The sequence below is a fragment of the Lissotriton vulgaris genome, chromosome 12 (assembly GCF_964263255.1).
Source record: "Lissotriton vulgaris chromosome 12, aLisVul1.2, whole genome shotgun sequence".
NCBI lineage: Eukaryota > Metazoa > Chordata > Amphibia > Caudata > Salamandridae > Lissotriton > Lissotriton vulgaris.
In genome coordinates this window covers 510,217,806-510,339,701 of record NC_141700.1, presented here as the reverse complement: position 1 = coordinate 510,339,701, position 121,896 = coordinate 510,217,806, and the positions used below count along the sequence as shown (strand labels likewise).

The following is a 121,896-nucleotide window of genomic DNA, read 5'->3' as shown; positions in this document are numbered from 1 at the left end:
TAAGCTGGAAGATCGCGTCTTAACATGGTGTCGTATCCCTCAGGGGTATACAGAAAGTCCATCGATCTTTAACCAGTTATTAAAACGAAATCTGGAAAGTCTAGTACTGCCCAAGAATTCAGTTCTAGTCCAGTACATAGACGACCTCCTAGTTGCGTCAGAAACTGAGGAAGCTTGCAGAGAGGACACCATAACCTTGTTAAATCACTTGGCCGAGAATGGACACAAGGTGTCTCCAAGTAAATTGCAATATTGTAAGACTGAAGTGCAATACTTGGGCCATAGGATTGAAAAGGGAAAGCGGAAGGTGTCTCCAGACAGAATAGAGGCGATCATGAAAATGAACGCGCCTACAACACAAAGAGAAGTCAGGATGTTTCTAGGCATGGTCGGTTACTGTCGACAGTGGATAGCCAACTTCTCACTGAAGGCAAAACCGTTATTACAACTGACGCATAAAGGAGTAAGTGATCCGGTACCATGGGACAAAGATTGTTTGATGGCGTTTTTGCAGCTGAGGGAGGACTTATGTCGTGCCCCGGCTTTAGGAATGCCTGATTACACAAAACCGTTCTTGCTTTACTGCTGCGAAAGAGAGGGATGCGCTTTAGCAGTTTTAGCTCAGATCCACGGAGATGCGCGCAGGCCAGTAGCGTATTTTTCGGCGACATTAGATCCAGTAGCCGCAGCGTTGCCCGGATGTCTCAAATCCGTAGCTGCAACGGGTGTCAGCATTGAACGATCTGAAAGCGTAGTCATGGGTCATCAGTTAGAGGTGTATGTACCACATTCTGTAGAATTGTTAATGACCAGGACTAAGACTCAGCATCTGACAAATAGCAGGCTCACACGCTACGAGCAAGTCATACTGGCTGCCGAGAATGTGACCCTAAAAAGATGCTCCGTCTTGAATCCTGCAACTTTGATGCCACTTCCGAATGAGGTGGACGATGAAAACTGTACAGATCATGACTGCCTTGATGTGACTGAACTATGCACCAAACCGAGACCCGATATTGTGGATGAGCCATTGACTGACCCAGATGAAATTTTCTTTGTTGATGGTTCATGTGTAAGAGACAATGTCGGTCAGCTGAGAGCAGCTTATGCAGTTTGCACAATCACGAGGGTAATAGAAGCCGCTTGCCTGGAAGGAGTACACTCCGCTCAGGTAGCTGAAATTGTTGCTTTGACTCGTGCTTGCTTAGCGGGCGACAAACTTCGAGTCACCATATACACCGATAGCCAGTATGGTTTCGGGTAGTTCACGATTACGGGCAGTTATGGTCTCAAAGAGGTTACATGACCTCCTCGGGTTCTCCCATTAGGAATGGAGAATTCGTGAGACTTTTGTTAGAAGCATTACAAGGTCCAACAGCTATAGCAGTGGTTAAATACGCTGCGCATACAAAGAATGTTGACTTTGTGTCACTAGGAAACCGCTATGCAGATGAGGTAGCGCGTTATTGCGCAGAACAGGGATATTCTCACACTGATGTAAAAGTGGGGGGAATCCAGGAAAGAACTGAATTAACAATGTTGTTAGACACTGTAGATACGTGGGATGAATTAAGAAGTGTTCAGGAAAATGCACCAGATGATGAGAAAAAGAGTTGGGAAACAGCTGGTTGCTCTAGAAGTGAGATGAATTTCTGGGTATCTGCAGATGGGAGAGCAGTTTTACCAAATGAACTTGTTAGTCCAATGGCAAGGAAATTGCATGGATCAGCACACATAGGAAGAGATGCTATGGTGAGAGTATTCAGACAAACGTGGTTTAACCCAAAGTTTAGAGTAGCGGCAGAAGCTGTGTGTCAGCGATGTACGATCTGTCAGCAACTAAATGTGGGCAAGAGAACACCAGTTACGTTGAGTCACATTGGGAGGTCTGGGGGGCCTTTCAATAGAATGCAGCTTGATTTTATAGAAATGCCTAAATGCAACAGACTCAGATACGTTTTAGTGATTGTTTGCATATTTTCTAGATGGGTTGAGGCTTACCCTACACGTAGGTGCGATACACTTACAGTAGCAAAATTGTTACTTAGAGAGTTAATACCGAGGTTTGGGGTGCCATCCTCTTTGGAATCGGACAGAGGAACTCATTTTAACAGCGAAATAGTGAAGATGCTATGTTCAGCTTTGAATATCGATCAGAAGTTACACTGCAGCTATCGACCAGAAGCTTCAGGGATCGTAGAGCAAATCAACAGCACGATAAAGTCCAGACTTGCCAAAGTTTGTTCAGCAACATCCCTGAGTTGGCCAGACGCACTTCCAGTGGTTCTTATGAGCATACGTAGCACACCGGATAGGAAAACAGGTCTCTCTCCTCATGAAGTGCTAATGGGGAGAGCTATGAGATTGCCATCGGTTCCGACTACAGCTCTAGTGAACATCACAGACGATTTGATCTTGGACTACTGTAAGGGACTATCTGATGCCGTTAATTCTGTGTCCCTCCAGGTCCAGGCTGCAGAGGTTCCATCAGCACAAGATTTGTGCCATGACCTGAGTCCGGGGGACTGGGTCCTGGTGAAGAAGCATGTCAGGAAGAACTGCTTAGACGTGCGCTGGAGAGGACCGTTTCAAGTCATACTAGTAACAAATACTGCAGTAAAGTGTGGAGGTCTGCCAAACTGGATACATGCCTCACACACCCGAAGAGTGCCAACACCTCTAGAAGAAACAGCTCCTCTCTCGGATGAGAATCCAGCGGAAAGCGGAGAAGCCATAGAGGGGGAAAGCCAAGCTGTGGAGGTGATCGAAGAGGCTGAGATTGAGACGGAACAGGTCGACGAAGGTCAGGACATCAGTGGGACCGAAGTCGCCTCAGAAGAAGAAAGTAATTGGGAGTCCGACACAGATATTGAACAAACCGAGAGTGACCAAGAGACTGGTCCAAGAACAAGGAGCAGGAGGACAAAGAGAGACGAAGCCAGTTGGCCGGAGAGAAAGAAAAGGCCAAGCTCAGAAGAAAAGCAAGAAAGAACTCTTGTTCCGATTGCAGAAGAATCAGACCAGGAGGAGGAAACTACAGACTCAGGAACTGAGAGTCCACGAAGATCGAGGAGGGTACGTGTGCCCTGCAGAAGGTACGCCACCCCAGAGTGGACTTATCTAGCAGATGTCTTGGGGACAGAAATCTGGGAGAGTGAAGAAAGTGAAAGTAATCGATCACGATCCATTTGTGGCAGTGGAGATATGGATGTTGACGCCTGGACTCGAGATTGAGGGGTTACTGACTTTCACACTTCCCATACCCCCTTATTTGAGTCAGATTCAAGATCTAGTGCTAAATAGATTACAATTTCCAACTTTTGGCCAGCAAATGCCAGAAGAAGAAGAAAAAGTCATTCGTTTTGAATTATTAGAAATTGTTGTGAAGGCTGCAGGTGCGAGAATAATTGTTGATGCATAAAAGACTTTGTGTATAAGCTATAAAGAAGAAGATAACCTAGCACCGAGTGGAAAGAAGAATAAAATTAGGGATTACATTTAGAGGACGGAGAAGGGTTAGGGTTGTCCGTTGCTAAAGGAAAAAGACATTGTTGCGAAAAAGAGACTTTGTTGACAAAGAGCACTTTTAATAAAGGAAATAAAGACTGAGAAAGCGAATAAAGCAACCAAAGACTTGCAAAGAAAAACTTTTCGCAAAAGAAGGAGCTACGCTGTTTTTGATAACATGGAGAACGGAAACCCAAACCGAAAAGCTAGATGTATAGTAGGTACACTAATAGCAGTAGTAATTTTTCTCATAATTACAGTAGTGACAATATCATACATAATAGGACATGAAACAGATAAAGAAACAGCAAATGTACAGTCTATAACGACTTTGAGACCTGCTCTTGTGGGAAAGAACGAAGAGAGCAATGTTATACGAGAAAAGGCGTTATTGACAGATGAAGCTCGTAGGTTACACATAGACGAGTCACAGGGAAACTTTAGGTCAAACGCATATGCTAAATTATTGTACGAGTATATTGATGCCATGGAGGCCAAAGATTGCTACGTTTGTATGCAATTGCCGGCTTCTGTAGACGAAGGCATTAGATATCATCATCTCCCATTGACTTATGGGATAACATGTAGTTTACTGCTTAGTATATTTTATGGTAGGGAAGGATTTGAGTACTACTTTTCAAATTATGATTCGGTACTGCCTGAAGTTCCGAATTATAAGCAAATGAATAAGTGGGACTATTATAAAAAGGAGGATAGATTAGCTAAATTCTTTCTTCCTTGGGATACACTAGATACATCATATGCATGCAGAAATAATCTAACTTGCAAAGTATCAGAGGTAGAGAAGAAGTTCATAGGACAAGTAGATGATAGATACAGAAGGCAGAAGATTCTAAAAATGTCAGGACAATGGAAAACGGATTGGACCGAAGAAGAGAAGGCACATAAAAAGAAAGGTAGCAATGGTCCAATAGCATTGGATAGAACGCAGAAAGGAAAGTTATGTTTAACTCGAAGCAAGACGTATTATGAGAATGTATTTGTAGGTGAAGTGAATTGCGAACATGCTTTTCGTTTAGAGTACTATACGAAAGACTTCATGAAAGGGATGCAAGCAATTCCGAATGTATATTTTGTATGTGGAAGAAATGCCTATGTAAAACTACCTGACAATTGGTATGGTTCATGTTACTTGGCAATTGTCTTCCCCAAAATATATCATGCAAAGGATGTAGCGATAATAGAAGGAAAAGCTTTGAGGAGAGCGAAAAGGGAAGTAGGAGATGCAGAAGTAGTAGGAGATGTATTTGGAGCAATGTTTCCTATGTTAGGTTTAATACTTAACGATGTTAAGATCAGGAGACTAGCTACAGTTGTGGATAGATTATCTGCAAGTACTGCAAGGTCATTAATGTTAGTAGAAGGTGAGATGCAGTCGATTAGAGCAATGGTTCTTCAGAACCGACTTGCTTTAGATGTACTGCTAGCAAAAGAAGGCGGAGTTTGCAAGGCTTTGAAGGTCCAGGAATGTTGTACTTATATTCCTGATAATTCAAAACCACTTGAGAAAGTTATACGGAACATTACACAGATTCATCAAGAGATCGAAGATTTAGCAAAAATAAATGTTTGGGAAAAAGTTGGTCATGGAGTAGGAAAGGTTGGGAGTTGGTTTGCCAACCTTGGGAAAAGCATAGTATGGTATATAATAAAGCCTGTATTAATAGTATTGATTTGTATAATCACATTGTTAGGTTTAGTAAAATTGTATAAATGGTATAGGTCGAACCAGTTACAACGAACAATGAGAGAGCAAGAAAGGAGATTAGCTGCTTTACAAGATCAACAGTATAAAAGTTTAAGAGCTCTCGAGACGATGAAAAGAGGGAATATTGTAACTAGTTCGGTTTAGAAATGTTATTCAAATTGCGTTTAGTGATGACTCCTAGAAGTCATCAAAGGGGGGACTGAGAGAGCGGAAATTTGAATAGAAATTATGTATGGGGCATATTTACAAGCACATTGTGTAAACGTAGGAATGAAACGTATATCGTAATGTGAAGTGACACTTATAGCATATAGAAAACTGAGATAATCCAAAGTAATATAGGAAATGTAACTGTATTCACTTTAGAACATGTATTAGATTTAGAAGGCCCGTATACGTAGTGGGCTGATGTAGAGATGATATGTAGAAATGCTTACGAAATGTAGAACGTGCAAAGTAGAATTCATGTACGTGTGAAAACGTTAAATGGAGAAGCGGCAAGAAATGTAACGTGGAGAAGTGCGCAGAAAGTATATACGACGATGTAACGAATAAGCATATAACCTCGTACTCTATGTAGTTATATTCTATGTAAAATGTATTCGAGTATAATCAAGACTTAGCCAAATACGAATATATATAAATGTGTGTTAAAGGTTGTACTGGGTAGAAGGTTTTTTTTGTAGAAATGTTAGAAGGGTTTAGGTCATTTGTGATTCTAACCTGACTGACCAAGGGTTAGCAGGAACACAGTCCGATGTATATAATTTAGCGGACTTACAGGAGTCGTAAATAGTTGATGTGGACGTGAGAGCCAAGAAGTCTAGCACTTGTTAGATTTAAGGTGACAACGCTGGACAAAGTTTATGGCCTGAACGTGATGAGAAGCGCTAAGAATTTGAGATTTGTTTTTGAATGACCATTCACAGGACCTAGAAGGTCAAAGAATAGCAGTTGTAAGTTAAAGTCTTGTTTAAGTTCATATGATTTCTGATCTGAAAGTGTCAATTGAAATTGCCAATAAGAAGATGAAGATGACATCTAAAGAAGAAAGGTCAACTTAACGGACGACGAAAGAGATGAAGTAATGGAAGAAGCCAGAAGCTGACATCATCGGGGAAAGTCCGTGGTGGGCGTCAAGGGGCGTTCCACCCACACTGTGATTGTGTATTTTAGGGACAGCACCCCGGGGAGGAGGTAGCAATTGGCAATTGGAGATTAGGAACAGTAAGGGAATTGCTCAAGAGAGAAGGCAAGGGTAGATGACTTGAGCAGATGCGCTGAGAGAGATCAGAGCGCAAGAGAGCAGTAGGCCGAGGACCCTTAAGAAGAGCGGATGGGTAGGCAGAGAGGGTACTGCTTCTTAAACTTAAGTTACCTTTAGAGGCTAAGAGAGTTTGAACTTCTTTGGGAGTCAAACTGCTGACACCTTTTTAGGTTAGGAACTAACGAAGTAGGGATGTCACATAGCATAGAGTAGGGACAGATTTAACTTGATACTTTTTCTCTTTCTGTAGATGACGCCAAGGAACCACTTCACATCGAAGCTTTAAATTGCTGAATGTGGAATTGATTTTGTATTCTTTTGTATACTTTGATCCCGAGAGGATTGTATTTGCATTTAACTTTGATTTTTTTATATAAAACTTTCAAACTTTATCAGTTGTAAGTGGTTCTTCAGAGTGGCGTCCGTTAATGGGGTTTGTCTAAACCTATATAGGGGTTGTCTTTTACTCAATGACAGATACTATCGGTCCAAAATAGATGAATGAGATAAGTTATTAAATTGATCATAAATTGATATCAAAATCTCATTCCCCGCAGCACCTAACCTGACCTGGCCCCCGCCCGTATGTTGTAAGCAAAGGCGAGGCAGGCATTGGGGGAGTAGTATGACTGTCTGCGCATGCGTGCTAAATTGCTGCGCCTGCTTTCCTTACGTGTTGTACTTGCCTGGCATGTCAAGAGGTGGCCAAACTAGGAGGGTCGAGGTCAGCGTCCTCAGTGACCTATTTTAAATCTTGTGGTAGTGTGTAAAACGACCGGCACCACGCATCACGATAAAGTGGTCCAAGAGTCAGCGTGGATTACTACAAAGGGGTGCGGTGTAAGGTGTGCATCGCCCACCCACCAGTCCTCTATTAGCTTGGAAGAGTGTACTGTTTGAGCCTAGATGTCAGTGTATCTACAGGTAATACACATGTGGGACAAGATGTGTGGCATTACTAAATGTTTAGGAGCATTAATAGGTTAAAATGTTTGATTCGGTTTGTGTATTTCTCACAGTTATTTTTGTAGCCGAGTTATTATTAGATATACAGGAGTTATTTTAAGTGGAATAATCATAGTAATATGTGTCATGATTTGATTATATCACTGTTTTAATGTGTGCCTAATTTTATATTCATAATTTCATCCAAAACGTTGCTTTTACATATGTATGTTATGGGTCTTAGGTCATGGTGGACTGTAGTACTACATGTATTTTTACATTGTGAGATTGTGGTGACCTTTGACTTTGTCTGTTTTTACTGACTCCATTTTGAATGTACATCATTTTTGTGCTCTTGTATGATTTCATTTCATGCCTTGCAGCTTCAGAGTGGATGCTTTCTTTCCTCTCAGCACAGAGCATAACAGCCTTGCTTAGAACAGAACATGTGGGATGTGCATTTGAAAGCGTGAGAGAGGAAAGTACTTCTCTGTCTCTGAGTCAAAACGCGGAGTGTTGGCCAGCTTCCGTCTTGACCTCAAAACAGACCGGTACGGTCAGCATTGGTTTTGCAATAAATGAAGAGAGAGGGGGAAATTCTAGAAGTCTCTCTCCGTGTTAGTAAAAGATATAAAAGACAGGACGTTTTGGCAAGCAGACAGAAGCCCACTTGTGGGGTCAACGCACCTTAACAGGGGCATTTTTGCTGTCTCATTGAGACTTCTGGATGACTGAAAAGGGATTTTCAGACAAGCTGGCCAGAATGTTGTATTTGACTCAATAGGTGATGTATACACTAGAATTTTCAATGCTCTGTGATGTTTTCATGTTGTGTATACCTGCTCTTTATATTTGATTCTTGCATTTGACAGTGCTTGTTTCTTGCATTGGACGTCCATTATTATTATTTGCATGTGTTTTACTATTATTTGCATGTGTTTTACTATTATCTGCGTGTGTTTTAGCTTGTGCTTTTGATTACTTGTGAGCGTTTTATTATTTGCTTGTGCACATATATATCTATGTATATGTGCATGTTATTTTACCTGTTTCATTTGACACCCGGGAAAGTCTTTCTGTTAGTGTTGCATTAATAAAACCCCACGCTTTATTTTGAAACTGCCTTTTGATGAGCCTCATTTTGTGAGTGTGGAGTCTCCTTTTCAGGTGTTTCGTCCTGCTTTACCAAGTGCCTCATATTGGGGTGCTGAATTTCTTTTATTTGGAAGTGTAAAGCAAGACGGGAAGCAAGCACAATTTTTGGGGGATCTGACTTACATTGAACTTCATATATACCACAATCATTAAGAAAACTATAACCTAACAACTTATTCTAATACTGAAAAATTGGGATTCCCTACCTCGAAAGGCATGATGGCTCATTTTTTACTGTTATGATATGAACTTTGGATCTATTGCTGTAGTATTGGATGAACACTATTGAAAAGTTGTCCACAATAAAGTAGTTCTCAAACATGATTCAAACTGGTTAATTAATACAGGTATTTGTTGATTGTACTACTTTAAGTTGTCTGATTGTGGTGCTGCCAACATTTGGGTCTATGATTTTAAACAAAATTCTGATTGGATAAAAAAATATACTTGTGAGGGCACCTTTTTAGCACTTGGCAATTATTAAAAGTTACCCAGGTTGTGCAAATGATATACAGCTACCACTAGAAGGAGCAAATACAATAAATCATAATGTGACCAGGGCAAAAGTGGCTATTGGAGGTTTCCATATAACAAAAACATGATTAGTAAATGTGAACATGAGGTAAAAATGGCCATAAAGGTGAAAAGCAATGTGTCCCCAGACAGATCATGTGTGTAACATGATGAATCTGAAACAGTGTGGTAGCTTTTGTGAGGCAGACAATAAATCAAAACAAATACCATGTATATAAAGTGTACCTGATCTGTAGGCCTGGCTTACAAGAATTACTACCCTTTAATAAGTATAAGCATGTCAATACTACAATTGTCAGAACCCTGAAAAAAGACCAAAGGAATGTACAGCAACATTTTTACGTTTGCTCTGCTTACGAACTTTGTGGATTATATCCATACTAATTATAACAAATTCTAGATGTGTATGCTTATTAAAACCCCATATTCAATCATCCAAAATGGATATTGGACCCAACCATGTTCCCATAAGTATTTACAGCTCCTCTCTACCTAATGCTCTCTTATAAGCCTTGTACCTGCCTTCATATAGTAGGGGTCCGGCAAGTCAGTTTAAAGTAACATTTTATGACAAAGTCCTAAAAGAAGAAAAACGAAACAGGAAGCAAATGATGGCTACATTCAACAAGTTATTTTAATCACCAGAGGGAGTGGAGAGAGGGAGTGTCCAGCGGGACACAGGGAGCGGATTCAGTCTCCCCTTACTATAATTCATAAACATATGGAATTCACCCCCAAGGCATTAGGAGAAACCCAATGGACGATCTCAATGGTGATGTGGTTCCTACTTTGGTGGGAAGCACATTGTGTTTTTAAAGTACCCCTCACACACCAAAAGGGCTCTTGGTGTCAAGCTTCATCATAAGGGTCTTCGCACCCCTCTAAGGAGTGCGGCGTGCTACTAACCAGCGAATACGCGGGAGCACTTGATGTGACCTCTATTCAGAATCCACGGAGCCGCAGAGGGGACGGTCGGGTGAGGTAGTATCCTCCCATATGGTGCTCAATTAAGCACAGGGTCCCCTACGTTTTGCTCCAAGAAGGCTCATGAGGCCTGAAACCACTGGATTGCAAAAGGAGATAAAGATATTACCTTGTCACCATGATATTAAGTTGATTAGGCATACCACAAGTTAATTTACACATAGCATTCCCTATGTTTTGACAGTATTTCACCGTCTGATTGTGAGTAGGGTAGGGATCTGTGTACTCGTCTTGAAGAAGTATCCAACTTCGAAACATGTTGACACAGACACATAGGAGGCTTTTTGTACATTAATACATACAAACCTCCGCCTCACGTCTTTTAACAATACCAGCAGGAGATGTATTAAAATTCTTTCTAGTCCTACCTGCCAGGTTTTTTTAAACATCCACTCACTATTCACCTCTGACCCTACCACTCACACCTACCCGCTCTCACACACTACACATAGTGGTCACATCAAGTGCTCTAGCGTACTCGCTGCTTAGTAGCACGCCGCGCTCCGTAGTGGGGTGCAAAGACCCCTATGATGAAGAATGACACCAAGGGCCCTTTTGGTGTGTGAGGGGTGTTTTAAAAAACACAATGTGCATCCCACCAAAGTAGGAACCACATCACCATTGAGATCGTCCATTGGGTTTCACCTACTGCCTTGTGGGTGGATTCCATATGTTTATGAACAAAAATGAGAAATACATTCAACAAGTAACTTCAGAATGTAAAGGGGAGAGTTCCTCAGAGAAGTATGCTAAGGGAAAATCAATTCTATGTGTGCTGCTATAGAATGCCTAGGAAGGATAAGTTGAGGAGATGGCTTGGGCCTGGCCTTACCTTGGGTCAACTCAATACTCCAATCGCCCTCTTTTGCTTTTTTCCCTCTAGCAGATCTGCCTATGGTGCTGGGCTACTCGCATTTGTTTTCTCCTAAAACAGCTAAGATCTCGGAGCTAGCCTGCTGTATAGGCATGAGTTTATAATGTCCGATGTCACACCATAAGAGGCACATAGATGCTCTCCAAAATTAAAAGTAGTATAACTGAAAGTCAACCTAGATAGGACTAACATTCTGATCTTTAGAAAGAAAGGAGTTACATCTACTTTGAGGCTAGTGTATAATATAAAAACTGCTATCCTTTCATTTTAAAATTGAACTTTGCTACATCCTCCATGTTGCTACTTTGTTCTTTTTCTACTATCCCTCTATCCTGCAGACCTCAACCCCCTCCCCTTTTTTCTGCTCCTATAACTTGGCTTCAACTATTTAACTCTTCCACACTATTCCAATCTGTTCTACTCTTTTCTTTTACCATGCTACTCCCTTTTGGGTAACTTGTATTTGTAGCATTAAATTGATTAGTTTTTCTGCAGTTTCACTGTAAGAAGGGTTCCTGCTCCCCAGTGTTATTTTACTTGTAAAGTACACTGATACCCAGTCTGTGTTCAGTTGAGCGGTCTAAAAATGCAAAATAAATAAAATTCATTCAGATAGACCTTTAAAATGTAGAAGGGAAAAGCTTGAAAACAGCCTAGCATTAATTGACAATTGGTATGCGTCAATAGAATTAAAATACAACTATGCTAATGCTCAAAGGATTTGTTAGCAAAGACAAGAACTTAACATTTCTTGAGTGTGAACTAAAAGTAAGATTACAATAATGAACCTCAAACAGGTTGAGGGAAAACAAACTAGGATATCCAAGGTCTAGAAAGCATATTAGCTTGTCAAATTAATCATCTTGAAGGCTGCAGTTTTTCTAGAAAGAGAGCAATACAGAAAATATGCTTAGTACATTTGGGCCAACATGACCACAATCACAAAAGAAAGACCTTAGTTGGACTAACCAGATAAATGGTTTCCTTGACTTGAAGTAGAGAAATCAAATATCAAAACTCCAAACAGGAATTAACTTGGGTGAGCAGAGCCTGCGTTTTGTGCATGCAATTGAAATGAGTAACGAAAAATGCAAACTCAATCTGAATGTGAAGTATTTGAGGCAGCACTCCACCCAAATAAGCTTATTTTGTTTCCCGTCTGTATAGTCGTCATTCATCCTGCTTCAAATGCAGCATGGCTTCCAAGAAAGAAAAAAAAAAAAGAACCAGGTTTAAATACCTGTCTGCGGTCACCACGTGGGCACTTGAAGATTAGCAGCAGAAATGTGGAAGACACAATATTTATCTCGTCAGACAGTAAAGGGTACTATAAACAAGTACTGGCAATGCCAATCGGTCTCTTTTGTATGTAAAGGAGTGTGATAACAATTGGCATGTCAATGACTGTTTAAATGTTGCAGTATGACGTGTGAAATCTTGGTCTATTCAAGGGAATAAATGCTTTTAACTGATTGTCAAAGTTTGTGAATTACTGTATATTTTTAGAGGCATTGGTGAATAAACATGGTTGCTATTTTGAAATGAATTGCATCCTTTTTCCAGCATGATTGGAATAACATTAATTTATTTAGCCATATAACTGAAGCACTATGTGAAGCAAAAGGAGCAGACTCAACCATCATCAATCACATATCTTTTGGTTGGAAGTATCATTACTAATTATTATTGTTGGAGTGGTGCCCTGATTGCAAGGAATAATAATTGGGCTAACTGGAATCCTTTAAGTATCATCCGCTTGAACAAACACGTCCTCTATAATAGATCAGGACATGTCCCTAGAAAGAGGTACTGCTGGCACAAATGTAAGTGAATGTTACATTTATTATTCACACAGCGTTAGAAAAATAAATATATGACTGTATTCAATGTTCAAGTATAACATAGCCCAATATTAGGTCACGACAATAAATACACACGGTGACATTCAAATAGCTCACAGCGGAATTCGATTATACCGATTTTACATTCATTAGCAAACTCAGGTGCTCTATTTTACGTTACGGGTACGTTGACTTGCTTTGTTTTTGGGAAAAACCTTTCTGGGGGTCTATGCTATGGATGTCTGAAAGTAGTGGTCTCTCCATTTTGAATCATTCACATTTTAGCAACCAGCGGAAAGGTCGTATCCATATGTGAAGCTGTAGTTAAGCTTTGCGGCTGCAGGGCCAGTCTACTTTGGTATCAATTAAGTACTGCGTTAAACGCTACCCTTTTCTGTGGTGGGGTTTTCAATCCACACAAAGCAATCAGTCTTTAAGTCTTTCTGGGAGCTTCCCTGTACTCAACTGTTTTCAGATGCGAGTTTGTTATCCAAGTGGGAAAACGGCAGCCGTCTCCGGTTTGTTTTTAAGTGGGGATAAGTTTCACCTCTGTGGGAAACACGATCGCGAGGAAGTGTCAGTCAGCTTTTCAAAATAGATTTGACATCGACTAGATCTTGGTCGATGACAAAGTGACCACTGTACCTCATTCACATTAGTTTCGTTTTCTTGGCAGTGCATCTTCACTTAGAGTCAAGTGTCGACAGTGAGTTTCTGTGGAAATTCTGTTAGTCTTGGAGTCTGATTCTAGTACCTATTTTACAGATCGTGGTGTTAACTGACCTGGAACTCAACAGGCTTGTATAGTGTACCGTGACGCCCTCAACGTGGGAATGAAAACATACTCTAAAATAAAGATGAATTTACTGGCAGTCTCGAATTCGGATTTCAATGGACTTCTTCGTTTGGGAATAAGAATGCGGCTCGTGGGGTTGCCTTTTGAACATGAGAACATGTATCACAATTCTTGAAATGCTTCTTCGTCATGTGGGTAGTGTTGTCATGACCCACATGTCTTTAGAAATTATGAGGCAGGCAAGTGTGTTATTGAATCCTGGTCACGGTGGAGTCCCCATCTCTGGAAAATGACACTTTCCTTCCTGTCTCCTCCTGGGGCCCTCTATCTGAGGGAGGCTCCCTGCTCAGCTTCTGCCACCGTCGTGGGGGCCACAGGATGTGCGTGGCCTGCGCGTGCAGTAGCCCCAGGGGTACGGGCCCGAAGGCGTTGCTGTCAAAGCTATGTCCACGGTGGTCGCCCTCCACCCAGGCGTGCCCACGGGGTACACGCAGGGGCGTGCGCCGGGCACTAAGCGGCTGCACCAAGTCCCCCTCCAGTGCAATCAGCCGCTTGATTAGCTTCTGTCGCGGGTCCCTTGGAGAGAGCAACGACACGACGTCCCCGCGCTGCACTTGTCCGCTCCTCGCCCGCCAACGGTTCAGCAGCACGACGTCCTGAGCCGCTCCAGGGGGGTTCAGTGCCGGCTGCATAGAATTGCCCTCCACCCGAGCTATGCAGGCAACGCGGTCAAGGAAGGCCACAGTCACCGGTACTGCCACAAAAAACCCGCTGGCGAAAGACTTTAAAGCCCGCCAGCCCCAGACCTGGGCCATGGCTCCAGAGGCCAGCCCTCGAGATCACTGCGGTCACCGCGTGGGCCCTTTACTACCGGGCGCATACAAGAGTAGAGAAAATCAGCTTAAAGTCCGGGCACCTCTGCCACAAACGACCTTTGTGGAAGGGAAAGAGAACTGGTGTAACGTGGCGGCCATTTTGAAACAGGTTGCCTTGTATAGAGTTCAGTAGACGGTGCGCGCCTTAAGGCAGCCACATAGTCAATTATGGGAAAAGGCCAGGTGTTTAATAATCCTTTCATAAGCGGCTTCTTGTTTCACATAGTTCTGATGAGGAGAGGAGCAATCAAGTGCTTCGTCGGAAGTTCTGCGCCAACACCGGAAGTGTTAAAGACACGCTCTGCGGAAGCAGCACGTGCGACCTGGAAGTGCTGGTTTTTGACAGTGATGGCGCGCGTGGATAGCCGCAGGATCCGAGGGCCGGAAGAGTCTCAGTCTCCGCTGCTGTTTGTCGCTCAGCCTGCCCTCGCTGTTGACACCCCGACAGAGGTCGGAGCGCTGCGGACAGACGGGCGGCGCCGGGACCAGGCGGACTTAAGGCCGGTGTACGCGCGGGCGGGACTTTTGAGCCAGACTAAGGGCTCGGCGTACCTGGAGCTGGGCGGCAGCACCAAGGTCCTGTGTGCCGTGTACGGCCCGCGGGAGGTGACTGAGCGGCGGGATGCAGCCTCGGCGCAGCGCGGCGGCCGCTTGATATGCGACTTCCGATGGGCTCCCTTCGCACGCCGCGGACGCTCGCTGCGACCCTTCACGCACGCAGCGGGCACTGGCAGCCCGGAGCGAGAGCTGGCCCTGACCCTGCAGGAGAGCCTGGAAGCGGCCGTGCGCCTCGGAAGTTACCCGCGAGCGCAGATCGAGGTGTTGGTCCTAGTGCTGGAGGACCGGGGCTGTGCTCTGCCCGCCGCCGTATCCTGCGCCGCACTGGCCCTGGCCGACGCCGGCATCGAGATGTACGACCTGGTGGTTGGCTGTGGACTGTGCCGGGGTTCTGGGGGTGGTATGCTGCTGGACCCCACCGACGGCGAGGAGGAGCCACGGCCTGGCGTGCCCGCCGCCTGTATGAGCGTGGCACTGATGCCGCAGCTGAACCAGGTGAGCTGATGATGCAGTTCAAGTTCAAGAATTTGTATAGCGCACTACTCACCCAGAGGGTCTCAAGGCGCTTGAGGGAGGGTGTGAGCATTACTTATCGAATAGCCAGGTTTTCAGCTGCTTTCTGAAGGAGAGGTGGTTCTGTGTAAGGCGGAGGTGAGTGGGGAGAGAATTCCAGGTTTTGGCTGCTAAGTAGGAGAAGGACCTTCCTCCCATGGTGGATCTATGGATGTGCGGAATTGCGGCGAGGGCTTGATTTGATGATCGTAGTTGGCGAGTAGGTGTGTAGAAGGACATTCGTGTGTTGAGGCATTCGGGTCCTGTGTGGTAGATTTCTTTGTGTGCGTGGGTGAGGAGACGGAACAATATTCTCTTGTTGACGGGAAGCCAGTGGAGGTCTTTCAGGTGACCGGAAATGTGGGCTTGACGGGGGATGTCCAGTATGAGTCTGGCTAAGGCGTTTTGGATGCGTTGGAGTTTTTTCTGTAGTTTGGCTGTGGTTCCGGCGTAGAGGGTATTTCCATAATCCAGTCGGCTAGTGACCAGTGCGTGGGTGACTGTCTTTCTTGTTTCGGTGGGGATCCAACGGAAGATTTTTTTGAGCATGCAAAGGATGTTGAAGCATGTAGATGAGTCGGCATTGACTTGTCTGGTCATCGAGAGGGAGGAGTCCAGGATGCATGAGCTCTATCCGGAAGAATGCCAATGGTACTTCGTCATATAATACAACAGCTAGGTATAAAACAGGCGATAGTGGTCAACTGAAGTGTAAGTCTTTATTAAGTACCCATAGGATCGTAACCTCTTCCCTAAGAATAACCGCCACATGTTCATCCCCCCAGCATCCTGACCTCGCGTATTTCGTGCACAATTCTGCACAAGAATAACAATGCCACGCCACACTTCTTTCCATTTATACCTATTAACTACAAGAGTACATGCTACAAAACAACATTCCTAATAACTATTATTCAATATATGGTTTTAAACCGTAATATAAGTATGTACTTCTCCCATCTACACCTTTAAATGTCCCTCTCTACCACTCCTAGTAACTCTCGGAAATAGGCTCTTTCTACCAGCGTCAGTTAGTCCGTCTACAACTTCTTTCGAAACATGTTGATTAGCCCCAGCATCCAGATCAGAAACTACTGACGCATACACTTCCACATAACATATTTCCTTAGTGTTCACAGCTGGTTTATCCAATCGTTCAGTATCCTTTCACCATCCACAGTTGGGTAGGCCAGCACCATTTTTCTCCTTCCACAAAAGAATTTTGCTGCACTTCACCAACGTACTAAGGTGCTTCACTTTATCATTCAACTCATCAGCATCAGAGAAAATATTACCTCACAATGGTTCACCGTACTTGCCCATACCTTTCTTAGTTCAAACACGATTAACACAAACCCAGTCTCCCAATTGTAAGGCAACATTCCCTACACCATTTTTTTCAATGCAAGCCAGGTATTTCTGAGTCAATAGATGACTATGCTGCAGTTTTAAAGAAATTGGCCATTATTTGTAAGTTTGATATTAGGCATGAAGAAATACATTATAACGTGAAGACAGATAACCACTATTCTAATCTCCAAGGGAGACTGTGGGTTAGAGGCGATTCTCCCTTAAAAGAAGTTGTTGCCATAGCAAATAATTTGGAGTTGTATTACATATGTGCTAAGGCAGCTACTAGGAATAGTATGTCAAATATAGCACAGGCTGGGGGAAATTCAGTTGTGTGCAAAGTTACTGCTAAACCGGAGTGCAAGTTGTTGTAAATAAGTTGATGTAGGAAGCAGGAGACTTCTTAGTAGTTTCAGGATAGGTTTATTGAGTTACAGTAGAGCAACACCACTCACCAGCTGACCAGACCTTCAACGGTCAAGTGTGGCACCTCCAAGTACAACATAGAATGTAGACAGGTATTCTGGGAGGCTAGTAGGTAGGAGCATAGAGGAAAGTGTGATGACAGCAGGTGGCCATGTTGGAAGGAGAACTAGTTTACTACACATCCTCCTCCTTTATTGAGAAAAGACAAATGATCGCAGATGGCCATGTTGGGAGGAGCATATGTTTACTACACATCCTCCTCCTTTATCTATAAATTTATTACACACCTCCTTTATAATAGAGAGAAAAATAAAGATAGAGAAGGAAAACGAGTGTTAAGGGGCAAAGAGTGTTGAGAGTGAAATGTGAGGTGAGACACACCACCCAAAACAACCAATAGGTATCACCACCACCACCAATTCCCCTTAGACAGACCAAAACAGGAAAAGTCAGTCCACTTTCTCCTATTAGTCCTTGACCAGCAAAAACACATAAAGAGACAGTTCACTTTCTTCAACCTGTTTTGCGCTCCAAGATGAAGATAAAGGTTAAACTGAAGATATAATTTGAGCTACAAGTCCTGGTCTGGTTCTGGTTCCCTCTAACAAGTTCTTGACCTCTTTCTTGAGTATTGGATCCTTTGCTCTGGTTGAGGGCCTCAGAATTAGATTTTCTTTTTTTGGACTCTTAAGTTCAAGAAAATAAATTTTCCTGGATGTTCTTACATTTTCTGATACTGGAGTCTTTATCTCAGTACTGGGGCACTGAGACCCCATTGCAGGAGTTTCTTCTTGGTTCTGGAAACACTGTACAAACCATGGAACAGTTGTCCCCTCCTGGTTCACAGACAAGGTTAAGAGCTCCCTGACCAGCTTCCGGATGTGGAACTTTAGACCCTGTTCTGGGTCCTCTGACCCACCTCTGGTCGGCATACCAGTCATGGGCTTTGCGCTCTCTTGGACGACTTTTGTCTAGTCCTTGTCCACTCTTGGACGACCATTGTCCATTCCTAGTTGTGGGAAAACCTTTGTCCCCTCTTGGATGACCTTTATCTACTCTTTGTTCTGTTATGACCTTTGTCTCCTCTTGTATGACCATTGTTCATTCCTTATTCTGGGATGGCCTTTGTCCACTCCTTTGACCTCATCTAGTTTTGGGACCTTAGTCCTCAGCTGGTATTCGGAGCTGTGTGTCCTAATGATATCAGGGCCTTTGCCACCTACTTGTTTTGGGACCAACATCTCCGTTATGTTATGTTATAACAATTTATTATGCGCACAGCGACTCCAGCGAAGGAGCATCCCGGCGCAGAGACACGGAGCAGTCATAACACAACATGGCGAAATGCTACAGAAAAGTGCTAAAACAGGGGAGCTAAAATAGGAAAGTTTTTATGGCTCTACGAAACGACAGCAAGTCCTCTATCAGCCGTCTTGTTTCTCTGAAGTGGTTGGACTAGCTCCCAGTTGTAGGACATTTGTCCATGGTTTGGGTCCAGCGGCCCGCTCATGGGCTCGCTTTCCATTAATTTAACTCTTTGCCCTATTCCTGGGCTCTCTGTGTCGAGCAGGTACTAGTTGTGGAGCGCTTATCCCTATTAATTGTGCACTGACCCGCTTCTGGTTCTCCAGTCCTAGTTCTGGGACTTGCTTTGTGCCGGTCCTGGTTCTTTCTTGGTCTACTCCCGGTCCTGGTTCTGGGACATGTTGACTAGCTTCTATTTAAAGGACATTATTTTCGTGATTTGAGTTCAATGGCCCGCATATGAGCCCGCTGTCAACTTGTCCCTGGTGGCCCGCTTCAGCTTTGGTTTTCCTCACTCGCTCCGCTTTCTCGTTATGAACTGTCTGTCCTTGTACTGGATACTTTTACACAGTATTGAACTAAATAGTTATGAGCTTACGGTCACTCTCCCTGGGAGTAATTCTATTGATAAATATTTGTGTACACCCTTTGGTGCTTCATTGCTGTGCTCTTCAGACATACATTTGTGGAAATTTAGCTGTGCAATTTCAATTTATGACAGGTGCAAATATTTTAAATAAATGACAGTTTATTTCCTTCATCAACCTGCACTTAGACGCGTTTCTGGCTTACTGGTTTCTTGTAATAATTTAAAGATCCACAAGGTGGCACTGTTGACTAAGATTTCACTGTGTAACTGTGTACGATAATACAACATTTTCTAGCTATCGCGACAAGAATTTTAGATTCTATTAAGGACACGGAGGCGAGGATTATGCTTTCTCATTTCTTTACTGCACAAACAGCAGCCAATGAAAATGAAACTACAAATGTAAAAAATAACATTTCCCATGACGCTTTGAACCACGCCTCTCTTACAACAACCAATCACAATAGTAATAAGCATATAAAGTATAGAGACACTAATCTGGCCTCCTCTTTCTTTGCGCGAACAGTCTCAAACAGTCTCGGTACATTGAACAAAGTCTTAGCTCTCAACGGAGAGAAACAGTTCCATAAGTAATTCTCAACGGAGAAATCCAGAACAGTAAGAACTCATCCTCCAGCAGGAAGGTACAGCAGCCGAATCCAAAGGCGGCAATCAACTCTTGTTGGAGTCGTTTCCTAAAACAGAAAAAGAAGTGTGAGAAAAAACGCCCACAACCAACATAACTCAGAGGGTGGGTATAAAAAGGTTAGACATAGTCATGTAATCAACAACAGTTGCATAACTGTCCCAACGGGTGGGATAATCCTCGCCTCCGTGTCCTTAATAGAATCTAAAATTCTTGTCGCGATAGCTAGAAAATTTTGTATTCTATGGCAGGACCGGAGGCTTCTGATTATGCTGGTTCAAAGCTCAAATTAAAGCTTGTCAATCACAGCATCAGAAACATGAGGAATCGGTTTGTAATAAAACACTTTAAACATTGAATCTGAAGACCAATCAGCTGCCTTCAGGATATCCTCCAAGCGGGAACCCAGTAAATAGGCTTTGGAAGCCATCGCACCTCTAGCAGAGTGCGCACCATAAGCAGTAGTGTCAATGCCGGCTTCCGACATGATCCATCTGACCCATCTGGCTAAGGTAGCAGCAGCGACTGGCTTGAATGGCTTTTGAACAGAAATCAACAATTGCCCCAAAGGATCAACTCTGTGCGCAACAGTACGTTCCTCATAACATTTAAGACATTGAAGAACACATAGCTTGCTGTTGTGTGGAAAAGCTGGATATTCAACTGAGCGAGACATGGTCTTAGTACGTCTTGTAATGACAAAGGATACACCCTGAGGAGAAAACATCCTACCAGCTAAATCTAAAGCTCTGACATCTGAGACCCTACGACATGAAATGAGGCACAACAGCATGGTAAGCTTGGCAGAGAGCTGCTTTAAAGACAAATCACCATTATTGGGCCAGGATTCCAACAAATTAAGCACCTTAGTAACATCCCACATGGTGAAATACCTGGACCGAGGAAGGTTGGCCACACGCACACCTTTAAGCAACTTACACACCAAGGGATGCATCCCCACAGGTTTACCGTCGATGTGGTCGTGGCCAGCAGAAATATCAGATCTGAAATTGTTAACTGACCTGTAAGCCAGGCCAGAGGTTGCACAGTCAGATAAAAAATTAAGTACCTCAGTCACATTTGATCCCACGGGATCCACCTGTTTTGAAAGGCACCAACCCACCCACTTCTTCCAGGATGCAGAGTATCGTTTCCGGGTGGAAGGAGCCCACGCTTGCTGCATAAAACTGGAAGCCTCTCGTGAAAGGCCTGCAAGGCGTTCATGTCTCCGGAGAGCATCCACACCATCAAGGTCAATTGGTTCTGCAGGACCAGTGGATGGCACGCCCCCACTGGGTCCTGCAGAAGCGTTGGAAAGACTGGGAGCCGGAAGGGGAGATCTACTGACAACTCCAACAGTGTGGGAAACCACGACTGAGTTGACCAAAACGGGGTCACCAACACAACTGTCGCCTTCTGTCGGCGTAGCAACGCCGCTACTCTCGGGATCCGCGCAAAAGGTGGAAACGCATAATTCCTCTGCCGCCCCCAATGGTGAAGGAACGCATCTGTCCCCATTGCCATTGGATCCGGTCTCCAACTGTAAAACGGGGGAAGATGGGCGTTGAGGCGAGAGGCAAACAGGTCTATCTGGCATGGGCCTCGCATAGTCATGATCCGAGAGAACAACGATGGGTGAAGTCTCCAATCGCTGGAGTCTCGGAGAAATCGGGAGTTCCAATCCGCCACCTGATTGAACTTCCCCGGAAGGTATTCAGCCACCACTGAGATCTTGCGATCCAGGCAGAAGTGCCAGAATTCCTTCGCAATGTGGACTAACATCCGGGATCTCGTCCCTCCTAATCGGTTGATGTATCTCACCGCGGAGACATTGTCCATCCGAAGGAGTATACAACAATTGCTCTTCAGCGGTGAGATAGACCTGATGGCAAAGGACCCTGCCAGCAACTCTAGACAGTTGAAGTGAGAGTTCGTCTGCTGACCACCGTCCTCCTGTGGTAAAGTCTCCACAGCGAGCGCCCCAGCCCCACTGGCTGGCGTCTGATTCGACCACCACATCTGGGGCTGCGCCGAAGATAGCTCGGCCGTTCCAGGCTGACATGTGGTCCAGCCACCACTGAAGTTCCTCTCGGGACTCGGGGGGGGGGGGGGGGGAAAGAGGAATCAAGTGATCGTAATGAAAATTCCCCTGCAGGTAAAATATTTTCAGTCTCTGTAGCGCCCTGTAGTGCAGGGGTCCGGGGAAGATGGCTTGAATCGACGAGGCCAGAAGGCCTACAATCCGCGCCAGCACCCGCAAGGAAATCTTCTCTTTGGCCAAGGTGGACGTAATCTCCCTCTTGATGGACCTGATCTTTTGAAGGGGAAGGAGGAGTTGGGATGAGACAGTCTATCAGGAAGTCCATCCGTTGATTCGGTATCAGCACCGATTTCTTGGTATTGATCACGAATCCCAGATCTTGCAACAGGGACGTCGTCCACTCCAGGTGAGTGAGAAGGAGGGATCGGTCCTGAGCCGGGAGTAGCATGTCGTCTAGATAGACAATAAGACGCACTCCCATCTCTCGAAGGCGAGAGATCACCGGCTTGAACAGTTTGGTGAACACCCAAGGGGCTGAGGACAGCCCGAAGGGAAGCACCTTGTAACGAAACCAACGCCCTTTCCAAGGGAATTGCAAAAACTTCTGATGAGATGGGCAGATGGGGACTGTCAGATAAGCATCTTTCAGGTCCAATCGTACCATCCAGTCGTTTTCCAACAGAAGGTCTCGTAAAAGATGGATGCCCTCCATCTTGAAGTGGCGATACGTAACAAAGGGGTTGAAATCCCTCAGATTTAACACAAGGCGCTGGCCGCCTCCTTTCTTTTGCACAAGAAAGGCGTTGCTGCAGAAGCCCTCTGGAATGAAGGGTCCTACGGCAATGGCCTGTTTTGTCAAAAGCTCGTCCAGTTCTGAGTCTATAAAACTGTTCGAGATGGGGAAAAAAAAAGAGGACGAGGGGGGAAAGGTTGCAGGGGGCAGGCCACCATCTCTATTTCGTAGCCCTGGACGGTCCGAAGGACCCAAACATCTGTAGTGAGGCATGTCCAATTCCTGACAAAGTGCCACAACCTTCCCCCTAACGGTATCAAAGGAAGTGAGGGACTTACCGGAAGACTGATTATCGAAGTTTTTGTAACCTCGGTTGATTCCTCTGTTATAGCGGCCCCTGAAGCCGCGAGATCTGGACGGGTAAAATCCGGCCTGGTCCGGTTCCTGCGTGTAGCCTCTGCCCCGTCTAGGGGCGTAGCCTCTTTGAGGACTGGAATTTGAGTAGCGGCCGGTCGAGCGTCCTCTGCCACGCCCGGCCCTACCAGAGACTTGATGTAACACACGTTTCAGTGAGGCCTGAGACTTGTCTAGGGACGCAAAAGTATTGACGAACTTTGCAATGTCCTTAACAAAATTGTCACCAAACAACTGTCCTTCCGCCAAAGGACCCGGCTCAGAAGAAGCCAAATCAACCAATTGAGGATCGATCCGCAGGAGGACCGACTTCCGTCTTTCTGAGGCAAGAGCGCAGTTTGCGTTTCCCAGCATACAAATGGCTCGTTGAGCCCAGCCCGCCAAAACCTCCGGGTGGATGGCATCACCAGTCTCTTGTGCCTGAAGGGCTAACTCCAGGATTTTGGCCAAAGGGCCCGAAAGGTCCAGGACCTTATCTTGGCACGCTCTGAGCGCGCGATCAATCCCTTTCTTGGGGTCCTTAATATATTTCTTCAGAAAGGTGGTCATGGAGGGGTCTATGTCCGGGGTAATCGCTACTTTGTGGGGTAAATCGGGACGGGGACACTCGGACTTAAGGCGGGAGCGAACCTCTTTATCAAACCCTTTACGGAGGTGAGCCTCCAGATAGGCCGCCACAGCAGGAGGGGGAACCCAGTCTGAGGACCTGGGGTGGATAATATCAGTTGGGTCAAAGGAAAAGGGAGAAGGGGTGACCGGAGAGGTATGCTTACGCTTCTTCGTGCGTTTGCGAGGGGCGGCATCCGATGAATCGGTATCGGTGCCAGTATCAGTGGTGGTGTCATTAGGGGGGGGGGGGAGTGGGGGGTGAGGTCGCGGGTTTGCCAGCGGAGAGGGATTCTTTTGATTTATAAATCTTCTCATACGATTGGGCATGGGGCCAGGCCGAGTCAAGGGCCACCTTCTTAGGGGGGGGACGAGGAGAGTCCTTGTTGGAAAGGGACAGAGGCTTACCACGGACCAGTAATTCCAATTTCTTGGCCAAGGGGAGGAGGGCCGAAGAAAGGGCTTTGTCCAATTTGGCATCTAATTTTTTATCAATGATATCCTCCATGGATTCTCCTTCATAGAAATCTTGTTGACCCTGGTATTCATACGCAGCATCCTCCTCTTCGCAGTATTCAGTGTCTGCCATATTAACAAGGAATTAGTAATTCCAAACTCCAATCCCCAGAGGGAAGCTAAGAACCAGCCCAGGCAAGGGCGTCGAATTTGGGGAGTGCCAGGCGCAGGAGCTGGAAATACCAAGAGGAATATATAATAAAGTCCCAATCTAGGACTAATGGAGGAAATAGCCCCTTTTCAGAGACTGAAAGGGCCTTTAAAAATTGCAAGAAAGGCCTCCTGAATCACAGGGAGACAAGGGTTAATAGCAGGAAGGCGCCGATGGCCAAATCAGTGAAAACGCTGCCACTCGATTCCAGAAATCGCCCACGGCTCCTGGCCAAAGCTGCGTTGATCCCCACTTCAGCCGGGGGCAGAGCGTCAATCAGGCACCTTCGAGAACTGCGCGCGCACAAACCGGCGTGCGCGGGCTCTCCGAGACGCACGCAGGGCGGCTCCGGCGTGCGTCTCTCTCCCCGAGGGGGGGCGAAACCCCTCACTAGCGCGGCCCGCTAGGAAGCGGCCGCTGGGTGCAGCGACAAAAGGGAGAGCGGGGGGGCATACGGGCGCAACACGCGCCACCGGGAGGGGTCGGGACGCGGAGCGGAGCTCCGGTCCTAGACTAAGGACTGAAATCAAGACCAGAAACAAGTGGAAGAACCATTAAACAGCGTGCGAGCGTGGCACCAAGTAAACAGTAAGTGCAGTAGCGATCGATCACTCACGCATAAGCGCATATATAAAACCGTGGGTAACAACAGTAACTAGCCACAGTACAACGCGCTAAGGCAATATAAAAAGGCATAGGCCACGAGTCAATCAGAGTAGACATATAAAGTATAGAGCACTTATCTGGGCTGCGGAGCAGCAAAGAAAGAGGAGGCCAGATTAGTGTCTCTATACTTTATATGCTTATTACCATTGTGATTGGTTGTTGTAAGAGAGGCGTGGTTCAAAGCCTCATGGGAAATGTTGTTTTTTACATTTGTAGTTTCATTTTCATTGGCTGCTGTTTGTGCAGTGAAGAAATGAGAAAGCATAATCAGAAGCCTCCGGTCCTGCCATAGAATCGTATGAAGACTCAGTTTAAGTACTGCTCCTTCGCTGTTGACACAGATATAACGCACAGTTTCTCCTCACCACAAACCCACAGTAGGCCTTCTTAAAAATGGAAACCGGCAGAGGAAATGAAATAACTTTAAGTAAACGGTCCACTGTCTGTCATTCATTTTTTTTTATTTTTGAGCACAATGTTATTCTCTTGCCATTAAAGATACGCGCATCGCATTGGCACTGCTTAGGCTACTCTCACCTTGTGATTGCTGGCTATCTGTTCATTTCTCCCAGGAAATGCTTAATTCTTGTATCGGCAAAGGAGAGGAACAGTTATATTATGAATGAAAGACGTTGCGCGGTTAGGTACTGAAAGGTCTCTTACAGCTAAGCCTTGGTAACCAGGACAACATCGACGTGCCACATAGAACGCTCCGTTTCTGAAGACCTACTACGTCATCATAGCGAGGATGACGTCGCAGATGGAGGATCACTCTGCCCACCAACGGCAAGAAGACAGAGTGAATTGTTACTTATCCTCATGTGTAGGCTCAGCTTACAGATTGCTTTATCTCAAATTACTAGTGGCAGTTGAGTAATACCTGCAGGTGATTCAATTTCATTTTTTTAAGTTTAGATTTTAACACAGATGGTTTCTTCCCCGTTACCTTCTTTTTAGTATGGTATTACTTTTTGGGTTTTTTCTTGCGGCTCAATTCTTCAGGCTTTTTTTGCATTTCAAAGGTTTTTAGTTGCTTTTCCTCGTTTCTGGCTGCAGTTAGAGGGGTTCTTGGTTGCGAGTTGTTGCTCGTGCTGCGCTGTTCTTCTTGGTCTGCTCCTCTGGTCTGGTCAGCACAGAATGTTGTAAATAAGTTGATGTAGGAAGCAGAAGACTTCTTAGTAGTTTCAGGGTAGGTTTATTGAGTTACAGCAGAGGAACACAACTCACCAGCTGACCAGCCCTTCAACGGTCAAGTGTGGCACCTCCAAGTACAACATAGAATGTATACAGGTATTCTGGGAGGCTAGTAGGTAGGAGCATAGAGGAAAGTGTGATGACAGCAGGTGGCCATGTTGGAAGGAGAACTACTTTACTACACAAGTCTGTACATAAGCGTGAACAGAAGAACATTATGCCCAAAGCAAATCACTACAGAAGTGAACAGGAATGTTTTAAATGTTGCACTGTTAGTCACCTTGCCAAAGACAGAAGCTGTCCATCTGCTAAACAGAGATGTTCATATTGTGGAATTGTAGGGCATTTTGCCAAAGTGTGTAGGAGGAAACATAAGTCCTGTAAAGTGTGTTGTTGAAATATAGGAGTCTGAATCTAAGGAGGCTGATGAAGGTTCTACCTCGGATTGTGTTTCTTGCATTAACCACACAGGGTTTAATATTTGGATTGGAAAAAATAAACCAATTTGTCAAAATGACCTTGGAGTTGAGGTACAGACTGTGGCAGATTCAGGTGCACCGTACACAATTGTAAACATATCTGTTTGTTCAAGCAAATTCGGTGGAAAATTAGATAAACTATTGTCACTAGATGCACACCCTCTAAGTTATACAGCAGAACAACTCTGTGTATTTGGATACATAGATGTGTTCTTTGTCTTCAAATGTAGACAAGCCAAATGCAATCTGTATGTTGCCATGAATGGACCCTCTGTGTTGGATTGGATGGATCAGAAGGCATTGGGTATAACATTGAATCACAACAGCGTGGAATCTGTTCTGTTGGTTGACTGGGAGGAATCAAGGATGGGTGTGCTAATGGAAAAGAGTTCACTGGTGTGTTTTCGGATGCTGTTGGGGACACTCAAGGAATTTTCCAACAAAATAGTATTGAAGATGGGGGCGGCAGTGTCCTAGTCGGGAACAAACCTTTTTGTGTTGGAGATGAGGTACCGTCTGTATGAAACACATTTTGGAGGAATGGTATTATAGAACCAGTGGATAGTAATGAATGGTTGGCCCCTTTTGGTTGTGGCATGCAAGGCCTCTGGCCAGGTGCATTTGTGTTGACTTGAGAGACCTCAATAGGAACATTGTCATTGATAAATTTTCTTTACCAAATGTCCACTAATTACTAGCACAAACTAAGGGTGTGAAGTGGTTTCCCACTATTTGACTTATGCATACCATCTGGTGGCATTGTATCAGGACCGTAGGGAGTCTAACGTCCTTTGTGACCCTGTTTGGTTTCATTCGACTTGAGGGTGCTATTTGGGATGGCCTCTGTGGCTGCCGTGTTTCAGAGGTTGATGCATCAATTATTCAAGAGTGTTACAGGAGTTGTTTTTTCAGGACAGCATACTTATGGGGAAGAAGAAAGACAATCGCAATAAGCTACGGAAGTGATGCATTCTGTGATACCTTTAGGGTCAACTCAATCCTCAGCGCTGTCATGCCAACCTCACTCCTCTTCTTGACCGTAGCTTATTATACATCAATCACATTCCCCTATGGATGAATCATATACAGTTTACATTAAAACAATGACATACACCATATTAATATTGTGTGATATTCATAACCATCGCAGTAGTAAATTAATTTATTTGGGCAACAAGTGCCATAAAGGTTTCTGACAAACAATACAACAAAAACAGACATGAACAAGCATTTACAATGCAGTAGGTCTCGCAGTAGAAAAGTTTGAGCCATTAGTATTGTAAATAGCAATGTTTTTTTTTTTACGTAGATAAATTAATAGCTTTGGCATTTACAATGTTAATAGTTGTAACTTTTGCAAATGTGACATTTATAGCTTTTGTAATGCAATATGTGTTGCATTTCTGTTATAAGAGGCCTTTTTCGCGCTATATGAAACTCTGCAAAATAAACTTCACAGTTTTTAGCATCTTGAGTATGTCATTTCATGTTTAACTTGAAAGTGCAAAAGTCACGGGGTAATGTGAATTGGAATGTTACTTCTTTTTTTCTCTATTTTGGCAGTGAGAGTGACTCCTCAACTCTCATTCTGTGCTTGCCTGCTGCAGAGCACTTCACTCGGTAGTTTTCACAATTAAGTTCTATTACTTTTAGAAGTTACGAGCTGCCCTGCACTTAACGTGCTATGAACCTCGCCCCCAGATTAAGGAAATTCACACAATCTGAATTATTCTGTTAATTGTTAATAGCGGTACTGCACTGTAGGCCGCAGCAGTGTTAAGGCAGTTGCTTGTAATGAGCATACTAGAAAACACTAGTTTGGGCTGTTTTTTGGTCGGTTGCAGGCGGGTTGTGCGGCAATGTGCGCATTTTTTTTTTTGCATTGATACCACGCCATAGCAAAACCGCTACAGCAGGCAGCTCACCACGAGAGTAGCATCGCATGAAATCTGCGTGCTTACTTGACTTGACTCGACTTGACGACGACTCAGCGTGGCGTTGAGGTAGGCATTGATCAGCACATCATTTACCAAATTTTAGTTGTATGCAAGACTAGTATCTGAGTGGTAGTAATTAATATTCTAAAGCACCAGCTACGCTGCTAGCATGTGTCTAAGAAAGTATCATGGCTGCGTTTTTTGTTCTGAGGCAGATTAAAGTATATAAGACTTGTTTTGCAGTACGGCTGCGTTTGTAGTCATGGCGCATTTGTACGGCACTAAGTAAATATTGACAAAGGCTATTTGAACGCTAATGTATTATTATTACCGACCAACTTTCTACTGCAAGAAAATACGTTATTTATTAGCATTTGCTATCGCACTTTGAGGTGGCAAACTTTCATCATAGACAACAGCGCTCAACGTAAGTAGTGCTATTTAAAGCACTCTGAAACCCAGTTCAGTTCGAGTCTCGTTCGTGCAATATAAAACTCTGCAAATTAAACGTAGTTTCTCGCCTTAACTGCAAGCTTTAATTAGGACTTAACATGAAGCTTTTAGAAAGTTCTTTTACCATATGCAAGAAAATACATTATTTATTAGCATTGGCTATCGCACTTTTACGTAGTAAGCTTTCATCGTAGACTAAAGCGCTTTACTTTAAGCTTAGGGAACACAGTTCGAGTCTCAGTAATGTCGCCAAAAAGCCTCTGTGCCTAACAAAATGAATGTGTGCCCTTGTAGAACGTAACTGGTGCTATGTAAAGCACTGTAATACTACGTTGAGTTCAGGTCTATTTGGCAGTATATCAACTGTGATTCTGGGCAAATCAATAAATCTCCCCGTGCCTGACAAAATGAATGTGTGCCCTTGTGCGATGCAAATTACATATGCTGCGCTAAAATTAGCAAAATAAATATGCTGAAGATACTGCATGTGACATGTAATGCGTAAAAAGCGCTCAACTTCAGCCTTGAAAAGCCAGTTTCAGTCTCAGTAATGTCGCCAAAAAGCCTCTTGTGATTCTGGGCAAATTACTTAATCTCTTCGTGCCTAACAAAATGAATGTGTAGTTAACAGCACCTTCCCAGTATAGAAAAATCCATTATGTGAAAGCATTGGCTATCGTACTTTCAAACAGCAAGCTTTTATAAAAACTTACACATGGAGCAGTTTTAAACTTTAGTTCTCGCGCCGACGGCACACTTTTATAAAGACTTCACGTGAAGCATCTTTAAGTTCTCTTTTTACATTTTGATTAAATCGTGACACTTTATTTGCTTAAGGCGAATAAGCTGAACATTTGCTAACTGTTCCTAAACTGAAAGCAGACATGGTGGCGCCTGCTAAGCATCTTGTAAAGTGTCCCTGTGATTTGTAACAGTTTTTATCTAATGAAAGACGAAACCGTGTTAATGGCTGTAGGGTGGGGGAAAGGATGTCTTGAAGTGCCTAAATGCAAGCAAATGGCTCCAGGCTGGGGGAAGGGTGTGCTGGACTAAACTGCGTAGGTGTAAGCAAAGCGAACAAATACAAAGGCGAAATGGGATAGGGAATACGTACAAATCTGCTGAATTGTTAGAGGTGTGATAGAGGAAAATGCAATGGCTGAAAGTTCTAAATACAAAGGTGAAATAAGATAGGAAACACGTACAAATGTGCTGAATTGTTAGAGGCTTGAAAGCGCCTGACTTCATGCCTGAAAAAATCAGTTTGAGTCTCAGTAATGCTAACAAAATGACTTCTGTGATTCTGGGCAACTCAATTAATCTCCCGGTGCCTAACACAATGAATGTGTGCCCTAACCTAGTTTGAGTCTCAGTAATGCCAACAAAAAGACTTTTGTGATTCTGGGCAAATCAATTAATCTCCCCGTGCGTCACAAAATGAATGTGTGCCCGTGATTCTGGGCAAATCAATTAATCTCCCCCTGTGTAACAAAATGAATGTGTGCCCTTGTACAATGCAAATTAAATATGCAGAAGATACTGCATGTGACATGTAATGCGTAAACATTTAATTGAGAAAAGCAGCACGTACAAATGTGCTGAAATGTTAGAGGCTTGAAAGCGGCCGGCTGCAAGCTACTTTGTTTGCAATGCAAATTAAATATGCTGAAGATACTGCATGTGACAACAACAGCGGACAGCACTCCACGCGCTCTGAAAAGAAGAAAAAAACGAAACTGAAAGAACGCCCACACAACAGCTCTACAAAGCTTGCAACAAAAGCGCGTGCACGCAGCCAAATCCCTCAGAGAAGCTCGTGCCACCCTCCTGTCCCCCATTCCCAATTGATGGCTGACAATAGGTATCGAGCATGGACATGCATCCTTCGGATGCATCTCCAGCTCGACCTAAAAATAGACACTTAGCTCTCGCTAAAGTTATTAAAATTCAGTTCATAAAAGGAATAAAACATCATTACAGATATATGAATAATCTAAATGTTAGCATAGTTCATACTAAGGCAGTATTAGGTAGCCTCCATTTAGATTTTAAAGATATGGTGTCTGAAAAATATGCAAGTACAACTGAAAGTGATAGGGGCCCAAGAGTGGAACAAAGGGCCTCTTGAGGGAAGGCATGCAGGAATGAAGATCCTATGGCTTTAAGCCTGGCTTCTTAAAGCCTTCCTCCATACATTCCACATCCTGCCCAGAACTTTTGCTACCACACAAACATATAAAAAGCTAGGGTCAAATCTCAATATTCTGAGAGCAACCTCATTGGCGAGTACCCAACTTCCTGCATACTGGCTTAATCCAGGTAGATTGAAAATGAGAATTAGGCACACAGGTGAATAAAATGTGTGCCACAGTTCCGTCAGTAGTTTTACGGCCTGGACATAACAAAGATGTGGGTGATAGTGTTGAAAATTTAGCTGTAGATGTTTCTGAGACGCAGTGAGCCCACCCTGAATTGGATGCAGAGCTTCCTCTCCGTAGGATCTGTAATGCTGTCCAGCTATTGCTCAAATGCACTGGCAGGTTTAAAGTCTGCAAACCCCCTTGTCCGTACTTCTCTAGTAGCATTTAGCTCTGCATTTTGGGCTACCCACTCCCAATAACCCCTTTACAATTGTTTTTTTTTTGGGGGCATGAATTCTGACGTGGAATAGTTCCAAGCCTCCTGCATTAATATTACTAAACAAGACTATTTTGTGGTATCTGTCCAGCCTGACTAGTTCCTTAAAGCATTCAGTGTTGGATGTTAGTTCAGGCGTAGAAATTAGTCGCCTCCAAAACAAAAGTGATCATAACCTAGGTCTGTCTTGAATTGTTTTTCTTCCCAAGTTGCTCTTAAAGGGTTGTAGATGAGTACTATCTAACAAAAGCACTAGTCTCCTTGGGAACTTATGTTCTAACCTAGTTATATCTATGATATTGAAGAACCCCCAAAGTTCTGCTCCATACATGGTCGAGCCTACAGCTTTCGTGTTGTAGATCTGTAGTGCGGGGTCTTACTGGCTTGCTGTAAGCTGCTCTTTCAGTAGAACACATACGACTCGTCTGTTTCATGGCCATTTTGTCAACCTGAATCTGCCAGGACATGTAATCAAAAGATTCCACCCTTTCAAGTTCAACCACCCCCTATATGAAAATCCTCCTCCTCCGATGGATTTATGCTGATTTATGACCATGTATTAGTCTTTATCACAATCTCCTAATCCCGGTTGGTACAATATTCATTGAATCTATTTAGTAGGCATTGCAGACACCCCTGGGGTTTTAGAAACTAAAATCGTATAATCAGCGAAGAGAAGTATAGAATGTTTCCTTGGCAAGAGAGGGGACATCAGTGGGACAGAGAGGAAGAGGACAACTTCATTAATATTTAGCAAAAATAGTGTCAGGGCGAGGACACCTCCCCGATGAACACCCTTACTCACAGAGATTTGGTCTGTGAGCTGCCTCTGCTCTCCCCAGCGGATTTTCACAAAATTGTCCTCATGGGGGCTATGACTAAAGCCAAGATATCCTGTGGTACTCCTAAATCGTGTAATGCGAGCGAGAGCTTTGGTCGGGGCAACAGATCTAAGGCTGATTTCTAACCAACAAAGGCCACATAAAGTGACCCCTGTCGATTAGGACATTTTTCCAGTACAAAAGGAGACACCGGAAGACCTGATTCATAGTACTGGTTTTCTTTCTGAAGCCAGCCTGCATGGGGGTTACTATATCTTTTTCATCAATCCATTCCTGAATTTTGGTCAAAACCGCCCAACAAAAGACCTTTTGGATTGAGTTGGTTAGACTAATAAGTCTATAGATGGTAGGTTAATGTCGGTCACCCTTCTTGAAGATGGGAACCACCTTGGCTGCTTTCCAAGATCCAAAGAATAGGGGGACCCTTTGCTATTACGTTTGACAGAGCAAGGAAGCATTTGGACCAGCTTTCTTTTTCATGGACAAAAATATCCTGTGGCATGCTGGGGCTTTACGATGTACTATGGCATCTAGGAAAGTAATGATGAAACTTAGGATGAAAAATCAGCCTGCTCCGGGGATGAAGACTGAAAAAGGAGACTCTGATTTCTTTATCTTTCTCTCCCCCTGACAGTCTGCTTGTATCTCACACCCCGCGCCAGGATACTATTTCAGTAATTGAGCGCGCTACAAAAGCCTTTAATAATAATAATATACAGAAGTTTACGATTTGACAGTATACAGATTTTTGAGATGGTTTAACCAATCAGACTGTGACATGAGGTCAGTTAGTTGGGAGAAAGCGATATTCCACCCCCATGGCCGCCATCTTTACATCTTCCCAGTCCCTTCTTTATATCCATTACCCAACTTCGCGTAGTGTCATAAACCGGCGGCCTCCGCCGCCACTCCGTGAACTTTCCAGTCTACGTTCCGAGAATACATCAGCCGCCGCTGTTTGCATTCAGTCCCAAGTAAGTTGGAGCTCCTAGTGAGACCCGCGTTACCACGCTTAACGTCTGGCATTCACCCTGCTTAACCCCCCTCTTCTTGTCTCCCCAGAGAGCCAAGCATACACGACCGTGACACGTAAGTGCATCACGTTCACCTTATTGTGTTTTCCCGAACTTTCACCATTCCTCACCCAGCTCACGCCATCACATGGGTTCACTTCTTTGTATAAACCACCGGCTTGTTGCTAGTGACGCTTGTTATGCAATGCAAATGTTTGTTTTATGTTTTACCGTTTATGATTCGGAAGGTAAAAGAGTTTGTTTTGCTTTCAGAACTCCTTGATAAATGGCAACACCAGCCCGAAATGCATCGGAGTATGGAGTATCTCTCTGCAGGGCTCGACAAATCTGAAAAATTGTACTAGTCCTGCAGGTCTAGTAACTTGGAAAATCCCCTCGACCCAACTGCAACCTACTTGACCTCTGCCTTTGAAAACGGAGCAAAAGTGACAAGTTAACAAGATTTAAAGGCATCTTTATTGCTTAGTTCCTTTGTGAGCAATAAAAATGCCTTTAAATCTTGTTATCTTGTCACTTTTGCTCCGTTTTCAAAGGCAGAGGACAAAAGTTAGTTTGTTTCCTACTCGCCAGAAAGGGCGAGTAGGAGCTAAAAATAGCTCGTCCTCATCCATTTTCCCTCGCAAATGCGAGCGGGCGAGTGGATTTGTCGAGCCCTGCTCTGGAACATTTCTATGAATATGTTTGACATTTTTGTGAAATCATGAACAAAAACTTCCTTTTGCAAGATTGATGAATAAATAATCAACTGCTAAAAATCTCATTGGAGTCTGTGTTCTAACGAACCATATTGTGTGCCCAAGTGCAAGGATGCGTCTACTCCCCATGTAACGCACACAACCAGTTCTCATCACGACGTACTCGGACGGTTACGTCTCTTGCTGGAGCACCTTAAAAAACTAACCAACCCACTGTTAAAATATTGACAATCTTACCACAAACTAAATCGCTGTGCGCCACGCTACTAAACCCCTGCTATGAAGTGTAAGATGGTACCACTTTAGGCGATGCTTGTCATTGGTGGATTCAAAGTCCAGTGTGGTACGATTTGGAAGAGAGTCAGATGGCTGTTTTTCCATACAATGACTACATACTAAGGCACAGGGGATTATGGTCACTCTTGAGTCTTTACATAACTGCCACACTCCCTTTCCAGAGGTAGTATTAAAATTACCCACTAAAATAAGTTGGGAATGGCGCACTCTCATTTCCAGGTGTTCCTCAAGGATTTGCAATGTTTTTTGACAGCTTACCTCCCTTTGTACCTCTTGCTTAGATGTTGTAAATGTCTAGGGTGGTGGTGTTGTGATCCCTGATTCGAATACCTAAGATATCGGCACAATCTATGGCTAGCTGTCTAATTGGGCAAATGATAGAGGCTCTGACTCATGTTAAGAACCCACTAGAGGGTCTTCCACAGCAGTTGGGATTGGTGGGAATGCAATAATTTAAATAACCTGGTCTGAAAGCGGGGTCTAGACTCCATGTTGCCTGCAACAGGCAAATAACAAATTTTTCTATGAAATCGTGCTAATCAGGAAGAACAGGTTTAGTCTTTAGACCCACTGAGTTCCAGGAAATGATTTGAAACCTCTACAGTTGATTCAAGTGGAGGTGCAGGTATGGTTGAGGAAGAATCCTCCAGCGATGTCTAATGGTGGGCAAGGCTCACCCAAGAGAGCTTGGTCATAGATATTAAAGTCCTTTCCCTGGTTATTTCATGATTCGGTTGACCCCCGAGCGCTAGAAAGAGTGATGTTCAGACTGTCATCTACAGCTGCGTTAAAATAAGAGGTATTGTTTGCAACTGGCTCTCCAAACTAGTCCAAAGATTTTTGCAAACAGGTTTTTGTTGTACCAGATAAGTGGGAACTAATTGTTTGATCTAGACAGTCAACTTATCACCATAGCATAATATTGGTGCTCTGCACTTGAGGAAAAGACAGTGGAGCGGCCGATGGGGCAGGTTGAGTAAGGTGGTGTTCGAGGAAGGTGTATGGACTTAGGAAGGTGCGGTAGAGGCAACATCAGCGTCAGCGAGTTGAGCCAAATATTCCCAGTATGGCCCGCAAATGTTCCTGGCCCTCAGCCATAAAGGTTGCAAAGAAGCATATGTTTTAGTTTGTTAATTACAAAAAGTCACATACTTCTACCAGTGTGGGTGCTTGGGAAGAGGGGCCCTTCATCAAAGGCCAGGCGATTTTGGTAGCCCCAGTTTGCCTACAGAGGAATGATCAGTTGAACCTTTGCTACATCTATACTCCTTTACACCTCTTCACCCACTTCGGTATCCACTCGCAGTTTTATGTTGGAAAACTGGAACTTGGATGTGATCTGAACTGTAATACTCTTTATTTGCTATATCCCTCTAATTAACTGCAGCACCACTGCACCATACTACTATAGCACATTTGTTCCCCTTTTACTAGCCTGCAGAAAGCTCCAACTGTGGCCCAATATGACACTTGACAGCTCAGCTATTCCTTACCACCTCCCCTACGGCATCCAAACCGCATAAATCCCCAGCCAAGTCCACCTAGTTGAAAGCGAGGGAAGCAACCAGGCTTTGAATACTGCCCCCTTAAAACATGTCTACCACGGCGATCAAGCCCTCCAAGCTTAGTCTCACAGCCAAACCAAACCAAAGTAGAAACCAAGTCAGCTAGTGCAACCCCCCTTGTTTTTTCATTACTAAATGCCCTGAAATTAGCCTGCATCAATCTCATATCCGGCAACCTGTAGGGGGAGGAGTACGCAATAAGCTCCTCATCCTAGACTTCCCTGTTCCCAGTGAAGCAAGTACTTTATTGGACAACGCAGCAATAACAATCTGCTACAATGCACCGCCAGCCCCTTCTTAGTAGTCATGAAGGCAAGAATTAATATGTTAGACAGCATCTGACATGCTTTCCTGATCATATCCGAGAAAGGAAGGTCCACAACTTAAAGCACTTTAACTGATCATGCAGCACATTGAGCGGTTAATTCCACAACTGTACTTGTTGCTAGACAAGTTGGGTTGGTGTCTTAGTCCTTAAAGCACCCTTCTCTCTCTTTCCCAGATTGGTCCATATTATTAAGGAAATTAGACTATTACCCACAATGCTAATCAACTGCCTCCTGCCATCCTAAAAAGACTGGTTAACTAATGGGTTGGAGTTAATTCGATTAGCTGAAGGGCCCACTGCTGTCTCAAAATCCTGAAAAAAACGATGGGTTTAGGCCCAGATCTCTGTTCTGGGGTGAATGTATGACATGGCTCTGTATTCTGTCCATCAATTGTTGTTTTTGCGCAAGTCTCAAAATCCCTGACAAATAGTTTATTTTGCAAAGCCACCTTTTTCTTCATTACCACATATGACATCACCTTCAAAAATACGAGTTTGATCTTTCTGCTGCTCAAAAAAAATGCTTTTGTTTGATTTAATAGGCTACTGCTCCCATGTATGGTCAGAATCTAGCCCACATATAGGATACACATGACCTCGGTCTTAGTTCGCTAATAGCATTGTCATCAGGGTAGGGACAGTAATATTTCTCAGTTCATGTTTAAAAACTCACTTTTAATAAATACATTACTAAAGCATGTGGTAGAGCACAGTAATTTACAAACCGCACATTTCCCATTGAAGTGACTACAAACTTTCCCACTAACCTTACTATCTAGCGAATAAACAATTTGTGGAAATTGGGTTTCAGTAAAAATTACTAATCACTTCCACATCACCAAGGGAAGTGTTCTCATTTGTTGTCATCCTATTAAAAAATTGTTTTCCATCACACAGAATTACAAAAAATGTGCTTTCATAATTACTAACCTGTTTTGAAATGTTTGTACAGCTCATTTACAAGCTATTTTAAATGTGTTTTAAAACCAACTACAGTCTTTTATTTCACTTTGTCCAGCACAATTGTCACACGGTTCACTTTACAAAATCTTCTAACTTTGCAATCAGAAAAAGAAAAGTTAAACACTAACTAACCTGAAGGATAAAATTAGCAGCAAATGGCAAGAGACATAAGGTGATATTTGACTTCTATATCTGAATGCAGAGTAAATGTTACAAGATAAAAACAAGATTTAAAAGCATCTTTATATCTCATTCACTTTGAGTGAACAGAACTAGTGTTCTTTGCCATCTCCCCAGAACGGGCCAGTAGACCCTAAACAGAGCTTGCACTGATAACAGTGAGATTTCTTAAGGCCTGGTTAGTTAGACTATGGCCCTCAGGTCTATAACAGCCGGCATCAAAGATAATGTCCTGGATAGTGGCTTTCAGTTTATCTGCGGAAAAAAAATTGGAGCCATGCAGACTAAAAAACCGGAGCAATACATCCTAAATTTGTACCTCAATCAAACACAACAGACCCCTTTTGAGACTCTAGTAAGAGAACATTATTTCATTTGCAACAGCTAAACTTATCATTTACATCAGAGCCACATCATTGCCCCTGCAAATACCATGCAAGGCAATGAGGGAGATTCTTTGGTACTATTGGCTGCTCCTGTCCCTCACGGCCTCAACAAAAAAGCCCAAGGATACCTATAAGGTACTCCATGGTGGTAAACACTACGGCCACCTAGGGCATGCTAGGGAGCTCAATGTCAATAGAAATATTTTGTCGCCTGCCAGGCTACATACAGATATTGATTACCATACTGCTGCTAGCAACGAACCATGGGGTCCATTGGAAGTCAACAAAATTGACTTGACCCACACTTACATCACTGAGGTGCCTCATATCACTGCTCCTCCTTCTATCTAGTGATATTCTGTTAATTACATTTTTAGACTCACTGGGTATGAGTCACAATGAAGCCACAGGGGTAGGCTGTGACCAGTCTGCTCTGTAGGCCCAAAACTATTTAATAAGCAAATTGGGAATATTTCTATCAAGTCCCACCTGAAAAGTACCTATTCTTTCTTAAATCCTCCAACCGTTCTTTTCGCAAACATAACAGTGCACTGGCAGGCTGACCAGCCCAGCTTCCAAAGACACTGACCCATTCAAAGGGCCCGAGTCTGCACTAGCTCAGAACTTCTCCTTGATGTGAATAAGATTTATGATTCTCAATGACAGAAAAATAATGAGTCCGTACTAAGCTTGAGGGCGACTGGATTCTGCAGTCTTTACTACGTAAACCATTGCAGGATCCCTAGCACTTTGTCTAGCCACATAGCACAGATAGTACCTTGATATGCTAATTACTCACTGCCCCACATAAGGTGCTTCATTTCACTGATCTCAAATGTCTAAGCTGGAATGAGTCAGGTTTGGTGTGTAACCTGGGCGGCACTGACTGGTGTGAGTTTCACAGGCAACACTATATATGGGTATTCCAAGAAACTTGGGCTCTAATCCCCGGCACAGATCTGGCTATTTTTTCTGTAATAATGCTGCTGTGAGGCCATAGGGTGGACTGTTCATTTGGATCCATTGCTCACTGAACTGCAAGATTAAGGTTAATACTTGTAGATTGGAGAAAGTTAAGAGCAAGTGTTAAATGTCGGAATGATTACAAGTCTCTGTCTTTAATATATATTATAGAAGGGCCCCAACAGGAGTAATCAGAAAAGTATATTTGACCCATGAGCCAGCACTCACTGCCTGCATCTCAAAACCAATATGTGGCAGCAACCTAATGTTAATCTTCATAAGAGATTTCAGCACCTCCTTTGAACCTCATGAAGATTACTGACTGTAATGTGATGGAAAATAAAGGCAAGGCATGGGGAGTTCTATCCTTAAGAAACATAACCTGAGCCCCCTTATATCAACAGGGTGCCAGTTAGCCTGGGTGACTATTATATAGCCTAGGTGCCTGTAATGGGGTATCCAAAACGGTTATCTTAAATTTAAGATATATATCAGAGGGATAGAATGTGTGACCTGTACATAGAATCATGGCCAGAAAGATTCCTTGATGCATTGGTACTTTCGGTCATCCTTGAAACCAATTCTCACGCTACATCGAGCACCAAAAATTCCAATGGGCCTCAGGCCGTGCAGCTCCGTTGGAGGCTGAAATGGCATGAAAGCACATTGCACCAATGCCTTATTGTTAATATCCACTGCCTTACAAGATTCTTTTTACTCCAAGAAGAAAGCTCCCTTTCTAGTCCACAGCACACTATGAACCTATACAGCAGCCTCACAGTACCTTAAAGGGCTACTACTATCTAGGCCAATTCTGGGCAGGAAGAAATATACCATCAAATTTGAGCAATGGTTCTTCAAAGCTTGCAGACTGACGAAGACGACTATAACACAATCTTTTAATACTGGGTCATATGCTGAGATCATAGGCACAAGACCTCACTACACATTTTTGATTAGAGCTAAAAAATCTGAATGCGGAAGCGCCAACTGGAAAACACTGCTTGTTGCAGTAAGGATCAAAGACAAACAAACCAGGAAAATCATAGCTTCTTTACAAAAAGCATTTATTTTCAGAGCCATATAACTGAGCCCCAGTGGTATTTATGTTTCTTTGATTTATGTTCTTTGGCAGTCCTGTCAACTGGATCACCTATTTTCCATATGTAAACATGATGGATCTCGTGGCCTAACTATTTTTTGCTAAAAGAGGTGATGGCAACCATAAACTAACAAAAGTCTGGCAAGGCCCCAGGCCTTGATGGGATTCAGCTGATCTCTACTAATTGGACCTTATCCTATGGGGTCGTTATACTACCCTCATCTGCAATGCAATTTTACAAGGAGCCTCCATCCCTGTCTCATGGCTAGAATCTGAAATTGTGCAAATTATCAAGAAAGGTGATGGACATGGCCTTGCCCTCTACCGCTCCATTATCTTGCTTGATAACATTCAAAAATGATTCTCATGCGTTCAGCTCTTGGGAATTGGGAGATGGGCAGAGAATAAGATTTTATCCAACTGCTAGGCTGACTTCAGAAAAAAAAGTGGGCCCAACAGACCAAGCATTTAGGTTCTATCTCCTACTGACCTTAGCCGTCCTGAAAAAAGCAACTGCTATATGTAGTATTTGTTGACGTGCACTATGTCTTCAACCATGTCCCTCGCCATTTTATGGAAGGCTACTCTGTGATCTTGGTATCCCTTCTGGTATCCTAACTCTATTAAATAGCTTGCTTGAAGGGGATTTTTTTTGGGCAATGCTGGTGAAACCACTCAACCATTTCACGTCTAAAGGAGGGGTCCTTTAGGGTAGTTCCCTTGCTCCTATATTATTTGTACTATACATCAATGGAGTAGACAAGTAGGTCATATCCTGTATATGTGTTGCTCTAGCCCTGGACAAGACCAAGACAGCAGCACTTCTGTGTGCCAACGACTCTATCTTGGTCTTAAAAGTCCCCACTGGTCTCCACAACATATTAAACCATTCATGAAAAATCTATTCTTTCAGGGGGATTTTAATCCATGCTGCCAAAACTAAGTGATGTTTCATCCATACAAGGGTATTAAGAAGAACTACCTCTCCCCTTGAACCGGTATTCTTTTTTCATATCTGGGCGTAAACTTCTCTCATGATGTGAGGTATAGGCAGCATCTAATGTACTTAAAAAACCTGATGGCCTAGAAAGCCAGGACCAGTCTTTATTTTCCCTGTAATCAAGGTAACCTCCTGATGTATTTGACTTTGGAGGTGTACAAAGCACAAGGTCAAAGCGCAACTCTGTATGTTGCAGAACTGTGGAGTTTTTCCAACATTCCCAACCTATCGCCCTGCAAGCTACAATTCTTAACTGCTGAAATTGCCCCCTAGCACACCAACTATATTCATGCTACTCAACCATGACCCAATGGGTACTGGGTCAATGGCCAGGCTGAGACATATTATATTGTGTGGCTATGTTACACCCCAAAGTGGAAGATGTTTAGGGATGCCCTGCACAACGTTCTATCCTTGGTTAGGTATGGATCTTTGAGTTGTTTTCAGGCACATTCACATGGAGCTATCCTCATGGCATCTGTCTGAATTATGGAGCTCTGTCCAATCTCTCAGCCGAGGCCTCAAATACAATCAACCACAGCTATATGACCCATTTCTGAGAATCATTGGAAATGCTATCTACAAACTGGTCTGTAACTGAGTTTTACATTCAGGAAATCCGTGCACAACGATAAACAATACCTAGACTCCATCCCATCAGTATCGGCAAGATCCTTCTACCTCAAACTAAGATACTGAATCCTTCCTTTGAACTATCCAAGCCACTGGTGATGCATAGCTAGTACTCAACACTGCCTGGCTTACTCCACAGCCGTTAAGGATGAGGCACGCTTTCTTTTTTTAAATTAGTCCTAGTCGGATCTGCGGGAGTGCGGACAGCAGGGTCCACCCTAGTCTTAAAAAATCATCTACATTGCAGACAGTGGTATCTTTAACACAATTTTCCATGACACGTGGCAATGCAGGTTTGATATGTTTCTGTTTGTAACAGGCAGCGATCATAAGTGATCTGATTGAAATTGTTTTATCGTTTCCTTTTTATAATCTGTTAAGCTAATTTATTCTTTTTTTTTAATTGAGATGTATTTTGTTTATATATTTCTTTTTATTAAGATATAATAAACAATGAAACAATAGGTAACAAATGCATTGGGAAGGCATCAACATTATTTCTGCAGTGCTCGGAGCAGAGGAAGTCTCGCAAACAAACTATGTTACACAGAATGAAATTAAATTTAGAATCACGGGGAGTCCTGAGTGTCCAAATCAGACCGCCTGGCCGGGGGAGTACAAATGTCGCCACGGTAAGCATTCCACGGCCCCCAAACCTTAATCCACTTTTCAGGGCAGCCCCTTGCCACATACACCGCACGCTCTCTGAACATACACCAGTCCAAATCTTGGACCCATTTGGTGCGCTGTGGCGATTGAGTGGCTCTCCAAAGCTGTGCTATATTGCGCTTCGCAATCATACATGCCAGAGTAACCCATTGCTTTAAGTATTGGTTAAGGTCCGTGGGTTCCCAAATATTCAAAAGACATCTGCGCGCTTCCAGTCGCACCTCACAGCCCAGGACCTCCTTCAGCGTATCATGAGTGGCGCGCCAGTAACTCTGAACGCTATCGCAGTGCCACAGTATGTGCATAAACGTCGCATTCTCTCCTCAGCCTCTCTTGCATACACCATTCGTACTCCATCCCATACTCACCAGACCTGGACCCGTAACATACGATCTATGTAGAATCTTTAATTGCACCAGGCGCAACCTCCTCTGTATCGCCCCCACCCTAGGGGAGGACACAGCCTCAACCCAGTCCTCATCGTCCATCTCCAATCCATCAGCGACCCACCCTGCCCTAAGAGGCCCCAAGGGGTCTGTGATTGATCAATTTTCGATAAATCAAGGAGATAGTTTTCTCCGGTATATGCCCATCCAACACTCGATCTTCAAGAGGGGAGGCCTCAGGGAGGGTGTCTCCGGGTAACACATGGGAGAGGTAGGGCATGCCTGACCTGCAGGTAGCGAAACCGCTTATTACTATGGAGGTGATGTCGCTGCTGGAGCGCCTCAAAGGACAGTACTTCCCCTTTTCCCCAAACATCCTTAATCTGACCAATACCAATCAACTCCCACTTGTCAAATCCTTTGGTGGTCCACAGATTGTCCAATTTGGCGGAGCTAAAGAGCGGGGTCGCGAGAGTCAGTCACCCTTCCCATCCCAGACTCCTGTTAGCTGCATGCCAAACCTTCACCGCATGCGAAGTGGGACCTGTAAGCGAGAATCGTCCCGGCCGATTATACAAGACCCGAAGGAAATCTCCCCCGGGCGACTGACTACGATCCATAGCGTACCCAGGGTCACCGGGCAAGCCATACACTATCTGGTTAATAGCCGCTAGCTGGGAGGCCCAATAATATTTCTTCAAATCGGGAAGCCCGATACCTCAATCATACCAGGCCAAGGTGAGTTTAGTATAGGCGATGCGGGGTCTACCATCCCATAGAAGCCGCCTCTGAAGCGCCTCTATCTCCTTGAAGTATTTAGCGGGCATGGGGTCCATAGCATTTTGGAGGGCATATAGAAACCGCCAACAGTTTAAATAATACCGCTCTGCCCAGGAGAGACAGAGGCAGCGCTTTCCAACGCTCAACATCAGTACGTAATCTAACCAGCGGGGGCAACAAGTTCTCTACGTACCTTGACCTGGCGTCCAAGGCAATATAAATTCCCAGATACACAAAGCCCGTAGTAGCAATTTGAAGAGGGCAGGTCTGTGGAATCACCGGCGGGTCTCCCGATAAAACTAACAAGACAGACTTCGCCCAGTTAATAGCAAAGCCCGAGTATTCACCAAACACTCTAAGAATGTCGAGGAAGACAAGCAAAGAGGACCTAGGCGAAGTGAGATAGAGAAGCAGGTCGTCTGCATAAAGCGAAACCTTATCTTCCCACTCTGGGGACCATCGCAGCCCACGCACCGACCTATCCCATCTGACCCAAGCCGCCAACGGCTCCAGCGCCAACGCAAACAGGAGGGGCGATTGAGGACATCCCTGCCGCGTCCCTCTCTCCAGTGCAAAATCATCTGATTGACAATTGTTAACCACGACGCGAGCCAATGGGGCAGAGTATAGCAGGCGCACCCATTCTACAAACTCAGGCCCGAAACCCAGCTTCTTCAACACCGCGAATAGGTACGACCATTCAACCCTATCAAAGGCCATGGTGGCATCTAAGGACACCAACACAGCAGGTTGCAACAAATCATGGGCCCTACCCAGCACTCCGTGTAAACACCGAAGATTCAACGCGGTGTTGCGGCGCGGCATAAAGCCCGACTGATCTGGGTGTATCAAAGTGGAGATCACCATGACCAACCTGATCGCCAGTATTTTGGCTAAAATCTTGGGTTCCGCGTTGAGCAACGAGATAGGTCTATAGGAAGCGGGGAGGTTCGGGGCTTACCTGGCTTGTGGATAACGACGATATTCGCAATCCGCTGATCGTAGGGGAGGCAACCAGACTCTTTACTTTCAATAAACATGGCTTTAACAAAGGGTGCAATTTTATAAGCATTCAATTTATAAAGCTCAATCGGAATGCCATTAGGGCCCGTCGCCTTCCCAGAGTTAATGCTCTTGATGGCTCCCGCTATTTCGTCATCAGTATTATCGGAGTCCATACATTTCTGATCTTCCTCCGACAAACTAGGCATAATAATACCTCTGATCATCTCCGCTTGTTCTGCGCCAGTATATATGTCTGAGGATGCATAAACACCCTTATAGTGGCTACCAAAGGAATCTGCGATCATCTGAGGGTCCACAGTACCCTGATTAAGCTGAAAATACTGTTCTGAAGCCCTGCATATCTCCTTTCTAATGACTGGGTCACGAAGGTGCCAGGCGTTAATAGGCGCAACTCTACCCACCGCGGGCTGTCCCATCTCAACTTGAACCCAGACCGGGGAGTGATCGGAGACACCCCTACCCAAATGACGCGCCTCCCTGATGGTGTCCGCCATAGCCGCCGGCAACAGAACATAGTCGAGCCGCGACATAGAGCCATGTGCCGCCGAAAGATGGGTATAGCTCCGTAAGGCAGGGTTCAAAAGATGCCACACATCGACCAAACCCAGAGAATCCAAGAATTCGGGCAGCCACTGACGCGATGGAGGAAGTGATCTCGGCGGGGTACGATCTAAACTACCATCAACCACGGCGTTAAAGTCACCGCCCAGAACTAGGAGACCAAGGGGGAGCGTGGAGAAGTGTCAGATTGGAGGCTCGGGGGAACATAGATAGAGAGAAAGGTGACGACTTTACCCCCATCCTCCCAGAGACACCCACATATCTGCCCGCTGATCGGACCACGTAGCCTGAATTTCTAATGGGAAGGCCTTCTTCACCAAGATTCCAACTCCCCTGGAGCCTGTCGTGAACCCCGGGTGTGTGATCAGTTTATATCCCTCTCTATGAAGGGCCATACAACGGTTACCCACAAGATGCGTCTCCTGTAGAAGTACCACATCCGATGAATTACACCTGATAAGCTGACTAACCATACCTCTCTTGATTTTGTCTCCCAACCCATTCACGTTCCAACTAAACACCCGGATCCCCGATGGACATTCACTCCACTCCATGCGCGCACATTCACATCTGCTAACACCCAATGCATTTCAAAACTAAACTGAAACCCCACACCCACAACTCCTCCCCCCCCCCCCCCCCTGCACCCCTGCATCAGGACAACGCCCCAACTCGCAGTGTGCCTGTCGCCCCGCCCAATAATGGTAACTAAAAGTAGGAAGAGGAGGCGCCTGCCGCATAGCCCCAAACCCATTCCCCCCTACGAATCATGTCCAGGGAACAAACATAATACCCCAAAGCAGTACTGTTACACAATAAGAAAGGGATATATCCACCCCCGTGTCTAATTATCAAGTAAATCGATCAGTGCGAAAGTCTCTCATTCCGGGCCCTGCCGCTCGTCCTCAGCCTCTTGTCGCCGGTCTTCAGCACCATCAGTCATCAAAGTGTCCAACCAGTCCGATGCCACCTCCGCATTATCAAAGAACCAAGTCTTCCCATTTGCTTCGACTCGCAGCTTAGCTGGATATAGCATAGAGTATTTCATTTCTTTGTCTCTCATCCTCCGCTTGACTTGGAGGAAACTCTGACGCATCCTCTGCACAGCATGCGTAAAGTCCGGAAAGAAGGACACAGTGGTATTTTCGTACCGCAGCGGGCCGTCCGTCCGTGAGGCCTGGAGTATGACATCCCGGTCCCGATAATTTAGGACCCTCGCATTCATGGGTCTAGCTGGCGCCCCCATTTTCGGCGGCCCGCCCGGGACCCTATGCGCCCTCTCCACAGTGAAAAACTTGCTGAGTCCCTTAGGCTTCAGGTGGTTGAGAATCAAGTCTTCCACAAATAGATCAGGCGCACGATCTTCCGCCTTTTCCGGTACTCCTTGGATGCGAGCGTTGTTGCGCCTATTACGGCCCTCGTAGTCATCAAGCAGCCGTCTGGTCTCCTCTCGTGCCGCTTGCAAGGCCCGGACCTCTCTCTGTACTTCAGCGACATCGTCCACCAGGCTAGAGGTTCTCATGTCTAGGAACTTCACTTTTTCACTAGTCTTGGCATGATCCGTGTGCAAAAGGTTAACGTCAATCTTAACAGAGTCCAATTTTGTATCAAGCGCATCCATTCTAGTCCCCAGTGAAGCCTCAATTCTAGTGACGACATCCATTATGTCTTTCAGAGAAGGCTCGGAGCCGCCACTTAGGGAGGGAGGTCCGGTCGCGGGGTGCTGCCTCTGGTCACTCGGAGATGCCTTGGGCAACGTATATCTGTCCAGTTTATTGGACTGAACAGCTCTCTGTGCTCTCCCACCTTTAAAGGGAGGTTTCTCGATCTCAGATCTCGCCGCCATGGAGGGTGATCAGGAAGGCCTCCAGCAACTGGGCGATGTCGCACAAATTCACACCACCGGCAACACTTCCTACTTCCTCCTCACTCCGAAATCAAAACCAAAGCTGTCGGTTAGTACAGAGAGGGCCCCCTCAAAACGCCTAGTCATTAGGAATAATTCCTGGTAGCAGTTCCAGGAGGAGGCACCACTTCCGGTCGACACAGCCGTTGTTGTCGCATTAGTATCCGGCCACAACTGTCACCACAATCCGCGGCTCCAGCTACGGGAAGGCCCAAAACTTCAGACGACGATCCGGGAGGGTAGAATTGCACCTTTCGAGCCGCAATTTCACCAGGGCACAGCAATACTATTCGCCCATCGAATGCGGTCCTCAGGTCACAGGATAATTGACAGGATAGACGATCAGAGGAACGGGTCTTACGGAGCTACAAGATCACGCGGCCATCTTGGTCCCGTGCGAGGCTCCTCCCCCTAAGATGTATTTTTTAAGGTTGCTTTTGTAGTGTTTTATATTTGCTTACGTTGAGCACATGATATTGTACTTTTTATTGTTTTATGGACCTCGTCCCAAAATAAAGTATTGTTGTGATATAGCTTTATGGTCCCTCCCAATTAAAACAGTTTATGCGCCAATAACTACACCTACACTTATGGTTTGTTGTCGGAAGGGTTTCATTCTAATGAGTATTCTGCAGACAGTGGTAGTTCTATGTTTGTTTTTGTACTTCCCTCAAATAATGTATATACCTATGAAAAGAAGCTTCATGAAATTGTGGGAACATACCTATCCCATGGTCCAGTTTGCAGAGCCATTTCAGGAGACGCCCTGCACAGTACAGGCAAACAATCCCGACCTCCACGTCTTTTTGCCCAGTAACCCTTTCTGCCCATGTCCTCACAAATTGGATTAGACACCTGCCATGCCTCTCTTGATTTCTGCTGGGGTACTGTTTTCATGTGCGACTAATATGACCCATGCCCTTTCATCTTTTAATTAAAACAATATAGCGTGCCAGTCAAACCATTACAATATATATATATATATATATATATATATATATATTTTCTTTCCACGAGTGATCAAGGCTTAATTGCCGAAACGCGTTGTTGTTGCCAATAAATCTTTATTCAACTGCACAAGAAAGGTGTCCGAGCAGTCTGTTCGTAGTGAGCTGACGTTGAAGTGTGTGTGTGTGTGTGTGTGTATATATATATATATATATATATATATATATATATATATATATATATATATATATATATATATATATATATATATATATATATAATTTTAAACATCAGTTGAAGCATCAGTAGGTGAGCATTATATACAGTGGATTCAACAATGATACAGTCCATAGTTACTTTTAGGGATACAGAGATTACATTCTTGAAATTTTCCTCCATTACAACTCGACTCTCTGGATTGGTCATTGCCCTCCCCAGCTACATGTTCCCAGTGGGTGGGAAAACCTTTCATTGCATACTACTCTTGAATAGTGTGTTGTGCATTACCAAGTCCAGATCGTTCAATCTCTAGATTGTAATATCTCAGCCATGGTTGCCATGTTTTGGTGAACCTATTGGGCAACCTCTGGCTGTGTATGTTGTTTTTTCTGCCCCCATGTACAAATCCATACCGGCGCGCCATTCCACCAGAGTAGGCAGGCCTTCAGCTTCCCAGTGTTGAGCAATATCCCTCTTCGCGAGTATCAATCCTAAGTTACTCAACAGGAGTTTGTATCTAGGAAGGTCAATATCTCTTGAGATGCCCAATACATATTTAGGGTCCATAGGTATCTGTGCCTCTAGTATGTCGTTGAGTTCCTTCACTCTTCGTGACCAATAGCATTGTATCTGCGACATTCCCATACGGTGTGCATATAGGTGCCTTGGAGAGTTTTGCATCGCAAGCAGTTAGGTGTTTCTGCCCTACCCATAGCATATAGCTGCACTTTATCATAGTATACTCTGTTCAGGACTTTAAATTGGACCAGCCTTAGTCTGAGATTAATTGCTACCTCTCTAGGGTGCATCAGTGCTCCCTCCCAGTCGATATCCTCTAGCTTACCTGTGGTTTCTTCCCATTTAGACCTGAGGGCTGACAGTTTATCTGGGATGTTATTGATTAAAGTTTTATGTCCAGGAGACCGTTTTTGAGGGTATTTCTTCTTGTAGTAGTCTGCCTTCAAGCAGCGCATATTCGGGCATGTTTGTAGTGTACATTTTTTGTGCCTTCCAGGCATGTCGTAGGTGCAGCGATTCATAGCATTGGGTGTGCGTCATTTGGTATTCAGTCTGGAGAGCCTCAAAAGTAATTGGGTCACCATCCTTCAGTATATTGCCTAATGTTGTGATCCCGCACGTGTCCTACTCCCTGAAGCCCTGCAGCTTCACTAGCTCTGGCATCCTCCTACCCTTCCATAGTGGTGTGGCTCTAGGAATTAATTTTATCCCATCTCCTCTGTCGTTCCGCCCCCTTTCGGGCCTCAATTGTCTTTTGGGTGGCCGGCAGTAGATCTTTAGCTCCTGCGCCCCAATACAGATAATGGAGATATGTATACTTCCTGAATTGGAGCCTTTCAAGAGCATACGTGGAGTGGTCGCACGCAGCATAACCCCATTCATTGATCACCGTTGGATGAGCAGTTCGCATGTCTGGCAGACCGATTTCCCCCCTTATATTGGTTACGCTGCAATGTTTGTAGCGCTACTCTGGGGTGCCCTCCGTCTCATAATAGTATGCGAAGTTAGTCATTGACTGTCTTGAAAATGAGTTCCCGATTTCTGTGGAACGTGGTTTGGAGTATGTATAGTAGTATAGTAGTTTGGGAAGCGTTGTCATTTTATACATGGCTGCCCCAACCAGCAGCATTAGGGGTAGTCGTCTCCACCTGGTCACTTCTTCCCGGAATTCTGTTAAAACCTGTTTGATGTTTTGATTAAGGCATTCCGTTTAGTTTACAGAGATGTACTGTCCCAAGTATTTAAAGCCCCCTTCTGTAATGTGCAGGTGTGCTGGTATTACATGTACATCCATCGACCCTCTCATGGGGTAAAGGCTTGATTTTTCCCAGTCTATATTATAGCCCGCATATTTACCGCACTTCTTAAAAAGCTGGAGTGTCACGGGTAATGTAGTGTTGAGATTTGTGATGTACAGCAGAATGACATCTGTGTGGAGAGATATCTGTTAATCCGCAAAATGTTTCCTTCTGTCTTGAAATCCCCTGAGATCTGGGTGGGCTCTGTCTGACCAGGCAGGCCAGCGGCTCCAGGACTAACACAAAGAGTAGGGGAGACAAAGTGTGGCCTTGTCTGGTTCCTCTTTTAGTGGAAAAGTCTGCTGATTTCACCCCATTGATCCTCACTAAAGGGTTAGTTTATAATAATTGCACCCATGTCATTGATTTGCTTCCAAACCCAAACTTCACTAGGACTTGCCGCATGAAGGGCCAGTAACCCGTGTCAAAGGCCTTCTCCGCGTCCAGGGACATGAACACATGTGGGGTGGCCTATCGTTGACAGTATCAAGCCAGTTGGCCAATTTACGAAGGTTGAACCATGTGACTCAGCCTGGCATAAAGCCTGATTAATCACGGTGAATAAGAGCTGTGGTCACCCTTAAGTCTTGCTGCTAGAACAGAGGCCAGTGTTTTAGTTTGTTTTAAGTAGTGAGATTGGGCGATAGGATCCACAATTCTCTTGGGTTTTACCTGGCTTCGGGATAACCACTACTATAGCTTAGCAGAGATCTGGTGGGAGCGATCCCTTCTCTTGTGCTGCTTGAAACGTATTTAAGTGTTGGGGAGCCCTAATTTTCTTGGAAATATAGTTCTGCCTCTGTGCTTAGCACTTCCCCTACCTTTTTGTCCTGGAGCACCCAAGCATTTAGTCTCCAATCCGTCTAATGCCCCCTTCACCAACCGTTAACCATAGTGGTGAGTGGTCTGAGATTCCCCTTGCTAGGTGCTCTACTTTGTCCACAGCTCGCATCTCTCCCTCCAGGGCAAAGAAATAATAGTCTGGAGAGAACTCTATGGGCGCCGGAGAAGTAAGAGTAGTTAGTGTAGTGGGTGTTTCCGTCACAGGTCAGTCAGCCCCAACAAAGCTACAAAGTCAGCCTGTGGGGTGGGAACATGGATTCCAGCTTTGGTTTGTGTGCGCGATCAAGATTGCGGTCTATTACGTCGTTTAAGTCTCCGCCGATTAGGTGCATGGAGGGGCCCGATCCTAGTAATATCTTTGCCATTGCATCCAGGGTTTGAGATTTCAGTCTTGGCGGGGCACAGACACTAAACGGCGTTCGTTCTCGACGTCCACAGGTCCCCTGGACAGCGACAAATGTTCTATTTTGGTCTAACCAGGTTCTAGTAGTGCGGAAGGGGGGGTTTCAATATTGTATTTCCTCGAGCCCCGGAGGAAAACCCAGCCTATGCTAGTGTTATGTATGATCCCATCCCTATAAAAGCACAATGTGGCCCAATTAAGTGGGTTGCCTGCAGGAAAACGATGTCAGGTTTGAGTCTCTTAACATACTTTGATACCAGTCCTCTCTTAATTTTGCTACCCGGCGCTTTGACGTTCCATGTCAGTGCTGTGTATGTTTCCTCACTCGTGTGTGTGTTTGTGTGTGTTTGTGTGTGTTTGTGTGTGTTTGTGTGTGTTTGTGTGTGTGTGTGTGTGTGTGTGTGTGTGTGTGTGTGTGTCTTGTATTTACCTTGTTGTATTCCGGAAGGAACTACCTTTTGATCCCTTTCCCTCTGTCCCTGCCTGTAACACCCAACGCTCCTACAGTTGGCTGTATGGGTAACCTGCACAAACATTACAATATAACTTTTTGATCCCTCAACCTATCCCTTTCACCCACTCTCCCCCACTTCCTATGCCCATCCTTTAAACTGTCAACGTGACAACCACGATGTAGTAATCAAAGCTATAAAGGATCTAAGCTTCAAGTAAGTCTTTGTTCTCAGGAGCACGGAGTTCAATAATATCTGGGGGGGGGTCTCCTTGACAGTAGTTTGACTGCCATCGGCCAACCCCATGATTTAATCATCATCGCTGCTCTTGTCTTCCTGCTGGTGTGTGCTCTGTGGGTTGCTCGTTGAGGTGCCCCGTTCTAACATCTGCTTAATGTTCTTAAAGAGTGGATGGCCACTGTCTGTTTTGGAAAGATACTCCTTATCCGAGAGCTCCGTGTGGGTGCTGTGTTGTTGACTGGAATGATTTTTACTGGCTTTGGCCTGAGTGAAGTCCTACTCCGAGCGTACCTGTTTATCTGACGTTCGTGTTGTTCCCCTCCAGGGGGTCCCCGTTCGAGTCTTTCGTCCTCTCGTGAGTAGGTTCCTCTTTTTCACCCTCTGTCTGCGGTTTGGGTTCTGATCGTATTATTGTATCTCCAGGTGGCGTCCCGCTGGTCCCTGCCCTGTGCCTTGGATGAGGGCGCTCCTCTATCCAAGCCCATGCTTCTTCTGGTGATTGGAAGAAATGGGACTTGCCCTGGAAGATGACTTTTAGCTTGGCAGGGAAGAGAAGCATATCATGGATTTGCAGTGCTCTTAGTTTGATTTTTACCGAGTCAAATGTTCTTCTCATCTTCTGGAGTTCTCTCAAGTAATGAAGGAAAATCTTTATCTTTGCATTAGCCAATTTAAGTTCACCTACCTGGCGTGACTCTCTGAGGATTGTGTCCGGATTCTGGAAGTTTAGTATCCTCGCGATGAGCGGCCGAGCAACAGATGGCCGTTTCATAATGGGTATTCTTTGAGCTCGTTCAATTATAAAACCAGGTGAGAATTTTGCCGCTGGGAGGGATTCGTGCAGCCATGTCATTTAGAAAGTCACGGGGTCTGGGCCTTCTGCTTCTTCCACAAATCCAATAAAGCACAGATTATTTCTGCGGGCCCTATTTACAGCATCGTCCACCTTCCATTCTACCTCTCCCATGGTTGCTTGCAGGCTTCTGACATCTGTTGTTGTTTTGTGTGTCATGTCTTCCACTTCCGAAATGCGAATTTCAGTTTGCGTTACCCTATCAGAAATATTCTGCATGTCTTGACGGAGAAGGGACACTTCTGATCTTATTTCGGACATTTTTCCTTTAATGGCTTCTCTGGAGGCATGTATTGCTTGGAGGAGGGTTGCATTGTACCAGGGGCCTGAGTGTACTTTGGTGTACTTGTCCATTTTGCTCTGCTTTTGGGTTTTAGGCTCTTTAACTCTTGCATTGTTTGAATGGTGGGAGCAGTCTTTCTACTTGAGTTCCCAATCGTTGCTAGATTTCCTGTGTGCGGTACATAGGTGGGTATTATGTGTCTGGCTTGGTGATTGGGAGGGCAGTTAATCTCTAATGCTTGGAAGAGGCCTCCTGTGTGAGTGGTGGTGAGCAGCCGTAGGCCCCCGTGGTATCTATTCTATTTTGGTGGCCACCCTTGCTTGTCCACCTCTGTCTGTCACGGCCACCTACTTTGTCGCATCTACAACCGCTGCCTCACATCAGGGTCTCTCCCCTTTTCTTGGCAGAGTCCAGCTCATCCCTCCCTAGCGTGCGGTTGGTCTTTAGATTGACACTGTCCTGTCCCCTTGGTGGCCTCTCAGAATCCAAATCCGGTATTCTGCGACTGGTTCTATTACTCTCCCAGATCGCTGAGTTCTGGGCATGATGGTGTCTTTATCTAGATGGGGTGGGGGCGTTTCTTTCCGCCCTGGTTTTCCCCCACTTAAGCAGTTTACAGTATTCCTCTTCTTTGTAGGGTCATCAGTGGCTGTCTTGCCCACCCCACAACACTCCATATGGATTTCTCAGCCTCCAAGTCTGTCACCCATAAGCATTCTAGCTTGCCCAGGGAGTCTGGGCGAGCACATTCCACTACTTGTATCCTCCAGGTATCTCAGCTATGTCCAGTCTCTGCACCAGCGTCAGGTTTGGGATCAACTCTTAACTTCACGGCTAACGGGGTGTTAAGGGGCCAGAGAAGAGGGCCCACCCAGGCCACCAGTGTCTATGCATCTGTAGTCCCGCTCTCCGGGCGGCCTCTGGGACTTTCCACAGCTCCACCAGGCACTCATTTGGTGCCCTTCATTACAGTCGCTGTGAATTCTGTGGGGGTCTCCATGCCCCTCCAGTCTGCATCGTTCCTGTTTCTATTATGTGTGGTGTGGAAGTAATACCTGACATCACATACAGGATTATTGGTTTTGCAATATCTTTTTCAATATTATTACTGTGTCTTAGCAGCAGCAATTTTTTTGATTCATCTTAGTCCTGAAGAAAGCCTAGATACATTAGATTGATCATTGAAAGGCTGAAACATGTTGACCTATTGTATTAGAGTAGTTTTAAATCGGTATTACTCATTGCATTGCTTTTTTAACTCTACCAGTGAGAGCAAGTTAATAAAGATTCCCTTCTCTGCATCCAGTAGGTAGTTCTATCTCCCCACTAAACACACTCACTATCACGCTTCATTGTGCTGCACTCTCACCACACCAATTATTCACATATGGGATTTTAGCATCCTGGTTAGTTTGTAACCAACAAAATAAATCCCTGAGCTCCTTCCTCACAGTGAGGGCGTTGTAGCCCTCGGTAGAACTAGGTTTCTACTGGGAGGAGAAACCCATATGATGAAGCATGCCACCTATGGTGGGTGAGGGTTTTCGTCCTTACAGGGATTACTCCTCTCCCTTTTTGCAGGGGATTCTTTAAGTCACCCCAGTCCTTCTACTGTTTTATGTACACTGTGTGATGTATATTAGTTGTGTGCGAACATAGACCCGAGGTTGTACTGTGTTATTACATTTCTGAACCTTACAGACTTTGTGATCCATACTCATTTTATACATGTTGATGTACTCAAATGCGTTGCTGCAAATCGCTTTCTTGTACTTTTTGACAAACCATTGCTGTATATATTGCCCTTAAATGCATTGCTTAGTTATAGTTATATAAATCATAATCTTGTGGTCCCAAATCATTGTGCACCTTTTGGACTTAAACGGAGGGAGTGGAGCAAGTAAACATCTGTAAAGTGTTTGTTAGTGGGCATGTCTAGCCAACTCTCCCAATGATACCTCGGGATGGATTTGTCTTTGCTCTTTCTCGAGTGTTAGAGAGGGTACGGGCAAGTTCAAACCATTTGTAATTACCTGTGTTATAATTAGGGCTCCCGGTTTTATGGTATTTATTTTTTTGCCATTTCAGTCTGTATTTATCCATATTTATTTTTCGGGCATTTTTTCTGTATTTATCCACATTTATTTTCGCCGCAAGCAAAAGACGACGCTACAGCTAGTATTTTTCCACATTTATTTAAATTGACAATGCACTCAGTTGTTATTGCTCAATACTATACATTGATCTGAAAACAAACTTAGCCATTTGCAAAATGTCTCAAATATGCTTAAACGTGCTATCACAAGCTGTTTGTCGCAGAGCCTTGCACTTTCTGTCATCGGCAGAGTGCCACATCCTCTCCCCCACTGAACACCATACAGCCCCACTGAGAGAAACTCACACTGCCTTCAGCTGCCTGAACAAAGTGAAAAGATGCCTCTCTTAAGTGTGAAGTGATAACAGGTGTGAGCCTTTGTTTCCCATCTGTGGCATTTGCTTCTAGGTGTGAGGCTCCTGGCTGCTCACACCCAGTCAGGAGACTCTAACAGATGGAGGCCTGATGACCCCTCAGAATAGGCCATTGTTATGGTCACGTTAAGGAAAAGGGTTAACCCAGAAAGTCGCTGGGACCTGGGTATTCTAAGTGCTAAGGAGAGGGGTCCCAGCAATCATATGAAGTATTTTACAAACAATACACAATCAAATACAAGAAAACTTAATGGGCCTGCATTGTTGTTTAATCACAATGTAGGTATCAATTAATTGTTATTCATTTACAATAAAAAGTCACGCAATAATTCATAGTGCCCCTGATAGGGAAGGAAGTGATAGTGCAGGGTAGTGTAGGCAGGAATAGTGACAATAAAAAACTGCCCTGAAGGGCCTCAATGTGCTATGCAACCAAATTTAGGACATAGACAAAACACAAGACCATTGGTTTAACATATCAAATCATGCTCCACCTATCACATTAAATGAGAATTTCATGGAAATGAAGCTAACTCAATACAAAAAGCTGTCTACGTTCGACCCTCTATTTTGGCAGGAATTAATTTTGTCCTTGCATCGGGGTCTTCATCGGGACGGGGCAGACAACCTATTTAATAAACAATTTAAATGCATTTAGCATATATTTGCATTAATCAAAAGGCAATTGTTGAATAAGCACACATCGAAGGAGCCAAGACATACCGGAGGTTGCTTGTCTTTGGGTAGGATGACTGTTTTTTATTGTCACTATTCCTACCTACACTACCCTGCACTATCACTTCCTTCCCTATCAGGGGCACTATGAATTATTGCGTGACTTTGTATTGTAAATGAATAACAATTAATTGATACCTACATTGTGATTAAACAACAATGCAGGCCCATTAAGTTTTCTTGTATTTGATTGTGTATTGTTTGTAAAATACTTCATGATTGCTGGGACCCCTCTCCTTCGCACATTGTTATGGGCACAGCAGGAGTGAGAATAAGAAAGCCCCGTCTGCGCCTGCATGTGTTTGCTTGTTGAGATAAAGCAGATAACACGCTGCTCAATTTCAATTTTTATGGCAAGCTCCCATACTGGAGCATTGGTTTTGCCATCTTATTTGTGCACGTTTTTCCTGTGCTTAGGGCAACATTGTAGCTCCGTAAATAAAGCCCTCTGTGGCTGAGCCCTGTATTTGCCCACACAGGTTCAAAATTAGTTCAATGTCAAAGTTTGCAAAATCACTTGTTTTTCCAAGGATGTGGTGTCCCCTTGCCTGCCACTCGTTTTGGGGCAGAAGCGAGCCGAAGGGCCGTCGAGGAGCGCTCTGGAGGAATGTGGGGCGTGGACCTGATTTTAACAAACAATCCAGAGTGTGGAAAGTGGGAAAGTAGGTCCGTGTAGAATGAGGGTATGGGTCTCTGTGCCTTAATGCAGGGGTGCACTCGAGTAAGGGTGCTGGCCTCCACTGATGTTAAAAGGTGGCTTTGCGGGGGTGAAAGAAAGAGGGCTCCCTGCCCTGTGATTTAAAAGGGAGAATCCTTGCTCTTTAGCGTCTGCCACCAGCCGCCGTTTTGAGCACAACCGGGACGCAGACTCACCTTGCAGTTGATTCCCGGCTCCGGCTCGGCCCTCTCAGGACAGAAGAAGGTATTGCGGGCTGGGTTCACAGGTGGCCCGTCTCAGGGTTTAGGGGCAAGGGGTGACGTCACGAATCTCTTGTGGCGGTGATTCTGGTCTTTCAAAGACCAGTGAAGTACTCTTGTGCGTCTCAGCCCGGGCTGACGCCTCTTAACCCTCTAAGGAAGGGGTAGACACCAGACGGCAGCACAGCAAAATGTACTCGTGTTATCCCGTTTTTATATATAAATACAGATAAAGGAAAACTTGTTTTCCATCTGTATTTATATGTAAAAATGTGTAAAAACGGAAAACCGGGAGCCCTAGTTATAATTCACTATTATAAAATAGCTTGATGCCTCATGCAAACGCATAATCTTTAGTGACATGTTCAGCAGTGTTCCACTGACACTTTCTGTTTTTCTTATAGGCAGTGGACCGTTAAGATCGTTGGTGTACCTTAAATCCCATATTATGCAAGCTTGTGAAAGGTGTATCAGAATGGATAAATATTGTTAAACTCACTGTTAGTCATTATGTTAAAGCATTTGCAACCTGTATGAAGGGGAGGAGGCGTATAGAATATAAGCTAAATGTGATATTTTCCCATAGAGAGATGAGGTGCGTAAATGTAGATTTGGGGGGTGAGTGGTTGATCTGCTGACATTTGTTTTATGTAAATGCAAATGAAAAGCCATATATTATGCACATGACAGTCTTTGACCCAGCCGCACCACCATTCGAGATATACCTTTATTTTGGAAAGGGTCTTGTTTTCCCTTAGGGCAGTAAGCCTTGAATCAAGAGGTGGTGGCTAATGGCTTGCTACAGAATTGAATGCAGGCTCAAACTTTGTTCTTGCACGTATTTTACTACAGTGCATCTCCAAATTCGAGCACAGTTAGCACTTGCTCATGTTTTGCTTAGGCACTAACTATTAGATTTTAACTGGTGGTACCTGCTCACACAAAATATAAAACCTGGGGTATTAAAGCAGATAAACAGGTACCGAGAATGTCTACACACATTACTGAGGCAACTACGTGGAGTGATCATGGACGATCGTAGTAAAACACCAGAGGGAGGCAGTTCCCTTAACACTTCTGTCTGTATCTGACTAAAATGCCCAATGCCACCTGAGAGCCTTGCGGTGGACAAATTAAGTGCACTGCTGAGAAGCTGCTCTCTTCTACCAGTAACATTACAGGTCAACTCTGAAGAAGGGTCGATGACGGTATACACGTCTAGGACATTCAGAGGAGATGGTACCTGTATCTGAAATACCAGTACCAGAACCTCTTTAAAGTAGTGAAGGAGCTTTCACAAATAATGTCTTAGCATGAGCAAAGTGGGGATAATATGTCTTTCACTCTGGTGCTTAACTAGACCTTAATCTTCAGCGCCATCTCAGACTGGGAAACATAGCGAGATCCTGGTCTGGGCAGTTGGCGTCTGACCCAGTACAGATGACAGGGCTTACAATGGAAATTAGAAGGCCAGCAGTATTCCTGCCCAATAGAGGCTGCAGTACAGCTGCTGCAACACCACAGGGGGTGACCACAGGAGCTACAACTGCAGAGGCCAGCTCTAACCAGAATGTCTTCTCTTCATTCTAGTTTTTCTTTTAGGGACATGGTAGGAGATAGAGCAGCCATGAATGTTCCGAAATGCAATTTGATGAGGCAGTGCACTTGGTAATATGCACATCACCACTGATGTGATTAGACAAATAGCCCCACCCTCTATGGAATTTGTATTTTACCAATACCTTTCAATCCTAAACCCTGAAAGGGTAGATTAGTTAGGCTAGCACTGCAGTACGAGTGGTTAGAAGCTTTATTTGATCATTTAAACATAATCATAAAAGCACGTGCAAATATAAGTAAATGCATATACATAATAAAAATATTAAACGTTACAGCAGCACCTATTAGTACAATAGTTCATGCAGTTTAAGATACAGAATCCAAAAACCCAATGAATTCAAAACATAACGATTTCCTATGCAAATTTCAGGAAAGAGCACACACTAAAACAGACTAAAGGCAAACAAAGCTGTTGGAGAAATAAAAATGCAGGTTTGCGCCTCACCATCCCAGCATTTCTTACACCAGGATTTTTTTTTTTTTTTAGCAAATGGACGATAAACTTTACGTGAAATCTAAAAGGGTTTGTACGGAGTACTTAAAGATTTCTTTATTCATGCAAAACAACCTTATAATTCATTTACCAAACTTCACGGCATTTAGTATCCTTAATGCAAAAATGTAATATAATAAAAGCATAAAAAATCATGGGTCATAAAACGTATTCCCAGCAGATTTAGCGCAATTTGTAATTTCATTAGTTATAGGTAGATATCAAGGTACTCCCCCAAATTGATAATCCTCACTCTGCAATGCCTAAGATATTAGTTAAAATCAGCCCCAAGTTATAAAATATATAAAACTCATGCTGTCTTCTAAAGTGCAATGATCGCTATGGTACTGTTGGAGAAGATTGGCCAATAAATAACTAGAACACATTTATGTACATCATGCATAAATACTTAAAATCGTTTCCTTAGGACTACCCATACACTAAATGTGCTAATGTTTCAATCTTTATATATATATATATATATATATAGAAAAACGAATGTATGTCTGTCTGTTTGTCCTTTATGCATTACTACACCATTCATCCGATCGGCATGAAACTATGGGACGTTGTTGAGTACACTCCCGCGAAGGTTTCTGGCAAATGGCAAAAAAAAGAAAAATGTGTTAATATCTGACCCCCCCCCCACCTCCCCCCGGGGCTCATAATCTTTCCAATACTGCTGAACGTTTACAGTTTCCGGTGCAACTCGCTTTTGCAATGACCATCAACAAAGCACAAGGACAATCGCTGCAAGTATGTGGACTAGATTTGGAGAATCCGTGCTTCTCACATGGACAACTGTATGTGGCCAGCTCATGTGTTGCGAAACCTTCTGATTTATTAGTGTACGCACCAGACGGAAAAACAAAAAATACTGTGTATCCACAAGCACTCGAATAAATAAACAGAAATAAAACAACACTTTAAAATGTTTTCCACATTAAAATGAATACGTTTCAATAAAAATGACACCATGTAAATTGAATGTTATAACAAGTTTCCTTAAATTTAGTTTCTTCTGAGATCGCAGCAACGCGCGACTGGTAAGCTAGTAATTTAAAAAACTTCTCCTGCTTTGTCCAAACATTGAACACAAACCTACTCCTGGGGAAAACAACTGGGCCAGTTGTGTCGCTCATCAATAGTTTATGCGCCTCTCTACAATGAGGTACCCCCATTAACAAACCGATCAGGCTCACTCATTTTCTATGCCCACCACCATATTCAGGACATACAAACATAATGTAATCAAGAGTCTCAAAATTCATGCAACAGGGTGGGCATGAATTGGGCAATGAATTTTTGCTTCAATTTTTGCTGAATGATCAAAGGGACATTCAGCCTATTCTAAATGTAATGTACATGCTTGGCCAGGGGTGGTGGTGTATTGTCCATAAGGATTCAAAGGCAGGAGTAGGTTTGAATTCCAAGAAATTCTTGGTGAGATGACCCAGAGTGCCCTTGGTTATTATCTCTGGCCTCCAGTTGTGGCTGGTGAACTTTAAAAGTGGTGGGGCATTAATGCCTTCCTCAAATCAAAGAGTGTGAGCAAAGTAAGCAAACCCTACTTTCTTGGTGTGATAGGAAACCCTACCCTCCTCAAGACTGGATAACCATCCTTAAGAAAACTTTCAAAACGGTGGCAAAGCAATGTGTTTTTTTAGCACAGTTTCCCCTATGCATTATATTTTTGAAGCTTATCAATGTTGGATATATTCATGCCTTTCTTCTCCCCACCGATGATAATGCCAGTAGTGAAGCAAGAGGATAGTCAGTTGTTGTGCACATTAAATGTGCTTAAGTTGTTGTACATGGGAATAACATTAAGGTTTATTAAAGAAAGAAAGCAGTTTTTGCAGCACGTCATGAACTTGTGTTTGAAAATGTTCTCATATGTGATAATGAAGAAAAATGTAGGCATGTCGTAGTAAAAAAAACTGCATAGGATCACACAATTTGGTCAAGCATGAGGCCAGAATTTATATTTTATTCAGTTTTGACACTGCTATTAAGGCACAAGATGTTCCTGTTCCCTCCCATTCTACATTAAATGTAATGCTGTATTTTTAATTTTGGGACATCAGGTTAGAGCTCTTTCCCCGGCTGTCTCTAAAGGGTTCCCAATTTTGTCTTTTCTGTCACAATTACACAGCAGCTACAGTAAGAACTTCCAGAATGGAAAGTTTTGTCGCAGGCCAAGCTCATTCAAATATTCATCTAAAGTTATTTTTTCATTGATGCACTCCATTACCATTTTACCATTACCTGCATAGTTGCCTCATGCAGCATGCTTAAAGCGCACCGCATACACAAACACCAATTTTCACTATGATCAGTTTACGTAACGGCCACAGGAAGATGAGACAAGTTTTAATTTTTTAAATTTTATCTGATGATGAGTGGGGAAGCTTCTGACGTCAGTTTGTTTGCTCCCTGCTTCTCTGTTCATTAATAGGGGCGCAGGCTTTTTGCCCATTATTGACAAGCCGCTGATCCAGCGCTCCTACTAAAATTCTGCATAAATGTCACTATCTACCACCAAACTTACCAATCAATACCAGGCCCATAAAATAACAGTTTTGGAAAAGGTGATGGACAGAGTTTCTGAATGATGCAGAATACTCCTACCCAGTCAAGAGATCAGGGCTTGATCCATCACCGTTTTTTAGCTCACTGCACCATCCCAGCTTCAGAACCTGGCTATATGCAAATTAGTCTGTTCCTGTCCCAGTGCATGATGGGAACAGGGCAAACCAAACTACCAAGCCAATTCTTATACTGGGAAGGAGACAAGCTACCGGGGACCGGTTTCTGGCATTTCAGCCTCGTCGGCCCGGCTTGCTTGAATCCTGATGGTGCAATGAGCTAGGGACTCACGTCTGAGTATACCCTCCCACACATAGTGTGGATAAAATCAATTTTGGAAAAGGTGATGGACAGAGTTTCTGAATGATGCAGAATACTCCTACCCAGTCAAGAGATCAGGGCTTGATCCATCACCGTTTTTTAGCTCACTGCACCATCCCAGCTTCAGAACCTGGCTATATGCAAATTAGTCTGTTCCTGTCCCAGTGCATGATGGGAACAGGGCAAACCAAACTACCAAGCCAATTCTTATACTGGGAAGGAGACAAGCTACCGGGGACCGGTTTCTGGCATTTCAGCCTCGTCGGCCCGGCTTGCTTGAATCCTGATGGTGCAATGAGCTAGGGACTCACGTCTGAGTATACCCTCCCACACATAGTGTGGATAAAATCAATTTTGGAAAAGGTGATGGACAGAGTTTCTGAATGATGCAGAATACTCCTACCCAGTCAAGAGATCAGGGCTTGATCCATCACCGTTTTTTAGCTCACTGCACCATCCCAGCTTCAGAACCTGGCTATATGCAAATTAGTCTGTTCCTGTCCCAGTGCATGATGGGAACAGGGCAAACCAAACTACCAAGCCAATTCTTATACTGGGAAGGAGACAAGCTACCGGGGACCGGTTTCTGGCATTTCAGCCTCGTCGGCCCGGCTTGCTTGAATCCTGATGGTGCAATGAGCTAGGGACTCACGTCTGAGTATACCCTCCCACACATAGTGTGGATAAAATCAATTTTGGAAAAGGTGATGGACAGAGTTTCTGAATGATGCAGAATACTCCTACCCAGTCAAGAGATCAGGGCTTGATCCATCACCGTTTTTTAGCTCACTGCACCATCCCAGCTTCAGAACCTGGCTATATGCAAATTAGTCTGTTCCTGTCCCAGTGCATGATGGGAACAGGGCAAACCAAACTACCAAGCCAATTCTTATACTGGGAAGGAGACAAGCTACCGGGGACCGGTTTCTGGCATTTCAGCCTCGTCGGCCCGGCTTGCTTGAATCCTGATGGTGCAATGAGCTAGGGACTCACGTCTGAGTATACCCTCCCACACATAGTGTGGATAAAATCAATTTTGGAAAAGGTGATGGACAGAGTTTCTGAATGATGCAGAATACTCCTACCCAGTCAAGAGATCAGGGCTTGATCCATCACCGTTTTTTAGCTCACTGCACCATCCCAGCTTCAGAACCTGGCTATATGCAAATTAGTCTGTTCCTGTCCCAGTGCATGATGGGAACAGGGCAAACCAAACTACCAAGCCAATTCTTATACTGGGAAGGAGACAAGCTACCGGGGACCGGTTTCTGGCATTTCAGCCTCGTCGGCCCGGCTTGCTTGAATCCTGATGGTGCAATGAGCTAGGGACTCACGTCTGAGTATACCCTCCCACACATAGTGTGGATAAAATCAATTTTGGAAAAGGTGATGGACAGAGTTTCTGAATGATGCAGAATACTCCTACCCAGTCAAGAGATCAGGGCTTGATCCATCACCGTTTTTTAGCTCACTGCACCATCCCAGCTTCAGAACCTGGCTATATGCAAATTAGTCTGTTCCTGTCCCAGTGCATGATGGGAACAGGGCAAACCAAACTACCAAGCCAATTATTATACTGGGAAGGAGACAAGCTACCGGGGACCGGTTTCTGGCATTTCAGCCTCGTCGGCCCGGCTTGCTTGAATCCTGATGGTGCAATGAGCTAGGGACTCACGTCTGAGTATACCCTCCCACACATAGTGTGGATAAAATCAATTTTGGAAAAGGTGATGGACAGAGTTTCTGAATGATGCAGAATACTCCTACCCAGTCAAGAGATCAGGGCTTGATCCATCACCGTTTTTTAGCTCACTGCACCATCCCAGCTTCAGAACCTGGCTATATGCAAATTAGTCTGTTCCTGTCCCAGTGCATGATGGGAACAGGGCAAACCAAACTACCAAGCCAATTCTTATACTGGGAAGGAGACAAGCTACCGGGGACCGGTTTCTGGCATTTCAGCCTCGTCGGCCCGGCTTGCTTGAATCCTGATGGTGCAATGAGCTAGGGACTCACGTCTGAGTATACCCTCCCACACATAGTGTGGATAAAATCAATTTTGGAAAAGGTGATGGACAGAGTTTCTGAATGATGCAGAATACTCCTACCCAGTCAAGAGATCAGGGCTTGATCCATCACCGTTTTTTAGCTCACTGCACCATCCCAGCTTCAGAACCTGGCTATATGCAAATTAGTCTGTTCCTGTCCCAGTGCATGATGGGAACAGGGCAAACCAAACTACCAAGCCAATTCTTATACTGGGAAGGAGACAAGCTACCGGGGACCGGTTTCTGGCATTTCAGCCTCGTCGGCCCGGCTTGCTTGAATCCTGATGGTGCAATGAGCTAGGGACTCACGTCTGAGTATACCCTCCCACACATAGTGTGGATAAAATCAATTTTGGAAAAGGTGATGGACAGAGTTTCTGAATGATGCAGAATACTCCTACCCAGTCAAGAGATCAGGGCTTGATCCATCACCGTTTTTTAGCTCACTGCACCATCCCAGCTTCAGAACCTGGCTATATGCAAATTAGTCTGTTCCTGTCCCAGTGCATGATGGGAACAGGGCAAACCAAACTACCAAGCCAATTATTATACTGGGAAGGAGACAAGCTACCGGGGACCGGTTTCTGGCATTTCAGCCTCGTCGGCCCGGCTTGCTTGAATCCTGATGGTGCAATGAGCTAGGGACTCACGTCTGAGTATACCCTCCCACACATAGTGTGGATAAAATCAATTTTGGAAAAGGTGATGGACAGAGTTTCTGAATGATGCAGAATACTCCTACCCAGTCAAGAGATCAGGGCTTGATCCATCACCGTTTTTTAGCTCACTGCACCATCCCAGCTTCAGAACCTGGCTATATGCAAATTAGTCTGTTCCTGTCCCAGTGCATGATGGGAACAGGGCAAACCAAACTACCAAGCCAATTCTTATACTGGGAAGGAGACAAGCTACCGGGGACCGGTTTCTGGCATTTCAGCCTCGTCGGCCCGGCTTGCTTGAATCCTGATGGTGCAATGAGCTAGGGACTCACGTCTGAGTATACCCTCCCACACATAGTGTGGATAAAATCAATTTTGGAAAAGGTGATGGACAGAGTTTCTGAATGATGCAGAATACTCCTACCCAGTCAAGAGATCAGGGCTTGATCCATCACCGTTTTTTAGCTCACTGCACCATCCCAGCTTCAGAACCTGGCTATATGCAAATTAGTCTGTTCCTGTCCCAGTGCATGATGGGAACAGGGCAAACCAAACTACCAAGCCAATTCTTATACTGGGAAGGAGACAAGCTACCGGGGACCGGTTTCTGGCATTTCAGCCTCGTCGGCCCGGCTTGCTTGAATCCTGATGGTGCAATGAGCTAGGGACTCACGTCTGAGTATACCCTCCCACACATAGTGTGGATAAAATCAATTTTGGAAAAGGTGATGGACAGAGTTTCTGAATGATGCAGAATACTCCTACCCAGTCAAGAGATCAGGGCTTGATCCATCACCGTTTTTTAGCTCACTGCACCATCCCAGCTTCAGAACCTGGCTATATGCAAATTAGTCTGTTCCTGTCCCAGTGCATGATGGGAACAGGGCAAACCAAACTACCAAGCCAATTCTTATACTGGGAAGGAGACAAGCTACCGGGGACCGGTTTCTGGCATTTCAGCCTCGTCGGCCCGGCTTGCTTGAATCCTGATGGTGCAATGAGCTAGGGACTCACGTCTGAGTATACCCTCCCACACATAGTGTGGATAAAATCAATTTTGGAAAAGGTGATGGACAGAGTTTCTGAATGATGCAGAATACTCCTACCCAGTCAAGAGATCAGGGCTTGATCCATCACCGTTTTTTAGCTCACTGCACCATCCCAGCTTCAGAACCTGGCTATATGCAAATTAGTCTGTTCCTGTCCCAGTGCATGATGGGAACAGGGCAAACCAAACTACCAAGCCAATTCTTATACTGGGAAGGAGACAAGCTACCGGGGACCGGTTTCTGGCATTTCAGCCTCGTCGTGTATCATGTATGTAGCATGTATGTCAAAAACAACATATAACCGTACGAATGCTACCAAAAACTGATCCAGCGCTCCTACTAAAATTCTGCATAAATGGTGTCCCTATCTACCACCAAACTTACCAATCAATACTAGGCCCATAAAATAACAGAGCAGCTGAATCATGAGGCGAATGAATCTAATATGTTGTTTAAACTGTCTACAATAAACAAGACCAGCTTGTCATTTAAAAAGTTTATTCAAACATATTCAGGAAAACTTAGGTTTTGGAACTTTATTAAGCAAGCATTTTAAAAAGTCAAAGTTTTATTCAGCATTTATAAAGAGAGCTTAATTCAAGAAAATATTATTCATTAGCAGAATTAAGTGAAAAAGAACATTTCCAAACCCTAACTAATTCTCTGTCTCTACCCTCCTCGCCTGAAAACAGTCTTTAAAGTCACCTTTCTTTACGTGTATTCATCGAACAGCAGAACACGTCCCTCTGGAATCAAGAAGCGTAAGCCAAAAATCTGCTCCTTGAGCTAATTCTTATACCCTAAAACTAAGGCTAAACTAACTATTTTCACATACCAACAGCGGAATTCTAGCTCCCCATTGGCTGAACCACCTCACGCCACAGTAAATTGTGACATCTTCCACCACGAGTCCAGGCTTTTACACAAAGCCATTGTTCATGCACAGTCCTGGCAGCACTTCCTTAGGCTGTTACATTTTGTAGCAAAGATTGTTCATGTAGTGCACAAAAATGCCGCGACTCACATTCCTGGCCTTGAGCCTGTCCGTTCTGAGCTTCTCGTGGCACATTAGCAAACCTCTCCACAGACTCGCCTTTTGCAGTTCTTTTCAAAAACTTTTCACAATAAGTTTTATAGGCTTCTCATCCTTTTCAAAATAAGTTTTTCTTGTGTGGCTTTTCATCAGTAGGCCTCTTTTCAGAAAGCGTCAATTTTCTGCGCCACTTTTGCTTGCGTCACTTTTTCAGAATGCATTATTTTTCTGCAGCCAACTCAATGCTTCTTTCAGAAAGCTATTATTTAAAAAAACACAAAACAATAATTAATTTAGGTAATGAAAGTCATTCTGTTTCCCATCCATCATTGCTAATGTTAACCCATTAGTATGTCACCTAGCAGAAAGCACAAAGAAAAGCAGCACTTTGAAATCTACCATTCTTCATAATGTCCAGCAGGATTCTTCATATATCTGAAAAAGATAAACAGACACAACATAGACAAGAGCACATATGAAATGAGCACATGCTATTAATTAATCAGCCGCATTAATGTTGACAAAGACAATAGGACAGACATAACAGCATTAGTTATGAATTATTAAACAAACTTGCAAATGCAACATAAAGCACATTAGTCCCATGTAATGATATGGAATTTTACTCTAGATTGATTTAGTACAACAAATCGTGCAATAATTCATTAATATATTAGTTCATGTTATGAGAGTTTTAACTTCACGAGCCAGAATAAAATTATTTCTGAAGCTCGCTCCATCAACTCCCTCATCTGGTTATTTCAAAATCACCAAACAAAATCCAAAAATGTTACTTAATTTTTTTTTATATATTGAACATGTTTCAGGCTTTCTCAGGATTAGTACTTAAACTCTAATTTCATCTATATTTCTGCAACTCTCATAATGAGTATTACTAATTCTATATCCTTTACCCTTTCTTTATTCAGCTAAGTTGGATCCTTTCCACCTTTGAATCCCCAACCCCCCAATGAATTTATAGGTATCTACATTTTGAATTGCACCAACAAAACAAATATCAATCTGAGTATTATAAAACAAAACAAAAACTTAAATTTTTGAAAACTTTTTTTTGAAAACTTAGTATATAGTTTAGTATATAGTATACACCCCCTTTTTTTTCAAATTCTAAAACATGTTTTCTTCGACCTTGCGTCTTACATAAAAGTGTTTCCAGCTAACACAATTTCTTCGACCTTGTGTCACCCTAACACAATTTCTTCAGCCTTATGCCAATAATAAACGTCAATTTAAAGAAAACTAAACCTAGTCATTGTCACTATTTTCTTCCAAATTTTCTTGGCTGCTACTGCTAACCTCAACTACTGGTGGAATTAAAATATAGGCCCACTCTGGAGATTTGTACTTATGATTGGGCTTTAAGGGTCTTTTGCTTTTCCTGGTAATCATTTCAATTTTCTTTCCAGCTTGCTCTCTTTTGTCTGAATCACTCTTCTGACTTGACACTTCATTGACTTGTTCTTTCAATTTATTCATAGATTTGAACTTCCAATCTTCTTTAGGCCAGACATCACCTTTTCTCAAGAGTTTCTTCTTAGGCTTGACTTCATTACATACAGCTTTCCAAGTTCTTTTTCTGAATTTTCTTATTTCAGATTCTTCATCACTTTCATATCAGAGTCAGTTTCAGAGATTTCAATACTGTATCTAGGAACTTCTTTACTCAGCAGCTTCACTCCGTTAGGAACAACATCTCTGTAGCTGGAACTTGGCAATTCGTCCTCCTCTTCCGGACTTGCTACTAGCTTCCCAGTTCCAGAATTTCTGTTCCTGCTTTCAGAGCTTCCAATCGGCTTTTCAATACTCTCCTGATCTTGAATCTCTTCAGTCACAGATTCTTTTTCTGCTTCTTTTTCTAGCAGATCTTCATCATTTTCTGAATCTAGAATCACAATCTCTAGATCTTTTTCATTTAATGTTTTATTCACATTGACATCATCCAGATGTCGACCACCTTGTCGATCTTCAAGATCTTGTTTTTCTTCAGAACTTTCTCTTCAGAGTCTGAATCATCTGTGGTATCTTCTTCATTTTGATTTTTTGGCTGTGGTACAGGCTGTGGTACACGCAAAGTATGACTGATATGTATCCACCTTTTCATACCTTTGCTCTTTACAATATTTGTTGTGACTAGTATCACCTGTCTTGCTTTTTGCCTCCTAGGTACTAAACAGTTTCTCCTCCGATGAACCTTTGTTCTGACCCAGTCTCCTGGCAATAGATCATGAGCCTGCTCCTTTTCTTTTGCAAACCCATCTGTTCCCAACTGATGGAATACAGAAATTGTATCATTTTTTCTTATTGGAAAAGCTTCTACCCATTTTGAAAATAAACAAATGACGACTTGCACATATCTCAATTTGTTATGTTGGGGCATTTCAAAAAGATCTATTTGAATACTTGTAAATGAACCACCCTCCTGGCCTATGGTTCCCAAACTCTCAATTGGACCATGGTACATCCGTGCCATGTCAGCAATCATGCAATTGGGCCTAACAGGTCTGTCATCTTTGTAAACCCAAATTTCATCTTCCTCTTGCTGTCTGAAACCTTCTTTGAGCCATGTGTTTCTCTCCTCATCATTTGCCTCATCTTGTAATTGTTTTAATTCTTGCCATGACTGAATTGCAAAGATTAGTATGAGGATGCTTGAAACATGTTCATTGAATTTTTCCCCATTGATTGCAACCCACTCCTGAGCACAAACTTAACAATGGTACCCATGTGCTCATTGCCTTTTGAGACATAATTATTTTTCTCTCCATTTGCAGCACATTTTATCACTGCTATTTTGTCAAGAAGCTCAATTCCTTTGTTGAAGTCTGGCATGCCCTGAACAGGAGCTTCACTCAAACTCTTTTTAAATTGCTCAATGGCTTCGAACTCTATTTATGTCTGGACAATTCGGTCTCTTATCTGCTTTTGTCAGTCTTTGAAATGGCCTCATAATTACTGAGAAACCACTAATCCATCGGCAACCGCAACCAACCATACCTAGGAACATTCTTACCTCCTTTTTGGTTCTTTGGTGATTCCATTGCCTGAATCATTTTAATTCTCTCAATAGTTACCTGACTGGGAATTCTCTCTTGGAACCTGAAAGCAAAAATTATTTGACTCTCTGGGTGCATTGGGACCCAATACCACTCGGCATCATGTGGTATCTGACAAAGGATCTCTACTGGTTTGGGCACAATAGGACAACAAGGGATAACTATCTCGTTAACCTTTCTCAGGTCCTGTACTATTCTGTACGTTTCATCTGGCTTTCTAATACCCATATTTATTTATTTATTTATTTATTTAGAAGTTTTCTATAGCGCTAACAAGACCCGAAGGTAGCAGAGCGCTTTACAGTAAAGGCATGAAAAGGTGGACAAAAAGACAAGTAACAAATAAAGGTGATCATCAAATGACAGTTCGTACAGTAGGACTTCTTGGCAATAGGATACTGAGTTCTCACATAGTTCTGGGGGTGGATGTTGATCCTAGTTACCCAGGACCTAGGGAACGGATGAGGAACAAGGATTTGAGTTGGCTCTTGAATTCCGCATAGGACGGTATGGATCTGATATGCGGGGGGATAGAGTTCCATATTTTGGGGGCATTTCCTGAGAAGGAGCAGTCCGCAGTTTTCTTCTTTCTGGTTTTTGGTAGGATGAGCAGCAGGGAGTTAGAGCTTCTCAGGATTCTACTTTGGCCAGCTTTTGTGAGTTTGTTAGCCAGGTATTCTGGCTTTCCGGTGTGAAGGGCCTTGTGGGTTAGACAGGCCGTTCTGAAGGTGCTACGCATATCCATCGGGAGCCATTCAAGTTCTTTGAGTGCAGGGGAGATGTGGTCGGATTTTTTGCATCCTGTGATCATTCTTGCTGCCGCATGCAATGTTGTTTTTAATGGGGCCAGGTGTGATTTGGGGATGCCTGTTAGGATTGAGTTCCCATAGTCCAGTCTAGATAAAACTAGTGATTGCGTGGCTAGTTTGAGGTCCTTGTTGGGAATGAAAGGTTTGATTTTGTTCAGCAGTCTGAGGTTAAAGAATGCGCTTTTTGCCGAGTTCTTAATGTGGTTTGTCAAGGTTAGTTTGGGGTCTAAGGTGAAGCCCAGAGATTTTACGGAATCAGCTAGCGTGAGAGAACCTTTAAGAGCATCGATCGACTTCAGCCACTCGATGATTTGAGGGTTGTCTTCTTTGTTTGAGATGAGAAGAGTTTCGGTCTTGTCGGGATTGAGTTTCAGGTGGTTCTTTGTCAGCCAATCTTGAACATCATTTAAGACGGCGTTTACTCGGTGGATGTCGTTAATTGAAGAGGTTTCCAGGTAGATCTGTGTGTCATCCGCGTAGAGGTGGAAGTGGATATTGGCATTCCTGAGTAGTTTGGCGAGCGGTTCCATATAGATGTTGAAGAGCTGAGGAGAAAGTACTGATCCTTGGGGGACACCCCTGTTGACTTGCTGGGATTCGGAGGTGAAATTCTTCATTTTTATTATTTGCGAGCGGTTGTGTAGAAAGGAGGAAAACCAATCGAGAACTACCTCGCCGAGGCCAGCTCTTACTTGCAGAGTCTTGATGAGGAGCCTATGGTCCACCGTGTCGAAAGCTGCGGATAAATCAAGGAGTATGAGGAGGCAGCATTTGTCAGCGTCAAGGGAGCCGTGAATATCGTCTATGATGTTCAGCATCGCGGTTTCTGTGCTGCGGCCTTGTCTGAAGCCGGATTGGAGGGGGTCTAGGAGATTGATGTTATCCAGATGATGAGTCAATTGCAGGAGAACGCATCGTTCCAGTGTTTTGGCAAGTAGAGGGAGGTTAGATATCGGTCTGAAATTGTTCAAGTCAGTAGAGTCAAGACCGGGTTTTTTCAGCAAAGGGGTGACTTGTCCCATTTTTAGACAGTCGGGGACCACTCCGCTTTGTAGGGAGCTGTTTATGATTTTGCCCCAGATAGGTGCTAAGGTGAGTTTCATTTTTTTGATTAGTGAGGTGGGAATGGGATCTGAGATGTGAGCTGATGGTTTGGAGGTCGAGATCAGCGAGATTATCTCAGTTTCCTGCACGTGGCGAAAGCTTAGCCAACGGAGGGGGGAGGAGCCGGAAGGTAGGGCCTGAGGGATGGCCGCGTTGTCCTTCGGGAGGTGTGAGTTGTTGATGTCTAGAGATAATTCGATTTTTAGGACTTTGTCGTTGAAGAAGGTGGCGAAGTTATCGCATAGTTCTTTGGACTCCTGCAGGGGTGAGGGTAGAGGCTTGGATGTTTGACGTCTGATAATGTTGTAAAGCTCCTTAGGTCTGTTTTTGGAATTGGCTAGTGCCTCTCGGAAGAAGCTGGATTTCTTGTTTTTGATGTGGTTGTTGTATTTCCTGCGTGCTGTTTTTAGTTGTAAGCGAAGGATGGCTGTTGGGTTGTTTCTCCACTTTCTTTCTTTGGCTCTCAAGGATCTTCTTTCTGCGTTGAGGTCCGCATTGAACCAGGTTCTAGAAGGGGTGGCACGGCTTCTTTTGAGCTTTAGTGGAGCTAGATTATCGAGAATGGAGACTAGCTCGGAGTTGTAGTGGTCGATGAGATCATTGGTCGAGAGGTGCAGAGAGTTGTCTGGAAGAAGTGAACTTAGTTGGCCTTCTAGAATGTCTTGGGGTACTTGGGAGAGGTTTCTTGACCATTTGGGGTGGTCTTGGGGAGGTTTGAGCGGGATGATGGGATGATTGATGTGAAATAGGATCATATGATGATCTGACCAGTCAACAGGTAGTATGTGGTTGACCGTGATTGAGTTCTTTTGTGCGATGATGGCGTCCAATGTGGCTCCTTTGTAGTGCGTCTCCTCAGTGCAATGTTGAGTGAGGTTGTTGTCGGCGAGGAGGCTGGATAGCGATTTGATTAGAGGGTTGTGGATTTCGTTCCATCGGAGATTCAGGTCACCAAGAATTATGTTGTTGGAATCACCGAGGGCGACTTGTGCAATCAGGTTGGATAGTTGATCTCCAAACTCGTTGTTTCTGCCAGGGGGGTGATAGAGTAGATGACACAGTAGAGAGTCGTTGTCTTTGGTTTTGATGACAGCGGATAGATATTCGAATGAGTTGTACTCGAAGGAGGAGGTTTCTGTGATGCTCCAGCTGTCCTTGTGGATGATAGCAACCCCACCTCCTCGTTGATCAATCCTGTCTTTGGAGATGAGGGAGAAACCAGGAGGTACCAGCATGTCAAGGCAGGGAGGAGATGTCTTGTTTAGCCAGGTCTCTGTGAGGAACGCAACGTCAATGTCATGTGTGAGGATAGCTTCGGCTAGGTCCGTTGCATGTAGTGAGGCCGATCTGCAGTTGATTAGGAGGCAGTTGGTGATTTTCTCCTGATTGCTGGTGGTTTTGTCTTTAGCCTCTCTAGGTATAGCGGTGAGGACTGGTAATCTCTGTCGTTTGAAGGTGGGTAGGTCTTTCCGGTAGCTCGTGATTACTTGGATTTTAGATTTAGGTGAAACTGAGATGGTAGGGTCGTAGGAAGTGGCTAGTAAGGCTGCTTCTCTGTCTGACATAGGAGCTTCTGATCTGCGCGGTCTGGAGGTCCGGTGTTTTGAGCCTGCTGGGGAGTGGGAAGAGATAGTGGTCGGGGGCCTGGTGCATGGGGCTCTGGAGTGTTCGAATTTTTTGGGACTGGAGACAGGGTCCTTGGGATATGGATCGATCGGGTGGGCATTGAGGGCTACTGTGGGCCCCTGGGTGGTGTTGGTGTTGGCGTTGGCGGGGAGGGGGGTTCGGAGAGGGGGTTTGTGGGGTTTGCAGGCTATACCGAGGTTAAGAAGGATTTCTATTAAGCCTTGGGTGATAGTGTCGACCTGGTTTTCAAGAGCTGTGAGCCGTTTTGTTATGGAGTCAATGGGGGGGTTGTGAGCAGCTGTGGAGGGGCCGAGCGTGTTATAGTTAGAGAGGGTGGGTTGAGAGATAGGGATCGGGATAGTGGGAGGGGGGGGTTTGGGGAGAGGGCTAGGGGGGGGTTAGACATGGGAGAGATAGGGAGAGGAACAGGGGGAGGATTGGACAGGGGAGGTTTAAGAGTAGACTGTTCTCAATCTCTTTTAGGACACCCTGCCTAACGAATTTTTCAATAACAGGAATAACTCCTTCAATTGTTTCTGACTTCATCTTGTACTGTGGAACATTAGGAAATTAGTTTCCCTGCTTGTTTGCAATTTTAACTGGAATTGGTCTGTTTTCCTGGTCTCCACTGAATCCTGTATCTGTATTGTATTTCTGCTCAGTAACATAATTTGGAAATGGCAGCGGAGGTATCCCATTCTGCTGAATCCCCTCCTGTCGCTGTATTTGTAGCTGTTTATTCAGCAACTGTTGCTGCTCCTTTATCTCATTCTGCATCTGTGGATTTTTACACTCTTACAACAGCTAAATACGCTTTTTCCTTCTCCTTTTTCTTCGTCCGTTTTGTTTTCCATTTATTCAGATTACCCCATTTTCTCAAAGCCCAAATTAAATCTTTTATATGGGCAGGGGCAATCCTACCTGTATTGTTCAAGCCTTCAATGTCCTCATCATCCTGATGTTTTTAATCTGTCTGTACTGATTGTATAATTTATCAATTCTTCTAAATCACTTTTTGATTTTGCAACATCCAGTAATTTGTATTCATCAGGCTGTGTCAGGTCAATCAGATCATCGTCCGAGTCCTCACTAGCTGAAGCTAAAGTCATCACTCTCTCTTGCTGAGTTGGAATCATTACTAGCTCATTTTCAGGTACATTAGAATAAAGTTTTTCAGCAAACTTTTGAATTTCATAATTCAATGGGACCGTTAAAGCTGTGGGACTAGTTTAATCTTTTCTAAGCACTGGAAGATCAGGTCCAATTTTCACAGGAACTGTCACTGCTTCCATGTTTCTGGTTAACTGCTCAATTAAACCATTTATAGAATTTACATGATCAGGAATATTAATTCCAGAAGTACTAGGCATCTCATCATACCTATCTGTTGTGACACCTTGAGAAGGGGTCTGGGCTGGGACTCCATTAATCTGAACTGGGACTCTTGGCGTTACATTAATCTGTTCTGGGGATCTGCTTGAATTTCTGTACTGATCTGTATTTACAACATCATTTTTACAATGATCAATTAATTCTTCTCTGGCAGGTTTATTATTTGAATTTGCTAATTTGGGAATCAAATTTTCTTTAATAATAATTTCTTTTGGGGGAGATGTTCTTTCAAAATATATGTCCTTTAAAACTGAATCTTTAGCATCTGTATTTTTATTATGTTTACTAGTTACTTTATTATTCGCCTGTTTATTCATTAGTTTGCTCTCACATGTAGCAACAACCTTTTTAACATGTTGAAATACATTTTTCATTTTCTGATAGCAGAAAAACATTTTCTTCTTTTGATAATAATTATCCATGTTTTAAAATGTTCACCTTTATTAAAATTAATCACAATAAAAATAATATTTTTACTTTATTGGCCTTATAGCATCTGCTAATCAATACATATAATTAATTATTCAACAAAGCCATGTGATGTTGTATTTTGCACTATAAACAGAACTTCCTGCTTAATTAATATATCTTTTAATTTTCCTTATATCCACAATTTGATTTAGGCGAAAAGCAGCGATGAAAATATTTAGACTGGCAGGAGTGGAAACGCCTGCAATTTACTGGGTGTTTTAAAATGCTTATTTGTACACACACAAAATATCAGCTGTGGGGAAGACTCGGTAATGTTTTTTTTATTTAATAGAACCACCTGAAAACAGAATTAAGAACTGGCCACACCTCAATCAAATCACACTTCTGCTATACAAATCAACTACTGTGAACAGGCAATCAACAGGTTCTAACCCAACACTCAAGATAAATTCTCTGCACCACTCAGTCAACTAGCCACCAGTTGTAATCTTCATTCAAACCTTGACAGAAAAAGCACATCACATCAGCTCACAACAACATAATCCAAGTGTAGCCATCAGCCCAAACATAATGTATGACCACTTCAAACACAGCGCGATCTCCCCAATGCACCTCGTCCATACAATGCTGCTGTCAACAAATTATATGCGGCTTAAGATATTCATTCAGCAACAACACCTAATCACCACACACCAATTGACACACACCAGGAGGGGGCGCTTCACTGTCCTGTTTGTTATAAGGATTCCCTTGGCGATCTGAGCCATTTAAACATCAGAGCACTCATAAACAGCCTGCAGCTACCACCCCATTGCTTTATGGAGGAGGGGATACACCTGGGCGAAAGATAAGAGTGCTGCAGAAACGACAAAGAAAATGCTAATCACTCCTCAGGAAATGGGAAATGCTCTCAGGACACGGGGGCACCAGGGCCCCTCCCAAAGAATTTAAACACAGTCACAGTGCTCCCTTCACACCACCGAGGGGAGACAGGAATCAGAAAGATCACAGCGCACAACGCTTGCCAACCGCTATCATACACATCAGCTGTGAACACGTAGCGCAGCTGTAGTGAGGAAGGCAACCGGGGACAAACATAAACAAACTCGGCAGACAATACCAACGCATCAACCAATCACCGCGCAACAAATGCCTTGTCCAACTACAGCGCGGCTGCCATGACGCTCCAGCCAATCACAGCGTTTTGCGACGCCTAGCCAATCACAGCGCGGCTTTTGCTGTGACGTGTACTCTGCTGCTGCAGTCTCTCTCACCTCGCGCTCAGGCCTCTCTTTTTGGAAATGTAATTTTAACACGGCGCGCAATCCCTCGCCACGCACATCAGTTGCAACACGCACACCAAGCCATTCACAGCACGATCTTGCTGTGACACTACGAGAGCCACAACAAATCACAGCGCAGCTCTGCTGTGACGCTGCGGCACTTTAACCAATCAGGGCGCGGCCCTGCTATGACGCTGCGGCACCCTGACCAATGAGAGCGCGGCGGCTGTGACGTAGACAACCGCTGCAGCTGGCAGCTCTCCCCTTACGCTCCTCACTCGGTAAACGGCCCCTCCCTTCAGAATTCAATCGGAAGGCTTTCCATACTGTTTTAAACTACGGAGAACAATTTATCGGTATATTTAAAGCGGGGAAACCTTTAATAATGTTTTAAAAATAACGCGGATCACTTTTTTTGCTATTTAAACATCACGAATTACTTTAAAATATGTTTAACAACGTGGAATACCTTAATTATAACCTAATTAACACAGAACACTCCTAAATGCTCCTAAATACATTAAAATAGCACAGATCACCTTTTTGTACATTTCAACTACGCTGAACACTTTTTATACATTTTTAAATCGCGCAGAACACCTTACAATGCATTTAAACAGCGCAGACTTTACCTAAAAGCTTCAGAGCGCTTTACAATATTCTTTTTTAACACAATTAGTGACTACACAAAACAAACCATATGCCTGCTTCTCTAAAAAGGACAGTAGCTTCTCAGGCACACAGATTTTTACTCAATCACTTGAAATAGACAACGCTACTTCTTCTGAATACTTTCACCACATTTACACGTACATTCATACAAAAGAAAACCCTATTCATGCATGTAGGAGAGTAGGGTCTGCAATCCTATGATCACCCAGATTTTTTGCTTTTGTTTCACTGGTTTACGACTTTCTCTGGCTGTGGGCCTGCCAATCAGACCCCCAGCCTGGCTGTTCTCTTTCTAAATTACGATATGTACCCTAGGTGCATCTACCAATTGGTTCTGGGCCACCTTATCAGACCCCGTAACGCAGGGCATAGGTGTACCCAGGGCCGCCAGGGGCTGCAGCATGTATTATGCCACCCCTGGCTGGCCTCCTAAATTTGACACAACTGGCTGCACGACAGCTGGGGCGAAGTCGTGTAATCACACTTTGCTTTAGATATAGTAGCTCTATATCTAACCATACAATGGACACCCGAGCTCCTATCAGTCACTCCTATGGCAGGCCTTGACAATCCTGAAGGCAGAGTGCATGGGCTCGAGTGAACTAGGTTCTGGCCCGAGCCGAGCCCGGTTGCAGCTTGCGGAATCAAGACCCAATGGCTGTTCCATGATAACGCGTACCACATCGGTAACTTCGGTGTCGCGTTATCAAGACATGTCGAGTAAGGTGTCATACGAATCGGGATGCTGCCCCCTCACCAACTCTGGCGACGAGGTTAGCATTCCGCCCTTCTAGAGGGACACGACATGTACGTAACTGTGAACCCCGGTTAAAGTTAACTAAAGCCTCAGCTCCACAAAATGGATGCTGCCACCACAGACACAAGTCTGACCTCCTGCTGCTGGGAGTCCTTCCAGCGAGGAGAGCTTGGACAAAGGGTTTCCTGTCAAGGGCGGTGTTCGCACCGTCCCAGACAGGGTTTGTGTATTCTGGGTAGGTAGGGCTTTTGCGAGAAGGTGACTGCGGAGTGGCACCCCGGTGCTCACTACGCATCTGCCGGTCAGAACCAGTTCCAGGGGCGCCAGCCCTGGCCTGGGGAAAGTCCGGCAGGGGAGAGGGGTGTAACTACCTCCCTTCCTGGTCCCACCCTTAGGGCAGGACCTAGTCATGTACCCACCCCTTTCTTTAGAATAAAGGCCGGAGCGGGGACCCTTCCAAATTAGATCATCTTTGAATCAAGAATACTTTCTACGAAAGGACTTCAAGACTCTTCTCAAGATTTCTCCCTTGTGACTAAGGAGTAGTCACCCTGCATCAGCGGGCACCATCTAAGAACTCTGCGGTTTGCTGCAAGTCCTTCCTCAAGGATCCGACGGCCCAGCTCGAAGAGAACCAGCTTCCCTGGCACCTCTGACCTCTACCCACGTCATCAGCTCAGCTGTGATCTGTGGGTGCGACGAGACCTCGAGGGACCGGCCATCATCAGAACCTGCACGCTCTTAACCAGCACGACCATCGAAGCGATTCCCTGGTGAGTGCTCTGGGGTCCGAGAAGCCCCGACCCTGAGCCGCTCCAGCACCGAAGTGCAGTCTCCCAGCATCTCCACGATCTGCGTGGGGCCCTTCTGCTCGCTGCTCAGCATGTTGTCTGGTCACTAGCCGCTGGCTTGTGCCCTTCTGTGACGACATCCGACAATCAACACTGCTGGTCTGGTTGCTCCAGACTGGCCCTTGCTTCCAACTTTGCGAGAAGCACCCCGGACCCTCCTGGTCCACTCAAGACGCCATCTTAGGCCCACCACGTGGCCCTGAGATCTGCCAAGGCTTGTTGCCCCATCCTGGGCCCAGCGACGCCGACAGCATCATCCTTCGTGGGACAGCTCGCACCTCCGCCGTGGTCACCGACAACGCCTCCTGGTCCGTGAGACTGCAGGGCCTAGCGTCGCCCACTCACCTGGTCGAGGTGACGGCCAACCGGTGCCATCCTGGTACCCCCTGACTACTGGCTAGTAGTACGAACTTGGTCCCCTCTGCTTTCAGGTATCAACCATCTCTGATCCAGGCTTGGATCTCTACGAACTATTCATCACTGGTCGCCGGCCAGCAACTCCTTTTCTTCCGGCTCCTGGCTCGTCAGCGAAGACCCCGACGCCTGTAAGACTTGTGCAGCCGCAGACCTCGTGGCTAGGTAACTCGGCATTTCGGTGCCTGCATAGCCTCTTTACTCTAGGGTCCCGAGTCCCTCGCTTCCGACTTGCCTTATCGGGTCCGCCGGAGACCGTAAACTTTCCGTGTCCTCGGACACTTGTTTTAATTGTGCACTTGAAGTATTTTCCTAAGAGATTTGGTTTGTGCTTAGTACCCTGTCCTCATAAAGAGTCCAGGGCTGTTGTGAATCTTAATAAATATCCTGTTTATTTTCATAACACTTGTGTGGTGTCCTTTCACTGGGTGTTCAAGGGGTACATGTGTGGTAAACAGCTGGCTTAACGCGCCCTCTCGAGTCTTTAGCCTTAGACTGCTCGTATCCACGCTACTAGGATAGCTGGTCTATAGGTTGACTTACAACCAAACACCATAAGGGTCGTTGGAACGATACATAGCGGTCGCTAGAATAGCGAACGTTGCATATCGGGCCAACTTCTCACAATGCTTACTTGTTTCTTCCTCAGGACTTTAACCTCAGAAATAAACCTCTTTCGCCAGTAAGAAAACAACGCTTATCTCTTCCTTAGGACTCTAATCTTAGGAAAGAAACAACGCTTACCTTTCTTCTTTAGGACTCTAACCTTAGAAAAAAAATAACGCTTACCCTTCACACAAGCTTGGCTAAATCCTATTACTCTTTTCACAGAGTTTTAAAACAGGCTCACCAGGTCCCTATACTCAATGCTACGATTTCATAGACAATCCACACTATTATACATACAATTTACTCAACACACCTAGAACCCTAAACTTGTGTTGTACGTCCACAACACGTGATATGCGGCGATATCACCATTTGAAGCAGAACAAATGCACTGTATAACTTTTCTAGTCACACTACTCTTGCCATGGCAAACCAGGAATTTTTCACACTGCTGGAAAAACCTTTACAACTACATATAACAATCTGACAAAATCAAAAACTCAACATATGTTAAACATTGATCCTATGACTATTCCAACATATATGTATCATGTATGTAGCATGTATGTCAAAAACAACATATAACCGTACGAATGCTACCAAAAACTGATCCAGCGCTCCTACTAAAATTCTGCATAAATGGTGTCCCTATCTACCACCAAACTTACCAATCAATACTAGGCCCATAAAATAACAGAGCAGCTGAATCATGAGGCGAATGAATCTAATATGTTGTTTAAACTGTCTACAATAAACCAGACCAGCTTGTCATTTAAAAAGTTTATTCAAACATATTCAGGAAAACTTAGGTTTTGGAACTTTATTAAGCAAGCATTTTAAAAAGTCAAAGTTTTATTCAGCATTTATAAAGAGAGCTTAATTCAAGAAAATATTACTCAGCAGAATTAAGTGAAAAAGAGCATTTCCAAACCCTAACTAATTCTCTGTCTCTACCCTCATCGCCTGAAAACAAAGTCTTTAAAGTCACCTTTCCTTACGTGTATTCATCGAACAGCAGAACACGTCCCTCTGGAATCAAGAAGCGTAAGCCAAAAATCTGCTTCTTTAGCTAATTCTTATACCCTAAAACTAAGGCTAAATTAACTATTTTCACATACCAACAGCTGAATTCTAGCTCCCCATTGGCTGAACCACCTCACGCCACAGTAAATTGTGACATCTTCCACCAAGAGTCCAGGCTTTTACACAAAACCATTGTTCATGCACAGTGTCCTGGCAGCACTTCCTTAGGCTGTTACATTTTGTAGCAAAGATTGTTCATGTAGTGCACAAAAATGCTGCAACTCCCATTCCTGGCCTTGAGCCTGTCCGTTCTGAGCTTCTCGTGGCACATTAGCAAACCTCTCCACAGAGTTGCCTTTTGCAGTTCTTTTCAAAAACTTTTCACAATAAAAGTTTATAGGCTTCTCATCCTTTACAAAATAAGTTTTTCTCGTGTGGCTTTTCATCAGTAGGCCTCTTTTCAGAAAGCGTCAATTTTCTGCGCCACTTTTGCTTGCGTCACTTTTTCAGAATGCATTATTTTTCTGCAGCCAACTCAATGCTTCTTTCAGAAAGCTATTATTTAAACAAACACAAAACAATAATTAATTTAGGGAATGAAAGTCATTCTGTTTCCCATCCATCATTGCTAATGTTAACCCATTAGTATAAGTCACCTAGCAGAAAGCACAAAGAAAAGCAGCACTTTGAAATCTACCATTCTTCATAATGTCCAGCAGGATTCTTCATATATCTGAAAAAGATAAACAGACACAGCATAGACAAGAGCACATATGAAATGAGCACATGCCATTAATCAGCCGCATTAATGTTGACAAAGACAATAGGACAGACAAAACAACATTAGTTATGAATTATTAAACAAACTTGCAAATGCAACATAAAGCACGTTAGTCCCATGTAATGATATGGAATTTTACTCTAGATTGATTTAGTACAACAAATCGTGCAATAATTCATTAATATATTAGTTCATGTTATGAGAGTTTTAACTTCACGGGCCAGAATAAAATTATTTCTGAAGCTCGCTCCATCACCGCCACTGCTTGCCTCACTAGTGACCAGTAGGTCGATTTTAAGACTTGCTTGTCAGCCTTACAAAGTGATTCGGGCAAGTCCCACAGTTTAGTCAAACCCAGTTTTTTGCACCAGTCACAAACAAACGTTTTATCAGGGTACCTCCAAAGCATGACCCGTATCCTTTACATCCCTCGTGGATTATCTATATTCCACTAATTACGAAGTTGTCCTGGTATGGACCCAGAATAATAGTGGTTTTAAGTGCGCCAGATCAAATACTATTTTCATCCCCATTTCAAAGTAAAGCGGAATGGGTCGAGGGTTACTTACAGGGATCGTAAGCAATGATCTAGCAAATGTATTCTCGGTCACTGCAATCCTCATGGTATCCGTTTAACCCCAAACTTCTTCACCATACAAGACAACACTTTGGACCTTCACTCGATGGGCTTTTAGGTTCGGAGAAATGGAACGTGAATGTGTTCTTCTGTAAACGTAGATTGGCCTTTGATCTATGTGATGTTGTGAGTGCTCCTTTGTTTATTGGATAGACTCACTTAAATATATCCAATAGGGTTCAGCAAATAATCAAAGCTAAAGACCTGTTCCAAACAGTCTTTCCCCGCCATTACAGAATAGCTCTTAACATTCTTACCAAAGACCATGAACTTAGTTTTAGCAGCATTTATATCCAAACCTCTGTGGACAAAGAACTCCAGAAATTTGTTTAGGAGATTTTGTAACCACATTGGGGGTTGGAGTACCCATCCTAACCTAAATCTTGTTAAAATCTGTTCCCAGATGGAGAGCACCCTAACCAAATATGGCTCCGTACCTTTATTGGCTCATATCATAGAGTGTTCACAGTTGATTGATTTCAGCACCTCTACAGCCTCCATTTCCTTCTGCCAAAACATTTCTTCTAACCCATCATCTGTCTTTAAAACATAGACTTGTGGGTTTAAAAAGATTGATAGTCTACCTAACTTAGTGCTGGTCTGTTTTATTATAAAGAAGACATTGAATTTGAAGTTCAGAATCACAAGATAGACATTCTTCAATGATTTCCTTGTTAAAAGTGGCATGCAGGTTTGACCATATTGAGCACCATAAGAGTAGGAGAGGGCAAATAGACATAGTCCTTAACAAAGGAGAGTCACATCTCATTGTTTGCATAAGCTAGCGAACTAGCTGGCAAGCCTAGAATATACCTACCACTGTGGGACCTGTGCCTGGTTTATCCTCAGGAGTTAGCACTTGCCTGTAAAAAGTATATTTAATGAACTCAAACTAGATAATGCCTTGCCTTACATTTTTTTAGATGTTGTAAACAAAATATTCTCTCATTTCTTCTACAGTGGCATCTGAAAGTCGTAGTAATACATATCCATCACAGCGAGCGTTTTGGAATTAAGTGTTTTCTCTGAACCTTTGCATTCTGGGCACCAGTGTTTCAGTTTTAAACTTGTATCTTTTTCTAAATGTTTTTGACCAGGTGACTGGGCTCCTGTGCAGTGGAGAGTGGGAAGAAGATTCCTCATCACAGGCAGTGCGCCTCTGCATAGAAGGCTGCCAGAAGCTCTACCCAGTGTTACAGGAGTGCCTGATACGCGCCACCAAAAAGAAACTTTCTACTCCAGATCCTGGCTCTGCTTAACTGAGGATATCTGCACCCGACTGACCCCCTTGTTGGATTCATGCTTAACCAGCAATCGACTGCTATGCCCTGTTAAGTGGTTAAAGATTTGAGTTCTCCCTGCTTCAAGGGGCCACATGTTCAACTGCGTTGTGGCAAGGACGGCAGTGTGAGGTCATTTTACTTTCTAGAGACACTGTTTAGGAGGCTTCATGTCCCTACGTTTGGCAGACTTGTAACTAAGGAATAGTTTTGAACCAAGTAGTCAGAGGAGTTCCTCGTAAACGTCACACTTCTATTCTTGATAAGGAGTGTTCTCCTATGCTTTAAATCACCCTTTATTGATCTTTAATGCCACAGCAAGATTTACAAACAATTTGATAAGTACAGACACTTGAAGGAAAAATACCCACTTTAATGCGTAAATTGGTAGCTGGATAATATACTGCTGGGATAATTCCATCTCCCTTGAATTATGGAAGCCTGTGAATATGACGACAAAAACCCTCTAACGTACTCGCTGATGGAGTCATTATAATGGTTGTACAGGAGAGCGCTAGTCTTCTTGAACACTTTACTAAGGTCCTGTTATAGGAAGGAAGCTTTTGTGTTCCCATCAATACGTGTTAACCCAGTCAGTGGCGAATGAGGTTTTTCTATCTTATGTTTCACTGTTTCTCTTGTTTTTTTAGACCTATACAAGATCCTGGACGTACGAGATCTGGCTTTCTGTTGCTGTAAACGATTGATCCTGTAGATCGCTAGTTGGAGAGTTTGTCAGGGAAAATATGCACTTACACTTATGTGAAAGAAATATATGCAAAGACACATACCTAGTTTGGTCACCTACTAAGATCACAAACTTATATGCCTACAGTCTTATCGATAATACAAATTGAGCACGCTTTTCCTTGGTTGGCATACCTACACTCCTTTTACACTAGTACCACACATACTTAAAACAAGTAGTTCACTTTCTGCCAAGACAGATGAGAGACACACACACATCCCCTTCCTCTCCAACTCTGCACCTTCACTCTGACATCCTCCTGCATAGTCAGACAAACACCCTTGTGTACATGAAAAGAATTATTGACTAAAACTATATCCAGCACAAACAGATCCCACAATCGGATAGCATTCCCATGGGCCCTCTCTTTGAAGGGTGATGTGCTTTTCCTTGTTTCGTGCTATTTTAAGTAGTAAGTTTCTGCTGCTAAAAAGTAAGCAAACCACCACCAGTCGGCCTTTGAATTTTGACAAGAAACTCAACACATAGCCTTCACCCCACCTATATTGAGCAAAGTCACCACATAAGTAAAAATAGCTTTTTTCTTTTGCACGTAGATCACAAATACATACGCACCTCCACACATCATAACAAAATGGCTCAAACATGCTCTCAAGTGCTTCACGTATTTCAAAATAGGTTAGCTGTCTTTCTGTGCTACTACACATTAGATTGAAACACTATATATATATATATATATATATATATCTCTACATATCCAAGCAGAATTCAGGTAAAAGAATTCATACGAGCCCGTAGTTCATCCAAAAGGTCTTTATTCAGAAATCAAGGAGTCAGGGATAACGCGTTTCGAACAACAAGTTGTTCTTCGTCACAATATATATATATATATACACACACACACACACACACACACACACACACCTTTCTCCAGTAGAATTGAGTTTGGGTTATTTAGGTCATAAGTGTAGACTGACACATGCATATATCAACACATCAAACATAATTTACCTTCACTTTTCTTTTTTGCAGCGCCTCATACCTCCACACGCACCTCCAAATATCTGTACAGAGATCACAAATAGTCACATTACAGAAATAAAGCTGTTTTCCTTCTCACTCCATGTCACCCACGCAGAGACCCACATCTTCACAATCATATATGTGGTCACATATCACTGAAAACACAACCCACACAAGTTTAGACTATATACCCTCGTGTTGAGCACATTGATTAGAGAAGAAAAATCAGTGACCTTTGTAGTTCTGAGTGAGGTGAATTTGAGTGGGAAAACATATATTTTTTGCACACCCACCATTGGTGTTGGCAACCTTGATAACCTGATTTTCTTTGCAGAGTTAAATTTGCTGTACAGTAGGTGATAAAGTACTTGATCTGGACTTTTAAACATCTGCATAGTTCTGCTCTACATTAAAGTATTAGAACAATCAAGCAACCTGTCTTAATGTCCACTCAGTTAAAGTATTTCCGATCTTGCTAGCCTGGATCTTTATAGTTAAGAAGTCTTTTCAGAATTTCACCTAATTTGCACGAGCTTCTAGAGTGATGGTGGAAATCGAATTCTCTCATGTTGAAAGATGTTTAATTCTCTGCTTTCTGCCCATGGTGCTATTTGGAAGCGCATGAAAACCTATCCCTTCGCCCATATGGTTTGAGGGCGACATATTGCCTTTCATGTCTACATCTGGGCAGTTGGCACAGTGACTTACTTCAGTAATTATCTTGGGGTAATTGATTTTGTGACCCTTTTAGCTTGAGCAGGGAAGGCCTCTATGTATTTACTATTTATAGGGAAGATCCTCTACCATAAAAAAAATTGTATTTACCATTTACCCTCAATGTTTTTTTTTACTTTTCAAAGGGAGACTACATTGTTTTGTTGGTAATTTACGAAATGTGTTTAGTATGCATCAAGCTGTGCATATTTTGGGATAGTCCGATGTAGGTATGCGGTACTTCCTGGTGTATGTCGGAATGTCTCCATTGTAGCCCCTCTAAATTATTAAATGTTAGAGTGCAGTATCTGTTCCAGCTTGCGACTTGTTGACTTCATCAATTTCATTGTTATTTTCAATAAATTTATATTTTTCTCACCACTTTTTGCCAGTCAAGTGATTTCAACTGTGTAGTATCTGTCCTTTAATGCTACAGATTGTGACAAAGTATTTTTTTAGAATCCTGCATATAATGCTTGGTCTACCTATCATAAACTGAATGGTCCCACTTACATTGCTGATCCATTTTCAAATCTTGATCCGTTGGAAATGCAGACTTGCCAGTCTCCTGCTCTCTGTTCACTATGTCAACCAAGATTTTACTGAGCAGAATTGGAAACAAATTAAGGGCCATAATGACTAAATATATACTTACAATCACATTCAGTTCTGATCACTTTTACAATTATAATAGATTTTGATTTCCTCTTGCAGTGCCACACAGAGCTCAAATACCTCAGTCTTCGAGGAAATAGATCTTAGGCTGTATTTCCGAATCATTAAAAAGACTTGTACTGTTATGTTATCACAAAAAAAATCTGCCAACTTTTGTTTCGTGCAGCAATAAAAACAAGCATTGACAAAGCCAATGTGTCTCTCCTATGCAAGAACTATTGGCTATGCCAGTATGTTTTAGCCATGTTGTACACCAGCATGACTGCTGTTCAGCATGCCTAAAAGTTAGTGGGGTAAAGGAGAGTGAAGGTAAGTGTTGTGGAGTGTGTAGAGTATTGTATAGTTGTGTGGATTGTTGTGTAGTTTTGTGGAGTAGCTAAGAGGGAGTTAAGTGAAGTGGTATAGAGCGTCGTAGAGTGGAGTGTCGTAGATCGGAGTAGATTATTGTGTAGTGGAGTAGTGTAGGAGACAGGAATGGCAAAGAGTATTGTCCAGTGGCTTAGAATAGAGTGAAGTGGCATGGAATGGCGTAGAGGGAGTTTTGTAGAGTAGTGTTGTGGAGTAGAGCATTGAATAGTGCAGTGTTATAAAGCAGAGTAGATTTTAATGGAGAAGAGCCCCACAGAGTGGAGTGTTGTAGAGTGGGCTAGAGTGAAGTGGTGTGAAGAATGGTGGTGCAGAGTAGACTGGCGTACAATGCATTGTTTTTTGAGTAAAGTGATGTAGAATGCACTTGTAGGAAGCTGGCTCTGTAAATTATTTTACCACCTGCTGGTAATATGGTGCACAGAGTCCAGTGGTTCCCTAAGAGTGGCTCAAAGTAAAACCCAAAGTGCTCAGTTAGTGGTAGTGTGGGCGAGCAGCCTTAGACCTAACACATAGGAGTGTAAGACATTTATTGCACATCTGATCAATAACGGACACACGACTCAAGAAGGAGATCCAGACCAATTTTATAAAATTATACTCTTTGTAATTTATTTTAAGGGCAAAATCTTCGTAATAGGTTAAGTACGTTTTTAATTAAAAATACTTTGCACTTAGAAAAATCAACACATAAACGTTTCAGCATAGTTCAGTGTTATGCTATGGAGAAAACAGTTTTGGGGTTAAACGTATAAGTATTCAGCTTTCAGTTCTAGTCTTTGGGGACCAAAGGTCAGCAGTGGGCAAGGTTCAAGTAGGTACCAACACTGCATCACCAGTGGCACAGGGGCAGCTGGGTGCAGAGGTCAAAGTCGAGATTGGACCAATGCTTTTCAATGGAGACAGGAGGTGCCTGGAGCCACACTGTTTGCAGGTAGGCACATCGGTTGCAGGGGCCAGACTTAGGAGGTTAGCACCAGCATGGGAGGGGGGCACAAAGTATCACCAAACCTACACCATCAGCGGCACATGGGGCTGCCAGGTGCATGGTACAAAATCAGCGTCGGGTGCCCAGTGCTTCTCTATGGAGATTCCGTTTTTGGCAAGGAGGCTGCAGGTGTGGCGCTGGAGGTTGCAGGAGGAAGACCAATAACACCAGAGGCAAGAAGAGATGTAGGGAGTCATCAGGGCACCATCTGTTCAGCTCACCAAGACCCAGGGGCTTTGGGTGCAGGGGTACCTTTTGACGTCTGAGTCTTCTTACTTGAGCTGGTCGCGGTTAAGGGGAGTCCCTGGATTCACACTACAGGTGCCGGTGAAGAGGGTAGGAGAGGTCAGCCAATGCTGTTCACGAGGTGAGGATGTATCTATAAACAGGGGAACCCGAATAACCCAAAGGCATCTGGGAATAAAGCAACTATAACAAAAACAATGCCCATGGTAAAGGTTTTGAACATTATAACTTAATTATAGAAAAAACACCACTAATTGTCCTTTCCTTACCTGTAATAATGGTCATATGAAATTAAATCGAAATTAAATCAAAAAAACTTGTTTTCCTATGTAACTTGAGGTTACACCAATCACTCAAAGTGGAAATATTGAAGCTATTTATTATCAATTAGAACTTATTTTCTTTTTCTAGTAACACATATTTTTAGTAACACATTTTTACAAAACCATATATACAAAACACACATATACATATATACAATTTGTACAATACATCCAAAAAACAAAATTAACCAATTTGCTGGTCTAAACGGCCCACATCTATTTCAAAAAAAGGACGTTGACTATAATTATGTCAAAGCATTCCCTATATCTGGTCATCAACAAAAAAGCAAATAAGGGCTTCAAAGGGCCAATTCCTTTCTCCTTCTAACAAATTTCAAGCTCCTTATACATGTAACGAAGTGAGGATCACCAGGGAAGCTTCACTGCAAAGGTGAGCCACTCGGACTTGGGCCGTGCGTGTTGGGTGTAGAGTGGGCAAGAGACGCAGGTCCGTCTGGATCTGGGGGTTCTTGGAGCTTGTTTCTTCTTGGACAGGTCCGCTGTCCACAGGAGATTGGAGTCTCTTTCGATGGCAGCAGTCCTCCCAGGGTTTTCAGAGGTCGCTGACTGTAAGACCGGTCGCAGGTTCACCAAAGTTAGTCATCCTCATCAGTCTAGTCTGTAGGGTCGTCTTGTTGTTTCTTAGGTTGTTGCAGATCTAGTTTCCAGGTCTGGGGGAGCCACTTGAATACTAGATTTAGGGTAGTAGCTGGTAGAGCCAATGGGTACCTTATCTGGGTGATTACACTCTTTATTATGTCACTCTCCTTTGGGAGGGGGGCATTGACCTTGCCCTGGTTGGGTTGATTTCCGCCCCCCCCCCCCCCATCTTCAGGGTGGTGGGGGACTAAAAGGTGTGCTTTACCTCGCCTCCCCCACTTTAGGGTGGAGTTGGAAGAGGTGGGCATGTAAGTGGGGCTGTAAACCGGGGGCTGCCATCTGCGGCTAGCAGCAGAGGCTGGGGTCTCATTACAAAGGCGTCCTGCCTTTGAAGCTTTCCTCTTTAAGCACTAGCCCATCCTGAGGGAGGAGGCATGACACCTATGCCCAGGATGTGCATTTTGTCTGGTCCCAGAGAGCAGGGACTCTCTACCCATGCGTCCAGAAACAGGTCTATTAGTGGCTGGCTGCCTACAGCCGGTCAGAGACCACACCGCGTTGGTTGGTTTTCATGGGGCACCTCCGAAGTGCCCTCTGAGTACATGTTTTAATAAATCGCACACTGGCATCAGTGTGGATTTATGACAAGGAGCTGTTGGGTATCAAACACTCCTGGCTCCAGTGAAGCCATCATGGTGCTGGGGAATGTGAGTTGTCAAGATCCTAGCCCATGTTTTCTCTATGGCTTCCCTGGCACTTCCAATATTAGGAACTAGACCCTAATACTGTAGGGGCATATTTGCCCATGCAGATCTACCCACACCTGGGATATAGTGCACCCTGTCTTGGGGCTGGTAATACCTGCTAGTGGGTTGACTCTCTTATATTTTAGGTAGTGCTAGTTGGCATGTCACACAGGCATTGTGCCATGTTGACTTGATCATGTTTTCACCTCACAGGGGCAGGACAGCTGCAGGGGCAGTGGCATGGTCCTAGTTAAGGGACCCTCTTCCGCCTCCAGGCCATACGTATCTAGGGTACCACTTACTAGGGTCTTACAAAGGGGCAGAAGTACCAATTGTGGACATGTTATTAAGGAAAGAACACTAGTACTGGGAACCTGGACAGCAGGGGCCAAGTACTCTACAGTCAACAAAAGATTCACCCACCAGGATCTAGGCAACTATACCACACTTATTTGAAGCTGGAAATTATATTAGCATATGGTGCGTCAACCAACAGTGCCACACCCTTTTTTGATTCTCCTAGTCGTGAAAGAATATTCCACAACAAACAATTAAATAAATATATGTGGCCCGCACACACAAAACACAACGCGCCTAGAGGATTTGGAACGCGCACCTGTGTACCTATACAGGAAGATGTCTACAGTGACCATATATCATTTGAGAAGTTGTCCGTTTTATGTTCGCCTGGTTGAAACTTTATAGGCCAAGGACAACGCATGACTTTTTAGATTAAGGTCCCTCTGTGTATCCTAAAAACCATGCGATATTTTGGGGAGAGCCAAATAGGGGTTATGTTAGAAATGGGGATTTCTGGTTGGCTAAGGCTTGCGCCAAAGTCAGGCAAAAACCACCACTCGAGTCAGGGCAAGGGAGTTACACGCCAAAGATAACCCCTGCTCACCCTCTAGGTAACGTGACGCGAGCAACAAGGCTAATCTCGGAGGCAATGTAGGTTAAGTGCTTGCGTGCGCACCCAGCAACACCACCCAAGGCCCACCACAAAGGAAACTCCACACAAGGTTATATATAAAAATAGCCTTTGTATTATACCAAACACATTAGATAATAAACAAACACTTTACAATGTGCCAACTGGCACAGGCAGAATTTACAGGGGATTATGTACATGGGACAGGGCCATATGGACCACTGTCAGGAATAAGCACTGTTAGAACCAGCACTTGGTAGCATTAGCACTTTGTAGGAATAACATTTAGAACATAGAGCATATAATACTGTAGCACCAAATAGCAAAATGCAGCACACAACCAGTAACCACTGGTAAAAGGTAAGTACCACCTACGCAACCCTAACCACCTTAGGAATGTATCACACATGGAATCATGAACACACTAGTATAACCCATACTAGATAAAACAACCTCCTAAGCATCACATACATTCAGAGGTATAAAACATTACACATGATGCAGAAATCACATTAGGCAGGTAAATCACTATTGCGCAAAAATCACATAGGGCCAGAAACATATACCGAACGCAAGGGCACAACACCAGAACTGTCCCCCAGGCCAACTGGCCTCTCTGAGGCTGAAACACCCTGTGTCCCAAATGTCAGGGCAGGCTGCGCAGGCAGCCAAAGTAGATTGTGCAAGGGTTCCTGGGGGGCCTAAATGAAGAAACTGCCCACTAAGTGCTGGGCAGCTGGAGACCTCCGCTGGGCTCTAAAGGAACAATGGGTCCCAAAACACCATGGGAGCCTCAGGAGCCTCGCAGGCTCTATGACCAAGACAACTGTGCCCCTGTGAGCCTCGTGGGCTCTGAACAAAGATGCGCCCACTGGGGGAGCGGCCCGCTGCCAACTGGGGCCGCTCTCTCCTCCGGAATGCTCCCTAAATCGTGGGAGTTCCTCTCGGGGGACTCTAAATCAATGAATGTGCCCTGAGCCTCTCCGGCTCGAAGAAAGAATGCCCCCGGTCGTTGGGAGTCCCGCTCTGGGGGACTCTAATTTACAAAATGCTCCCTGAGCCTCTCGTGGGCTCGACAGAAATGCGTGCCCAGACGTTGGAATCCCCCCGCACTCACCGGTCTGCTCCTGGGGTGCCGGCTGCACGTGGGGCTCTCTGCTTCAGACACCGGAGCCCCGCCTGCTCCTCCAGGCGGCGCCTCCTCTCTCGGGGCTGCGGGGCTCACTGGCGACTCTTAGCTGGTGTGCAGGAGCGCGGGGTAGGCTCCCCCGCTTCTTCCTTCCGCTTTCCAGGCGGCGCATCCTCACCTCGGGGAAGCTCCCCCTGGCTCGAGGTGCCGGCGGTCTGGGCGGCCAATCACTGTGTGGCCCTTCAGACTAGCTTCCAGGTTCCGGGGCCTTTGAACCAATCACAGTGCGGCCAGCGAGACGAGCCTCCAGGCCCGGGGGCGCACTAGCCAATGGCGGCGCGGCACTCTCGAGGAGGCCCTGGACGGCGGCGGTGAAACGAAGGGGTCACAGATGAGGGGTAGGCTCCCTCGAATTAAATAATAAAATTGGGTGGCACCCATATTTGAAGTAAGCAAAAGGGCAGCAAAGAAAAACGGGGTGGCACCCGTCCCGCAACTCGGCTAACTGGCTCGGCGGAATGCAGGGTGGGCACCTGCTTTGAAGACCAGCAAAAAGGGGGATCCCCATGCCGGGGAATCCCTCTAGGGAGGAATCGCCTGCTATTTGGAGGGGGAGGCCAGCACTCCAAGGCAGGAGGGGGCAAGGCTGGGCCCAGGGGCCAGCTCACGGGCCCTCGCAGGGAGGCAGTCCCCAGTGGCGGTCCTCCTGGCCCCCAGCAGCAGCAGCCCCCCTCAAGAAAGGATCCAAGAAGAGAACATTTTTCAAGAGGTCACAGCCTCTTTTTATACACTAAATCCCTTTGTCTACATGGGTGCAGGCAAGGGGCAAACCAGATACAACTGGTTCATGAGCACTTTGTTTTGCTCAGCCCCTCTGCCTATTCACAGGCCAGGCTAGGGTCATCAGTCGCACCACAGGGGGTGGAGCCAGCATTGTGTGGGGGAAAGCCCAGCCCTATTCAGGTCCCAGGTGCACTCCTCCCCAGCTATCAATATGCAGATCTCCCATTCACCACCGGGGCAGACCCATCCTGACTCCTGGAGCCTGGCACACTAGCCAGCTCCAGCCAATCACAAGCCAGCCAGTCATTTTTACTTTATTACCCAGACAGGCCAACTTCTAAGTGGCACTTCCACACTAGGTACATTAACGCCGCACACATCATCGCGCAGCATTTAATCACACGAGTCCGCACATACCAAACCCGAGCATGCACTCCCCACGTATCAGGAACTAACATGGACACCTACATTCCCCATGCATTCCTATGGGAGGGCAGACCAATCTCACCACACGCACGCACTTTACCCTGGGACACAGTGGTAAAGTGCGCAGAAGCCAAAAATCACTAACACTGGGTCACCTTAAAAAGCAAAAAGTTTAGGGGTGAACCTGCCAGAAGGGCCAAGACCAACAGGTTATAAAAGAACTCGGTTGAAAAAAGAAAGTGACAGATCCCATACGCGATTTTACAGAAGAGGGATCAAACTCCACAGTGGCTATAAAGAAGGAACGCTCAGTGGAACATATACGTAGAGTGAGGAGCCCTGAAGAAGTCTTTCAAAAGGACGAAAATCCTTGGCTACTGCAGAATGCAAACAAGAAAATAAAGATTGAAGAAACACAGATTAGTGTGATTCATCATTGAATGAACGACTTTCCTGTTTTTTGTGTGCGGGGGCCACATATATTTATATACTATACAGTCAACGTTGCATCAAAATCCAGGCAAAAAGTGGGGGGTAGTGCTACAAAATCCCATTTTCTCACAGCAGTGATGTGATTGCGCGTAAATTGCAGTGGTGCAGAGTGCCTTGGTGTAGTGCAGTGTGTTTCAGAGTGGAGCAGTGCAGGGTAGAGTGAAATGCAGTGGCGTAGAATAGAGAGAGGAGTGATGTTTAGTGGTGCAGAGTAGAGTGCAGTGGTAGAAAATGAAATTGGCATAGAATAGTGGTGCAGCGGCAAAGAGAGCAGTCGTGCATAGTAGACAGGGTAGATTACACTGTCAGATTTGAGTTGTGCAGAGTAGAGGCGTAGTGAAGTCCCGAAGAGTGTAGTGGTGCTTAGCAGATTAGAATGGTGTAATGTGCATTGGCTTAGTGGCACAGAGCAGAGTGCAGTGTTGTAGAGGATAGTGGTGTACATTGCAGCAGTGCAGAGTAGATGGGTGTAGAGTGTATTGGTCTTGAGTAGGGTGGGGTAGAGTACAGTGTCCTAGAATACAGTAGCGTGAAGTGAAGGTGCGCAGGGTATACTGCGGTGGTGTAGAGTGGAATAGAGTGATGTAGAGCAGTGGTGTAGAGTAGTTTGTTTCAGAGTAGAGCGAAGTGTTGTAGAGTGCTGTGGTGCAGAGTGGATTGGCATAGTGCGCTGGCATAGAGTAGATGGTATTGACTGGAGACGCATTGAGTGAAGTGGCATGGAGTGGTGCATAGTGTGGGGTAGAGTGGTATAGAGTAGAGGCGTGTCCAGTGAAGTGCTGTACAGTGGAGTTGAGCAGAGTAGAGTGCAGTAAGGTAGTGTGGAGTAGTGCATGGTGGCGTGTCATCGTGCTAAGTAGAGTTGAGTGGAGTAGGGTAAAGTTGAGTATGCATGGTGTGGTAGTGCGCTGCTATTACAAACAACACATCTTCAATTGAAATGACCATTACATTTGCATTGACATACAGTTTTGCTTATGAAAGTACAGAGCACAAATGAATGTTTGGAAATGTTGTCACTTAATACATTGACTCTGGATGTATTAGAAAATGTTTTTCCACCACACTTCAGAATTACCCAAAAATGTGTTTCCTTTGTGCTTAACAGGGTTGCAGAGCAGGGTATGTCACCAAAGTTTTCCCGTACAGGATGCCTTTAATAACTCAGCTTGCGCGGTCCCCGGCCAACACCTAAGGTGCACGTATCTTACTCCATGAGGGTTGGGTAATGCCCAGTTGGCTAGACAAGGTACCCCTTTCCCCTCTGTACATGTGGGTGATTTTATGATTGGGTCCTTTTTAACACCTTATTCCCATTCCCGATCAGCTGTAGAGAAGGTGTTTTTTTGGACTTGGTGAATTGCCTACATCAACCATGACTTATTAACGGCAAGAAACAAGCTGATCTCTTTTTTTTACACTGTTTGAGCTGTGAAGGATCATTACCTCTAAACCGCTGTCAGCCGTTTTTACTCAAGACGGTAGACACCTGCTTAATCCGGACTTTATGCGTCATTTTTAACTCTCTATCACCAATCTACACACACTGCACCTCCACACATACACACACTGCACCTCCACACATACACACACTGCACCTCCACACATGCTTTATCACAGCTTTCGAAATCTTTGAAAGATCTCCAACAAAGAGCCTCCTTTGGGCACTGGCAGCGCCAGCCCAACTGGGAGCTGCCCGATGTTGACACATGACACCCAGCTGGGTATGTGGGGGCTCTTGCTTCGTATTAATCAGATCCCTCTCCGCTATCTATTATAGGTACTGCACACCTTTGGCTTATACCTTCCTTTGTGCTGCTTTCCATATTCTGAAATACTGGCACAGTTAATTTTCAGACATTTGAATTTTGTTTTGTGTTCAAAGAAAATATCGTTCAACAAACCCCAGTAGCCAATACGATTGTCAAATAAATCCTCTCACTTTGAAGGCAGTTAAAGAAAAGTAAATGATAAGCTCCCTCGAAGGAAGAGCCTGACATTTTACCTCTGTCTTTGAAAGGACAGCACATGTGACAAGATGAGAACAAAATGCAAAGGCCTGTCTACAGAAATTCAGTACTGGTGGAAGAATACAGTAAATGCATAGTCAGACAAACACCCTTGTGTACATGAAAACAATTTACTTGACTAAAATTATATCCAACACAAACAGATCACACAATCGGATAGCATTCCCATGGGCCTTCTTTTTGAAGTGATGTGCTTTTACTTGTTTAGTGCTATGTTAAGTAGTAAGTTTCTGCTGCTAAAAAGTAAGCAAACCACCACCAGTCGGCCTTTGAATTTTGAGAAGATACTCAACGCATAGCCTTCACCCCACCTATATTGAGCAAAGTCACCACATAAGTAAAAATAGCTTTTTAGGTCTCGCCTTTTCCATTCCGCAGGAATGGAAAATGGAGAGAGTTCTAGTGCTCAAAATACTCGTCAAACTAAGGCTTTTTCTGTGCGGTTTTCTTCGAGTTCACGTGAATCACGTGACCAAACAAGCACGTGCATCAGCCTCCCTCCCTTCCTCCTAATTGCATTTTTTCACGGCCGCCACCACATCAAAGGGCTTCTCCCAGCGTGCGCTCTGCGGCTTCTCCTCCCCTAATTATTCATGGCTGGCCGGCCGTACTTTTAGTTTCCCGGCCGCTCAGCTTCTCGCTTGCTACCTCTACACCTTCTCCCCTGTATCTCTCCACTTTATAAACTTCGCTTTTTCACCTTCACTCTTTTCTGTCCCTTTCACTGCACTCTTACCTTTTTATTTTTATTCCTTTCTTTCTCTCACTCTTTCATGATTCCTCTCTTTTTCTCTCTTCCCCTCCTGTTCATGCTTCCTCTTCCGTACTTTCAGTTTCCCGGCCGCTCTTGTTTTCCTACCCTTTGTGTCTCCAAGATAACTTGCTATGATAGAAATGCATCGGGATTGATGTAACAATACGTAATTGTTACAACAATGCTTCCAATACAAAACTGCAGTCATATTCCTTGGCCCGCTTTAAATGTAAGCACACATTAAATTATGCTGAGGTGTAATACAGCCCCCTACGAGTGAGACAATGTAGTCTCACACAAAGCAACTTTGACAGTCAGGCGATGGGGCTGGTCAGGGTCACTTACCATGGTCAAAAGGTTTGTAGATCTGTTCTCAGGAAAAGTCTTGGTGCGGGCTTCGTGATGATTACGTTTAAGCTGCGTTACCATACCATACATACCATAATGGCTACCTTCTTTTTAGGGCAGGGAAGGAGGGATACAGGCGAATTCAGATTACAGGAGTGGGCAAGTAAATCAGCGTGAAACAATCAATGGACACACCGATATACACGTACACATAGTAAGGTGTTTTTGAGAAGTCCATTTTTGAGAGAACTGTGCAGTTTACCGTAATGTAGCTACGGTTCTCAAGTGAATGTGAACTGTTTGTGGCTGCAATTACATACATACCCAAGGGAAATCAAACCAGCAGAAAACGAGGGGTGGGTAGTACTGGGGGTAAAAAGTGACCACAGATTTAGATTAATATAATACAGGGCGGCACGAGGGCCCCGCGTTGCAGTCAGAGATACCAGGAAACAGTCCTGTAAATTAACGGCGGACAATTTCTACAAAAGGGAAATGTCTTGAATAGACACAACGCATGAAAATGTTGATAGAAGGTCACTTGTCGTCCTCCACAGCCCCACTGTCTCATGTTGCATTCCTGCAAGGAGGGGGGTATCTCTTGTAATTTATAGCGCTTACTACCCGTGTAGCGCTGCGACAAGGAACATTAAGCTTCCAACTATAGGAATAGCGCAGAGGGGCCCCACTGCTTTAGGGGTCCAGCGACCAGCCCATGGCCAATAAATACATCGTAAATATGGGAGACTCCCGGACCCTCATTCCGTTCTGCAGAGGGACGCGTCATTTTGCGTCACGCCACTTTCCCCAACAGGGATGTTCAGAGTTAAAGCCAGCCGGGGAGCTGGACTGCTAACCTTTATCATTGTCATGCTAATGCAGGTCGTGAAAAATGCCTCCGTGAAGGAGGCGTCTCGGGCCCGTCAAGGCATTCCTTCAGCTGAACGCCAGATTCCCCATGAGCATGAAATCCTGCGTGGTGGGCAGAGCTCCGAGGCACTCTGAGTGGTCAATATAAAAGAATCACTAAATCAAAGGAGAGAGGGAGGACTAGGTAAGCTAGTCTGGATCCCCGTTTTTATATATTCAAAATCAAAAGAGACTAGCTAGGTTTAAGCAGGAAAGACTCAAAAGGAGTACGTATGTCAAGGGAAACCAGTAGGTTTTATTTGAAGGCCCTCACCCACCAACCTAGTTGGTGGCATGCTTCATCATCGGGCCCCACCGCAGTGGCACCTAGCGTGCCCCGGGTGTGCTTCGACGCCAGGTTACTGCGGAGCTGGTATAATTGCTGAGTGTGCAATGTGGTGAGTATGAAGGTGAAAATCTAAAAGGCCATACAGAAATCCCAGCACCCGAGGGTAAAAAACTATTTTAATAAGACTGGGTATCTGTTGGCTCGTTAAAAAGGCAGACGGACACAATGGAGTATGGATTATGACCTCCAGTGTCCTGTGTGGTCTACATGTTTCAGCCTGGCCTTTCTTAATTTGAAACAGGCTTTCCTCAGGACCAAGTGAGTATGTGTGGGGGTATTAAAATAAATTACAGTGAGTGTGTTTCAGGTTCTATGTGTAGCACACACTAAGGTGCTATATGGGTGAGAAGGGGATTCCCTCTCGCTTTGACAGTGTTTAGCTGATCAAAGCCTCCTTGGGTCGCCTGGCAGAGAAAGAGACCGAAACTGTCGATCTAGTTCCTCCCTGGACCTGTAATCCTTCCGGGCGCCGCAGAAGGATTACAGGTCCAGGGAGGAACTAGATCGACAGTTTCGGTCTCTTTCTCTGCCAGGCGACCCAAGGAGGCTTTGATCAGCTAAACACTGTCAAAGCGAGAGGGAATCCCCTTCTCACCCATATAGCACCTTAGTGTGTGCTACACATAGAACCTGAAACACACTCACTGTAATTTATTTTAATACCCCCACACATACTCACTTGGTCCTGAGGAAAGCCTGTTTCAAATTAAGAAAGGCCAGGCTGAAACATGTAGACCACACAGGACACTGGAGGTCATAATCCATACTCCATTGTGTCCGTCTGCCTTTTTAACGAGCCAACAGATACCCAGTCTTATTAAAATAGTTTTTTACCCTCGGGTGCTGGGATTTCTGTATGGCCTTTTAGATTTTCACCTTCATACTCGCCACATTGCACACTCAGCAATTATACCAGCTCCGCAGTAACCTGGCGTCGAAGCACACCCGGGGCACGTTAGGTGCCACTGCGGTGGGGCCCGATGATGAAGCATGCCACCAACTAGGTTGGTGGGTGAGGGCCTTCAAATAAAACCTACTGGTTTCCCTTGACATACGTACTCCTTTTGAGTCTTTCCTGCTTAAACCAATATAAAAGAATACCAACCGCAGCCGGCATGACTCCACATAAAGCACCGCCCTGCCTGCTCCAGCAGCACTGCAACGATTCCCTGCTCTGGGCTGGAGTGCTACAGGCCCAAGGGGGAGGTGGTGGGGGGTGTCATCTTCAACCTGCTGCAGTAGCAGTAGAGTTCTCGCTAGGCAAGGTCTAAGGGGCACTAACGATTAATACAACACGTCAGCAGCAGATGAGGCAAGTTAAAATGCTACATGTCGTTTTACCGCAATAGGAAACACTACCGTCTATTGTTGTGATACTGGCATTTGTATTGCGCACATTCTACCACCTTGTGGTACCTTCGGCGGTCCAGAGGTTACCATAGTAGACCGTGAACTGAATCTGCTTTTGATGGCGTGCTACGGTTGCTGATCGCAATCCACAAACATCAGGACCAGACTGTAAATCAACATAAGACTAGGAAAACTCAAACCAGCACACTGAGGCCACCAAGCAATGGTTAAGCCATTTTAGTCCTCCATGCTTTGAAAATAGCCATTTGTCCTGCAGCCTACTGAGGAAATGCCAGAGTGGGCAGTACAGTCTTTGCAAAGATTTTGCCGAGTTGGTGGGGCTTACACTTGCTTGCATTACTCCTGAATTTCTTCTGGAATGCAGGAGTAAGCCATAAATACAAGGGTAAATCACAGTAAAATCTCAGTGAATTGAAACTTACTCAGTGCATACAGACGTCACTCAGTGCACACAGCCCTAACTCACACTGCACACAGGCCTCACTCAGTGCACACAGCCTTCAATCACACTGCATACAGTCCGCACTCAGTGCATACTGCACACACTCCGTGCACACTGCCCTAACTCACAGTGCACACAGCACTCACTCGCACTGCACACAGTGATCACTCACACTGCACACAGGCCTCACTCAGTGCCCACAGCCTTCACTTAGTGCACACAGCCTTCACTCAGTGCACACAGCCCTCACTCACACTGCATACAGTCCGCACTCAGTGCATACTGCACACACTCAGTGCACACTGCCCTAACTCACAGTACACACAGCACTCACTCAGTGCACACAGCACTCACTCAGTGCACACAGCACTCACTCAGTGCACACAGCACTCACTCAGTGCACACAGCACTCACTCGCACTGCACACAGGCCTCACTCACTGCACACAGGCCTCACTCACTGCACACAGGCCTCACTCACACTGCACACAGGCCTCACTCACACTGCACACAGGCTTCACTCAGTGCACACAGCCTTCAATCACACTGCATACAGTCCGCACTCAGTGCGTACTGCACACACTCAGTGCACACTGCCCTAACTCACAGTGCACACAGCACTCACTCAGTGCCCACAGCTCTCACTCGCCCTGCACACAGGACTCACTCACACTGCACCCAGGCCTCACTCACACTGCACCCAGGCCTCACTCACACTGCACACAGGCCTCACTCACATTGCACACAGGCCTCACTCACATTGCACACAGGCCTCACTCACACTGCACAAAGTCTTTGATTGCACTGCATACAGGCCTCACTCAGTGCACACAGCCCTAACTCACACTGCACACAGGCTTCACTCACACGGCACACAGGCCTCACTCAGTGCACACAGCCTTCAATCACACTGCATACAGTCCGCACTCAGTGCATACTGCACACACTCAGTGCACACTGCCCTAACTCACAGTGCACACAGCACTCACTCAGTGCACACAGCACTCACTCGCACTGCACACAGTGATCACTCACACTGCACACAGGTGTTACTCAGTGCACACAGCCCTCACTCAGTGCGCACAGCCCTCACTCAGTGCACACAGCCCTCACTCAGTGCACACAGCCCTCACTCAGTGCACACAGCCCTCACTCACACTGCACACAGGCCGCACTCACAGTGCACAGAGCCCTCACTCACACTGCGCACAGAGCCCTCACTCACACTGCGCACAGGTCTCACTCACACTGCGCACAGGCCTCACTCACACTCCACACAGGCCTCACTCACAGTGCACACAGCCCTCACTCACACTGCACACAGGCCTCACTCACACTGCACAAAGTCTTTGATCGCACTGCATATAGGCCTCACTCAGTGCACACAGCCCTAACTCACACTGCACACAGGCCTCACTCAGTGCACACAGGCCTCACTCAGTGCACACAGCCTTCAATCACACTGCATACAGTCCTCACTCAGTGCATACTGCCCTAACTCACAGTGCACACAGCACTCACTCAGTGCACACAGCACTCACTCAATGCACACAGCTCACTCGCCCTGCACACAGGACTAACACTGCACCCAGGCCTCACTCACACTGCACACAGGCCTCACTCACATTGCACACAGGCCTCACTCACATTGCACACAGGCCTCACTCACACTGCACACAGGCCTCACTCACACTGCACACAGGCCTCACTCACACTGCACACAGGCCTCACTCAGTGCACACAGCCCTCATCACTCAGCGCAACCACAGCATCACTCAGCACCACCACAGCATCACTCAGCACCACCACAGCATCACTGGTTCAAATATGTTCTCTCAATGTTTCAAGCTTTATTACAAATGTCACAAAAAATGTTAATATTTCACTTCTGTTCTTGGATTTTCGTCACTGAACATAATCTTCACAAAATGTATTTACAAAAGTTTAGGCTATTGCCATTAAAAATTACAATCACTTTTATTTAAGTATTAATTATTTAAAAAAATTAAAAGCCATTGTTAATTGTAATATCAATACATCTAAGTCACGTCAATACAAAACATGTGACATTACAAATACTAAAAGTGTCACATATGCTAAAGTTAAAAGTATTGGCATTGTAAATCACAAAACATAAATATAAAATGTCATTTACAAAACCAATAGCTCCACCTTTCCTACTGCGAGACCTATTGGCAACGCCAGTGCTTGTTTCTTTTGCACGTAGATCACAAATACATTCGACCCCACACATCATACCAAAATAGCACAAACACGCTCTTAAGTGCTTCACTTATTTCAAAATAGGTTAACTGTCTTTCTGTGCTACTACACATTAGATTGAAACACACATACACACACCTTTCTCCAGTAGAATTGAGTTTGGGTTATTTAGGTCATAAGGATGAGTCATGTAGACTGACACATGCATATATCAACACATCAAACATAATTTACCTTCACTTTTCTTTTTTGCAGCGCCACATACCTCCACACGCACCTCCAAATATATGTACAGAGATCACAAATAGTCACATTACAGAAATAAAGGCGTTTTCCTTCTCACTCCATGTCACCCACGCAGAGACCCAGATCTTCACAATCATATATGTGGTCACATATAATCACTGCAAACACAACCCACACAAGTTTAGACTATATACCCTCGTGTTGAGCACATTGATTAGAGAAGAAAAATCAGTGACCTTTGTATTTCGGAGTGAGGTGAATTTGAGTGGGAAAACATATATTTTTTAGCACACCCACCTTTGTTGTTGGCAACCTTGATAACCTGATTTTCTTTGCAGAGTTAAATTAATTTGCTGACAGTAGGTGATAAAGTACTTGATCTGGACTTTTAAACATCTGCATAGTTCTGCTCTACATTAAAGTATTAGAACAATCAAGCAACCTGTCTTAATGTCCGCTCAGTTAAAGTATTTCCGATCTTACTAGCCTGGATCTTTATAGTTAAGAAGTCTTTTCAGAATTTCACCTAATTTGCACGAGCTTCTAGAGTGATGGTGGAAATCGAATTTAATTCTCTGCTTTCTGCCCATGGTGCTATATGGAAGCGCATGAAAACATATCCCTTCGCCCATATGGTTTGAGGGCGACATATTGTCTTTCATGTCTACATCAGGGCAGTTGGCACAGTGACTTACTTCAGTAATAATATTGGGGTAATTGATTTTGTGACCCCTTTAGCTTGAGCGGGGAAGGCCTCGAACTATGTATTTACTATTTACAGGGAAGATCCTCTACCTTTTTAAAAATGTATTTACCCTGAATGTATGTTCTACTTTTCAAAATGAGACTACATTGTTTTATTGGTAATTTCTGAAATGTGTTTAGTATGACATCAAGCTTTGCATATTTTGGGATAGTCCGATGTAGGTATGCGGTACTTCCTGGTGTGTGTCAGAATGTCTCCATTGCAGCCCCTCTAAATTATTAAATGTTAGAGTGCAGTATCTGTTCCAGCCTGCGACTTGTGACTTTGACTTTATCAATTTCAATGTGTTATTTTCAATAAATTGATCTTTTTCTCACCGCTTTTTGCCAGACCAGTGATTTCAGGTCTGTGTAGTATCTGTCCTTTAATGCTACAGATTGTGACAAAGTATTTTTTTAGAATCCTGCATATAATGCTTAGTTTACCTATCATAAACTGAAGATGGTCCCACTTTGCAGATCCATTTTTAAATCTTGCTCCGTTGGAAATGCAGACTTGCCCGTCTCCTGCTCTCTGTTCACTTTGCCAACCAAGATTCGACTGAGCAGGATTAGAAACAAACTCAGGACCATAATGTCTAAAATATATACTTAAAATTAAATTCATTTCTGGTCTGTTTTGCAATTATAATAGAATTTGGTTTCCTCTTGTAGTGCCACACAGAGGTCAAAGACCTCAGTCCTCAAGGAAATAGTACATGGCTGTATTTCCAAATCATTAAAAAGACCTGCACTATTATGTTCTTATCACAGGAAAAAAAAATCTGGCAAGTTTTGTTTCACGCAGCAATAAAAACAAGCATTGACAAGGCCAATTTGTCTCTTCTATGCAAGAACTATTGGCTATGCCAATATGTTTTAGCCATGTTGTACACCAGCAAGACTGCTGTTCGGCATGACTAAAAGTTAGTGAGGTAAAGGGGAGCGGAGTGGAGTGGAGTGGAGTGGAGTGTCGTAGAGTGGAGTATGTAGAGTGTTGTAGAGTTGTGCGGTGTGCCATGTAGTTTTGTGAAGTGTCTTGGAGGGAGTTCAATGGAGTGGTATAGAGCGTGTAGAGCTGAGTGGAGTGTCGTAGAGTGGAGTATATTGTTGTGGAGTGACATAGAGTGGAGTACTGTAGGAGAGCGGAATGGTATAGAGTGTTGTAGAGTTGATTGGCGTAGAGTGGAGTGGAGTAAAGTGGCGTAGAGGGAGTCGGGTAGAGCGTCGTATAGTAGAGCTGTGTTGTAGAGTGGCTGGGAGTAGAGTATTGAATTGTGCAGTGGTGTAAAGCGGCATAGATTTTAATGGAGATGAGCATCAGAGTGGAGTGTTGTAGAGTGGGCTAGATGGAAGTGATGTGTAGTACGGTGGTGCCAAGGAGACTGGCGTACAATGCATTGTTTTTTTAGTAAAGTGGTGTAGAATGCACTTGTAGGATTCTGGCTCTGTATATGATGTTGCCACCTACTGCTAATACTGTGCACAGAGTCCAGGGGTTCCCAAAGAGTGGCTCAAAGTAAAACCCAAAGTGCTCAGTTAGTGGTAGTGTGGGCGAGCAGCCTTAGGCTAACACAGAGGAGTGTAAAACATTTATTGCACAACAGTGATCAATAATGAACAAATGACTCGGAGATCCAGATCAATTTTATAAAATTATACTTTGTACTTTATTTTAAGACTAAGATCTTCGTAATAGGGTAAGTAAGTTTTTGATTAAAAATACTTTGCACTTAGAAAATCAACACGTACAAACTTTTCAGCATAGTTCAGTGTTATCCTATGGGGAAAACAGTTTTGCAGTTAATCGCTTAAGTATGCAGCTTACAGTTCTAGTCTTTGTAATAAAGGTCAGCAGTGGGCAAGGTTTAAGTAGGTACCAACACTGCATCACCAGCAGCACCGGGGTGGCTGGGTGCCGAGGTCAAAATCGAGTTTGGTCCAATGCTTTTCAATGAAAACAGGGGGTGCCTGAAGCCACACTGTTTGCAGGTAAGCAAAGTGATTACAGGTGCCACACTTTGGGGCTCAGCACCAGCAAGGGGTGGGGGGGCACAAAGTAGCACCAAACATACACCATCAGTGGCACATGGGGCGGCAAGGTGCAGGGTACAAAATCAGCGTTGGGTGCCCAGTGCTTCTCTATGGAGATTCTCTTTTCGACAAAGAGCGTGGCACTGGAGGTTGCAGGTGGAAGACCAACAACACCAGAGGCAAGAAGAGATGTAGGGAGTCATCGGAGCACCATCTGTTCAGCTCACTAAGGCCTTGGGGCTTCGGGTGCATGGGTGCCTTTCGACGTCTGAGTCTTCTTACTGGAGCCCGTTACGGTCAGGGAGAGCCTCTGGATTCACACTGCAGGCAACGGCGTAGGAGATGGAGAAGTCAGCCTACGCTGGACACAAGGTGAGGATCGCCAGGGAAACTTCACTAAACAGGTGAGCCACTCAGACTTGGGCCGTGGGTGTTGAGTGCAGAGTGGGCAGGAGACACAGATACGCCTGGTTCTGGGGGTTCTTGGAGTTTGTTTCTTGGACAGGTCCGTTCATGGGAGATTTGAGTCTTTTTTCGAAGGCAGCAGTCTGCCCAGGGTTTTCAGAGGTCGCTGGCTGCAAGACAGGTCGCAGGTTCACCAAAGGCAGTCATCTTCTTTAGTCTTGTCTGCAGGGTCGTCTTCTTGCTTCTTAGGTTGTCACAGATCTAGTTTCCAGGTCTGGGTGAGCTACCTAAATACTAGATTTAGGGGAGTAGCTGGTAGGTCCAATGGGCACCTTATCTAGGGTGACTACACTCTATTTTGTCACCCTCCTTTGGGAGGGGGGCATAGACCTATCCCTGATTGGAGGGATTGCCCCTTCTTCAAGGTGGTGGGGATTAAAAGATGTGCTTTACCTCGCCTCCCCCACTTTGGGGTGGAGTTGGTAGAGGTGGGCACACCTATTCTTCTTGAGTTTTCCCGCCCAAAGTGGGGGTGTAAACCGTGGCCTGCCATCTGCTGCAGGCAGCAGAGGCTGGGGTCGCATTACGAAGGAGGCAGGCCTTTGACTCTCTCCTGTTCGAGCACTGGCCCATTCTGAGGGAGTAGGCAGGACACCTCTACCCAGGATGTGCATTGTTTCTGGTCCCAGAGAGCAGAGACTCTACACAGGCATCCAGAAACCGGTCTATTGGTGGCTGGCTACCTACAGCCAGTCAGAGACCGCACCAGGGTTGGTTTTCATGGGGCACCTCTGAGGTGCCCTCTGAGTACATGTTTTAATCTCACACTGGCATCAGTGTGGATTCATTACAAGGAGCTGTGTGGTATCAAACACTCCTGGCTCTACTGAACCCATTATGGTGCTGTGGAACATGAGTTGAGTTGAGTTATGTTATGTTATGTTATGTTAAAATAGACTTATATAGCGCACGGCTACTCTAAAAGAGTGTCCCGGCGCTTTCCACAGGCGGCTCCGTGTGTAATAACATAACAAGAGAAAAAACTAATACAGAAAAAGAAAAAAACCCAGCAAAGAGAACAGTTAAACATTAAAAAGCCAAGTCTTCAGGCTCTTCCTGAATTGAAGCAGATTAGGGGTACTGCGTAGCGCCAGTGGCAGAGAATTCCACAACTGGGGCGCCTTGAAGCTGAAGGAACGGCCCCCAGTCCGCGCCTTCCGCACACGTGGAACCACAGCAGTAAAAAGAGATTCGGACCGCAGTGAACGGGCTGGGCGATAGAAGGCCAATCTACGCCGTAGATACCCAGCCCCTGAGCCAAACAGGGCTTTATGCATCAACGTAAGGGATTTGAACATAATCCGCTTACGGATAGGCAGCCAATGAAGCTTCTGCAGCAACCCAGAGGCTCGCGACCGCCTATGCAGGCCAAAGATGGCACGGGCAGCAGAGTTTTGTGCCACCTGAAGGCGTTGGACCAGGTAATCCGGGAGGCCAAGAAAGAGGGCATTGGCATAGTCGAGCCGGGACCCGATAAGCGCCTGCACTGTAATCCGCCTATGCTCCGCAGAAAGCAGTGGAAGAAACTTGCGGAGCATCTTCAGAATGCCAAAGCAGTTTCCGGCCAGACCCCTCTCAGTGACAGCTTATTATCAAGTTTGACGCCAAGATTTTTAGCAACCGCAGATGATTGTGCAGGAGGGCTCATTTCAGATGGCCACCATTGCCGCCACTCAGGGTCGGTGACACAGCCGAAGAATAGGACCTCCGACTTACTGGAGTTGGCCTTCAGGTTGTTGTGCTGGAACCAATCGAATACCCTGCCCAAACAACCCCGAATACTCTCTCCATCAAATGGTTGATCTTTACCACAAGTGAAGAGGAGTTGCGTGTCGTCGGCGTAGGTCACGATCTGGGCCCCGTAAGCCTCCACCGCCGCCGCCAGGGGGGACATAAAGATGTTAAACAGCGATGGGCTCAACACAGAGCCCTGTGGAACCCCAACCCCCAAAGGCGGCATCTCGGCGGAGCTCTGGGAGACCCAGATCGTCTGGCGGCGGCCTTCCAGGAAGGATGTAAACCATTTGAACACCGTCCCCCTAATGCCGATGTCATGGAGCCTGGCGAGGAGCGCCGCGTGGGGGACGGTATCAAAGGCCGCCGACAGGTCCAACATGACTAACATGGCCTTGCCACCAACATCCAGGGTCTCCCTGATGATCTCGGAGACCTCCAGCAATGCCGTTTCCGTGCTGAAGTTGGGGCGGAAACCGGATTGGGAAGGATGGAGCAGATGGTTGGTCTCAAGAAAGCTCGACAAGACGCCATGAACATGTTTCTCGGTAATCTTGGCCAGAGCCGGGAGGAGTGAAATTGGCCTATAATTGGCCCAAACCTCGGCATCAAGGCCCGGCTTTTTCAAAAGGGGGATCACCATCGCCCTCTTCCAGGTGCTAGGCACCCTTCCCTCCCTCAAGGAGGCATTGAGGATGGGGTTAACCAGGGGATTCACCACCGCCGCCATCCCGGCCAAAAATTTGGCAGGGCATGGGTCAAGTGGCGAGCCAGATTTAAGGCTGGTAAGCAGCGCCCGCGACGCCTCGCAAGTGACAGCTGGAAAATCTGTCAACACTGCGGTAGGCATGGGCGATAGCTCAAGTTCCGCTCCGGGGCCACATCCACCATCCTCAACGCTCTCCGAGAAGGAGGCCTGAATCGCCTTGATCTTATTAGTGAAAAAGCTGGCGAGATTACACGCCCACGCCTCCGATGGCACTGGTGGGGCTGAGTAGGAACTGGGGGTCGTGAACTCCTTCACCACCGTGAAGATCTCCTTGCAGGAGTTATCCAGATCCTAGCCTATGTTCTCTCCATGGCTTCCCTTGCACTTCCAATATTAGGGAATAGACCCTAATACTGTAGGGGCCTAACTGCTCATGCAGCTATGCCCACACCTGGAATATAGTGCACCATGCCTTACGGCTGCTAGAGGGTTGACCTACCTATATTTTTGGTAGAGCTAGTTCTAATATCACACAGGCAGTGTGCCATGTCGACTTGGGCATTTTTTCACCTCACAGGGGCATGCCAGCTGCAGGGACATTGGCATGGTCCTAGTGAGGGTGTCCAAGGGACCCTTTTCAGCCTCCAGGCCATATGTACCTAGGGTACAACTTACTAGGGACTTACAGAGGGGCAGAAGTACCAATTGTGGATATGTTTTTAGGGAAAGAACCCTGGTACTGGGAACCTGAACAGCAGGGATCCAGTACTCTACAGTCAAAGTTGCATCAAAATCCAGGCAAAAAATGGGGGGTAGTGCTACAGAACCCCATTGTCTCACAGCAGTGAGGTAGACTGCCTTGGTGTAGTGTAGATTGTTTGAGTGGAGCGGTGCAGGGTAAAGTGAAGTGCAGTGGCACAGAATAGAGTGGAGTGATGTGTAGTGGTGCAGATTAGAGTGCAGTCGTGGAAAATGTTAAATGGCATAGAATAGAGTGGTACAGCGGCAAAGTGTGCAGTTGTGCAAAGTAGACCGGGTAGATTACGCTGGCATCGAGTTGAGTGGTGCAAGGTAGAGGGGTGTACTGAAGTGTCGTAGAGTGCAGTGGTGCACGGCAGAGTGGAATGGTGTGGGCATTGGCATACAGTGGTGCAGAGAGTTCAGTGGCAGAGTGCATTAGTGTAGAGTGCAGTGTTGTAGAGTAGATAGTTGTAGAATATAGTGGTGTACGTTGCAGCAGTGCAGAGTACATAGGTGTAGAGTGTATTGGTTTAGAGTAAATGAATGTAGAGTACAGTGCCCTAGAATAGAGTGGAGAAGCACAGGGTAGACTGCAGTGGTGTAAAGTGGAATAGAGTGACGTAGAGCAGTGGCGTAGAGTCGTTTGTTTCAGTGTAGAGCAAAGTGTTGTAGAGTGCCATGGTGCAGAGTTGATTGGCACTTAATGAGGAGCTAGCTCTACGCCCACTGGCTTTTTGGCGTAGACTATGGTCAACCCCAGAGTTGGATAGCTACAGAGAAGGTTTACGAGAGATCCTAGCCACACCAGGTGCCGGAAAAATCAAATGGCTTGTCCACATTAAGCACGAACTGGTGGCCGCAGGTTTCTCAGGCATGTGGTCCGACCCTCAGAACGAGTGCCAAACCCTCTCAAAAAAAGATCTAGCCAGGTCCTATCGAGAATTTAAACTCTCACAGACCCTCAACCATCTAGATCCTGGATCCTTGACAGAGTCCTTTTTCTCCCATAAAGCGAATTACATTATGGAACTGACTCTAGATAAAATTTATCCCAATATACTGAGAAAATTATATCTTCAGTGGAGGCATGGCTCTCTTCCAATTAAATCTTTTACGGCCAAATGGAACCATGATCCCAGCAGTACATGCCCTGCTTGCAGAACCACCGATGAAAGCGAGCTCCACATTCTCTTCTTTTGTCCTGCCTACCAGGGGATTCGCAGGCACTGGATTCTCCCCCTATGCAGGAACTTGGGATTCTACAAGTGCATGCAGGCTTACAGAGTTTTAAAAACTGATATGTCCCACCAAATTGTATTTGCAATGGCCAAATACCTGGGCGCCCTTTGGTTCACCAGAAGGAAATATCTCTAAACTATGGACTGAATATGGTTCTGTTGTACTACATGCAGGTTTCTTCCAGTAATGTTTTTATGCACTTTTTTAATGCGTTTTATATTCATTGTACAACTCATTTTAACATATGTGTAATGTGACTGTCTTTTATGGTAATATTCTTACCGAAATAAAGGTTTTTCAAACAAGATTGGCACAGAGTGCGCTGGCATAGAATAGATGGTGTAGAGTGGAGGCGCATTAAGTGAAGTGGCATGGTGTTGTGCATAGTAGAGTAGTGTGGGGTAGAGTGCATTGACATAGAGTAGAGTGGTGTAGACCAGATGTGCGTCCAGTGAAGTGCTGCACAGTGGAGTCGAGCAGAGTAGAGTGCAGTAACATAGTGTGGAGTAGTGCATAGTGGTTTTTCCGCATGCTAAGTAGAGTTGAGTGGAGTATGCATGGTGTGGTAGTGCACTTCTATTACAAACCACACATCTTAAATTGAAATTACCATTACATTTGCACTGACATACAGTTTTGCTTATGAAAGTACAGAGCACAAATGATCATGTTTGTAAATGTTATTACCTAATGTAGTAATTATGAATGTATTAAAAAAAATTGCTTCCACCACACTTCAGAATTACCCAAAAATGTGTTTCCTTTGTGCTTAACAGGGTTGCAGAGCGGGGAGTTTTTCCCGTGCAGAATGCCTTTTATACCCCAGCTTGTGCGGTCCTCTGCAAACACCCAAGGGGCACGTATCTTACTCCATCAGGGTTGGATAATGCACAGTTTGCTAGACAAGGTAACCCTTTCCCCTCTGTACATGTGATGGATTTTATGATTGTTTCGTTTTTAAAACCTTATTCACATTACCGATCAGCTGTAGAGTAGGTGGTTTTTTGGTCTTGGTGAATTGCCTACATCAACCATGACTTATTAACGGCAAGAAACATGCTCATCTCTTTTTTTCACTGTTTGCGCTGTGAAGGATCGTTACCTCCTAAACCGCTGTAAGCTGTTTTTACTCAAGACTGTAGACACCTGCTGAATAAGGACTTTATGCGTTACTCGAAGTCATTTTTAACTCTCTATCACTAATCTACACACACTGCACCTCCACACATGCTTTATCACAGCTTTTGAAACCTTTAAAAGATCTCCAACAAAGAGCCTCCTTTGGGCACTGGCAGCGCCAGCCCAACTGGGAGCTGCCCGATGATGACACATGACACCCAGCTGCCTATGTGGAGGCTCTTGCTTCGTAATAATCAGATCCCTTTGGCCTGATTGATCAGTTCCCTCTGTCCCGTTTTCTCCTTCTCCTCTATCTATTATAGGTACTGCACACCTTTTCCTTATACCTTCCTTTGTGCTGCTTTCCATATTCTGAAATACCTGCACAGTTCATTTTCAGACATTTGAATTTTGTTTTGTGCTAGAAAAAAATATCGTACACCACACCCCAGTAGCCAATATGATTGTCAAATAACTCCTCTCACTCTGAAGGCAGTTAAAGAAAAATAAATGCTAAGCCCCCTCGAAGAAAAAGCCTGACATTTGGAAGGACAGCAAATGTGAAAAGATAAGAGCAAAATTTAAAGGCCTGCTTACAGAAATTCAGTACTGGTTGGAAGAATACAGTAAATCGGTTTGTAGGTAGAGTTATTTATAACGCGGAACTTATTACTACTGAACACAAATCTCTGAAACCAGCCGGATTTCGTGCAATGCATGTTGTGCACTCAACCATGAAGCTTCCCCAGGCGCGCGCTTTGCCTCGCGAAGGCTTGAAAGCTTGAAGGCAATCTGCTTCCCCGCCCCCCAGGTGTTTATGGCTTTTCTCGCTCGCTAATGTGTTTTTCCCCCTCCCACCCTTCCTTTGATGTCCGCTGCGGGTGGCCTCTTCGTCCTTCACAGCCCCTCTGTCGTGGAATCTCAAATTTGGGGACTACATCTTCAAAACAAGTCTGTTCATGTTGACACTTGCAATTAGAATCCTTTCTTTCCTTCTTTTCTTTCCTTCCTTTCCATCCTTCCTTTCCTTCCTTCCTTTCCATCATTTCTTGCCTTCCTTTTCTTTCTTCCATTCCTTCCTTCCTTTCCTCCCTCCCTTTCATTCCTTTCTTTCTTTCCTTACTCCCTTCTTCCTTCTTTTTTTCGTTCTTTCTTTCTTTCTTCCCTTCCCTTCCCCATTATCACCCAGCACTACCACAGCATCACTCAGCGCCACCCCAGCATCACTCAGCACCACCAAATTATCACTCAGCACCACCAAATTATCACTCAGCACCACCACAACAACACTTAGCACCACCGCAGCATCACTAAGCACCACATTATCACTCAGCACCACCACAGCATCACTCAGTGCCATCACAGCATCACTCAGCGCCACCCCAGCATCACTCAGCGCCACCCCAGCATCACTCAGCGCCACCCCAGCATCACTCAGCGCCACCCCAGCATCACTCAGCGCCACCACAGCACCACCACAGCATTACCACAGCATCACTCAGCGCCACCCCAGCATCACTCAGCGCCACCCCAGCATCACTCAGCGCCACCACCGCATCACTCAGCGCCACCACCGCACCACTCAGCACCACCACAGCTCCACTCAGCGCCACCATAGCACCACTCAGCACCACCACAGCACCACTCAGCGCCACCCCAGCACCACTCAGCACCACTCAGCGCCACCCCAGCACCACCTCAGCTCCACCCCAGCATCACTCAGCGCCACCCCAGCATCACTCAGCGCCACCCCAGCATCACTCAGCGCCACCCCAGCATCACTCAGCGCCACCCCAGTATCACTCAGCGCCACCCCAGCATCACTCAGCACCACCCCAGCATCACTCAGCGCCACCACAGCATCACTCAGCGCCACCACAGCACCACCACAGCATTACCACAGCATCACTCAGCGCCACCCCAGCATCACTCAGCGCCACCCCAGCATCACTCAGCGCCACCACCGCACCACTCAGCACCACCACAGCTCCACTCAGCGCCACCACAGCACCACTCAGCACTACCACAGCACCACTCAGCGCCACCCCAGCACCACTCAGCGCCACCCCAGCACCACCTCAGCTCCACCCCAGCATCACTCAACACCACCACAGCACCACTCAGGGCCACCCCAGAATCACTCAGCACCACTCAGCGCTACCGCAGCATCACTCAGCGCTACCACAGCATCACTCAGCACCACCACATGATCACTCAGCACCACCACATGATCACTCAGCACCACCACATTATCACTCAGTACCACCACATCACTCAGCATCACCACAACACCACTCAGCATCACCACTCAGCACCACCACATTATCACTCGGCACCACCACATTATCACTCAGCACCACCACATTATCACTCAGCACCACCACAGCATCACTCAGCACCACCACAGCACCACCCCAGCACCACCCCAGCACCACTCAGCACCACCCCAGCACCACTCAGCGTCACCCCAGCATCACTCAGCACCACTACTCAGCGCCACCACAGCATCACTCAGCATCACTCAGCACCACCACATTATCACTCAGCATCACCACAACACCACTCAGCATCACCACAACACCACTCAGCATCACTCAGCAGCACCACTCAGCACCACCACATTATCACTCAGCACCACCCCAGCATCACTCAGCACCACCACATTATCACTCAGCATCACTCAGCACCACCACATTATCACTCAGCACCACTCAGCACCTCCACAGCACCACTCAGGAGCACCACCACAGCATCACTCAACAGCACCACCACAGCATCACTCAGCACCACCACAGCATCACTCGGCGCCACCCCAGCACCACTTGGCACCACCACCACTCGGCGCCACCATAGCACCACTCGGCGCCACCCCAGCACATCTCGGCGCCACCCCAGCATCACTCAGCGCCACCCCAGCATCACTCAGCGCCACCCCAGCATCACTCAGCGCCACCCCAGCATCACTCAGCGCCACCCCAGCATCACTCAGCGCCACCCCAGCATCACTCAGCGCCACCCCAGCATCACTCAGCGCCACCCCAGCATCACTCAGCAGTACCACTCAGCACCACCCCAGCACCACTCGGCGCCACCCCAGCACCACTCGGCGCCACCCCAGCACCACTCGGCGCCACCCCAGCACCCCTCGGCGCCAACCCAGCACCCCTCGGCGCCACCCCAGCACCACTCGGCGCCACCCCAGCACCACTCGGCGCCACCCCAGCACCACTCGGCGCCACCCCAGCACCACTCGGCGCCACCCCAGCACCACTCGGCGCCACCCCAGCACCACTCGGCGCCACCCCAGCACCACTCAGCAGCACCACTCAGCACCACCACAGCATCACTCGGCGCCACCCCAGCATCACTCGGCGCCACCCCAGCATCACTCGGCACCACCCCAGCATCACTCGGCTCCACCCCAGCATCTCCCGGTGCCACCCCAGCATCACCCGGTGCCACCCCAGCATCACTCAGCGCCATCTCAGCGCCACCCCAGCATCTCAGCGCCACCCCAGCATCACTCAGCGCCACCCCAGCATCACTCAGCGCCACCCCAGCATCACTCAGCGCCACCCCAGCATCACTCAGCGCCACCCCAGCATCACTAAGCACCACCACAGCATCACTCGGCACCATCACAGCATCACTCAGCGCCACCACAGCATCACTCAGCGCCACCACAGCACCACTCAGAATCATCAAAGCACCACTCAGCGCCACCCCAGCACCACTCAGCGCCACCCCAGCACCACTCGGCGCCACCCCAGCACCACTCGGCGCCACCCCAGCACCACTCGGCGCCACCCCAGCACCACTCGGCGCCACCCCAGCACCGCTCGGCACCACCACAGCACCGCTCGGCACCACCACAGCACCGCTCGGCACCACCACAGCACCGCTCGGCACCACCCCAGCACCACTCAGTCCCACCACAGCACCACTCGGCACCACCCCAGCACCACTCGGCACCACCCCAGTGTGAGAAGGTGGCCTGATATGCAGTGGTCACTATTCTAGTGCCCACTATGTATCAGTCCAGCAACCCTTATTGATGATTGGTTGTAAGTCAACCTTATAGACCAGCTATCCTAGTAGCATGGATACGAGCAGTCTAAGGCTAAAGACTCGAGAGGGCGTGTTAAGCCAGCTGTTTACCACACATATACCCCTTGAATACCCAGTGAAAGGACACCACACAAGTGTTATGAAAATAAACAGTTATTTATTAAAGATCACAACAGCCCTGTACTCTTTATGAGGACAGGGTACTAAGCACAAACCAAAACTCTTACAAAAATACTTAAGTTAGCACAGTATATACAAATGCCCGAGGGGCACGGAAAACCATATACTCTGAAAGTGGAATGCGAAATTACTAGCAGGTAAGTACAGTACTAATAGCTTTTGGAATCGCTAGGACTTGACTAGGGAATCGTTAGATTACTTCTAGGAGGCCTAGGGGACTCGGGTGCAGTGTGTGCACTCTCACGCGAGATGCGGACAAAAGTCTATGGTAGCTAGGAATTAGAAAGTTAGTGTTCTCGGGCGAACCCGACCTGGTAGGGAGAAAACGAAAGTAGATTCTGACCCTTGGATAGTGAGGCTATGCTGGGGCACCGAAATGCCGAAGTTACCAAGCCCAGGAGCTGCAGCTGCATAGGTCTGAAAAGACGTCGGGAATCCTCGTAGACGGACCAGGAGCCGGAAGAAAAGATGCTGGCCGGTGACCAGTGAAGAAAGTTCAGTTGGATCCAAGCCTGGATCTCGAAGATAGATGACACCTGAAAGCAGAGGGGACCAAGTTCGAGACTACTAGCCAGTAGTCAGTGGGCACCAGGAGGGCACCGGATGGTAGCCACCTCGACTAGGTGAGTGGGTGACGCTTGACTCGAAGATCTCACGGACCAGGAGGCGTTGTCGGCGACCAGGATGGAGGATCGAGCTGTCCCACGAAGATAGAAGCTGTCGGCGTCGCTGGACCCAGGATTGGGCAACAAAGCCTTGGCAAATTCAAGCCCACGCGGTGGACCTAAAATGGCGTCTGGAGTGGACCAGGAGGGTCCGGGGTGCCTCTCTTGAACAAGGAAGCAAGGGCCAGCCTGGAGCAACCAGACCAGCAGTCGTGAAGTCGTTGGGCGTCGTTCAGAAGGCCACAAGCCAGCCGGCTAGTAGCCAAACAACGCGGTGCACAGCAAACAGCAAAAGGGCCCCACGCAGATCGTGGAGATGCAGGGGGGCTGATCTTGGGTGCTGGAGCTGCGCAGGGTCGGGGCTTCTCGGACCCCAAAGCACTCACCAGTGGAGGACACGGTGGGCTTGCAGTAAAGATGTCGTGCAGTCTTGGCGATCGTCGGTCCCTTAAGGTCTCGTCGCACTCACGGTTCTCAGCTTGGCTGTAGAGGTGAGTAGAGGTCAGAGGTGCCAGGGAAGCCGGGTCTCGTCGAGCTGGGTCGTCGGATTCGTGATGAAGGACTTGCAGCAGACCGCAGTGTTCTTTAGGATGGTGCCCGCTTGATGCAGGGTGACTACTCCTTAGCCACAAGGGAGAATCTTGAAGAAGAAATCGTGAAGTCCTTTCGAAGAAAGTGGTATCTTGATTCCAAAGATGATCTAATTTTAACAGGGGGCCCGCTCCCATCTTTATACTAAAAAAGGGGGCTGACCCGGTGACTAGGTCCTGCCTATGGGTGGGACTAGGTGGGGGGTGGTTACACCCCTCAGCCATGCCGGACTTCCCCAGGCCAGGGGCTGGTGTGCCCCTGGAACTGGTTCAGACCGGCCTATGCGTAGTGAGCACCGGGGTGCCACTCAGCAGTCACCTTCCTGTAAAGCCCTGCCTACCCAGGATACACAAAACCATGTCTGGGACGGTGCTAGCACCGCCCCTGACAGGAAACCCTTTGTCCAGGCTCCCCTCGCTGGAAGGACTCCCAGCTGCAGGGGGTCAGACTCGTGTCTGTGGTGGCAGCATCCATTTTGTGGAGCTGAGGCTTCAGTTAACTTTAACCGGGGTTCACAGTTACATACATGTCGTGTCCCTCTAGAAGGGTGGAATGCTAACCCCGTCGCCAGAATTGGCGAGGGGTTAGTATTCCAATTCGTATGACACCTTACTCGACATGTTTTGATAAAGCAATACCAAAGATAGCATTTAACCGCGAGGATTATAATGCACTTAAGAGTATATGGTATGCGATATCATGGAACAGCTATTAGGACTTGATTCCGCAAGCTGCAGACAGGCTCAGCTCATGCCAGAGCACCATCTCACACGATTCCAAGCACTCTGCCTTCAGGATTGTCAAGGCCTGCCATAGGAGTGACTGATAGGAATCTGTGTGTCCATTTTAGGGTTAGGTATAGGTATACTACACCTACAGCAAAGGGTGATTACACGACTTTGCCCCAGCTGTCATGCAGCCAGTTGTGTCAAATTTAGGAGGCCAGCCAGGGGTGGCACAATACGTGCTGCAGCCCCTGGCAGCCCTGGGTACACCTATGCCCTGAGTTACAGGGTCTGATAAGGTGGCCCAGTACCAATTGGAAATGTACCTAGGGTACATGGAATCCATCTTAAAGAGAGAGCAGTAGGCCTGGGGTCCTGATTGGCAGGGTCCCAGGTCGACTATGTCCAAAACCAGCTAAAACACAGGGCAAAAAGTTGGGGGCAACCATAGTCAGGATGTACCTTCCTACACAACCCCCCCCCAAACGAAAGGAGATAAGGCTATCCTTGTCCAGGTAAGCCTCTATTACCTAAGTGGCCATATAAGGAAGTACCAGCTCTGGCTTGGTTTCCCCCTGTGTCATGGTCCACTAGGCAACCCCTCACCCTAAGGGTATCTGAGGGTCTCCACCATAGGGAATCTCTGTCTCTGGTGTGTCTTGGGAAAGAAGAAGGCTGATGCTGGGATGGAGTGCTGAAGTGAGGCTCCTCTACCTTTGGGCTCAACTTCCTCCAATCACTATTCATCATGTGTGCCTTTCTTTCTTTAGCTGAGATGCACTGAGCTCTCAGGGTCAGCCTCTGGCTACCTAAAGCTGGAGGCTGAGTCCCTCTGTTTGGCTTACTGGAGGGACAGGTCAGGTCTGGGGTTTTTAGGCCCCATGTTTGGCTGTGCCCAACAGTGTCCAGCTGTGGGAGTTCCCTAACTACTTTTAAGGGGGATCCCTCAGGAGTCTGTTCTATTTTCACTTGGCTGGGTTTACCAGCTTCAGTGATCCTAATCTGCTGATTAAGGGGTTCTTTTGGACAGGGGGCCCTTTTGGGTCCACCACTGGCCTCCCTGTCCTCTTCAGCCCTGGGCTGACTGAGGCAGGGTAGAGAGGTGCAGGTTACCTGCTCCAGACTGGGTCCCACCTGGGAAGGGTCCACTGCCATCAGGGGCTCTGCCAGGCTAGGCCTGACTACCTCTGGGGCAGTTCCTTCAACAGGGGTAGAGTCAGTTCCCTGAGGAGGCTGGCTCTCACCTAGTGTCTGGGAGGGGGAAGACTCTTCTTCCTCCTCAATGCTCTCTGTTTGAGTGGAGTGATCCATTGTTTCAGGCTTCACAACCTCACTATCTGTTTGAGTAGAGGCTGAGACCATTTCAACCTTGCCAACCTTTTCAGGCGGGCACTCAGTTTGTGTTTGGGCTGTGACTGTCACAGCCCTCCTATCCTGTTCTGGAAAGTCTGTCTGAGCCTGGGCAGTGGCTACCACTGCCCTTCCAACCTTTTCAGGGAGGAATGGTGCTTGGACTGGGGCTGTAGCTATTACTGCCCCATTAACCTGTCTGGATAGGCCTATCATCCTGGAGTGAGTTTCTTGCTCCACCTCAGCCCATGCTGAGAGTTCCAGGTCATTCCCCAGTAAGCAATCTACAGGTAGGTTATCTGTCACTGCCACTCTCATGGGCCCTGTGACATTACCCCAACTGAGCTTGACTACTGCCATGGGATGCCTTCTCTTCACTCCATGAATGTCTGTCACCTGATAAGTAAAACCAGGGGTCAGTTGAGCAGAGGGGACCAGATGGTCACTCACCATGGTGAGGCTGGCCCCTGTGTCTCTGAATGCCTCAACTTTCTGACCATTCACTAAAACTTCTTGTCTATACTTTCCCAAAATGTGGGGTCCAGTAGTGAAGTTGGCAAACCCCATGCCAGTCTCACAGACAAGAGTGTGGTCAGGGAACCTGGCTAGGCCATAGTCCTCCTGATTGCCCAAAGTAATGCCCACCACATTCTTGGGGGCACTCCCACCACCTGGGGGATTACCACTAGTGGTAACAGGAGGTTTAGGAGTATTACCTGGGGGTATATTTCCCTTATTACCATTTTTAGGGCAACTGGCATCACTTTTGTAATGACCCACCTGTTTACAGGTATGGCAATAGGGTTTCTTCTGTTCTGAAGGAGTGTTCTGGGACCCACCACCCTTGTTGGAGTTTTGGGGCCCTTGGGAAGTCTTCTCTGTGGATTTATCCCCACCCTTCTCTTGAGGCTTGGTTGATTCCTTTTTCTGGTCACCACCCTGGTTTTTAGGCCTAACCCTGGTTCTGACCCATTTGTCTGCCCTCTTACCCAATTCCTGTGGAGAGGTCAGATCAGAGTCTACCAGGTGCTGATGTAATAACTGGTTCTGACAATTATTTAAGATTTGCTCCCTCATAATTAGATTATACAATCCTTTAAAATCAGTAACCTTACTACCCAGTAGCCAGCCTTCAAAAGCCTTAGTGGCACAATCAACAAAGTCAGTCCAATCTTGAGACTGAGTTTTCTGGGTGTCTCTGAACAGCATCCTGTATTGTTCAGTGGTTAAACCAAACCCATCAACCAGTACATTCTTCAAGATTTTGTAATTGTTAGCATCCTCCACCCTTGTGGTGAGGAGTTTATCTCTACCTTTACCATCAAAGGAGAGCCACAAGATAGCTGCCCACTGACTTTGGGGAACACCCTGCACAGTGCAGGCTCTCTCCAAAGCAGTAATCCATTTGTGGATGTCATCCCCTTCTTTAAAGGGGGGCACTATCTTATTCAGGTGCTTTTTATCAAAACTCCTTTCCCTATTGCTAGGATTATTGCTGCCACCAGTGGGCTGTAGCCCACATAATTCTTGCTCTCTAGCAAGGGCAAGTCTCTCTTTGGCCAGGGCCAGTTCTTCCCTTTCAATCCTCAGTTTGATTGCCCTTTCTTCAGCTTCATACACTCTCCTCTTAGGGGAAGACATTCCTCTGTGAGAAGAGTTGAGAGAGCCATTGGTTCGAAAGGATCTGTTAGAGCCTCTTGATAGAGACCTAACTCGTCCATTCCCAATGTTAAGCTGACCTGAGAGTGGGCCCAGGGGTCCCCTAGCACCAAGCTCATGTCTGCTTAAGTTGGACCTGCTTAGTCTACTGACCTTTAGCTGTCCCTTATCTGCCTCATCCCCTGACAACTCATCCTCCTCCTCAGCATCATCTGCCTCATGGAGGGGATGGATGTCAAAGGGACCCTGTAAGGAGGGCAAACTTCCATCTGGATTAGAAGGGTCTGGGTTACCAGCCCTACTGGCATCATAAGCCTCTAAGAGACCAATCAGAAAGGAAGTGGTGGGGTTAGACCCCTGTTTTAGTTTCCTGAGAGTACACACTTGTCTCATCTCATGGAAGCTAAGAGCAGCATATTTTGAAGTAAGGACCTGTGGAGGGTCCACTGACACAAGGGGATACTCAGAGTTTCCTCCTTTGTCTGACATGCTGATTCTAGTGTGGTGTAAGTGATGCACCTACCTACACTATGTGTTTTCCTACTGATCCTTTGCTAGAGTTGCAGCCAAGGTGTGCTAAGCCTTGAGGAGCTACAACAGCTGGTTCAGTAGAACTCAGAGTATTCTAAGCTTTAGTTATATGTACCTAACAGTACTTTATGTGATCTTTCAACAAGATATTCTTAGGATACGTGTGGTAAAACAACAGCAAGCTCAAATCCCAACCGCTGCTCACCAATGTGAGAAGGTGGCCTGATATGCAGTGGTCACTATTCTAGTGCCCACTATGTATCAGTCCAGCAACCCTTATTGATGATTGGTTGTAAGTCAACCTTATAGACCAGCTATCCTAGTAGCATGGATACGAGCAGTCTAAGGCTAAAGACTCGAGAGGGCGTGTTAAGCCAGCTGTTTACCACACATATACCCCTTGAATACCCAGTGAAAGGACACCACACAAGTGTTATGAAAATAAACAGTTATTTATTAAAGATCACAACAGCCCTGTACTCTTTATGAGGACAGGGTACTAAGCACAAACCAAAACTCTTACAAAAATACTTAAGTTAGCACAGTATATACAAATGCCCGAGGGGCACGGAAAACCATATACTCTGAAAGTGGAATGCGAAATTACTAGCAGGTAAGTACAGTACTAATAGCTTTTGGAATCGCTAGGACTTGACTAGGGAATCGTTAGATTACTTCTAGGAGGCCTAGGGGACTCGGGTGCAGTGT

At 45.4% G+C, this 121,896-nt stretch overlaps 2 protein-coding genes across 2 annotated transcripts; one reads left to right on the top strand and one right to left on the bottom strand.

The window, feature by feature from the left end:
* Positions 1-12,567: 12,567 nt before the first annotated feature.
* Positions 12,568-14,702, bottom strand: IMMP2L (inner mitochondrial membrane peptidase subunit 2). Its single transcript, XM_086945274.1, has one exon. It carries the CDS (start codon positions 14,445-14,447, stop codon positions 13,881-13,883), a length of 567 nt encoding a protein of 188 aa, XP_086801400.1. The 5' UTR covers positions 14,448-14,702; the 3' UTR covers positions 12,568-13,880.
* A 131-nt stretch (positions 14,703-14,833) lies between these two features.
* On the top strand, positions 14,834-86,636 carry EXOSC6 (exosome component 6). Its single transcript, XM_086945273.1, has 2 exons — positions 14,834-15,560; positions 83,630-86,636. Exons 1-2 carry the CDS (start codon positions 14,856-14,858, stop codon positions 83,789-83,791), a joined length of 867 nt encoding a protein of 288 aa, XP_086801399.1. The 5' UTR covers positions 14,834-14,855; the 3' UTR covers positions 83,792-86,636.
* The last annotated feature ends 35,260 nt before the right edge of the window (positions 86,637-121,896 follow it).

Excerpts from the sequence above, each read along its gene's own strand:
- IMMP2L (XM_086945274.1), bottom strand. The coding sequence starts at position 14,447 with ATGGCCCAGGTCTGGGGCTGGCGGGCTTTAAAGTCTTTCGCCAGCGGG.
- EXOSC6 (XM_086945273.1), top strand. The coding sequence starts at position 14,856 with ATGGCGCGCGTGGATAGCCGCAGGATCCGAGGGCCGGAAGAGTCTCAG. Across the intron at positions 15,561-83,629 it reads TGATGCCGCAGCTGAACCAG|GTGACTGGGCTCCTGTGCAG; the intron begins GTGAGCTGATGA and ends GTTTTTGACCAG.